General features: G+C 49.9%; 4 protein-coding genes across 8 annotated transcripts; 2 read left to right on the forward strand and 2 right to left on the reverse strand.

Moving 5' to 3' along the window:
- Positions 1-517: 517 nt before the first annotated feature.
- Positions 518-103102, reverse strand: MAP2K4 (mitogen-activated protein kinase kinase 4). 4 transcript variants are annotated; one of them, XM_082326499.1, is made up of 11 exons: positions 102938-103102; positions 63612-63714; positions 46366-46540; positions 36169-36288; positions 24936-25055; positions 21771-21822; positions 21212-21339; positions 7252-7329; positions 6041-6189; positions 2532-2577; positions 518-1367 (listed from the first exon to the last, which is right to left on the reverse strand). In XM_082326499.1, the coding sequence occupies exons 1-11, from the start codon at positions 103035-103037 to the stop codon at positions 1254-1256; spliced, it is 1185 nt and encodes a 394-aa protein (XP_082182625.1). In that variant the 5' UTR covers positions 103038-103102; the 3' UTR covers positions 518-1253. The 4 variants fall into 4 exon arrangements, 3 of the variants coding, with proteins under 3 accessions (XP_082182625.1, XP_082182624.1, XP_082182626.1); XR_014229711.1 differs by having other exon boundaries at positions 1266-1367; positions 2151-2577; XM_082326498.1 differs by having other exon boundaries at positions 518-2577.
- A 9984-nt stretch (positions 103103-113086) lies between these two features.
- On the forward strand, positions 113087-118622 carry TMEM220 (transmembrane protein 220; the record flags this gene model as incomplete). Its single annotated transcript, XM_082326559.1, has 6 exons — positions 113087-113170; positions 113291-113320; positions 114217-114277; positions 116257-116380; positions 117210-117269; positions 118101-118622. The coding sequence occupies 6 exons, from the start codon at positions 113087-113089 to the stop codon at positions 118231-118233; spliced, it is 492 nt and encodes a 163-aa protein (XP_082182685.1). The 3' UTR covers positions 118234-118622.
- Positions 118623-119583: 961 nt separating this feature from the next.
- On the reverse strand, positions 119584-121497 carry ADPRM (ADP-ribose/CDP-alcohol diphosphatase, manganese dependent). The gene is made up of 3 exons (XM_082326693.1): positions 120912-121497; positions 120228-120344; positions 119584-119968 (listed from the first exon to the last, which is right to left on the reverse strand). The coding sequence occupies exons 1-3, from the start codon at positions 121462-121464 to the stop codon at positions 119682-119684; spliced, it is 957 nt and encodes a 318-aa protein (XP_082182819.1). The 5' UTR covers positions 121465-121497; the 3' UTR covers positions 119584-119681.
- Positions 121498-121523: 26 nt separating this feature from the next.
- SCO1 (synthesis of cytochrome C oxidase 1) lies at positions 121524-129337 on the forward strand (the record flags this gene model as incomplete). 2 transcript variants are annotated; one of them, XM_082326702.1, is made up of 6 exons in its annotated part: positions 121524-121718; positions 121805-121895; positions 122713-122910; positions 123823-123915; positions 124025-124140; positions 128219-129337. In XM_082326702.1, the coding sequence occupies 6 exons, from the start codon at positions 121524-121526 to the stop codon at positions 128345-128347; spliced, it is 822 nt and encodes a 273-aa protein (XP_082182828.1). In that variant the 3' UTR covers positions 128348-129337. The 2 variants fall into 2 exon arrangements, with proteins under 2 accessions (XP_082182828.1, XP_082182829.1); XM_082326703.1 differs by having other exon boundaries at positions 121698-121718; positions 121802-121895; positions 128219-129336.
- Between the last annotated feature and the right edge of the window lie 12821 nt (positions 129338-142158).

The following is a 142158-nucleotide window of genomic DNA, read 5'->3' on the forward strand; positions in this document are numbered from 1 at the left end:
AGCTATGGAGGGTTGCAAAAGAGGTTAATATGCCCAGAAGGTGGTGAAGAAGGTCTCCAGCAAGCGAAGCAGAGCGTGACGCTTGCAGCAGCGGGGCGGGCAGAGCCCCGGCGCGGCGGGGGACGTCCCCGCCATCCTGCTTGCCGTGGCGAGAAGGAAGCGCTGAGGTTTGGTCTCATGAGGGAGACTGGCCTGGGCGGCGGCAGCACTGCGGGCTGGTCTCGGGGCCAGCGACAAGGAGCTAGCGTCAGGGCTAGGGCCAGTGAAGAACGAGAGAAACACTGGCTAGAAATCACAGACATTCGTTTGTGGCTCATTAAAACAGCTGCAGACTTTATGAACGGCACTTGTCGAAGTCAAAGCAAAGCCAGCTGGTGGTGAGCACTGTGCAGCTATAAATCAGGTCACAAGCAGGTTAAATTCAATCGAGTAGTTTAATAATTCTTCAGGTCAAAGGTCTTATCTTACCAGGTAACAATTTACAGGACACCTAGTTAAGAGTGAAGAGTGGCTGGCTTGGTAAAAGGAGAAAGAATACATTATGTCCCATCTCTGAATAGTTTAATGTTAGCCTCTTTCAACGCGACATATTTTTGGTAAAGACATATTCACTATATTTAACATGATCTCTCTTTAACAGGAAGTTCAGCTGAGCACACTGTCCCCAGAAAGTACACTGCGACTGTAAAGCAACAGAATTTCATAGCAGTAAATCTATTGCACTTTGTGAAGAATAAAATTCTCCTTTGCCTTTCTAGCTCCAGAAGGCAAAGCATCTCGTTGGTTAAGCAAGTTCTTCTCCCTCCAGGCAAAGTCTCTTAATGTTCAGACAGACAACGCCTAACTTTTGTTTGTTTGCTTTTTATTATTACTTGAAACAACAATTGGAAGAGTTTGAGAGAAAAATCTTTCCAGTAGCTGCTGAGAAGTCTCCAAGTTTTGAGTCTAGAAATGAATTTTAGGTGCTATCCAATCACGGTCAACAAATAAATGTACTTATTTCCACATTTCATGAATATGTCCACAAAAGAGCAAGATGAGGTCTCTCTTTGACCAACACTAACACTGTGTGATCAGGTATTACAAGGATGCACTTTATATGTGACAACAGTATACAGACAGGATGGAAATAACACCAATATTATTGCACATGGTGTCTGGGCGAGCATTAAAAACACTGCAATATGTGATGAAAATTCTTTACAGCTTGTTTTCTCTCAGCCCTTTTTCTAGAGTTTGATGTAGCAGCAATATCAATCGACGTACATTGGAGAGCTGGGAGTTGCTGGCATTTGATCCAGGATTTTACAAACATAGCATGCAACATCCACTGTGCGTTCCTCATACATCAGGATGAAAGGATGTTTCTGGAATCAGATAAAAAAACAAGGTTGGTTACATTCTCCCTTCTGACACATGCTGGCTACCCCAGATAAAAGCCTGGTGTATGGAGTTGCCTGACGCAAGAACACAGGGCTTGGTGGTGGCTGTAGGACAACAGGACACAGCCTGGTCCATGGCTTTCACATACAGGGAATCCGTATGGTAAATGTGCCGTATGGAGGTGGGGCAGGACTCCAGGAGTGTCAGGAACTGCTGGGCAAGAGGCAGTGAGGGTGCAGTATTAGCAGCACCTTGCTCCTTTGTAGGATGGACATGTACTGAAATACTGTCAAGAGAGGTTTCATCATCAGCCTTGTCAGCAATGGGGAGACAGGAGTGACAGGGAGACATGGCTGGCGGAGGTCAAACAGGAGATCCAGACCCAAACCCAGTTCTCCTGAACCCTGGTCCTCTGCTCTGCCCAGGAGGCCGTACTGGACCCAACTCAGAGCAGCTGGAAAGTAATGACACGGCGACTCCCTGGGCCAGGACACCAGGTGAACTCCTTCATATCACACCACCACCCTCAGGGACCCAGGGCATGGTTTCACACATCCCCTGAAGAGGTGGCCTCCAGATGCTCAGAGCTCCTTGAAGGCGCGTGGTTGCCAACCCAAAAGCATTGCTGCACTCCTCCTTTAGGACCCCTCACCACAGACAGGCTCTGCTGGTGTCCTACTCCAGAGCCGTGCTCTTACAGGTCTCACTTTTGCCTGAGCACTCCCAATCCCATTGCGTTGCGTGGCCTGTGCACTGGAGGCACTTACATGTGACAGCGCTGGCCAGCAATTCGACCGGGCTCCCGCAAGGCACCAGGACCTCAAGCAAAGGCAGCATTTCCGTAGCACACCCAGCATGCTTCTGCCCGAGCCTGCCTGCTGCAGGGACCATCGATCCACTGCAACGGGGCATTTCCCCCCATGCTGATCTCCTGTGTTTATGTACAGACACTAATGGTCTCAGCCATTGTCACGACCGCAGGCCAGAGACAGCGGCACGGAGGTGGTGCTCTTCCTCAGGCTGTGGAGCTGAACACCTGCCTTGATGGCCCGAGAAGACAAGGAGCAACCTCGGACGTGTGACCCAGCCCCGCTGCGTGACCGGCACAGCCGCAATGGCCAGCGTGGGCAGCCATGCTTTGCACTCACCAGAAGCTCTTTATACTTTGGCCTTTTGGACTCGTCCTTTGTAAGGCTAAAGAAAGCAGAAAGAGAATTAGGAGAAGGTGGGATTGGGGAAATTGTTACAGATATCAAATGCAAATGTTCACAGGACACGATGTTGAATCCACTGCTGGCGCGGTGGGATTCACCGCCTTTTGTTTTCTGGAAAAACCATCCTTGTGCTGTGAGTGACCACAGGGACTCCCCCCTGCTCCCCACATGGGTGAACCGCAGCGTGGCCACCAACAAATCCTGCTGGGGTCAGAGCCCAGGGGAGCTGCAGGTGGAACGCCATCCCGACTGCCGCTGCCTCCATACGGAAACGGGTTCGACTGCAGTATAACCACAAGTTCTGGGCAGCAGCAGCTGGCCTGTGCTCCATCCATCGGGCAGCGGGGCTCAGAGGCAGAGGAGAGCCAGCGCTGCCTGCCAGGGCACAGACAGGGGACAGAGGTACCACACCATCACCCTGGCATGGGTGGGCAGGGGCTGAGGCTGTAGCAAAGTGCAGACGGCAAAACCACTCTGTGGGGCCAGGTCCAGGCTGCCGGGCCCTCCCGGCTCATCCCTGGCACTAGTGGCACATGCAGCACTGAGCAGGCCACAGCTGCCAGGATGGGACAGGAGAGGTGACACGGCTGCCCACGGGCGGCTGGTTGGAAAGCGTCCCCTCCTGCAGGGCTCCTCTGGCACCTCGACCACCCCAGCACAGCACAGGGGGACCGCAGGTGGCAGCAACGGCCACCTAAGCCCCTGCAGCAGGGGGGACACGGTGGGGGACAGGAGAGGCGATGGGACCAGAGGCAGAGAGGCTGCGGGATGGGGCTTGGCAATGGGGCTCCCTGCCCTGGGAGCCAGCGCTGCACCACCGGGCAGGGAAAGGGCAGATGTAGCATCTTCCCCAAACGAGGGGAGTTAAGTCTAATTCCCAACAACTGCATTTCCATCCCCACAGGCTCTGGCTGGACCTTTCTCAAGCTCCAGCACTACTGCAGTGTGGCCTCAAATTCTTTGGAGCAGCAGAGGGTAATTAATGCTGCACACCTGGCGCTGCTCTGTCCTGTGACCTGCACAGGGGCAGAGAGGGCAAGAAATCCTGCGGCTGCTGCACCAGCATCCTTGCTTCAGGCTTTCACTGCCCAACAGCAACTCATTTTCTGACCTCGGCAAGTCTAGGGGTTCAAATATGCTCCTCGCAACGCCTTTAAGGCAACTAGTCAGAACTTCAGCTCACAGACCAAGTTTTGCTCTGAAATTTCCATGCACACTTTCATAAAGCAGTCCTAGAAATCTTTCATTTCTTTTCCAGCTCAACGTGAAGCTGCGTGTCTGGAGCGGCCGTTTGCAGCACCAGGTGCTGTACTGCTCCTTTGCAGGAACATCTGATCTCCTCCCCAGGCACGCCAGACCTCAGGAGCTCACGGCTCTGCTGCGAGCACAGCAAGCTCTGGAGCTGCCAGCACCAGGCTCCCAAACGCCGGACGCAGAGCCTGGATACTTTGCAAACTCTGGAGCAGAAAGCTGAAAGCAGAAAGCAGTTCCAGGAGGAGCGTGACTTCAGATAAGCATCTAACACAGGGAGGTGGGCTGAAGGGGAAAAAATGTTCCACCCAGGCATTCATAGCGCTGTTGGGATCCAAAGCAAATTGAAAAAAAAAATCCCAGAAACTTTTTAACATTATCAAAAATATCCTTTCCTCACTGATCTATCATGGCGAGCAGGCAGTAACGCTGCAGGACTCTCTTTCAACATTTTTCCTGACTCTTGAATGCACAAAAATAGAATATTATTAGATTCACATTTGTAGGGTAATGCCCAGGAGATTTACGCCATCACCTAAAAGCACAGCCTTTTGGAGACTCACCTGCCTGCTTAGTAACGCCAAAAGTTATTGTTTGCACTTAACTAAAGGTTATTAAGAGAAATATTTATTACAGTGTTGATATGAAGACATCATAAGTATTCCAGGCAGAAGGCAGATTATTTACAAAACGAGATTAAACAAAAAACAGAATTAGACTGAAAACTGCCCCACGCTCTATGCGTTGTGGCTGTTCCAGAGCAGCAGGCCCTGGGAGGGGTAAACGGGCTGGAAACACGACCTGACCCCATCAGCCCCATGGGCCAAAGATGCTGCTGTTTAGCAGAGATGCCATGCAGGCTCCTCCCTTGGGTGATCTGGAGCCAAACTCACCAGCGTGTACAGGGCAGGAGAACAAGGTCCTGGCTTTGCAAACTTTGTAATGATACGGCATCTCTACGGAGAACCATGTGGGAAACAAACTGTTGCTTGTACTGCACATGGGGAAAGCAACTCTGACTTTCTAACCAAATACTACAACATTTTTGACTGAAAAACGGAAACTTCTTTTGAGCAGCAAACGGTTTTGCTGCTCTATTTTCTGCAGCCCAGAGACAATAACCAGGCCTTCCTTACAGCCAGCTGGAAAGTGGAATCTGGCCTCCATAAAAATTCAGAATTCTGAAAGAGCGTAATATCCAAATACGAAAAACATCTCCAGCAGATAGAAAACCCTGAAACAAAACCTCTTGAAAGTTAAAATTGTCTAGAGCTGAGTCTTCCTGTGCCACAGAGCTTTGAGATGGACACCCCTGTGCTGGGGACGTCCATCACCTGCGTCTGCCCAGGGCAGAAGGTCCCAGAAGACAAATGCAGGTCACACTGATGGATCTCCTGTGTGCTTCAGTATTAGATTAGTGAAATTATGTTGACCACCTTTCACATTTTGATAGAAAAATACTTCATCAGAAAATTCACAATTAGCCCTTAACTTAAGCAGGACCAACACCCAGGCGGCAGGCAGACGGACTGCCCCAAGCCCCTCCTGCGCAAACACTGCACACTCTCCATCCAAGGCTGACCGCGCTGCAGAGCCCCTGCTCTACAGAAAACCATCTCTAGTTTTGATCTGGACCTCTGATTGACACAAGACATGAAGCCAACAACCAAGCAAGCCACCCGCTGCAGGTCCTGACAGTTGCTGTGCTGAGCAGAACTGGGCGGGAAGGCTCCGGGCCTTGCCAGGCAAAAGGCAGGACTGGTACAGATCCTCTGCCCAGCCACGAGACAACACTGCCAGGTGTCTCAGGCTTCTGCCTGCAGAAGAAAGGGCAAACAGCAGGTCTGTCCCAAGGCTGTGTCGTACCAAGAACAGGATGCACAGGACAGGCCTTTGCCTGGTCACACAAACCTCCTGCCATGGGTCTTACCATGCCTCTCCTGAGCACAGACTCTCTGAGGTTTTCTCCTCATCCCTTCCCTGAAGAGCAGTTTCCAGAGGTCTGCCCTTCAGCCCCCACCCAGACAAGTCTCCCATCACCTCCAAACCAGTGAAATGCGAAAGGTGCTCACCCTCGCGTTGGCGCAGGAATGTGAAACTAAGCTAGGACGTGCTTGGCATGCGACCCTTGCCAAGTACCTAGCAATGACAAAACAAGCCAATTCCAAGTGCTTTCAGTCGGAAACACTTACCACAAGTTGACGAAGTTGATGAAACTTGGGGAGAACTCCCTTTCCTCTGAGTTGCTCAGCTGCGGTGGGTCTCCTTTTACTACTTGTGTCAACTGGTCAAACACACTGTTCCACTTGGGGTAGGGGAATCGCCCTGTGGCCAGCTCATACTGCAGAGAGACAGCAACAGCACCCGGCAGGTCACACGAGGTAAGTTCAACCAGGGTAAGAAAATGTCTGCAAGGACCCTGAATCCCTCAAAAGGAAGACTAAGATGAGATTCTTCATCCCATTCCCTAGACGAAGTTCAGGTGAGAGAAGAGGAGGGAAAGTTTTACCCAATAGTAAGTTGTGTTGCCTATGTCAGGAGCATCTCCAGATTTAACCTGGCTATACCGTGCTTTCATGTTGACAATGTCTTCTCCTCCACTGACTATAAAGTGAACCAATGCTCTTACTAAGGCGTTCAAAAGTAGGGGAGTAAAATCCTCCAGTCCCTTCCCGAGCATCCTAACAACTAGAGAAAATGGATAATGAGAGCCACACAATCATAGAATATCTCAAGTTGGAAGGGACCCATAAGGATCATCCAGTCCAACTCCCTGCTCCTCGCAGGACACTGAAAATGAGCGTTTTAAAATGCCAGTGGGGAAGGCAGAAGCTACTGGCTCATACTTATTGCTTCTGCCTTCCCTTCTCCTTCACCACCTCGAGAAGGGAAGATCTTTTCAGTTTACCAATGTGTGCACCCAGCAGTGCTGTGGTTAAGCCAGAGAGGAATCAGCAACCAGGATCCATGATTAACTGAGGTCTTCTGCACAGCCAAAGTACACCAGATGCCAGGGCTCTGAGAGGCTTATTTACACAGGCTGGATGCTCTGTTCTACACCACCACACTCACCATCCCTTCTCATCTGAGATTTTGAAGACAAAATTCATTTATGATCCAACACCTTTTCCCTGCTCACATCTCTTTCTCTGCAAAACATAGCTGCAGCTAAATGTATTCTCAGGGGTCCAGGAGAGCCATCTGCCTTGAAGGGATTTATATTGTTTCTGAGCCAGGAGGTGCCCACTTCAATCACAACCTGCAAATGCTTCACAGCAGCGGAGCTGGGCTTTGCTTCAAGCACGTGTTTCACACCAACCACCTCCATCACCCTGCAAAGCGCACCAAGGCTACCCACCAGGAGAGTACCACGCAGCAGAGGGCTTAAACCCCCCTCACTTACCAATGTAATTCCCAAGCTCCAGACGTCTGAGCGGACATCGTAGCCTTGCCTGGATGCGCTGGGATCTATCCTTTCAGGCTGGAAGAGGAAGAAGGACCAGTCAAACACTGCGCCATGCAGGAAGGAATGAGAAGCATCTGCAGACTTAGAAAAAACTCTTAAGTTTGTCCTGCCGGGCAGAGCCTGGCACAGCTCTGGAGGCAAACTTGTTGCTAGGGCAAGCAGCTTGAATAACTGTTACTGTCCATTTATTTAGTTTTGTTTAACTTTGGGATCTCTTTAACACAAAGTCTTGCTTTCTCTGTTTTTCCAGCGAAGTTGTCCCTAGGGAATCAAGAACTGGAATAAACATCTTCTCATCCACCAGCCCAGGGAACTGAGGTTTAGAAGCGTCTATCAGAACTCTTCTTCCCAACTGTCTGCTCGTTGCTAAACCTCAGGAGGTATTAAAAGCAACACATTTTAAGAACAGCTCTTCTTTACAAGCTTTTGGGCATCCCTTGAAGGCAACTGTGATGTTACAAGGCCTTCAGACATCCAAAAAGTTTTCCATAGAAAACAATATTGAGCCGGACATGGGTGATTTGCACCTAAGAGCGAGTTATCCAGAGAGGTGAACCAGCACAAAACATCTTTATGCTTTGCATGTCATCTTTATGAGAAACCTCAATTCTGCCTTCTTTTGTTAAAAATGTAATAATTAAAATGTCAAAAGAAACAGGGTTTCGTTCAGTTTTGACTACAACAATAATAAAGAGACCTGAATTGCAATACAATACTAAATTACCAGGTACAGGAAATACTATGAAAGCCCCAGTTGCTTTGTAAGCTACATTTTAATACAATTTCATGGCAGGTGCCAGCTGAGCGCTGTGCAGTGAACAAAGTCCCTTAGTGCAACCTCAACGCTCCAGTGGACCACGGCATAAGAAGGCATTGCCACAACACCTCCCAGCCCCCAAACCCTCATGGCATTTCTGGTTGCTCTGCCATGCTGCCAGCTCTCCTCTTGGCAGCCCACCACTTACACGCGGCTGCCCCAGCTGCGACCACTTCCAGACCTCTCCCATTCCCTCAGTCACCAGGATCTTCTCCAACAAGGAAACTTGCCCAGGCCACCACCCATGCGTACCCACACAGAGAAGGGAGAAGAAGTTTCCATCAAGCTTCAGTGGTTCTACATGTGGCTTCTCCTACAACCTTCTTGTGTCCACTACACCTCAGTACATGGTACATTGCCTTCCCAGTGCCACTGATGTGTTTTATCATCCTTACTTCCAGTTACAGTACCTGCTTTGAAACAGGCTGGCTTCAAAGGCCATACCCTGAGCATGCTGCCTTTCCCACCCTCCTAGGTCTGCCCTTTGCTTTGCTTTCTTATCCTTCAGTTACAGTTCCCATTCATCTTAAGCTCATGTATTAGTTATTCCTCTCATGACTTGGATGGACTTTTCAATAATTCTGGTCAGATGCAAAATAATAAAATTACTAAAATTCAACTCTCTTAAACCTACCATCATCAGCCCTTCACATGCTCATCTTATAGCTCAGTCAAAACCAATATCACATCTACATTACAGGTAAACCCGTGCTTCTAACTGCTCACAACCCAGCATCCCACCTTTGCTGGATGAGTTCAGTCTTTCCATATTGGGTACACCATATCAACAGACTACCAAATCAATTAATAAGGAATTAATAGCTAATATAAGCATCCATTTCTTTAAACATGGGGAACAGAAATGTAACGACAATTTTTCCGCAATTTTGTAGCTGAGACAATGGGAAAAGTATGTGAAAAGAGCAAGAGGGGTGAGGATCTGAATGGAAAATGTGCACTCCCAGTCTCTGCTACTTGCTTATTTGAGGGGAGGATGGTTTGATAAGCAGCAAACATTCAGGATGTGGATGCTCTCTTGGATGTTTCAGGAGGTTACTGGACATATTTCAGTAAGAAGCAAAACATCTCAAGGAGGAGCCTGTGGGTGAGTATTGACTCAGGCTCAGGCTCAGGAAGGACAAGACCTGGAGCTCACACTCATAAATCGAAGCTGTCCTCTGCTCAAAAGTAACACATGGAATAACATCACCTAATGGGTACAAAAAAAGTCAAAATGCTCTCAGTGATATACTTCTGTGAACAGTACAAAATATTCATGAGAAAACAAACAGAAAATGCCAGCAGTAGGAAGGTGGATAGAAGACCATGGCATCAACAACAGACCAGCATTAGATGTGGCACAGCAGGCACCTCCTCTGTCCCCTTGTACAGAAGGTTACAGGCTGAAAAGAAGTTTCCAGGGCCTCTCGTCAATCATGCTCACGAGTGATGCTGCGTCTACCCTGCCCTGTCTCAATGCCACGGGCAGCGTGATGGACCTGCCCCCCCAACAGCCTTGTTTGCCTATGGCCCCCACACAGCCCCTGCAGCATTCCCGGGTCTCAGGCCCACCAGCCTGGACTCGGTCAGCCCAGCGGCACACCCAGCGCCATAGAATCACAGAATCGTTTAGGTTGGAAAAGACCTTTAAGATCATCAAGTCCAACCGTTAACCCAGCACTGCCAAGCCCACCGCTAAACCGTGCTGCTGTAACTGGAGCCCTGCGACACCAGTCCTGCCTTCCCTCTGTGCAAAGCTCTCATTCCATCTTCTTGCCTCCAAGCCCTGCTGCCAGACGCTGCTGGCTCCTCCTGTCTTCTTGGTTCCAGCAGCCAGCAGCAAGAATGGGTGTGAAGCACATCAAGCTATCCCTTCCCTGTCCCTCAGGCACAACAACGTCGTGGCCAGCAGGGCGAGGGAGGGGATTGTCCCCCTCTACTCCCCTCTCGTGAGACCCCACCTGGGGCACTGCATCCAGCTCTGGGGTCCCCAGCACAGGAGAGATGTGGACCTGTTAGAGCAGGTCCAGAGAAGGCCACAAAAATGATCCAAAGGCTGGAACAGCTCTCCTATGAAGAAAGGCTGAGAGAGTTTGGGGTTGTTCAGCCTGGAGACGAGAAGGCTCCAGGGAGACCTTGCAGCCTTTCAATATATAAAGGAGGCTTATAAGAAAGACAGAGAAAGATTTTTTATGAGGGCCTGTAGTGACAGGACAAGGGACAATGGTTTTAAACTGAAAGAGGGTAGGTTTAGATTGAACATAAGGAAGAAACTGTTTACCATGAGGGTGGACACTGGAGCAGGCTGCCCAGAGAAGCTGTGGATGCCCCATCATTGGAAGTGATCAAGGCCAGGGTGGACGGGGCTTTGAGCAACCTGATCTAGGGAGTAGCGGGGGGGCTGGATTAGATGATCTTTGAAGGCCCCTTCCCACCCAAACCACTCTGAGGTTCTATGGTTCTGTGATTCTATCAATGCTACCTGTGCTGCAGGCCACTACGGACCAACGCCCCACAGTGAGGCGGCTCGCCGGGGGCATGGCCGCTATCCATGCCAGGCCATAAGCATTTTGGCAACAGAAGATGGATTCCACAGCTGGCATGTACCTTCCCACCATGAAAATCAGAGTCACTTCACAGGAACAAGGGCCCCCCTGTGACAAGAGACTCTCTTTAGTCCCACACACACGTGGGGCACGTCACCCATGCAACAGGCGCTGGTGTGTGGGAACGGCAGTGGGCAGCCCGGCCCTGCACGCTGCTGGGGATGCATCACGACGCCTGGAGGCTGCCACCAGGGACCAGCCAGCACAGGGCCACGCAAAATTACGGGGATGCTGGCCTCGCCAGTGCCAGGACTCCCACACTGCAGATCCGCAGGGGTGTGCCGCAGCAGAGTAGAGCGGTTCACAGACTGCAGAAGAAGGACTGGCTTTCCATGCAGCACAGTGAATTACGAGACTGCATGGAGATCAGGTATTTCGGGCAGGGCATGAAGTACCAAAAGGCTGTGTGTTACAGGGACTGGTGAGGTAGGTGGCACTGGTGAGACACAGCTTCTCGTCCCAGGCACCCACGCAGGGGCAGCCTGCTACCGTGACCGAGCAGAGCGCAGACGGAGCAACAGGGACTTGGCCCTAGACCGTGGTGGCACAGTTAAAGGGAAAGCAGGATGGACCAAAATAAATCCCGTCTAAATACAGAGCAGAAAGAATCCTGGGAATTTTCCATGTAGATGACATGGGAGCAATTAACACCAACGAAGGAAGAGTCAGCATGTCACACGCCGGGGACCTGGAACGAGGGCTGCAGACAAAGCCTGGCTGGTGCCAGGTGTCCTCCTAACGCCAAGCGCAGGCGAGGAAAGGAAATGGCTGAGATGGAGACCCACCACTGCATGTGCTGGCGGTGCGAAGAAGCAGGGTACGAATGACTCAAAAAGGGTGCAGGCTGCCACGGGGCCTCTCTCCATTTCAGCGTCCACCTGAGCACCAGCATCTTGACTGCAAAACAAGCAGACGTGGGCAGCACTGAGCCTCCCTCTCCTCCAAACCCCCAACTAAGCAAACACATGCAAGTCGGTGTGCGACACAAGGACAGATGCACGCACAACTCCCTGCAGTCTTCGGCTGTTTCACGTTGCTAAAGAGCAAAGTAGCATTTCTGGGAAAACCCGGTTCTTGAAGCTCAGACATGGATTTTCACTGGTTATATAATCAGGGAATTGTATCCCACATGCACTGCAAAATCAAAACTGCCTATGTGGCATTAAAATGTACATAACAAACTCTTGTGTGCTACTTAGGCCAATGCATCCCTAAACTAAAAGAAAATAAAAGGTTACCAGGAGCAAAGAACGATCAGAAAGAGCTAAATTTTTGCAATACAAAAAGCAGAAAAAAATCTACACAGTACAAACTCTCCCTCTGTCCAACCACGGGAACAGAGGGATGCGAGATGGAAGCTGCCAGCCTCCGTTGGAGACTATCTTCTTGCACTAAAAAACGTGTGAAATGAAGTCCAGGGACCTCCCTGGCTTTGGCCGATGGAGGGAGCAAGGTAAAGCACCGCACATCTGGCAGCAGGGCTGTGTGGGGCGCAGCTGCAGTGTCATCTGCGCCAAATTCATCTGCAAACCACCCAGCGAGCTACGAAGCGGGGCAGCCAGTTAACAGACCTTCACTGCTCTGACACAAACTGGATAGGAGTCTTGCACGCAAGAGCCGCAGCTCCCCAGCACGCTATTCTGCTGCTGTGTTAACCAAAATACCACATGTGTATTTGTTTGACAAAAATGCTGTCTCCCCTGTGGTGGTGACCCCATTATCATGGCTTTCTCATTTGGACGGCGATGCGCTGCGAGGGGCTCAGCAAGTGCTCGCGGAGAGAAGCATCTGTCGCTGCCCGAGTGACTTGGCTCTCGGGGCCAACTCCAAACCGAAGCCGCAGCAAGGAGGGGAGCGACGCCTCTGAACAGCTGCCTGCAGGGTTGTGCAACAGCAATGGAAACCATCTTTAGGACCATAAATAACTAGTTTGGGAAATTCTTCTGCTCTTCAGTAAAGGAAGATGTTGTCACTCACTTTTCACATTGCTGTATTTCTCAAGAATATTCCTACGGTGAAAAGCAAGTTGTTCTTCCTTCAGGGCTCTCCCCTGCACAGGCCTCTCGCACACTCAACCGGGGCACGGAGCGATGGCCAGCATTAGTGTCACAGCATAGCCCAGGCTGGGATGCAAGCCATGGGCACAGAGCAGGGCAGGCGAGGAGGCACTGGACTCGCTGGGCCCTCGGACCTGCTTCTCCTGTCTCCTCCTCCCCCAGAGTGCGAGAATGCTGCATGCAGCTCCCTCTCATCTGCTCGCTGAGATCTCCACACGTTTTATTCCTGTGAGCCCCTTCCCTGACTTCTCTACAGGGCTGGGCTGGCAGTTTGGACCTGGTAAGGCTGAGGAAGAGCCCGACCGCTCACCTCCGCAGGAGATGCTCACCACCAGCCCTGTGGACACGACCACCATCTCCCAGAAAAGTGGCAGCCTTGCTCTGTGAGGTGACTGTCCTCGGGGGGACTCGCCATGCTGGTGCTCGAGCAGACCTCGGTGCCCAAGACGCAGCCCTATAGTAGGTGCTGGAGCTCCAAACAGATGTGAACACCCACCCACTCCTCCTGACTGGTGTTACTGCTCTGCCCTCTGGGAAGTTTGGGAGGCTCTCCCTTAGGTGACACTGATGTCCCTTAGATGACAGCGATCTCCCTTTGGTGACACCAAATTCTTCTACTGGCTGCTGAAGAGGCGAGGTGTCTAATTTCATGTGGATCTCGATTTTTATGTGCAGTGAAGCCTCATAAGCTTTCTGGATCTCCTCCTGGGCACGTAGGAGCCCACAGAAGGTGACCTCAGTGCTGCAAAACCTCGGTCTAAGAGCACAGATGTGAGTCATTCACACGAGCGAGTGAGATATCACAGTCACACTGTGCTGGGTAAAGTCTTTTCTAAGGTTATACCCCTCCTCTCCAGTACGAGGTGACCGATGAAAAAGCTATTAACACTTTGTCTTCTCTGGACCTGTATCGCAGCGCCAATCGCTACAGGGGTCGTGCAGCATCCTATGCCGCAGCCCACACCAGCTGCAGGAGGAGACGTGGCTTCTCGGCCAGGGTGTGACGCAGCAGAGCGAAGGACCCGCACACAGCGTGATGGCTGGAGAGCTGCCAGGGGAGTGGAGAACATGACTTCTTCTGTCTTTGCTGGCTAGGTGGACCTGTCACTCCCCCCTGCTCCTCAGTCAACCACCTCTAGGATAGCAGCAGTAACACTGCCTCTGTGTGCACCACTTCTACAGCCACACAGGAGATAAGAGTAGTATTGTCAAAAAATACTTCAGCCAAAATATTCACCCCTGCTTGGACTTTTGAATTCAGACATTCCTTCCAAAATCCCCTCTGTTCTTTGATTTCCTGTCCCTCCCCCTCACCCAGGTCAGCCACGAAGCCGGCGGCTGCGCAGAGATTATCAGCAGAGATCATGTTTCTAGAGAATGGCCTTTCCTCCCCTCCTATTTCCTTTACAAATTTACTCTGAGAGAATGTTTCATTTAAAAACTTCTCCAGCAGCATTTTCCAGGTGGAGACGCTGGTTTCTGTTCGCCTGGGGTTACCATCCCCTCCCAGCTGGCTTTCCCAACAGCATTTGAATTCCTCGCCCTCGCCAGCAGGAAGATCCCAGGAAAGCGATGGACTGGTGGACAGGGACAGTTGCTAGGCACAGAAAGACTGGCAGGAACATTAATGAAGGCAACGAGGTCCTGTTGGGCTTGGCACAGCATATTCTCGATGACCTTATTCGTCTTGTTAAAAAAGGTAAATGTGTGGCTGTAATAAACTTGGACAAGTACAGTGCATTGTCTGGACTGCAACTAAATCAAGCATCATTAATTTGCATTAGTAAATGGCTTCACTGATAGAGTTCAGAGTGTAACTGTTGTTAAAAGGACTCTATTGAGGGGGAGAGACAGGATTTATAATGGGACCTCAAAGGTGCCCCTCCTTGGCCTACTGCTAATAATATCCAAGAAAATATAAAGTCAGTGTTGCTAAATTCTGCATATTATAAAAATATTGCTAGTATGATAATTAAGGGTTCCTGAAGAACTCGTGTGATTTGAATGGTTGGTAAACTGGGCTCTGGCTGGATGCTGACTCACTCAACCAGATACAGAAAAAGCAGCACTCTGGGGGGACAGACGGGCTGCTAGAAAAGGAGAGGAGAGCATGAAACCCCAGAGGAGCATCACGATTAAAGGCGTGTAGCTGGGGCGACGCACTAGGAACTACATACTCCGCAGGAGAGACAAACACGGGAAGCTTGCTCAATTTCAGGGACTACGTTTGTAAAAGGATGCTAAAAAAGTGGGGGGTTTATAGCACAGCCATAAAATACAATCCAATCTGCCTTAAGGGCATAAGCCGCTCAGTCGTTAATCTCCTGAAAGAAAAGCTTAAGAGGTGACTACATCAGAGTCAGAAAGCACCTGCTGGGGAAAGAAGCTGCAGCAAGTAAAGGACTCCTTAATTTTACAAATGAAGTAGAAACAAGAGCCCACAGCCATCCATTAAAACAAGACTTACTCATATTAAAAAGATGGTATTACGAGCATAATTAATGACCAGGACAACTTCACAGGCACTATGGTAGATCCTCCAGAACTTGAAGAGGCATCTTCAATGCAGGACTTTGGAGGTCTTCTCCGTCTGGCATTGTCTTGGAAGGCCACCAGAGTTTCACACCTCCCCTCAATGCCATCCCCACTGCTGCTTCCAAGAACTGAATTAGATTAACAAACAGGGCCAAGCTCTGGAGAGCAGTTTTGGAAGGCTGTAAGGTATCGTTTCAGCCCTGCTAAGTAACTTTGTCATGGAACCTCACTGAGGGCCTGCAGTTTTGGTGGGGATGCTCTAGAAGTCCTTGAAGTAGTTAGCTACAAAAGACTGAATTGCAGGGAGCCCAGTTATTTTTCCACAGCCTTAATGCCTAACCAACAGGCAAGCTTTCAAACACATACTGAAAAGAAAAGGAGTCCAGTAGGAAGCAGTGCAAGGGGACGACTTCTGATCCTGGAGGACTCTCTGATGCAGCAGAGAAAGGGAACCAAGCGAGAGTGTCTACGGATGAAGTTACACGCATCCCAACCAGAAATGAAGCAAAACAAAATGCAGATGGTCAACAGCAAAGGTGAGGCATCATGTGGCAGCTCAGATAGCGCCAGGCTGGAGTCACTGGCAGTTCGAGCCTTAAAATCTGGTTTCTCTTTCTTCAAGATCTCTTCCATTCAACCAGAAGCTGCTTGGTCTGGGCACAGGATCAGGAGGCTTCCCCAGCTGCATTCCATCGGCTGTCCTTCTGGCCTCATCACCTGTGAAAGTTTGCACCTGCAAAGTACAGCCCTCACCCCCCAGGTCCAGTCCTGACCCCAGTCCTTCCCATGTTATGGGAAGTAGGAGCTTTTGCACTCCACGAACGCTTGAGTGCCGCGTCCTGAACAAGGTGGTGTGCCCTGCTCCTGCCATGGCCCTCGTGCCCTGCCTGCTCCACCACCGAGGGTCATGCTGCAGCAGCAGGGAACAGATGGAGGAGGTGGAGGCCAGATTCGGTTGCATCCAGACAGCGGTGCCAGGGCAGCAGCTCCAGCAGCCCCTGGCCTGCGCCGAGCGTGTGGCGGCGTGCAGGGCGCTCCCACGCTTGGTAGGAAAAGGCTCAGCCCAGGGGTGGAGAATCCCCCTGCAAATCCCCCCGGGTCCTCCTGAAGCGGAATCCCCCCAGCCTCACCCGCGTGAGCCCAGCCGGCTGGGGGAGGGCAGGAGGCTCACACCTGGGACCTGCACAACCCTTCGCTCCCTCTCCCCACACCTGACCCTGCCCTAAGGAGCCTTGCCCATTCCTCTGCATCTTCACTGCCCTGATGATCACGTTCTGCTATCTGTGGCTTCCAATTAGCCTTCTTGTAGCTAATCACGGCAGCAGGGGCTACCCTGGGCTGCCCCAGCACAGCCAGCCACATCCCACGCAGAGCAAGCCCGTGGCAAGCAGGAGCTGCCTGCTGTTTCCAGCTGAACCTCCAACACCTCCCGAGGGCAGCTATCTCCCAGACCTGACTTTTAGGCACTTCCCATGTAAATCCTAGTGGCCAAAACGACTTTTTTCTGCCTTTTAATATTCTCCTTCACAGAACTCACGTCCTGCCCGCAATACTTCTGGCCAAACGGTCCGCTTACGCAGGCGGCTGCTGACACATTTCCCCAGGTTTATGTAAACTGCCTGTGCAGACAACCATCTAAACGGGTGAGGAGGAAAATCCATTCCCGCCGCATGCCCAGCAGAACGGGGGTGGAAGCGCCGATGCACAGACAGGAGCTCAGCCCTGCAGCAGAGCTGCTCGGCACGGGCTCTGCGCCGCCTGATGTAAGGAGCTAAGTTTGGACAGGAGAAGTCCCACGCTGGGCGAACCCCACGGACAATTTTAGCCGGTGAATGAGTAAGTGGAGGTTATGTTCTCAGCCAAAACCCCTGAAGCACGCGGGTGACAGCAGCAGCACGCGAGCGGGGAGGGCTGCACTCAGAGCTCAGGCATCTCCCCCGGCATTTGCTACGCTGCGGGCGGCACAGCCTGGATCCAGTCTGCGCTGCTCGCAGAGGGACAGTGCCACATGTCTCCCAGTCTCCTACCAAATTTGTTTTCTCAGTCATAAAAATTATGGCTGGGTGCCAAGTTTCAGAGGGAAAAAAAAAGAAAAAAAAAAGTCCAACACACAGCAATATTCAGGAGCACCCAAGAGGATTTTAGCTGCATGAATTCAAACCAACAGCCTGCCCGTTCAGATAAACGAATGACTGAGCCTGATGAAAACTTGGGCATTGGGTCAGGAATGCGAAGCTGAAACAGAGGCTCTTGCTGCAGCTCTGCTTGGGTAAAGGATCGAGAGAGCTCCCACGTCCCTGCAGCCTCTCCCTCTGTGTATGCAGGGAGGCCGGGGGAGCAGGGCTCAGACTCGTCACTGTCACCTGCCTTGGGAATTTTTCCTTTTCCACACATGGCCTGAACTGGGCATGAGCCACCCGAGCACAGGGACGCAGCCTCCACCCGGCCCTGGACGCCGATGCCAGCAGCGGCTGCCCATCTTCGCCAGGGAGAAATGAGGGGCAGGAAACACATCCCGAGCGCTGGTCTGCAGCGGCACTGCAGCGCCGGGGCTCTGCGCTGGCCCTTGATTTGCGCACAGGCAGGGACAAGCAGAAGTGTGTTTGCTGGGACACAGGTCATACATTAGCACCAAGAAGGCTGCTCTGTACCGTGCATCCCCTTGCCCACCTTCTCATCTCAACAACTCCTCAGGGAGAGCCGAGCAGGCAGCCCAGGGGAGGGTGGGCGAAGCGGCGCAGGGCACTGGCACATGGGCACAGCCGCAGCTTGCAGCAGGCAGCTCCCAGGGTACCTGGGAAAAGGACCTGAGGGACCAAGGACACGTGTGACACCATCAAACTCTGCCCCTGGAGAGGTCCCAAAGGAGCAGGGCAGGGCAGGACATCCGTCCTCACGCTGGCTGGGTCCTCCCCTACCTAAACCAGGAGCTTCCAGTCTCATCCCTCCCCTCTGACACAGAAGCTGGGTTCACTTGAGCGTTAAGAAGCAGTAATGCCACAAAGACCACCAGCTTCAGCGCAGCGCACAGAGCCTCCCCTCCCATCCAAATCGGCAGCACCCGCCACAGCGGGAGGCAACGCAGGGATTGCTGGGGAGCAGCAGGCGGGGAGGACCAGGGGCTGGCTGGCAGCAATCTCACCCCCACTACTGGTTTAAGGCTGCCTTGAGCACGTTGTGAAACCCCACCTAGAGCAAACCCACGCTGCTGGCAGTGGCACAGGTCTTGGAGGGCTCTCCGGGGCAGGCTGCTGCCTGGGGCAGTGCGGGGGCTCCGTCCTTCCTTTCTTTCTTTCAGAGAACACAAGGCACCAACCAACATGTACGCCTTTACTTCAATATAACGATCTCAGGGGAATTCAAGGTCAAAAGCAAAACAACTTCTCCAGCGCCGGCAGCTCCAAGGCTGACACGCTGCTTTCTGTGACAGCTCTAACAATTTTGGTTAAACCACCCAGCGCTTGCTTAGCAGCTGGACGTGGCTCCTGCTGCCTGATCAGACGGCTCGCAAACGGGCCGACATCCAATGTTATTGTTATCCACGGCTATTTGGGGACCCAGCTCCAGTGCACACGGTGTTATCAGGTTCCTTCGGTGAGCGAGTGCTCATGCTACAAGAATTACTGCAAGTGCCACGGGCCAAGTGGGCCTTGCAGAACAACACGCTCTCATCGTCAGGGAGCGTCATCCAGCGGCCCTTATCAGACCCGTCCTGGCTGAACATAGTCACGTTATTTTGCACCAAAAATAGTCACCTATTCTGCACCAAAAAAAAAAAATTTTCCTTTCTAAAGGAACGTGACTGGCCTGACTCCCTCCCAGGTATATTGAGGTTTGATCAGAGCATCACTACAGCTATCTGCTGGCTTGGAGGAAGAGCTGGCAGATGTGCCTGCATGCTGGGGACATCTCCCCGTTTCCCAGGCCTCTCAGTACGTGGAATTGCTCATGTACTTGGAGAGGAGTCACTGAGTCCGGAGAGCAGAAGGGAAGAGGCCAGCCGCCTCCCACACCGCTTGCCAGCTGCTGGCTCGGCCCACAAACCACACACCATGCCAAGGCTCTTAAAATCACAAACTGAATCGAAACACTTTTGCTCGCTTAAAAATTCAGCAGAGTCTGGTGATGGAGATGCACAGAGAGCAGAGTGGATATGCACAGAGAGGGAGGAACGACAAGGGGCTATGGGAAGCACCCACCCACTCAAGCCCCAGGGGAAAGGAAGCGGCGCAGCTATTTACAGACATGCCGGTAACTGTCACGTCGTAACTAAACCAACAGCCTGCGCACAGCTAACCATCTACCCACGGCTGTAAGCAAAAGTGGGAACATTAATTCCTGTAATTACAGCCCACCAAACTTGGGAGGGGGAAAGGAGTGAGCAATTTTTCAAGAGCCCTATTTACAGACCCGATACGCACCTCAGAGGAGAGGGAAAAGGCAACAACAGTCATAACTCCACAGAGCGAGGCTATCAGAAGTGCCTGCGGTCTGAGACGCAGACACCCAGCCTGGCGTCAGGCTAGCTGGGTCTGCACCGGCTCCCGTGTCCTCCCGGGACACCTCTGCTGCCCGCAGCATCCCGTGCCCCACCGACACAGCAAACGGGGCAGCTCCCACTGACCCTCTTCCCTGCGGGGAGCTCCGCGCCCTTGCCAAGAGTGCTCGGAGCAGAGACGTGCCTCTGCCCTCTCCCCGGCCTCACGAGGTCTTTATGGAAGCGAACCGCCCCGTTTCACTACGTTACGCGGCTCGGGGGCTTGCGCACGCTTTGTTGTACCAGAGCACTGGGCTCCAGTCACAGACCTCATCTGTACTCTCCTTTCCAGCTCATTGAGTAACTAGCTCTGCTATGAGGACAGTGAACAGAAAAGGTCAAATGCTCCAAAACTCAGACTCTGTGCTTGAGACTAAGATCAGGTCGGGGCAGACAGGTTTTGCCTTGGACACCACAGTCAGATAAAAAGCCATATCATAGCCATTACCTGGACCAGATGGGCACCATACCTTAAAAGAGAGAGATTTTCCTTTTTTGTTTGCTTGGTGGTAGATAAAAGAGTTCAGAAAACACTATTTTTTAGCATATAGAGCCATAAGATAAGTAACAAGAGTTCAACACAGCCACTGAAATTAAAGTTACATTGACAGCAGCGGACACACAGCTCCTTGCGCAAGGCGCCCTCAGTTCATGTGAAACCAAGAGATGCATTTTCAAAGCAGCCCGGTGCACAGAAGTGTTTAAAACCCTCGGACAGCTTTGAAAATCACCACCACAGCTTTTCTCCCTGGGAGGGGGAGGGAAGCAAACAAGCAGGACAGACTCCCAGGAGCCACAGCTCAGCCCCAGCGATTTCCACGCAGCTGCTCTGCCACCACTGCTCTCCAGAATCACATTCTCCTGGAATTAAGTTATGGCACACTTCGGAATTAAAGTGGTTTGCAAAAATCACTATAATTCTGCTCCGCAATAACTCCTCTGACATAATCTTACTGTAGCAAATGGATTTCTTGCAGACCAAGAAAACCCTGCCCCCAGACGGCACCGCTTGCCCCGTGCACTGTTTATTTTGGAGCGTGAGCGGGCGCTGCTGAAAGGCACAGAGAAGCTCTCCGCTCCAGCGCCGCAGAGGAACCCAGCAAAAAAAAGAGAATTCGGTCACTTTGCGACAGCCTGGAAGCCTTTGCTGACGCTGCCAGCAGCAGTGCTCAATCCAAAGCTCAGTTTCATCCGGGAAGGGGGTGCTCATCCCATGGGAAACAGGCTGACACTGCAGTTGGACGCCAGGCACGGCCACGCTGAGCCAGGCCTGCAGAAGGAGGGTAAGGCCCTGCACAGCCCACGGGCACGCCAGCTCCCCGCTGCCCCGCTCATCCCCACTCACCGCCATGTACGGCCGGCACCCCGCATCCCGCGTTTTGGCAATGGAGTCCACAAGCTGTCCACTAATGCCGAAGTCACAGAGTTTAATATTTCCATTTCTGTCCAGAAGAATATTGGAAGGTTTGATGTCTGCAAGGGAAAGAAATTTAAACCAGTAAGTCACGGCTGGAGCTTTCAATTTCAAGAACAGCAGCTGCACGGAATCGACACCGGCAGTGCTGTGCCATCGCCATCGCCGCTTGGCGTGGGGTGGGCGGGCGGCGACTGGATGTGCTGGCCACCGCTGAGGATCCCGACTGGGAGCGAGAGGAGATGGAGCCAGCCCCGAAGACGCCACGTGCCTGGAGGCAGAGGCAGACACCCAGCCACCTTGAAATCACGCTTTTATGGAAAACCACGGACCGAAGGGGCAATGAAACAGCCACTGGGGACACACTTGTGCAAAACCTGTACTCACACTCACGGTAGTGCACATGCTAATTACACTTTGACTTGAAGCACAGGCCGCTTAAAATCCTTGCCGTTATTTTTGTAGGCAAGAAGAAAAGACATGAACTCACCTCTGTGAATGATTTTCAAGTTTTCTTTTAAGTGGTTTAGTGCTTTCACAGTCTAGGAAAGAAAAGCAGATGAAAAATAAGCAAATGTCGTAAGATTCTTGTGATTATTAAAATTTTGGAGCTCCAAGAAGGGGGAAAAAACATTTAATATGTTGAGATATCAATGCTTTAATATGCCATGTAATAAAAGCATTTTTCTCCCAATCTTTCCTGCAAACAGAGGTGATATAAGAGAGGGCACGTGCTTAAGCAAACACAGCACTTGTTGAAACCTGGAAAGATCACACTACGGGAGAGGGGAGCAAGAGGTGAAGTCAAGCAATTTCTGATGTTAATTATCTTGAGTAATAACTTCTTTCAAGCCCTATGCCGCACTTTTTCAGCAGGTAACAACTGTTCCCATTCCACTGGCTGAGCAGCAGCAGTGTGGGGAGCAGCGGAGGAGGCTGTTCTGATTTAACCATTCACCATTAAATGGAAGAGGCACTTAGGGAGCCTGATTTCACCAGACGATTTAAAAAAACCTTGAAAGTTCACCATTTTAATTCACTTCGCTTCTGCTGAAAAGACCATTGAAACCAATGGCCAAAAGACCTCCTTGAAGATGACGGTAAGAGGGTGTTGCAAAGCGCTCGGAAGCTGTGCGACTGTAAGGATGAAGTCTAGCACCAAGGAACAACTCCCCAAAGCCTGTTCCTTCTGCTCACACAACCCCATGTTCAAGTGCTTTGGTAATTAAAAGCCCTGGCAGGCTCTGGGGCAGCTGAAGTCCTGTCTCCTCCTCGCTGCCCACCTTGCTGCTCCAGTGCAGGTTTCTGCTCCGGCAGCAGAAGCTGCTACATCTCTCTGAACAACAAAGCATCAACTGATTTTTAGGCAGGCCCATGGTGGAATGAGACTGGATGGCCACCTTGGACCTGTGCTTCAGCAAGAGGAAGCCTGCTGGACTTAGTGACTGAATGTTGATTTAAATCTCAGCTGGCTCTGCCAGAAGCTCCTGCCCCTACCCTCAAGCGGGTGAAGCAGAAGCTCACAGCTCTTCAACCTGGGATAAAAGAGCTCTGACATGAAATGAAGGGTGGTTGGCGGAGCACGCCGAGCTGTGAGCTACAGCACGTACCCCACCTGCACATGATGGGGCTACCAGGGCAGCGCGCACGTAGACCTGGACCTGGAGGCCCTCAAGGTCTAAGATCTCATCGCCAGTATTCTCATACCAGAGATATTAAACACTGTTCCTCACTTTGTTTTCTAGAAAAAGGTGGACAGAAACAAACCTCAGATCACAAGATCTAGTCAGAACCTGTCTCAGTTCCTAAAGGCAGCCTGTGCAGAGGACCTCCCTCAGGAGCTGCTGGGGCCGGGCTGCCTTCAGGTGCAATGTGAAGGAAGGAGAGCGGTGTTCAACGAGCAGCCCACGACCTCCCGCACAGTGCAGCTGGGCTTCACATCCCCAGATCTGTTGTGGGCCATGGATCAGGTACGGAAAATTTCAGCTTACTCAGTCCGTCTCTCACCCCCAGGTCAGAAACATCCAAAGGTGGTCATTTCCCTGGCTAGGAGTTAAAGCTTTGGTGTGCTTTCACAGCGTGCTGTCTGCACAGGGTAAGTAGAGAAACTCCCTTTGAGAGCTTCAAAACTCATCTCAAGTCTCTGTCCAAACTATCTTCATCGGCAAACACCTTGCAAGGTCTGCCTGAGTCAAAATGTGGGCCAGTGTGTCTCTAATACCCTGCAAACCCCAGAAGAAAGGATCTCCTTTTCCTTCCCCCACAGAATTACATATAACTCCAAGCAGATGACCCTGGAAGGACAGACCTTACCCAGCCATCTCTTGTCTATGTCTCAAGCCTTGCTTTGGCCAGTAATACATCTAGTTGGTTGGTGGTAAGACCATGCACTCCATGGGCTGCACAACAGCCACTGGCTGCCTTTGATAGGATTTTCAGTCGTGGCTATAAACATCTAAATACCTGACAGTGCCTGAGCTGTCAAGGCAGCCTGTTAGCTCTAAGAAGTGGAAGCAGGTCCAGGTAGGCTCAACGTTTTATAAAGATGCCCCTAAGAAGAGTGAAGATGGTTTTCTCCCAAGATCAGGCCCTGAGCAGAATTTCCCCGTATCTTTTCAACAGGTCATGGTTTGCAACTTGCTGAGCAGCTCCCCACCACTCTGACAGCTTGGGACACCAGCTGACTTCCAGGTTAGGTCAAGAAAACATCAGCCAGGTTCTCCACCTGCTGAAGGCCCACTTGTACTTTTGGGAGCCTTTGCACAAGGCTACTAGAAGTTTCTCTGGACTGGAGTGGCCCAGCGTCCCCTGCAGAAATCCAATGGACCTGACAGATCTTTACGGGCAGCAGCACAACAGAGGTTTCAGGATACCTTTCAACAGCCCCTCCTCCACAGCCCAAAGCCAAAAGTTTGTTTTGCAGGGCCAAAACTTGCCCTTGTGTTTAGACAACGAAGGGTACATTTTGGCATAGCCAAGGATAATTTTATGGGGCTCCTTAAAGGGAGACAGTGGGCTCCGTGTAGCACAGCCACACTCAGGTGCCCTGGGTGGGATTCATCTCACTTCGCTTCACCACCTAAGGCACCACGAGATGGGAACTCAGCTCCCATACAGAGGCACCAACCTCTCCCCACTGACTCGAGCAAGAGGGTAGGCAACTCACTGAGACCAGACCCTTATTCTCAAACAGTTTGGTGGGGTTCACATCTCCTGGCTATAAACGCCCAATCCCTTGTTTCCTTTACAAACCAGGGAAGGGGAGACAGCTGATCTATTCTGGGCACCGTCCTTGGGATGAGATGACCTGCACCCAGCTTCCACTGATGCCACCACCAGTGCACATGAAGCGATCCCTGAGGAGGGGGCTGGTGCCGATGCTGCCAGCACCGATGTTCAAGCAGACAGAGCAGGAGGCTGGTCCTGGGGTCTCTTTATGAACTAATTACAGACCCCAGGACCTGCTTTCCTGTCGTGCAATATGCTATGAGAAAGTCAGAGTATACTCAAGGATCATTAAAACCGTGGTGCAATACAACAGCAGCAGTTCTGCTGCATGCAGATCGACCCGCTTTCTCACATGTGAGTGAAAGAGGTCTTAATTTTTCACATTAGCTTCAAAAACATACACAAAAAGGTTTAACATAATACTCACAGCTAAAGTGATTTTGCCTAGGATTTCTTCTGGAATAACATCATCTAATACACTATATACATATTTGTAAAACTTATCAAACGAGGTAGACATGAGCTCCATACAGATCCAACAGTCACCCTGGAAAGAGAAAAAAATCTGTGTTACTGTCAAGATAAAAACGAGAAACAAAAATCCAGAGAGCATAAAGAGATCCCTTGAATCCATTAAAATACATTAACAGCAACATGCATTTGACAGGAAGGATGGAATTTGTCTTGATTAGTTTTAGCAATGGCAGACTCGCCCCTGGACGCGCCTCTCCCCCACTCCGCTCACCAGCAAGGAATCGAGCTGGCCGGCTCTGACCTGGTATTACATTTAGATGCCTGAACCTAGATGAATCCAAGTCCCAAAAACTGTCTGGCTCGCCAGAAGGCTGCAGGCAGAGCGCAACACCAGCATGCACAGTAAGACTAAAAAAAAAATCCCTTCAGTTTATGACTACCCTGCAGAGGACAGACGACATTTCACACAACATTCGGAGACATCGTCTAAGCAAGAGAAAACGAAAATAATCCCAAGTATGGGGGGGGGGCTGTTGATTTGCATCTTACAGTTAAACAATTTAAATGCAGAAAACTGGAAAACATACTAGTGTCTGTGTTAAACCAAGCTAAGCTTACCTACCCTAGGAGAATAACATGTCTTTTTATCAAACTCTCTCCTGAGATCTGTAAATCAACCCACTCACAATGGATTCGCTGGGGGTGAGAAATGGATCCCTGCAACATAGAAGGACTTTATCTTTTGGTTTAGTATGTATCTACCATATGGGGATGGACAGCTTAGCCACGGAGTGATCTTAGTTATTTCCATTTTTTTTAGCATTTCACCTCCAGTTGAGGACGACAGAAGGCTTTGCATGAGCTATTTCTGTAGACTCTCATGCACTGCAGGCAACTCTTCCTTGCTAGAAATACTAAAACACTAGAACTAGACCTGTCCTCACCAGAAGCAACATACTCATACCTATCTTCTACAGGTTTGTATCACAATGAGTGTTAAAACTGCATTAGCTGTCAAAAGCGAAGTACGGAATGGATTTGATCAGTCTGGATGTCTCATCCTGGCTAAATACCACCTAAAACACTTGCGCAGGCAGCAGCACCGCGTGCAGGCAGCGCTGCCCTGGGCTGCCTGGGGAGCTCAGAGCACGGGATGCCCCTCGGGTTATGACCGAGCCGCACGCGCCTGTGGTACAGGAAGCAACAAATAGAGGAGAAACTTCCCAAAGCAAGCATCCCATAGAATGTGGATTTTTCCTAACCAGACAAAACACAAACCAACTAAACTCTATGTTAATACATGGAAATGAAATAAGGAAAAAAACCTAAGGTATGGACATGCTGGCCATGTGGCAAAGCCCTGCGCTCCCATCCTGCACTCCAAGTCACTTCTGTGTGAAGCAATCTCCCCGTGCTCATGAGAGTCAGGAGCAATTCTTGAGTTATACTTAGCTGATGGGAAAGCTTGCAGAGCCACAGGTTTTAAAGCCAAAAAGGGCTTTTCTGCCACTCAGAATGACCTCCTGTGAAACAGAAGCTGAGGAACTGCATCCACCAAGATGCCTCCACTCCAAACGCTTGGTTTAGCGGGAACAGAAGTGCCCAGCAAAGGTACTGTCAAAAACTGCATGCTGGTATCAGCAGAGGCAGCAGTGCCATCCAGCTGGGTCTTGGGCTGCTCACACACGTGCACGGCTGTTTTCAGCAATACAGACAGCAAACTGCCAGGAAGTGTCCCACGTGCCACCAGCGCTACAGACGCTGCTGCTTCAGTGGCAGCGAATCCATCACCGTCTCCTGCCAAAGAAGGGATGCTGCCTCTGAGGGGAACAGATCAGACCAGACCAGACCAGACTATTTCAGTTGGAAGGGACCTACAATGATCATCAGTCCAACTGCTTGACTGCTTCAGGGCTGACCAAAAGTTAAAGCATGTTGTTAAGGGCATTGTCCAAATGCCTCTTAAACACTGCCAGGCTTAGGGCATCGACCACCTCTCTAGGAAGCCTGTTCCAGGGTTTGACCACCCTCTTGGTAAAGAAATGCTCCCTAATGTTCAGTTTAAACCTCCCCTGGTGCAGCTTTGAACCATTCCCATGTGTCCCATCACTGGATCCCAGGGAGGAAGGTGCTCAGCACCTCCCTCTCCACGTCCCCTTCTCAGGAACCTGCAGAGAGCCATGAGGTCGCCCCTCAGCCTCCTTTTCTTCAAACTAGACAAGCCCGAAGTCCTCAGCTGCTCCTCGTAGGACATGCCTTCCAGCCCTTTCACTAGCTTTGTTGCCCTCCTCTGGATGCATTCAAGGACCTTAACAACCTTCTTAAATTGCGGGGCCCAGAACTGCACACAGTATTCAAGGTGAGGCCGCACCAACGCTGAATACAGCGGGATCATCACCTCTTTTGGCCAGCTGGTTATAACAGAGAGAGCCTCTCCCTTCTGAGGAGGGGGGGATCTGCTTTCCTAGGAAGGGCTGAGCCACCAGTGGGAAAGAAGACTGTGGGTTCAGAGCCATTTTACATCAGCACAAGGCAGAGCGGGAGCTGATGTCGCTCACCCAAGGGAAATGGCTGGTACAAGTCTGAGCCCAGAAAACACGCATTTCACCCAAAACAAAGCAGAAGGGACTGATCAAAAAGGTGCTGTGCCAGACACAGAAGCAGAGACACCATGGTGAAAGAGGCCAGTGCAGTGCAGATGGAAGGGGACACGACCGGCGTTTCAGAAGGCATGGAGAAAGGTGAGCTTAGGCTGCTAGGGAATGAAAGATTGGCTACAGATGAATTTGGCTCAGGACCTGTTTAGCTTTAAACTGCAGAAATGAAATTAGGCAACACATGCAGAAGGGGTCCAGGGGGTTGGACTGGATGACCTTAGAGGTCCCTTCCATCCCAAAGCATTCCATGATTCTAAAATTTCCCTTTTCAGCACTGGCGACAAAGGCAAAGTGCAGCTGAGGCACTTCCATCTTAGCAAGAGCTGGCGTTTGTACAGCAAAAGCAAACTGCAGTGAAACAGCAGGCAACCTTATTAGAGCCATCATCATAACAAACGCTTCACAATATACTTGGTGCATCTGCAGGGTTGGGATATGTGTTACCAAAAACTCAAGTACAAGAACTTGTTATCCACTGTTAATTTAACCACAAAAAAACCTGTACGTGATCAAAAGCACCAAAGGAAAGACCTGGTTTATTTGGTCTCCTGAAGTATATGCCATACAGAAATCCTGGATGTGGGCATTTATTGATCTGGTAATATAAAAATCTACCTGATGAACATGAATTCATGTCAACAAGATCAATGACAAAAAATGACCGACCTTTTCACAATTACGCAGCTTCATTAAGGCTGGTGGCAAGATTCAAAACTCTACAGGTTCTTATCTCTTCCTGGGACTTGAAAGGACTTACCTATTGGCAAAGCCGATGAATGTTACTGAGAACAAGAAGGAAGACTGGCAGGGACGACTGGGTGCTCCTCACCCAGCCCCCTTTCTGATCAAATACAAAAAAGCGCTGATGTGCATGGGAAAGTTCTGCTTCACTGTGAACTGTGAGGACAAAACCATTGTAATAAAAATTTCTCTTTAATTTATGCTCCTAGGTCAGGCTGATTTCCGATTATAAAATGACGAAAGAAGCATTTTAATTTTCTCTTCCAGTTACAGCTATTCTTCCAAAGAATATATTTCAGTCTTTATTGGGTATTAAACTACCAGATGCTAATGCACATCTTGTAGGCATTCCAAAAAATGTCAAGGAACACCCTGCACATTTCCTTCAAAATATCGCTGCCCGTCTCCAGGACATACACAAAAACTGCTTAACCAGCGACTGGGATGCTTCAGCTTCCGAATGCAGTGTCCCGAGTTCCCAGTTGACAACTGAGCATATTGCCAAGATGGCACCCAGCTGGGGCCACCCAGCTGGAACACAACCTGGCAGAAAAGGACCTAGGAGTCCTGGTGGACACCAAGCTGAACACAAGCCAGCAACGTGCCCTTGCGGTGAAGAAGGTGAACAGTACCCTGGGCAGCATTAGGCAAACCATTGCCAGCAGGTCGAGGCAGGCGATCCTTCCCCTCGACTCAGCACTGGTGAGGCCACACCTGGAGTGCGCTGTGTCCAGCACTGGGCTCCCCAGTACGAGAGAGACATGGACCTACTGGAGAGAGTCCAGCAAAGGGCCACTAAGATAACTGAGGGACTGGAGCATCTCTCCTATGAGGAAAGGCTGAGAGAGCTGGGACTGTTCAGCCTGGAGAAGAGAAGGTTCAGGGGAAAACTTATCAATGTATATAAATACCTGAGGGGAGGGTTCGTAGAGGATGGAGCCAGGCTTTTTTCAGTGGTGCCAGTGACAAGACAAGAGGCAATGGGCACAAACTGACACACAGGAGGTTCCCTCTGAACACCAGGAAACACTTTTTCACTGTGAGGGTGATGGAGCACTGGCACAGGTTGCCCGGGGAGGCTGTGGTCTCTCCATCCCTGGAGATATTCAAAAGCTATTTGGACTTGGCCATGGGCAAGTGGCCCCAGGCGGCCCTGCTTGAGCATGGGAGTTGGACAAGGTGACTTCCAGAGGTTCCTTCCAACATCCACCATTCTGTGATTCTGCCATAGTGATACTGAAGGCTTATCGCGTTAGCACACTGCAGGGAGTGGCCAACTTCTTATGCAAGTTGCATCTACACTACTGACAGAGAATGGAGAATGTCATCACCCTCACATAGCCTTATATGACACAGAGGACACCTTTCCTACGGACTGGGGACTGATCACGGGGACAGATGTCTTGAGCAATGCCAACACAGCCAAAGATGTCCATAGTAATAGGGTGTTGTGCATCAATAGCAAAGAGAGCAAACACCTTGTATCAACTGACCAAGGATACGTCCACAATCCACACCAACGTCAGCACTGTGCTACTGACACATCCGCACTAGCTCTTCTCTCGCACCAGCAGAAGCTCCCCAGGGGCTAATTTACCTGGCTTCCCAGGCATGTTTAGCAACTTGCAATGAATTTTTTATTGAATAATTTTATCAAGTATTGAGCTTGTTGGTTTAAACTTGGCTCGGCTACACTCGCACTGTGTAGGAGTCGCTGCTGAGATCCCAAGTCAGACAAGGCTTTTTTTTTCTTCTCTTGAGAAGAACAGTAACAGGAACAGTTACTTTGAAAGAGCAACTAGTGTGGTCATGATAACTAACCAAACATTCCCAGCCTTACAGGTACTGTCTCAAACCAGATTACCTGTAAAGTTTCCAGCAGCCATGCAAGAAGAGAAGAGTGGTTTTTTCTCAGACCTAAAAACCCTCGAAACAGCAACACTCGGGGCGAAAGGCTCAGGGTTGCCCAGTGCAGTCCTATGGCTCAGCCCAACACTCCTCACTAGAAGAAAGTGACTCAAGTGAAATCTCTGCAGAAAACCTAGCAATCATCTGTTTTTCTCCCCCATCTAGCAAGTACTGCTTTCAGAGGTGACAAGTGGACATGAGTAACCAGACCCTCTTCAATACAGCATCTCTGGTGACTGAGGTGGAAAGCTCTGCGTATGTTTGCAGGAGTCAGGGCTCTCACTGGCGCAGTACGGCTTCATGGGGCCAGGGTGAACCTCACAAAGTTCAGAACTTTCCCATGCACATCAGCACCTCACAAAGTTCAACAAGGCCAAGATCCTGCACCTGGATCAGGGCACTCACCAGTATAAATAAGGACTGGGGGATGAAGGGATTGAGAGCAGCCCTGCAGAGAAGGACTTGGGGATTCTGGTGGATGAAAAATTGGACATGAGCCAGTAATGTGCACTTGCAGCCCAGAAAGCCAACCGTATCCTGGGCTGCATAAAAAGGAGCATGGCCAGCAGGTTGAAGCGGGTAAATCTCCCCCTCCACTCTGGGGAGACCCCCCTGGAGCCCTGCATCCAGCTCTGGGGTCCCCAGCACGGGAAGGACATGGACCTGTTGGAGTGGGTCCAGAGGAGGCCACAAAAATGATCCAAGGGCTGGAGCACCTCTGCTATGAAGAAAGGCTGAGAGAGGCGGGGTTGTTCAGCCTGGAGAAGAGAAGGATCTGGGAACACCTTATTGCAGCCTTTCAATATATAAAGGGGGCTTATAAGAAACACAGAGAGAGACTTTTTATGAGGGCCTGTAGTGATAGGACACGGGGCAATGGCTTTAAACTGAGAGAGGGTAGGTTTAGCTTGGACATCAGGAAGAAATCTTTTACAAAGAGAGTAGTGAGGCACCGGAGCAGGTTGGCCAGAGAAGCTGTGGATGTTCCATTCCTGGAAGTGTTCAAGGCCAGGTTGGACGCAGCTTCGGGCAACCTGATCTAGTGGGAGATGTCCCTGCCCATGGCAGGGGGGTTGGACTCGATGATCTTTGAAGGTCCCTTCCAACCCAAACCATTCTATGATTCGATGATTTTATGATTCTTCAGCCACTGAATCCCTTCTATAGCCAGTGTAACCAGGAATATAAGCAGGGGCATAACTACTCCTTCCGGACTTTCCTCCAGGCCTTCCTCTTTCTGATTCTCTTCATTCTCCAGCCTTTACTAGATGCAACTTTCTCCTCTCTTCTGTTAAGAAGTCAGGCTATGGACATGAAAACCATTTCAACTGCCAGACATTATAATGTCAGTGCTCGGGGATTCTTTCTGTTACTGAAAAAAAGGTTGATTTTTTTCTACCTAGGATCATTAGAGAAGCAAGTAATAGAGCAGTCCACTCAACCGCTGCACTAGCAGAATGAAGGATGCTGCAACACCACGGGGAGGTGCAACACAGTGACATGAAGGTCACAGCTTCATCAGCGAGAGCAGGACTGAGCAGAGCGCTGTCCCACGGAGGACCTGGCTCCAGCACTTGCACTACCTGGCATCAGTGCAATGCAGCCCCTTACTCCATACAAAGGCTGAAATGCTGACTTCTGCTTTTTCAGCTTTGTTCCTGTTTCATTCAACAGGCCATTTAATCTCATTTAATGGGTGCCGATAAACTCAAAGTCCTGCACCTGGCAATCAATTTGTAGTTTTTGCATTGTTACACATTACATGATATACACAGACATACATAATAACAGAAGGACGTCCCATATGATTAAAGAACAAGAAACAAATAATATGTGTTAAGATGCTGCCTGCTGAGGGCCAAAGGACACCAGTTCCCAGAGAAGACTTTCGCTATCAGAAAACGCTTGTTGAACAAGTGAGACAGAATACAACTAGGGGAAAGTATGTGTAGTGTTTTTTGCCTTTCCACCTTCGGCTGGGGCTGCATGGCTATAAGGCGCGTCCCCTGGGTGGTGGATAGGGGATCCCTCTCTGGAGGGTGCACCGGATAAAACTGAAGAAGGTGCTGCGAACCAACGCAGCCTAAGGGAAGGCCACCCTGACAGAAAAACCACTGGCCCTCCAAGTCATGGGGGTTGGGCAGGAGGCCAACTACCTCCTCCCGGAAAAAAAAAAAAATAAATAAAAAGTTGCAGAAACGACGAGCATCAACTCGGAGATGGAGAAAATCAGTAATGAAGTGAGGAGGAGGAGATGGAACTGGATCGGTCATGTCTTGAGGAAAAAAACCAACAGAAGACTGCGCTGTGGCCCTTGGGACTCCAGAGCACGCAGCCGCAGACCGATCGAAGTGGAAGAACGATGTTCGTGCCTTGTGTGCCTCCTGGCACTGAGAGAATTCAGATCAGATTTTGCCTTTCCAAACCAAACTTTTCATACTCATGGAGGCTGCCACAGTAACTTGCCTGTCTTCAAAGTAAGTCCTTGAACAGTTTTGCCCAATTTGGTTTAGTACTCCTGCTCCCCAAACTGTCAGGACCCAAGAGCTTAGCTCTGGTTCTCCGTATCAACAGCTCACTCTTCCAGAAAGGCTACCTGCCTTTCCAAACAGCCCAGCTGCACTGCTGCTGTTCCTGAAGCTGCTATAACCTTCTTGTCAGTCATCTGATTGTGAGAGCAGCCTACTCAACGTTTAAGCTCCTCTAAAGAGGCTCAAATTGAAGTCTTTCACCTTTTAGGAGCAGGCAGAAGACTTCCCATCTGTAGCTCCATCCATCCCTGCAGAATCTGAATCCCGACTCAGAGCAGGCAGTCCCAAGAGGCCTTTTGGAACTTATTTCCTTACTTTTCACCTTGAAACACTGGAACAAAGAGCTTTGTTTATACATGCTTTGCTGTAGGACTTCCTGAGAGAGGATTGGTCTTTAGTAATGTCCTATGCGCTCTTACACTCCAGGGGATGGTGCAGCAGTGGCCTGGATCGTTCACAGTTATCTGGGAACAGATCTGCTAAGCAGAGTGGGGGGGGTGAGGCAGGTTCAAACATACTGGTGAAATTCTTTTTTTGCCTTTCTGTGCTTCTCTGCTGTCATAGTTTCCTAGCTTTAGAAGATGTAATTAATACTAGAACATGTCATTAATATGACAAGACAGAAAACCTTATGCAAGCATACCAGCTTACCCTGTGTACCTTTGAGGTACGTGACTTGGAACATCACCTTGGCAGTGAGGGACCAAGGAGAGGAGAAGGCAGCTTTCATCTCAGAAGCAAGTACCACTGATGCTGAGGGTGGGGGAAGAGGGGACCCCAGGAACCAACACGATATAACCCAGAGTGACCTTACTGAAACCTTTCCCAGACGGAGCACCCAAGGAGCCTTGTTTGGCTGTGGAGGGACAGGATATTTTGACAAGAGAAAGGGTGCAGCAGAAGCCAGGCTGACATCTGGGTGCTGATCAAGGTAGGTTTTTATACTATTTACATATTTACACTCACATCCTGGGATGTGCCTAGAGCTGCAGAGAGGTGACAGGCTCGCACAGCTCTGAACACGTTGCTCATCAGCATCTGGCAAGATACTGTCTTACCCAGAGACTTTTCTTTACAGCAGCTGACAGCCTTATCACTTGTATTTCAGCAAAGCTGGAAATATTCAGCCAAGGTTGAGGCTCCACACTGGGTAGAAGCTTGTACTGCATGAACATGGACAACGCCTCCTGGCCCAAAATGGCTTCATGTTTCAACAGATAAAAAGCAGAGCATGGGAAAAGGAGGGATTATTATCCTTATTTTAGAGACTGAGATTTAAAGCCAGAGGAGTGACCTGGCAAAATTACAGAGGCAGACTCTCCAAAAGCAGGAATTGAATATTCAGTCCCAGTTTTGGGCTCTAACTACGACACTGACCTTTCTCTAACTGTTTCCCAGTAAAGCCCCAAAAGACTCTGCACCGGCTGCTACGCTTGATAATACGCAAAGATGACTAGCGGCCAGCAGGTCTCCATTTTCCTTCTTCCCTCGAGTAGGTGTACTGGATTTGTGCTGAAGTAGTGGAAAGCAGGCAAGGCTACAAGTCTGTCCCCCAACGTCGTGCCAGCTTCAACACCAGAGCAACTACAGGAGGGGGAATAATCCACACCTGCAGGAGAGCTGCAGAAGCTGCTGCTCTCCGGAGGAAGGGGATGCAGTAGTCAAGTTCTGACATTCACCTTCTCCAAAACTCTCATTCTTGCAAATGGACCAAATGCCCGTGCCGCTCACCAGTGCTATATTCCTCTTCTTGTGCCTGTACTGAACAGACTCAGCTCAGACTGATGACTGGCCTCCGACCATGACACAAGACTGTCTGGGCTGCATGGAGAAGGCCAGCTTCCCAACTGTTTTTACTGGTCATTCGAAGCTAGACAGCAACAGGAGTGCCTGGGCAAAGCACAAGGAGATAGAAGGATACCTTCTGTGGCCCTGCAGCATACTATCTACCTTAAATTACAAGTAGATGCTAAACCAGTCACAAATGTGCAATGATTAATATCATGTTCCTGGCCATGAACAGCTAAAGAATGTCGGGATTAACCGTCGCCAGCTGATATAGCTTCAATGCTCTAATTCTGTTCTTCACTTGGAAGCACTCATGGAAGCATCACGTTGAATAACTCACTCCACAGCACACGCTATCTACGCGCATAAAAGGGCCAAGCAAAATTGCAGCCCCTAGGCTAGCTATTGCAGATATTGTTCCTTTCAAGAACAGTCATGCAATTTTGGTCTCTGTCCCAAAAGGACAGAGTAGTACTGGAAAAGATGCAATGAACAGCAAGAAAGATGATCAAAGGTCTGGAAGGGGTTCCATGTATGACACAAGCTGGCACTTATCAGGCTTGGTAAGCCATGACAGAGGGGGAATATGCAACTGTCCATAAAATCCTCAGCGGCCTGGAGAGGATGAATAAAGATCAACTGTTTACTGCCTCTTCAAATACAAAAACTAGGGGAAGCACTAGGGGCATCACTCAAAACAGCAGGATGAAAATTCAGAATAAATCAAGGTGATGGGCCTTCAAATGAGGGGTAGACAACCCAGGGAAGTGCCTCTCAGGAGGCACCATGGATGCAAAAAATGTATTCAAAGGGAAAGCGAACACTTTCATGGAAAAGAAATCCACTAAGAATCACTCAGCACAAAGACAGCACATCTAGCTCAGAAGACACTTGGCTGCGTATGACTGAAGGCTATGGTGAAGTATCACACACATTTCTGCAGGCAGATCCTGTGGGCCACTGCCAGAGGCAGAACACCCCACCAGGAGTTTTGGTCTGACCCAGCATGGTTGCCCTTGTGTTCCTGCAGGTACAAAACGCTTCAAGGCAGACGCATGTCAATCTGGGCTCCGACACAGCCTGGATACGTGCATACAGACACACAGACATCAGATAGCCTTATGGCGAGCTGTGACTACTACCACAGCAGCCACCTTCCTGTCAGGGATACAGGTCCTCCACATGGTCGCATCTCACAACCACTGACATAAACCACATTTGCGTCCAGGCACTGTGCCGCAGAGCTGCGCCCAGCCCAGCAGCATACCCTCTGCGCGGGGGAGCCACAGACCCGGAGCTCATCAAGAGGGAAGAAAAGCAGGAAAGAAGGAGAGACTGAAACACGCAGAGAGACGTAACAACGAATGGGAACAGCATGGTCGCGCTCAGCAGCACACAGACGTCTGGGTGTCCTGGTTAAATACCCTTGATTAGAAGTGGAGAGCTAAGAAACCTAACATAAATTAACTTTCTCCTCCTTATTGCAAGTTGGAAACTGCAAAGAAAAAAAAAAGGTAAAACCCAAACTCTGCTCTGAATGAAGCAAGTTTGGAGTGCCCACCTCTCTGAAGAGCGCGCCATAAAACTGAACAATATACGGGCAGTCACTGCTTCGCATTACTACATCAAGGTCCATCAGAAGCTGCTTCTGTTCTTTTTCATCCACTGTCGACCGAATTCTCTGAAAGAGGAAGAGTGGCAGAGACTTTATCACTTACATGCCATTACTGTATCCTCAGACTCGCTTCTGGAGAAACATGCCAGGGACCCCAAACCCAAGGCTGAGCAGGCAATCCCCAAGTCATGCTCAAACACACTCTAGAGAATTAAGCTGTGCTCTCAAATAAGAAATACAACTGAAAACCCCTAAAGCCATTTAATTCAGACTATAAAATCCCCAGTCCTCTCATGAGCATCAACATTTTCAGATGAAATGTCAGAATGAAATTAAAGAGCAGAGATTTCATTGAAAACTACAGCAAAACAACATATTCAGGCTTTCATTTCAAAACAAATTCCCACACAGTTCTTAGCCACATTGGATGGGGCTCCAACGCTGTTTTGAAATTTAACCAAGGAACATTATGTTTAAAATTTCTAAGACAAGCACAGAAGACAAAAAGGCTCCTTCCACCATGCCTCCACCATGGCGGGCACGGTGAAAAGGTACCATCACATAACCGAGGGAACACATTGCTCTGGTAAGGGTAACGATGGGCAGCAGTCCCGTGAGCTCTTCTCATAAAACTAACAATTCTTTACCTAGTACTGGCCTAGAGAACATTAACACCATATAAAAGATATTTATATATATATATACACACACACATATATATAAGTATATATATATATATACTATGTGTATATAAAGATATATATGTATACACACACTATATTTTATATATACACTATATATAAAGAAAAGTCTGATCTGGGCTTGAAAGAACAACACAAGTTTGAAAATAGAAAACTGTACATGTTTGAACATGAAGCTTGTTAAACAACGGGTGGAGAAGACCATCCACAGTTTTTCATGTGATTTTACAGACATATTTAACATCTTGCATTAGTTAATGCATTTCCCGAATCACAGGTGAGGAAAATTGTGATCCTGAAGGTGTGACTCATGTTGAAAAATCCTTTAAAAAAAAAAAAAAAACAAGAAAAAACACATTTGGCAAGAAGTCCAAAGCAACAGAGGTAGCCTGGACCCTCCTTGAGGAGAAAAACTACTTGGCTATCCAAGAAAGAAAAATTAATTTAAGATTGTGGGAAAAATCTGCAAGATACCAGCACCCACTCCCACCGACACTACTGCCCTGTGAGCAACTGCTGGTGGCATCAAGACCACAGGCATCAGCAAGCACAAGGCTAAGCACATGAAGGTACTTTCAAGGTTGGCCGTTCATACTGCACCATTTGAGAAACAGGGCATGATTATGTACCTTAAGACTATTTTGTGATGACCCACACAAAATGAGGACAGCATCGACACTATAATTTTCCTTACCTTTGGTGTATCCTGATATTTTGGTATTTCACCACTCGCTCTTAAGGTTCTAGTAGCTCTAGTTTGGCCTAGACCAGTAATTGTCATGTTCATATTGCCCTCTTCCCTCCCAGTGAATTCTACAGTACTTGGGAAAACTGGCAAGAGACTTGCCCAGCACACCCATAATCTGTAACATCCACGCCCTGCGATGCCACTGAGCAGGTAGGATTTTGTAGTCGCAAACAGAGCAAGAAGATGGCTCAACGGACCAGTAATGGAATTAAAAATCTTCACCTCTAGGTCACTGGTTCAAGTCTGTTCCACAGAAGTTCAGCCACATCACTGAAGAAAGCCTGACAAGTTTTATTATTTCTTTGTCTTATGTCTACACCATATAAAGCTCTACAACCCCCTGCTGAGATATCAAAGGCTGAGCAGATTGAATGTCTCTTTCTAGGTGGCACACCATCAGCACCATGCGAAATGATAATGCCATTGCTTTGACCTCGGTAGAAGATGATGGATGCCAAAGCCACCATGGTGGGACCTATGAGGAGCCTATGAGGAACAGTTTAGTCTCTCACTGAGATGCTACGCACTCCTCTGAAGAGTGCACCTCTTTGGTGAGGAGCGATATCAAAAGGAGCTTTTCTCCATGCTGTAACTCACATCCCCCTTCTGTGCCAACTCCATCTCCTTCTGTCTCCAAAAAGCCTCTGTCCTGGTCCTCCGGGAGCCTCCCCAGCCCCGCTCTACATTCTCCTTGCATCTGCACGATACTGTCACAGCCATTCCCGCAGCGTGCTCCTCAAGCTCCACCACTTCCCCTGAAAGCACCTCCTCCCACCTCTGACATTTCCTTCTCCGCTGTTACTTCTCCAACTCTGGAAAGCATGTGAAACGTTGTATGGAGGAGGCGATTTTAACAGCATCTCAGAACAACACTGAACCCAAAGATTCCTCCTTTTCCCAAGCACAGTCTCCCTAGGGAGAAAGAGAAAGGCCAGGCAGAGGACCCAGAGGACGGACAGTGGGTCGGCTATGATGCAGAGCATCCAGGCAGACACAAGAGCCAAAGGACACCTTGAGAAGCCAGCATGGACTGACTCCCCAACAACCACTGCTTCAGGGAGTGAAGGTAAGGACATGATGCAAGACTGGGAGGTCTCATGCAAGAGTGCTGGAGACTGGAGACTGCCAAATTCAAGAGGAGGGGAAAGCTGCCAGGGGCAGCATGCAGCACAGCGCTGAGCTGGGGTCGGCCCAGGCTGGCGAAGATGGCTTTGTTTAGCTGGAGCACACCAGGGAGTCTGCTGCATGCCAGCGGTCCCAATTCACCAGCTAAGGAACGAGCGTTCACCAGCGAAACAAGGAAGAAACAGCAAAAGGAGACTGAAGTCAACAGCAGCCACTACCCAAAGAGCACAGGAGCTGTAATGACGACCTGCTACCTAACTCCAAGGCCGAGTGCAAGACACTGCAGCAGCTCCCACAGACAGACTCCCCCAAGAACACGGGAGATGGCAGGGAAGGAAGACACAAGGTGAGGCAACAGCCTGAAGACACCATTTAAGACAGGGATGGACAGGTCTGACTTAGCTTCAGGTCTTACATCTCTCAGCCTGCTCACTCTACTGCAGGTAGTCGCTGAAATGGCCAAACAAGTCAGGTAAGGAAAAAGTGGGTTTTGTAGTAGAGGCTTATGGAAAATCTCATTTTTAATGGTTCCTTTTTGGCCTCAAACTTAAAATGCATCAAATCCTCCAGGAGAAAATCCTCCAGCCCTTTTAATATAAACCCAGGTTAGGACAAAGCTTTCTGATATCAGGAACAAGAGCTCTGAAAGCTATATCCTGGGCAGCATCAACAGCAAAAAGATAAACTGTGCTGTGGATTGGACCACTCTCAAACCTAAAACCAGACAGATCCCAGAAACCAGACCCAAAACAGAGGAGACATCACCCAGCCCTAATACACACACAAGAAGATTCAGATGCAGTGGGTAGCGAGCAGTTAAAAAAAAGAAAAGGAAAGAAAAGAAAAAAAAAAACCCTATAAACACCAAACTGAAAACCAACTCCGTGAGTTGAAAAAGAACACAGTGCTGTCCTGCATACAGGGCTCACACGTGTCCTCAGCAGAAAGCACAGCACGGCAGCGCTTGGCGGTGTCACCGGAGGGCTGGTGCTCCCTGGGGATGGCAGGGACCGAGGACACCAAACCAGCAGGAAAAAGAGGGTTTGCCCACTTGCTGCCACGGACGAGACTATTTACCTACCCATCCGAAGCACATTTACTGCTGATAGAAGTAGGTCAGGTCTTCCACTGATCCCAACTAGCTTCCCACCCCCCGCTAAGGTTCTTGCGCTCTCTCATGATTTCCTTTTAGCCCGGACCCATTCACTTCTCTCCCAGTGCACTTCCAGCAGGGCTTGGAGTGCTGGCTTCCCCAGCTCTCAGCCAGCTACCCAAACGGAGGAGTGAAACAGAAAATTCTGCTCAATAAAACATAAGGAGTCAACTTGGGAGAGGGTACCTAATTGTGTGAAGAAGGGAAATGATGATTTGCGATAAAGCCAGCCTGCAAAAAGCCCCAAGACTTCTCTTCAGAAGTCATACGGGAAATCAGGACCAAGAAATTTGCCCCTTGACTGAGCTTAATACACTAATGTGTCATTTTGGTGGGCTTTTATGGGCTATCAGGCATCCAGGTAAGGATGGAGAGATTACGGAGGTATAAATAAATGTTAAATTTCTGCTCTCAGGGATGTCTGATGCTTAGTAACCTATTTCAGCTGTGAGGCTGGCATCAGATAAAACCTGTGAAAGTCAAAGACGCTAACATCTGTTCTAAAGCTACGGATGAGAGAGTAAGCACTGACTACAAGGCAAAACGATGTGGAAGAGGCACTGTGCTCTGAACAAGAAATTGCTCCACAGCTCACTGGCTTCTCCAGGGAGAAGAGGGATCTTTGGTGGACACCTCACAGGCTTGGCACCCTGCCGAATTTCATGTATCTCTAAACGGTGCCTTGGCCAGCTTCTCCAAGTACCCAATTGATCTTGAAACTGCTTCTGATTTTCTTAGAACAAGTTTAGAGTAGAAGTGGAAGACCACTTAGTCTGGTAAAAAACACTGCTAGACTGAAGAGAAAACAAGAAACCAGCAGCAATATCTGAGGACATTGGTTGGAACTGGAGACTAAACTATGCAATATTGCAGAGCGGGACTAAATCAGAAATACAGAAAATTCTGGTACATGGCTGAAAATCACTACACCTTTTGGGATGAGAGGGAAAACCGAACACGAGGACTGTAGACAAAAATGCCCTCTCCCCAGCTGGCTTACTCTCCTCGGTGTAACTATCTCTGACAGAAAAACAATTCAAAAGAGGTGCAAGATGTTTCCATGGGGCCACAAAGGTCAGCCGAAGCACAGACCACTCTACTCGTCTCTCGATGGTGTATTTTTCAGCCAGTTGAACTGGTTGAAAAGAAATTGGCTGAAGCTGCTAATACCGAACGCCCCAGGTGGGAGGTGCTGCCTGCTGCGGGGCAGAAGGGGCCTCCCGGGCCCGCGGAGGGAGGGCTGCTGCCCCCGCCTGCGGGCTCAGGACACCACTGCCGTGCTCGGGCTCCTGACCCCCACAGGCGCTGCCAAACAGGTTAAAGGTTGGCTGATTTAAAGATTCGCTTATTTATCTTGTGAATTCTTCAAACACGAAACTTTCCTAGCCTTCGAGAGCCCTTCTTAAGTACCCTGGCTAATAAAACCCACACCAGGTATTGCATACACTGTTCAAGTATAAAGCAGAGCATCCTGCTCCAACAGGGAGAACACACCCCAGCTTTTGTTCCGGTTTGGGCTTTTTTTCATTTATATATTTTTATACCAGTTTGGAAAAAACAAGTATGACAAACATCTTTTAAAGCCCCTTTTTGTGTGAACTATCACCAGTGCCAGAGGGAAACCTCAGGACAGAAAGAAACCCCCCAGCTGCTGGGTGAGCTTCCCAAGAAAACCATTTCACCCAAATAAAACGGGGCTTCTCTACAGTTCCTCCGATGTGCCAAAGACAACCCTGTTCCTTGAATTTGTGGTACCCTGATGAAACAAGATGCACGGCCCCCCAGACCAGCTGGGACAACACCACATGGTGATGCTGGAGGGCAAAGACAAAAGGGGGCTGGAGAACAGCACATACTGTGAAGCCTCTGGCGTAAAACCAGCAGCGACGGCAGTGGAGCAGAGCCTGAGAAGGGACCGCGGCTCTCTGCAGAGCGAAGGCGGCCAGGAGATTATTCACGAATCACTTATGAACAGCCACAGACCGGGCAAAAACAGACTAAAGAGAAAATAAGAAACCAGAAGCGAAGTCAAAGCACACTGGGTAGAACTGGAAGCCGGACCAGGCAATGACACAGAGAGCTGGTGCTGGTGCTGCAGGCAAATGCCAGCCAGGGCAGGTCTTCTTCAAGGACAACCAGGGGCCCAGAAGAGAAACCCGCCAAGGAGGTGAGGAGTTAACATGCAAACTGGCCTTGCAATTGTGAATTTGCAGAGACAGAGCTGGTGCTGGACAAAATTGGGCTGTTCTCTTTCCCACCTGCCAATAAATCCTCAAGAACATGAATAGGGTTTTTTTCAGCGCAAGGAAGACTGCAATGCCAGCTGACCCAGAGCAAAAAGGGACTTTGCATCTCTAGGAAGATCTGAGAGAGGAAGGGACCTAATGAATAAGAGGATTGTCTTTTATTAAGATTTAGGAAACATAATACAACATTTTCCAGGGGCAAAAGTGAGAAAGGTTTTAATACAAATCCTCTGAGTTGGATTCCTCTTTCCTTTATCCTCTCCCCCTCCTCCTGATGGCTCTAGGAAAAGGCTCTCTATGGCAGAACGGGTAAGGGATGCCGTAGCATCACACCAAAGACCGTGACTGTCTGCCTCTGAAAGCTGCAGTCAGCAGCCTCACGGGCATGAGGTCCCTGCTCCTCCAGCCTATTCCTGAAGAGGCACATAATATAATGTCTTTTTGTTATTTAAATAGATATTCATAGAGGCACAGAATGACAGAGGCTGAAGGAGAGGGAGGAGCAGGAGTGGGGACAGGAGCTCATCATCCGAGCCTCCCCCAGCAATGCTCCGCCAGCCGAAGCCAGTGACACGAGAAGGCTCATTTTCCTCCCTCACCGCTGAGCTGAGGCTCGAGCACAGATGAAAGCTTTCTGACTCATCCAGGGGCCTGGCAGCCCTGCCCGTGCGAGCAGCTAGACACCCTCATTAAAGGTGCCAGGATTACATCTGCCAGGATCCATACGCTGGGTGATGAGGCCAAAATGCATAAAAGGGAAAAATGAAAGAAAACGGTGCCTCCACCTGCAGATCTGAAGTTATTTCGGTGATATTTCAGCACTCAGGAATTATTTTCCTGCAGTGCTAAGAAATATAGACAGGAGGTGTAGCAAACAGGCTGTGCTCAGGGAGCTCGGGCTGCTCTGTGGCACCGGGGCCACACGCACCAAGCGGGGAGAAAGCGGAAGGCTAAGCTAAACCATACTTCAAGGAACCAAAGACTGTTCCTTGTGCAAAGGCACGACAGGCTAGAAGAAGCCAGAGGAAGGAGCTGGAAGCAGGATTTGAGTGTACGCTCCAACAGCCGCATCTGCGCAGGCTGAGAGGCGAGCAGGATGAGTGCCCAGAGGCACCAGGCTGCCTCGGTGCAGCAGGAGCTGGGCTCGGCCAGAGATCACTCCATCGCGGGCGAAAGAGCAAGGTTTCACCCACGCTTTACAATATAACTGCAGCACGCCTGTAGAGCAAAGAGGATTTGAAATCTGTCCATGGCAGAAAGGGCTGACAAGCCACAAGGGCTGCAGCCTGCCGCTGCAAACAGGACTTGGCCCTTCCAGAAGTGGGGTAGGAAGATACCTGACTGTGCTGGAGACTTGCAGCAGGGGTAGTGGAAATCTGGGCGGTGGTGGAGAAGGATGGAGGAGCAGCTTGGGGAGGCCCCTGTACCAATTTTCTCTGCATCTAATTAGCAGCTTCTGGAGCCATCACTGTGTTCAGTACAGAACAGCCAACAACTTTTGGCTTGCAGCCTCCATAAAGCTATTTCCTACTGCTGAATGTCCTTCCAAGGATGATTTGCCTGCTGCACCGATGTTGCTCTTGGGGAAGCAAAGGAGAGGGACAGCAGCACCGCCAAATAACCAGAGACGCTGGCTTCGCAATCCAGCTGGTTGCAGGGCAGTGTTCCCAACGCCCCGCACACAGCGTGGTGCCACATCACGGAGCTGCAAGCAGGTGTCATTGAGATCGTAGCCAAGACCTCAAATCACTAGGCTGACACATCTTCTTCTCAAACCACCATCCCCCTTCTCAACCTTCTCAACCTTCTCTTACAGAAGGGCATTATGCTGAAGGAGAAGGAAAAAAGTTAAGTTCCTGCCTGTAGAGCAAGGAGAGGCTGTGGGGAGCAGCTGGCTTCCCTGAACGCTGGTGGGGAGCTGGGGCATCAGAAGGCAACAGCTCTGCAAGCTGTCGGGACACCACAGGCTTGAGGGAGACAGAGAGAGCAGGAGGTGGACATGGATGGCCCATAGGGCTGATTCAGATAGAGCAGGAGCACGGAGATTAATGCACAACCTCAGCTGCCCCAAAAGCAACAGCAATCCAAGAAAGAAAAGGCTGAGTAGTTTGGGATTAACTTGTCGCTAGTCCATGCTCAGTCCTGTCCTGAAACCTCATCTCAAATAACTGCACCAGCCAAGCTGTGGAATAGCTGCTGCTACCTTGCAGACGTTGCTTGCTGTTCCACCCGCGGGCCTTCCTTTGCTCCATTTCGTGTTTTATCCCCACCGGGACAAGCAGAACAGCCCCTTGCCGCTAACATTTTAGGAATGATGCAGTTGCCCAGACCCTCCAACCTTCCTTCTCCTGCAGGCCTAGCCATGCCCGCCCAAGGGGAGTGGGTTCAGAGAAAAGAAGGTGGCACCATCCCAGCCCACAACTTTGACATTTCAAGTTTAGACACCGTAAAGCTATCAGGTTTTATTTGTTTAAAAGTGAGCCCCCAAGCCCAGCACCCCCCTGGGGCTCAGACCACGTCTCTTCCCGTTGGAAAGCCAGCTCAACAGGCTGTGCAATGTCATCTCCAACCTGCACCACAGACCCTCAACGCTGACAAGATTATTCTACGATGCTGAACATCCCCTGTGCAAACACAGTCTGGGACAACAGAATTTCTGTGCCTGCAGAGGCGTCTCCTTCTCGGTGACGTTAGCTAACCCAACAAAGCGCTCTTCTCAGCACGGCTGTACCCGCTGCAGAGCTTCAGATAACAAAGCCACTCAGCTATAGGTATGCCTTTTTTTTTTACTCATGGCTATCACAATTATAGCAGCAAAACTATAGTTACTCAGGTCACACACCTTAGGTTTGAGAAGCTGGGAGTGCACAGACGTCATTTCACTACATCAGTGGTTTTCAACCTGTCATCTGCGAACTCCATCTACAAGTTCCACCAAAGGCAACTAAGAGAAACAAGCCTTTAGCTCCAGGCAGCCTCTAGGTCCACTGGAGAGTTTTAGGGATTCAAAAACAGATTGAAACACCACTGCATGGTGATCCAAAACACTGAGACCTGCCCAGTGATCCCACCGCTGTGAGAGAAGTCAATATTTACTGGAGAAAATCAAAGGATGCTGGTTACTCCAGTAACCTGACACTAGAGACAAGCATGAACTATATTCACAGCAGCTAGAGCTGGCGCTGAGACATGTCTACCTGGCACGTGAGACCAGCAGGAGTGAACATTTCCAGATCAGATCAGATCTTCCAAAGAAGACAGAGAGAGTTGGAAAAGAAAGCAACACAGACTCCTACATAGCTCACTTCAACTCTTTCACGGGAGCCATGGGAGCACTTACAGCTGATCTCATCAACAGAGTTAAAAGATGGATGTCATTAGCTAGCAGCCAGCAGCAAGCAAAGAAAAGGATGAGAGAGAGAGAGAGAGAGAATGGCTGCTGCCCACCTCACACAGCTCGATGGACAAGCAGCTCCTCAAAGATGCCCAGCGAGCACCACTGCTGCGGCAAGAAAAAGATTAGTCCGTATCGCCCAGCTGGGGAATGAGGCTGCATATTGTTTCTGGTTTTAAGCTGAATTTTTGGGTAGCATAAGACAGAAAATGGACAGTCCAGAAAACTTCTATGCTTTCCATCTCCAGAGCAGGTCCAGCACGGTAAGCACAAAGCAAAGACATTCCATCATACATCAGCAAGAGCAAAACCCTCCCTAAAAGATGTCCACTCCATTCCCGCTCCTCCTGGTGAGGCTACACCATGGCACATGCTTACACAAAAAGCAAATTTTAAGTCACTACCTTATTTCACAAAGGACACCAAGAAGCTATTAGATGTCAACTTGTGCCTACCACCAACCTAGGCTGTATCTGAACCAGTGACCCAGAGGTGAAAGGCCCATGCCCCATTATCAGTCTCCAGAGACATGTGGTCCCCTCAAAACAGCAAGTTCCTGATAGGCATTTTCAAAAGGGCACAAGCAATTATGAGAGCGTCACAAATCACTTGACAATATGCCCATTATACAACGCATTTTCAGCAAATAGCAGCCTTTACACTGGAAATAAATAGAAAAGAGCAGTAGATGGGTGCTAGATGGAAGAACGTTAATTCTCCATCACATTTCATCCCTAATGGACTGAAGTACAAATGTAAGTATGGGCATCACCTACTTTAACTGCCATAATTTGCCCACTTGGTTTGTGGACCATTTTGTTGACAGAACCATAAGCGCCTCGTCCAATTTCTCCAAGGTCTTTCAAGTCCTCTGCTGTAAAATCCCAATGTTGTTCAGGGGAAATCTTCAATTTTCCTGATGATTCAATGCTGTGTGTTCTCAGTCTCTCTCTGTCAAAAATATTGGGAAGCAATTTTTCCACATTTTAAATAGTCTGTAAATGTCTCTTTTCAGCACTTGATTAAACATTAGAAGAGAGGGGTTCACAAAGGCTACAGCAACAATCTGACTCCATGAAGGATTTTGGTTGGGGTGGGGGGTGCAGGGGTGAGGGAAAATGTTAAATCAAAAATGACATACACTTGCCCACAGCTTCAATTAAGGATAAGTTTCTCCAGCTGCGGCATAAAATTCAATGTGTCTCATATAGTAGAGTCATTCTAATCACTCATTTATACAGTTCTTTCTATTTTGCACAAAATACATCAGGCTTCAAGCAGGATCTGGTAACATGCAGAACCGAGAGTCTGAAGAGCACTCCCCAGCCCCATCTCCCCAGTGCTTCTGCTGCCCTACACCACCTCGCCCCCAGCGACTCGCTCCCTTCTAGCTGGGTTTCTGTGCAACGCGGGCAAGGTCTTCTCTGTGAATCAAGGGGACTTTAGAAAGAGTTTGCTCTTAACGGAAAACTGCAATTAGTTTAAAAAAACAAAAACATTTTAGGTAATCATTTAATTTATTCAAAAACAAATAAAGAGCCAATAATTCGTATTTATAAAAAACAAGACAAGTTGTCTGTGACACATGAAAACAAAAACTGACTGTTCAAGTGTCTTTACTGAACACCTAAACGAACGTTCTCGGGCAAACGTTGCTCCTGCTGAAGCCACCAGGATTTGTCCAGGTAAGAAGCAGAACAACGCCCAAAATTTGTAGGACAGAAGAGTTCAACGGTTGTTTTACGGTGCCCCCAATTACTCGTTCAAATGCAGCAATGCTCTCACTGAATTAGTAGGAAATGCACAAGTATTTTCAACACTTTTCATTTTAAAATGCCATGCAAATTTTCAGGTTTTCATTAATTAATTTGCTGAGTCGCACTTCTTGGGTTGTAAAGTAAGTAAAGTAAGTTTCCCACTTTCAAGTAGCATTAACAGCATTAAAGACAGTTCCCACTGCAGGGCACACCGATCTCGCGCAGATATTAAAGCAAACAACGGGTACTTCTGACCACCTCGCGTACGAGGGAGATTCCGTCCAACTCATCCCTCAGGCTGTGATCACTTCTCCTGGGCATTTGATCAAGCCACCGCTCATTTGTCCAGGGTCCGGCCAAACGAGCAGAGAGTACATGAAGTTTTCGATCAAATGCATAAAGCTTATCGAGTTTATCAGCCAGCAGAATAAACACATTACGGCCAATTCCACGCTGATAAACGCAACCGTTTGTCAACCAGCAGCTGCAAATGCTACCCGGCTGGACGTGATGGTGGACCCACCCATGACCTCCACCGGGTTTTATTTGGAACCCAGGCTTTGCGAGGGCAATGAGGTCAGGTCCAAAGGTCAATTGCCTGGAGCAGCTATGGTTCAAATGGCTTCATCTGCTGCACTTCAGCTTCTCCGCGATGCTTTGGTTTAGCACTTTGTGGGCTTTGAGCAGCTGCACGTCCTGAACCCTTGACCCACTCGATGAAGAGCCTTGCTGAACACCTCCCCTCCCCGCTTCGGTGCTGCGCCTGCCCTCCTCTCTCCTGCTCTCTAGCCGGCCTAGCTTGAGATTTTCAACCTGCCGCTCCCTATGGTGGCCCTCCGCTGCCCTTAGGAGTAATTCGGGGACCCTACCGATAGTGCTACAATATGGCACAGATGGGACGGAGGCAGCAGCCCACGGAGGCAGAGGTGGCACCCCTTCATTAGCACCACTGACGTATCGTGGAGTTTCTGTGCATAACAAAACGCTGCACTGAGTGGGGCTCTCCATGGAATTTGCTTACTAAAAAGCAAGGAATGAAAATAAGGCAGTAAAATGACAAAAAAAAAAAAAAAAGAACAGGAGAAAAAAAGAAAAGAAAAATATGTAAAGAAAGGAAACACGACCTCTAGACTTGCCAGCTGTCTTGCAGGCAGCTTACATTGGAAGCTGCATGAATCCATTACTATCTAACTGCTTGACCACCCTATTTTGTCAGCACCATAAAAATAGTTGTTCTTTTGATGGAAGCAGGTAGGTGACAGGCACGATAGCCAGGAGGCACCGGCGAACGGGCATCTCCTGCCTGGCAGGAGGGAGCACGACCCCCGAGAGCTGAATTGTGTTCAAAAAGGCATGGAAAAAAAGGCAGAGGTTTGACCAGGAGGGTGAAACGTGAGATTTGATTTTCTGAGCAAACCCTTCCCCCATCTCATTTCGAAACGATATTTCATATTGAAGTTCTCAGAGTTAAAAAAATGTAAATGTTGATGTGGTTTATTCAAATAAAGCAATTAAACCCATCTCCACTCTTCTCTCTGTCTGTTTTTCTGCCCAGGAAACTTTGCTTTTTTTACCCTACATCAGAAGAGAAAGCAAATTTGAATGCATTATTTCGTTGTTACACAAGAAGCCTGTTTCTCCCCAGCTGTGGCGTGAAAGCAGATCTGTGCCATTGTTCCCGCAGCTGCAGGATGGGCGGCCGGAGCAGCCGGGACGATGCGAGCTGGGAAACTCCCCCTCCGCGGGTCTGCACCGAGCGCCTTGCAGCAGCGTTCTGGTGCGGAGCCGCGGAGCTCCAGGGGCTTGGATCGAGATGTACCGTCACCGTCCACCCACAAAACCTCGCGTGTCGGAGCTGGGCTTAGTTTCCATGATGTATTTATGATGCCATCTGCCTGTCCTGCAGTCACAGGTCCCCCTTAGCTTTTTTCAAATACCCAGGGAAATGGTCAAATAAGCAAATGACAAGTTTGACGGAGTGACAGACACTTTCATATAGATTTTGCTCATTTAGCTGATTTGTCACATGTAAGCAATGCAGTTTTCCTTTAAGCAGCATGGCCTATCTTAAGAGTCAGTAACTGCAACACAATGATTACTTTCAGCATCAAAAAACTACGCTTTGTATTAGGAATTTTTCAGCGTAAATCAAAATCCCAAGGGATTTCCATGCCAAGAAAGCAGCTCAAAAAATGCAAATCTACAACACAGACTCTCTGCATTGATATCACATGGGAATTTTCTGATGTAAAACTGAGTGAGGCAATAAAAACAAAAAAATACTCAATGCAGCACCTCTATTACTAGATTTGCACTGCTGCAGATATATGAGGACGTAAATCCACAGGGCGGCCATGTCCCCAAAACATAAAAAAGCCTGCCTAAACTACCTGCACTGCATCCTAGTGCGCTGGATACTACAACAGCTTGCTTCAGAAAACAGAAGGGTAAGCACACGGAGCAGTGTCCAGCGAAGGTGAAAAGTCATTAATGCCCACTCCCTGCTTCTGCACCCCATCAGCTTTCAGTCCGTGTTTGGTGCTCGTTAGAGTCTGCACAGATGGGGTCCGACGTAAGCCTCTGCCTACCATTTCGGTTTTAAGCTGTGCAATCCGAATCTCTCTAAGGCTGGGAATTTTGGGCAAAACTGGGCATACATTCTCCAAATGATCAGGATGTCTAAAATGGACTTGTGGGGCTTAATGTATGACTTTAAAAAAAAAAAAAAATAGCTAAAGAGGGTGAGATACTCCTCAAACAGTTAAAAGTAGGATTTTCGAATGCGCCTTAGGGACTATAGCTCCTGTTGACTTGTCCAGCACTTGAGCTTCCAACTCCCTGTCTTGCTTTCAAAAAGTTTTAGAAGCAAAAAAAAAAAAAAAAAAAAGACGACTATAGGCTCAGGAGGTCGTTGCGATTACTGCATTTGAAAGGCACCAATGTATCGGTCTTACTGCAGATGGTTACTATGCTTGTCACAGCAGTTATTCCAGGGATTAGGAGCACCAAGCAAGACAACAACTCCTCCAAACAGTTGCCCTTTGTCAGAAATGAAAACGTTTCTGGGTCCAGCTTGGCAGGAGGCAGGCGGACGGCTGGCGCCAGGCACCGCAGCCGGGCCAAGGACGGGGTCACACGCAGTCGGGACGGGAGGTTGCTCATTGCAAGCTTGGCGAGCTGGACCTGCGCGGGAAGGTCTGCCACGGCTAGAGGCCCACAAAACCTCCTGAGAAGAGCCACGGAGACATCGGGAAGCTCTTGGCCAGGCTGTGTTAGTTCCCCGAGCCCTGCTGTTAGCACCGAACTGCAGGGATGCCAAAGCTTTTTAAAACAAGCATTTCCTTGGCATGAAAAAGAAGGACCGTGGGGAGAAGCAGAGAAAAGTTGATGGATTTTCTTAAGCAGAACTGGAAGTTATCAGACATGAAGCAAGGCCAGAAAGATGCTGTAGGTAGCTACCTAGCTCCTCTTTGTTTTACTTCGTTAAGAGTTCTGCAGGACTCAAAGAAATCCAAAAGTTGAGGTATTCGACATTACAGTTGACATGAATAAAACAAATCTGCAGAGATCTCTTAAGTACAGCTGGTTTGCCTGGATCTACACAAGCCTGCCTAGTGTGGGAGTCTTCTAGGAAGTCTCTCATTAAAGCTCCTATTTACACTATGGTCAATGAGAATATATTCTACTTCTCCACAAGTTTGGTAAAAGCTGCTCGACACAAGGGGACTTTAGAAACTGATTTGTGGTCAATCAGCCAAAGGAATGCTAAAACATAAATCCTAACAAAAAAGCTTCCATGCAAACTGCAAGGTTTTAATAACACTGTGCACTGTTTGTAACTTTGGAGTAAAAACACAGCTTGGGACTTTGGCTAACACGTTTCCACCAGGGCTTTCAAACAGCCTAGAGAGGTTGTAATGCTTCTATTTCAATCTCTGTGTTACTTATAAAACAGTTTTCAGACCCTGCAGGCTAACACTAATGAAATAGCAACCCTGGTTTAAATTTCATTGGAGAAAGTCTCCGAAAGAAATGTTCCTTTTTATTCTAGAGGGCTGACAATGTTCGCCCTCTCACAAATCTTTCAGATTCTCGCGAGAGGAAATTTCTGCTTCCCATAAGGTGATGGGCAATGGCGTCCTTGCAAGAGGTGCAGAACTAAATTGGTTTTGCTCTGATCCATGTAAGCTGTCCTGGAGCTTAGTTACGTTTAATAACAGATTCCTAGATGTGAAGAAGAGATACAGAAAACGTGTCAAAGGAAGGAAATTATTTAGTTTTGCCTCTCCTACCTATTCAGACTAAAAGCAAAAGCACACTTGCTCCCTTTTGTCATGACCAAGTGGCGGAAATTCTCCCTAGCATTGCTCTGGCTTTCTATGCTCCTCCAAAACTTTAAAATAAAGATATTAACAACGTGTGGAAGATTGCACAGCCCCTTCTACAGCCCTCAAGACTCGGTCCAGCACACTCTCAAGGCTGCAAGAGTCTTCCTGACTTCAATGGGGTTTGGCTGAGGCTTTTAAAATGTCAATATTTTGTATTAAGCTCCCCTGGTAAACTACTGAGTTACAATGGATTTTGATTAACCCTGCCCTTGACACGGAGGAAACCTCTCAATTCATCGTGGTGAAGCCTGTACCGAATTTAACTGAGCGCATTAATCTCGAACTCATTTTCATTTGGAGGTGAGCCAGACTGCAGCACCTTCGCTGAACCCACCACGGCTGGGTATTCAAAGCTTACACTGGATCCAAGCATTTCCGAGTAATACCGGAAAGCCCTGAGCTAATTAATTTAAATAACCTTTCTGAGAATGCTGACTCTTTTTCTGAAACATTTACGTCTCCTGAGCCACGGTCAGCTACTCGAGAAAGAACAGAAAACAGAGACACGAGCACATCCATAAGAATCAACAAAAGAACCCGCATACATACTTTAAATAGTTTGCAAAATGATACTGAGGTGCAATATCATTACACAAAAATCACTCAATGGAATGACACTATTTCTGAGACAAATTCCATTACTTTAATAGATGCCATTTTTGCGGGTATGGAAAATATTTGACAATGGCTAACAGACAGTTAAGCTTACTGTAGCCTGCTGGAAAGTTTCTGGATGAGGTCCGCTTCTCTCCTTTTGAAAGTGAACGGGGCAATGTGATTACTACCCAGGGTTCCTTGTGTATCACTTCAGCCAGGAAAAGGTGTGAAAATGACAGGAAAACACGGTGCTGTTAGCACATGACACAATAACGTATAACACAGTACTCAGCTAGTCACACTACCCACAAAGTGCTTAGCATAAGAAATTAGTGAGCTATAGATTTTTCTTCCAAATTTCGCCTAAGCAACCTCCCCTCATTGGGAGCAATGCAGCATCTGATGATTTGAACTGTATTTTAACATATTAAATCATAAGCAATTTGTTTTCTTACAGCATTGGCAATTATTATTTCCAACTGTATTATTACTATAATTAGAAACATGAATAATTGCATTCAACTTCAAACCAAATACTAAAACCAAATGTTAGTGACATGCTGTTTCCTCGAGGCACATTGACCGTCACTGCTCTGTTTTTCTTGTGGTCTCTAAAGCAGAATTTACTAAAAATTTTTTTTTTTTTTAAATCTAGCTTCCATCCTGAATCCACCAATCTAGGACTGGTGGTCTCTCCCAGGTGGTCTTGTCGTTCATCTCATCCCCTCTCTTAATGAATAAGTTTGGACAACTTGAACAACTACATCCTTTCTTATTACCTCCAGAGCCACACAACTGACAGCTAAACGAAGGTTAATTACCGCTCTATTATGAGACTTCTCTAAGAACGAAAATCAGGTTCTGGATCTCCGAGTCCCTCAGGCTGCCCAGCTTTGGCAATCCCCTTCCCCGATACAAGGGCCTGTTATCTCAGAAGGGTTCGAGTAGCTCAGGCAAGATGCGCTCCTGCTAAGCACTTTGTGGAGGGCACACGGAAAACAAGCACTCAAGTACTTGTACAAATGACCAACTTAGCTATCTACAAATGGCCAGCAATGCAAACTCATGGTTTTGCTCAGCACCTTGTTGGAAACACTCGACAGAGGTAGATAATGAGCACTGTTATTGCAACTGCAGGAAACTGTTCCAACTACTCTAACAAGCAATTTTTCTAATTCAAACTCCTGTATGTCATAAAATTCCAGCCCTAGTCTGGGAAAGCTAAAAGCTCTCCAACTTCTCCTTCGGGATTTATTTTCTATTTGAGATTAAAAAAAAATTTTGGGCTGCATCACAGTCTGAAATAACCTGAAATTCAGTGCCAAGAATGGACCTGGCAGTATTTTTCTTTCTGTGGCAGACAAGGACAGATGGGAGACAAAGAAATCACCTAACTGCAAGACAGTGATTGCTTCTTCGGAGAGATGCAGCTACCATAAATGTGGTAACGAAAAGAGAGCTCATAACAAGACTAAGTAGACCAAATGTGAATTGCATTTTAAAAGTGCCCCTCTTCTAAGCCATAAGACTCCTACAGACCCGTGAAAGCAGTTGCCTGCTGAAGGTCCCCATGCTCCACAGTCCAGTAGGATGGCGAGACTTTAAATGTTGGCCTCCTCCGAGATGGCTGCATGAGGCACAGTTTTCTTCACTGACTCTCAGGAGCCAAGAGGTAATTTTCTGTAAGCTCTGTAAGGATGCTTACAGAAAATTAAGTATGCTGTAAGGAGTCAGGCCCATGGTCCCAGAGAATCACCTTTCCCATCTTTCACTGGTATTAAATACCCACCTAGAACATCAGAGAGACAAAACAAACCCAGCTGGATTGCAGAGAAGCCCCCACACTCCGCAGAGAAAACAACTGCCTTCACGCGGCGGTAGCAAGAGGTATTTGAAACAATCACTTTCAGCTGATCCGCACTTGTCTCTGCAAAGGCATCAGTTATGCTGGGCATGAAGGACCAATTGCTCATCCAGGTTTACTCCAAGCATATTTTACAAAGGAGTGAATTAAAAGAGGCTCAAGGAGAAGACCATTTACGGTCACCATAATCCACTGCAGACTGGCTTGGCCATTTGCTTTCTCTTTTCTGAGGTTTCCCAAAATGGAGGGACCTTCATGATGGGAGGCAAGAACATCCACCTGAGTCTCAAAGATGATGTCTGTAGTTTTCACCGATATAATATACCATGAATCCAGTACATCTGAGTCCTTTTCCTAAGTCAGTTCCTCAAACAAGCAGAATGTCAAAACCAGTTCAGCCCTGCAGGCCGGCCCCCACCTCCATCACGTCCATCCAATCCAGCACAACGTCCTTTCCATGAGCTCTTTGTACAGCAGCTGTTTTTCCTGGGTACATCCTGTTCATTCAATCCAGATGTCCTCCACGGTACATGCTGAAAGTCACTCATTTATGCAAAGAACAAAAACAGAAGCTGTTGACGATGACATGTGGAGTCGAAACAGTCTCCGAATCTGCAGACTTTCCTCTTTACTCTCCATTTCTGCATGTGTACAGAAGACAAAAGGGATGATTGATTCCTTCAGTTTGAACCCACAAAGCGGAAGAGTCATCTCACTTCTCCGTAGCCAGGGTAAAATGCAAGATATTTTACGACAAGATGGTGATTAATCTCTGAAGAGATAAAGGGTGTACTCTTGCTCTGATGAAATGCGGTGTGATCCCGAGTACGCAGAATAGCCATGAGCAAAGTTTCTTCCTACAGCTAGCAATGGCAGTTGTTTATTGGGGTTTCCTGCAGGAATGTGGTTTGCAAGGTCCACATCTGGAAATGTAGGGTTCGAGTCCAACTTAAATATCAGATACGAATAGCGGTAGTCCATATATAAAATCCTTTCTAACATTTCTGTATGTCACACAACCAGGAAAAAAAAAAATGTCTGCGCCTGACCATCTCAGATTAATTGGAGTCCAACAGTGACAGCCACTTAGGGTCAGAAACCAGATACCCCATCTGTACAATACAGCGGAGACCACTCCTATACACAGCCACCAAGCTCAGATCAATGTGTAAGCGATATCCTACTTTGTTACTTGTAAATAATTATTGAACAATATATTTATAAAAAAAAAAAATGGGCAGAGACCAAACCTGTGTGTGCACACGTATATACATATATATTCAGAGACGTTACATATAATAATCTGCTTCATCTCATTTTCCTCTCCGAACACCAGCAGGTTTTGCATATTACGCTGGCGATTACTGTATTTGCCCAAGAAGGAGGGGATGTAGGCTCTCTTCAGCCTCAGGACTTCATCCATGTTCCAGCACCGGTCCCTAAGACGTACAGGATGGGACACCTATTGCCCCTGTTGACCTTGGACTGATCCTCAGCTCAGAAAGCCAGATTCCTGGGTCTGGAAGAAAAGAAGCTAAAGGAGAAAGACCAAGAGGGCAGTTCATGCTCTCAGATGTTATATAAAGATGAGCAACAGCATCTCCTGCTTCCTGAATAAATTTTAACTGAAATCAGTGCTGTCTGGTATCTTTTCAGAGCATGCCTTACAAACTGGTGAGTTCAGATATGGGGATGCTTAATTTCCCCTCTTGGGCAGGACAGCAGCGATGTGCACAGCTCAACAGATCCCTGGGGCACCCTGGGACCCAGATAACACACAGGTATCACGCGGTATTTTTTGATCAAAAAGCTCAAGTCCCAAAGACTGCTCATCGCCAGGGGGAGGGAAGGGAGAGATTGTGGTAACTCCCAGTTCCCAAATGGAATTCTGGATCTCACCTGCACTCCTTAATCACAAAACGTTACTGTTGAATGTAGATAATCAGACCATCTGAAGACTCAGAGATGGCAATGCATCACACCCTCTCTATAAAGTATGAAATATGAGTTTTAGAATGGCTTACAGAATTTACCAGATAAAATGGTAAAGCACAGACACATAGGTCTTAAAGTACTCTGAAAAATACACTGACAGATTCAAATGTTATTGAAAAGCCCAACATGAATGGAGCTGTGGTCTCCCATTTTCTCCCTAACCCTCCAGAAAAGATGAGGGTATTTTGCTGTCCTGAATGCTTTTAAAATCTCCACGCACCAAGATTTACAACCAGTTTGCATATAAGCATGTACGCTGCTGTCCTTGCTAGGGGATGCAGCACCTAGAAATAAAAGAAAGGCAAAAAGGAGAGAAAAATCGTGCTTCTGTTATCACAGCAGTATGAAGGGAACGGAAGAGCTGATACCAACTCTGAAGCTACTTGACCTACTTTCACTTCTCTTAAATAAGCACTGCAGTAGTTACATCTTCGTGTGAATTACGCAGCTCTGCCAGGACCAGATGTGTCCCTGCTGATGTGTGAAGAGGGCTGTAACTCAGGAGTCCCCGGGGCCTACGGAGCACTAAGGCGACAGCTCTGCTCCTGCCAGGCCCCGCGCCGCCTCTGAACCACTGGGACACAAGCAGCAGAATGAAACAGAACCAGAATTCTGCAACCCCACCAAACCCTCCATAGGCTGAAACCTTGAGCTGCTTTCAAACAAAAGCAGCACCGTCCCCCATCTCAAACACAGCATGGAGACTGGGAGAAACTTCCAACTCGCCAGGACGACAGACATTTCTCACACAGCCTTCCTCATTAGACCACACAAATTATTGCTGAAGTGTTGACCATGTTGACCCAAGTTTATAAACCTGATCTTCTTAAATCAAGTTGACTAAGCAAGAAACACAGTCACCCCCCGTCTCTTCTCCAGGCTCTGGAGCACGACAGGCACCTCCAAAGCAGGAGCTGGGTCCTGAGCAGACTGCAGGCACCTGGCTTTTGCCATGAGCATTCTCGCTTTTAGAAGGCGGGGGGGAGACCTTAATGCAGCATGTTCAGTCAAAACCTCACACTAGCTTTGGTAGCACCTTTTCTGAAAAGGCGATCTACTTTAGGTCTGAGATACTGAGCATGCGTGTTTTACAAAACGTATCGCCTCTTTGTCATCTAGGCCACAGAGATCACTGGCCAAACAAACTTGTAAACTTCTGGAAGAAACAGGAAGGTTAAATACAAGACAAAACTCATCAATTTACCAAGAAAGCTCCTAAAAAAATGTTTAAGAAACACTGCTCTAGCATTTAAGCTATGGTGATGTTTGTATCAAAAGTGAACGCCTGTTTTCCACAGACTCACTCAAACATTTCAATGTATTTGCTGAGTCCTTGGAGATACCCATTTTACTTGTGCTTATTTGAAAATACAAGCAAGTTTCGTAGTGATTAAATTCAGATACCGCAACTGTCAGGAAATGTTGCAGAACAGTCACAGAAAAAAATTCCCGTTCTTAGCTGGTACCTTTTACACTGCAACCTATCTCTAAGGCTTCCAGGCATCACAGCCTGCGATGGGAAGGTATCATGCGGCAGAAAGGTATCAGAAATCAGCAACAATGAAGATGTGAAATGGCTGTGACAGAAACGGGGAACGGACAGAGAAATATTTACAGGAAAACTCAAATAAGTAACATGCCAATTTAAGATATTCCACTTTGGTCTTTAATATGTTTTAGACAAATGGTAGTAACTCTCACGAGTTATTTCCCAGTGAACTCAGCCAGCTGTAGGCTGTGCAGCTAGAGAGCCTGAAACCACATGCCAGAAAGGTTTGGAAAAGCGTAAGAGGAGACTAAAAGAGAAGCAGACACTTGAGAGAGACTTTGGGACAGCCAGAAAAATCCTTTCCAGGAATAATAACAGTCCCTGAACCATACAGAAAAAAAGGAAGCAGCGGAGTCTGATGCGCAACTGTACCTCCATTTGCTTTTAAGGGATCCAACCCCGAAGGTCTATCAAACAAACATCTGCCAACACACTCTTGGGACATCTACCTGGAAAGCGTGTGACTCTCCCAAGTGTCACAAGGAGAAGGTGGTCCACACGGAGCACCTCAGGAAGCTTAAGCCATAACGAATCTGTGATGACACCCACATGCTACAGGGAGGCTACAGAGTCCAAAAGGCCACCAGACAGTTCAGAAGCTGGGTTTGTGAGCATTCAAAGGGTACATTTCATTTTGTCACCTTTCCAGATAAGACTGCAATGCTCTGGTGTTCAAGTTCAGAGGCAGCACCTCTGACAGTGAAGAGACTTCCCAGCTAGCAGCCAGGATACTCCAGCAGCAACATGCTGTGAACCAGATGCCAAACAAAATTCTTTGTGCATGCTCATTTCTTAGCAAGCGGATCTAAATTCTGTAGTCTGAAGTCAAGATCAAGGCATCGCTGCACCAGAAGAGTACAACGCCTTCCAGAGAGCCGAAACACTCATCCTCAGCCAACCGAACACCTCGGTTCAATGGATGCCAGCGATGGCCAGCACAACAGACAGCTGCCAGGCAAACCTGCCATGCACAGCTACACAGTCACATCTCAAAACACCATTCCTGTGTTAGCGTTATCTGAACCTCCTTTCAGCAAAGACCACCAGCTGCAAGTTGCTCTGTAGAGCTTACACATAGGTAATTGAGTAATCTAATTTTGTTTGTGACCTAACTCCTACTTGGACACAAAATAGATGAGGTAAAAGGTGGGATGCTTTTCAATCAGTTGGAAATAGCAATTGAAAAACAGCGGGTCAGAAGTTTAAGAGCTCACCCTGACCATGGCTTGTGTCCTCCAGCCTCTGCAACGTCTGCTGCAGGGAAAACAAAGTTAGCATTTGTTGATCTGGTCTAAGTCAGAAATAGTCTGAACTCATGAGAACGGTGGGCTGAGCTGACAGCTCTCCATAGCCTCCAGTGTTAGCCAGCCTGCAGAGCGCGGCCATACCCCACAGCCTTGTGGACTCTGACCAGGCGCAAGCAGGAGCACACGCTTCCCTGGACTGGGGCATCAGCTGTCAGCGAAACACCTACATCTTCTCTAGACTGCATCCTTTCCAGTAAGAATTTTACTCCCCAAATACTCTCTGTAATTCAGGCTCTACTCTGCCTTTACCCTGTATAGGTCACATGTAAAATTATACATATCACTGTGCTAGATACCCTACGGACAGGCTGGGTAGTATGCCATAACTAGACAAAATCTCTCTCTGCACTTATAAAGTAGAGTTGGTGGTAGCAGTCACGGCTGAACTGAACAAGATGTGCATCCTCCGTAGCTCCATCACTCACACACAGCCACAGAGCCAGGACGGACCTTCCTTCCAACGCCCTGCCTTGCTGCTCAAAACATCACCCTGGGGCTCTGCCCACCTGCCCCACGGGATCTGTGCAGGAAAGCTATTCACGGCGCCTTTTAGGTGCAATAAGGGATGTCTCAGCCCTCAGCATCAGCAGGAGGGCAGATTTCACAGAGTCATAGTCCAAATTCTAGCAACTAGAAAAGTACCTCCAGTTTCCAATCTCATTCAGAGCCACCCTGAGTCAGTCTCCTATTTAAAGGTCACTTCAAAGCCCCCTGATTTTAACACGTTCCAATTCAGAAAATATTTAGGGCAAAACCCTAGCAGCACTGGAGACGTAAAGGGTTTTGCCACTGGATCCAGTCTGAGCAGTTGCATCCTCTGCTCTGCTGTCTTCTCCTCGCTTGGTTTCCTGGTCATCTGTGACAAAGGTGACCTCCTTCAAGACATCCCAACACAGCTGGTAGCGGATGTACTGGGAAGGGTGAAGAAGGGAGGTGTCCTGGGCAGGGCCTCGGGGTGCTGTGAGCTGGGCAGGGACGGGGCAGGAGCAGCAGGGCCATGCCACCCGCTGCCACTCGGCCACCGCAGCCCTCACCACCTCTCAGCTCCAAGGCCATCACGGAGATGGCACAGCAAAGCTCAGAGGTCCCAACCACTCACCGGCTCCTCCTGCTCCCACACGTGGCCTCGCGTTCCTACGCCCTGGCACCCACCTCCCGCGCTCCCTGCGCACCCCCGGCAGCGCACTCGTACATCCTGGAGGGATGCAGCCCCAACCTGAGACCCAAACCATAAGACATGACTCAACCACCGCAGATGGGAAAGAAAACACAAGAGGGGACAGGAAAAAGATTTGGGAACCCATGACCCAACTTTCTATATTCAGTAGTGTTTAATCTATGCTCTCTCTCCCTAGAAACAGTATTCCAGGGCACAGCCTACCTATTAACAAAAAGCTTCTACCCCTGAAAGCAGTGAAGCTCTGGGAACAGCCTCCGGGCAGGAGTGCAGCGGGCGTGATGTTCGCCGGGCTACAGGGTATTCCATGCCACGGGATGTAACGCAACTGGGAAGCACTGGTCAGAGTCTTAATAATGTCGTATTTTGCAATTGGGATTCCACGGCCTTTGAAATCATTCCTTGAGATAACATGCCGTGAAAACCAAGGAAATAGCATGACTGAATGGAGTAAGAAATCATGCATGGATCACCTGGGAAACCTCCCTCTGGAATCCACACTGAGTCCCCTCCAGCCCACGTGTGCACCACCCCTGCTCACAGGAGCTAAACTCCACCCCTGGCTCACAGAGATTCCCAAAATGGTTTCCTCCACACTCCCCAACTTCTTTTCCAACACTCCCAAGACCTCTCAGACTGAGAAACAAACTGTAAAACGAAAGCCGAATCACACCTTGACGGGGTACGTGGGGTCTGTACCCATTTTACCAGGGTACAGAGCTTCGGCGCTGAGGCACAGCTACACCCAATATCCTGAAATTTCCAAGGCCACCTCTGGCACGACATGCCTTCCCTCCTCAGCAGCAGTGCCTTTGCTCCAGTGATGCAGTTTATGCAGAGGTTTCCTCCCTCCTAACACATGCATGGGCACAAGGAGCTCCATTTGCTCCTTTGCTTTCTGTCTACGTAGCAAGAAACCACATTCTTACCTGAACATCCACCAATCCAGCCTGATCAGTTCCCCGACCAAAACCTGTTAATCAAGCAAAATACAGCTAATAGGCAATTTACATCTCATAGCAGCTGCAGGACACGGCTGGCTGCCTCCTCTCGCGCCCCAGCCAGAGCTCGGCACAGGCAACGGGCATTTGATGACAGGACCCTCTGCCCTCCTGGAGGCAGGAGCAACGGGACACCTCCGGATCGGTGGATCCAAGTCACAGAAACCCAAATTTCATGTGAGAAATTGACCTCTCTGTATCTTCAGATCCACCCATCTGGACCAACAGGGTCTGCACAGGGAAATCCCCAGCAGCATCGAGCCAGCGCTCATCTCGGGAGGGCACCGAGGCCACTCTGCTCCATCAGGCTGGGGAGGAGAAGTGATTCAGTGAACAGAAACAGACCTTGCATCGGGAACGCATCCGGGCCAGGAGGTCTGGAATATCCAATTCAAATGTGAAGTCTAGAAAGGTTTCTAGACAACAGAGGAAAAAACATTCCAGCCTCTCCGGGAAGCAGGCGGGAAATGCAGAGACATCACTGTGATGCACCAGCTGCAAGACAAACACTTGAGAGAAGCGTGCAACCATGAAATGTGAACGTTGCTTTTGAGGAACAGCATCCACTATGGACAACACAAAGGATGGGAGGATGAATTAGCTGTACCCAAGCTTAGTCAGCCTCAACACAGAAAAAGCAATCCAACCAACGGCATCCACCTCTTTCAAATAGAAATGGCTATTACAGCTTGTAGCCTCCCAAGAAAGCTTTAGCACAGACACATCACCATCATTTTTGACACCTGAACAGCTATCATATGTAACCCAAAACACTTCAGAACCAGTTACATCATTAACCAGCCCAGGATCCAACCCCTGCCAACAACCGCAACTCCCACGAAGACAGAGCAGCACCTTCTTAATGGACAACGTTGACAGTTACTTGCACAAACACGAAACTTAAGATGTCACCAACTAACAACGAAAGCTCTACTGTGCTAGACAGGAGCCACCGTGACTTCCAGTGAATCCAAGACAGAAATCCGTGTAGATAAACACAGAAAGGTCAAATCCCTACAGATGGCTGATGGTGGGAACTCACTAGCTGAGGCTAAGTCATTTATTTAATGGACATGGGGAGGTTTGAGAGAGGAAAGAGTCCCAGATGGGGTTCTACAGAAAATCGTTACAAGGGTTTGATGATGTTGAGGGAGACACACAAAAAGCGAATATATAAATGCTAGCTCTACAACCAGTGAGAATACTCTATTTCGGAGAGAAAAACAGAGAAGGAGAGAAGAAGACTTGCTGGAAAGGTCACTTGGGATGAGAAGAAGAATCATCTAAAGTGGTCTATAAAATTTCTAGATGTTGTAATTACCGTTGATAACTCTTCAGAAACATGTTTCTAACTCGTTAAAGGCTTCCTTGAAAATCCCCAGCATAAAGAAGCTACCAGAGATAGGAACAGACCCCAGAGGGTGTATCCTGGGGAAGCAGAAGGCACTGAGCTCAGAGAGAGAGGCAGCGACATGCAGAGCCAAGCAGAAGCAGCCTATAACCAGGGACACCCTGGAGAGCCCAGGCAGCGGGGGAAGCTGCAGGGGCAGTTTCTGAGACTTGCCACTGACAAAACGCTTGAGACCTGCCAGGGAACTCAGAGAGGAAAAACTGGGGACATCGTTGCACGCTAGCTGCATTCTGCCACACGTATAGGCTGTGGGTGCGTCACCCATCCGTCTAGATTGGTGGATCTGAGGATACAAAGCTAATATTTTCTGTGATGATGTACTGCTGTTATTTACTAGCGTCAGGAACAGCTCTGTGCCACACTTGCATTCAAACTTTGGACAGGGATCTCCTGTAGCTAGCTATCTGGAAAACTCAGTCCGAGCTAATCACTGCGTAACTCCCTGACATCTCCGTCTTGGTACAATGACAATAACCTCAGATCTTTGTTTATTTTAGTGCTGAAAAAAAAAAATCTTTCGCGGTTATGTCTTTTACAAGTAACACAGAAACAAGAACTTCTCTCTAACAAAAAGTAATAAGCACTGAATAAAGAGACAGGAAAATGACAGTGAATAGGTCTGGACCTTCATTCCATATCTTGTATAACTTCATTGTATATCTCATCTCTCATTATATATATCTAATGCATATCTTGCATTAGCAGCTACAATTTATCTCAATTTAATCAATTCTGGAAGGCAGTAGCTCCAGTGTAAAACAGGAAAATACCAAATTTAACCTTTTTTTAATTCAGGGAGGGAGGGGATGGGGGGGGATGGGGAGGGACAGGGACACCAAAAAAAGTCTTCTACAACTGACAGATTGGAGCAACCTACAAATAACTGAAGTAATCAAACTGCATTAAAATAACACTGCCTGTTGGCAAAATACTTTCAAAGTTGTTCCACTAGTTGTGCCTTTGGCTTTATACTCACATGTGTGGATTTTGGAAAGGAACTCCAGAAGTGTTTAGAGTAAATCTTGCTGTGGACTTGAAAGGTGGATTTGCAAAATTTAACTTCAGCGCTTTGCGTTTACCTGGGAGACAACGAACATAAAGTAAACTTTTTGTCAGCAACAAAATATTAAGAGCACCAGGAAATAAACAGGAAAAAAGATAAACATATTGTAAGAAAAGGAAAACGCATTTCACAACAACATTAGCAAATCATAGCTTGTGTTAGGGACACAGGGATGGAGCAATGGGAGTCAGCTCTCACCCCAAGGTCTTTCCCCGTCTCATTTGAAGTCAGTCACCAAAGTGAGGTGTCCAAAGCACCTCCTGTGACAGCATCAGCTGCCAGGGCTACGGGGCACCCCCACACCAGGGCCCCGAGCATCCTCCGTGTACAACCACTCTGTTAGATGGATCCATGCCGGCAGGCTCAATTTCAGCCATGGTGGCAAAGGGGCCCAACCTGCTCGGCACAGCCTGGGCATGCCACCAGACCACCCGGGGTGGACGGCGCTGGGGAGGTGAAAGGGGACCTTGGGATGGCTTTTCTGTAACGCCCCAACCGTACGAGGGCTGATGGGATTCCTGACCCTCCTCAGCCTAACAGCAAATGGAGACAACCAGGCTTGAGTGAGGACGGAGGAGATCTGCTGTGCGCTCCTTCTGCCAAGCGGGTCGCCAAGCAGAGAGCAAAATTCAGCCCATCGGAGGGGTGACCAGGTGAGAGAAGGCTTTGCTCTGCAGCCAAGTGAGAAAGCATGGGGAAGAAGAAAATATAGTAGGGTAGAAGTGGTCCTGGTCACTGCTCCAGCCACTGGCTGTGTATTTTTCATTGAAGCTGAGATGACCTGGTTGAGCAACAGCAGGATCAGGGACTACAAAGGGAGATGTCCCTTCTCAGCCCTCCCACTGGGATGTAGAAGACCCTGTCTTGTTCCCATTCGGCCGCAGGAAACCTGCGCTCCTCTCCACCAAAACACACCGAGACGGCGGCCTCTTCCACCCCACCTTGCCAGGAGCCCACAGCTGAACCCCCCTGGGCTTCCTGCTGCCTGGGCGATGTCTTAACAACTCACTGCTGTTCATCCCTGGAGGCACCGGCCACCTGAAAGTTGACACAATACCTGGATTCCTCCAACAACCTTCCTTTGCCTGCACCCTAGAGCGGGTGTCGTATTCCCAACCATCTCACAGCCCTCCTGGGAAAAGCCAGAAGGCACCATCCTGCTCTGCAGCATTCTTCTACCTTGCACAAAGAGGTGTTTTGGGTAACTCCAAGACCAAAAAAAAGAGAAAAGACTACTTACAGGTCAAAGCACTTTCCAGTAATTTCAGGGCATGAAATATTACAAGGATCATAGAATCATTTAAGTTGGAAAGGACCTTTAAGATCATCAAGTCCAACCATTAACCCAGCACTGCCAGTTCACCACTAAAACCATGGTCCTAAGCACCATATCTACCCGTCTTTTAAACACCTCCAGGGATGGGGACTCAACCACCTCCCTCGGCAGCCTGTGCCAGGGCCTGACAACTCTTTCGGTGAGGACATTTTTCCTAGTATCCAATCTAAACCTCCCCGGGTGCAACTTGAGGCCATTTCCCCTCATCCTATTACTTGTTACTTGGGAGCAGAGACCGACCCCCCCGCTCCAGCCTCCTTTCAGGCCCTTGCAGAGAGCGATGAGGGCTCCCCTCAGCCTCCTCTTCTCCAGGCTGAGCCCCCCCAGCTCCCTCAGCCGCTCCTCATCAGACTTGTGCTCTAGACCTTTCATCAGCATTGTTGCTCTTCTTTGGATGCGCTCCAGCACCTCAATATCTTTCTTGTAGTGAGTTTCTAAGCTCAAGCTCTTGCAGCACATGTGCCCAATGAACTGCAGAAGAATCACTTAAAAGAAGCCAAAGAGCTCAATTTCCCCTTATACGTGACCCAGAAATAAAGGAGTTGAACAAAACCAAAAAGGTGGCAAAAACAAGATGAGAGTCTACCATTTTCCACAGAACTTATCACCTCTCCACATCTTTGATGTCAATCATCCACAATGTTCTGAAAGATCAGACCATGCATGACCAACAGGAATATTCATAGAATGGTTTGGGTTGGAAGGGAGCTCCAAAGACCACCTAGTCCAACACCCCTGCCATGGACAGGGACATCTTTCACTAGGTCAGGTTGCTCAAAGCCCCATCCAACCTGACTTTGAACACTGCCAATGATGGGGCATCCATTCTCTGGGCAACCTGTTCTAGTGCCTCACCACCGCCATCATAAGAATCTATTCAAAGCTAACACTACCAATACTGCTAGCCAACAGAGAGGCAGAGCAATCTGTACCTTATGTCTGCCTCTTGAGAAGTCCTGCAAGGCTGCTCCGAAGCGTACGGCTGCGGGCAGGCCTGACACCACAGAGTAACCGCAGGTTTCCTGGCAGGACCCTCTGCCAGCGCACGACCCGTCACACACCCGCAACACTGTGCCGCCGCCTGACCAACCTCCGCAAACTCTTCTGACTACATCCCCGATGGCACCTCCCTTCCTACACAGAGCAAAACCAGACTGAGTTCACGACTGCCGAGGACCTGGGCGATGCCAACACTTACCAGCCGGTCCATGTGCCAGAAACCTCCCCCTGCTCGCCCGCCCTCCTCAGGTCCTCCCCTGCCGCTGTGCGGACGGGCGCGGGTGGCGGAGCTGGGCAGGCACCTGCAGATAGCGGTCATACAGCCCCTCGCTCGCTTGTCCTGTTACCGCAGTATAAACTCTGCTCTTGGACTGGGTCCAGGGATTTACAGCGGTCATCTTTCTTCTAGCTTTGTTTTATTCACATGCCTGAAACACTAGCCCTCTTTCAAGGGCAATAACACAGTGTCATGAGATTTTCCCTTTCTAACAGCAATGTTTATACAACTTAGAAGAGCGTGGGTCTTTGAAGTGGCCCAACACTGAAAATGACACAATTAACTATAAACTCCCATCAGAAAACTTGCAAACTTTCTACACCAAGTTTCCTCCTGTTTTCACACTGTGACAGAACATTTTTTTATTACTGTTAAACGTCAGTCTATTGGTTTCTATCCCAGTAGGTTTGTAAGAATACTTTCAACGATGTCGATCCACCATCTACAGCTGGATTTTCTACAAATCCAACACACACAGAAGCATAACCTGCCCCTGGAAAGCAAATAGGATGGTTTGCTTTTGCTCAGGCGATGAACAAGGAACGTGATGGGGGAGAAAGGGACGTCCTGAGAAATGCTGGGAATTTCCATTCAGCGCAAGTCACATGGAAACGCGTGCTGCAAATGAAGCAACACACTCAAATGAACGAGAAGTCTGACCAGAGTCAAAGCAAGCTGTCTTCTCCAGCAGCCTTTCAAAAATCGAGTACTTCAGCTACATACTCTCCAAGTCTTGTGTTTCATCCCAAAAAAACTTTTGGCAGCTCCAAGCCCCTATTCCTCGCAGAAACATCACTCAAAACTCACTGGAGGCAAAAGAGCCTCTTTAGATGCAAGAGTTTAGCTGGTGATTTTCCTGTGCACAGATTTAATTCGGACAACCCTGTTCCGCTATAATAAAGAGGCCTGGGGTTAATGTTGCTTCTGAAATTTGCTAATGCCCCTATCACCATCAAGGTTGTGTGTTCAAAATTGTCCTAAAATGTGCTGCAGAAATATCCACCTTACGTAAATTAAAAGTCCTTTAAAGGTTTTGCTGCCTTAATACGTAATTCTAATATTGACCACTACAACATCTACTTCTCTGAGAACTATAAAAGTAAAGATAACAGGAGAAGCAATGATTTGGAAGAAACCAAAACCAAAGTTTGGAACATACCGCTTTTTCATAAATTAGGTTAATCCTCAAAATCAGACCTGAGACTATGAAGTTTCTTGACTTCGGTCTTCCCAATTTTGACTAGTGGATTTGTTCAGCTGTACGTTAATGGCTATACTAAGTCCAGACTATGTTTGAATGCAGGATGGTCTTGGCTTTGGCTGAGCTGAAGTCGTAAGGGAAGTATTTGCTTATGTTTTGAAGGAATCTAAACAGGATTGTATCCTAAGTTATGCTGCTCTCAGAGAAGAAAAAGACAGCCGAAATAGCTTTCCGATTGCAAATAATTTAATCTTCTATCCTTAAGGCTAGCAATCCTTATTTCAAATCACTGCAGCCATAAAATGATGGTATTCTTTTCCTCAAATCCATTTTTAAAAGGATGTTGTTGTTTTAGCAACAGGCCGCCACGTGGAACTGAGGTAAGGGAGGACGTGATCCTTTGTGTCCTGCTACTCCACGAACACCCATCCCTTGGCATTTCATAGACTGTCACCAAAACGGACACAGTGAAGGCGCCCGGGAAGCCTTGCCAAGCTCGCACTGGAGACCCACCTACACAACGGCCACAGCAGAATAATTCAGGCTCATAGCAGGCATTTGTTTCTTGCTGCGCTGGTAACTGGATGCTAGGTTAAGTGTATAATTATTTATGTGCTGCTATCCATCACTAGGATTAATCCAAGCACTTGGCTCTGCAATTAGGCTCTCATCACTCTTTTTGAGGCCCCTTTACCACAGTCACAGCCAACGAGTCTCCACACAAGAAGAAACAGCTATTCTGCAGATAACGTGCAGTCCAAAAGTATTCCTCCTTTATATATTCTGTATTACTATTTTTACTTCACCTAGGACATCTATGATTTCCTCAAGCCTCTGAGTCACCTCCTGTTGGAGAAAGCAATCCTTTTTTCTTCCTAGAATTTCCTCAGCCCCATCCCTGCACACCTCAACAACACTGCTAACTATGTTCAGGTTATGCCTGTGAAAATGCTCACTTTCCAAGCAGTAACATTTTCAAAACAGCAGTAGTTTAATGAATTTTTTTCAAGGTTTCTGTCTTGCAGGGATACAAATTGATCCCTGCCAAAATGCTTTCCACTTGGTTCAAATCTGCAATATCAGCATCTTGTTATCATAGAATCATAGAATCGTTAAGGTTGGAAAAGATCTGTAAGATCATTGAGTCCAACCGTTAACCCAGCACTGCCAAGCCCACCACTAAACCATGACCCTAAGCACCACATCTACACATCTTTTAAATACCTCCAGGGATGGAGACTCAACCCCTGCCCTGGGCAGCCTGTGCCAGGGCCTGACAGCCCTTTCGGTGAAGAAGTTTTTCCTAATATCCAACCTAAACCTCCCCCGGCACAACTTGAGGCCGTTCCCTCTCGTTCTATCACTCGTTACTAGGGAGACGAGACCGACCCCCCCGGCTCCAGCCTCCTTTCAGGCCGTTGCAGAGAGCGATGAGGGCTCCCCTCAGCCTCCTCTTCTCCAGGCTGAGCCCCCCCAGCTCCCCCAGCCGCTCCTCCCCAGCCTTGTGCTCCAGCCCCTGCCCCAGCCTCGCTGCCCTGCTCTGGCCACGCTCCAGCCCCTCCATGGCCGCCTTGGGGTGCGGGGCCCAGCGCTGAGCACAGCACTCGAGGGGCGGCCTCACCAGTGCCCAGCGCAGGGGCACTATCACCTCCCTGCTCCTGCTGGCCACACCATTCCTGATACAAGCCAGGATGTTATTGGCCCTCTTGGCCACCTGGGCACACTGCTGGCTCACGTTCAGGCAGCTGTCAGCCAACACCCCCAGGTCCTTTTCCACCAGGCAGCTCCCAGCCGCTCCTCCCCCAGCCTGTAGCACTGCCTGGGGTTGTTGTCACCCAAGTGCAGGACCCGGCCCTGAGCCTTGTTGAATCTCATACAGCTGGCCTGGGCCCATCGCCCCAGCCTGGCCAGGTCCCTCTGCAGAGCCTCCTACCCCCCAGCAGATCGACACTCCCACCCAACTTGGTGTCATCTGCAAACTGGCTGAGGGTGCCCTCCATCCCCTCATCCAGATCATCAATGAAGTTACTGAACAGGACCGGCCCCAGCACTGAGCCCCGGGGCTCCACCACTCTCTGGGCTCGGCCGTCCAGCCAGTTTTTAACCCAGCGCAGAGTGCACCCATCCAAGCCGTGAGCAGCCAGCTTCTCCAGGAGAATGCTGTGGGAGACAGTGTCAAAGGCCTTACTAAAGTCCAAGTAGACACCATCCACAGCCTTCCCCTCATCCACTAAGCAGGTCACCTTGTCATAGAAGGAGACCAGGTTAGTGAAGCAGGACCTCCCTTTCATAAACCCATGCTGGCCGAGCCGGATCCCCCGGTTGTCCAGCACATGCCGCGTAATGGCACTCAAGATGATCTTGTTGTCACAGTGTGAGTGTGACTGTCATAGTGCAAAGGTGGCTGTTCTCCCTGGTCAGACGCTGAAGTCTCTCTGCTGTTTGTGGAGTAGCAATACGCCAGGAACCAAGTCTACGCTCTATTTCCTTGCTCTAGTATAACCAGAAAAAAAGAAATACAACCACAGGAAAATGAGTTATGGCAGCAAACAGCAGGAAGATGACCAAAGGATTTGCAATGAACCGTGCAACCTTTTTACCTCTCCCTGGTAAAATGAAAACATGTCAACAAAAAGATGGAGAAAACACGGAGGAAGGGATGTCAGGAGGCCAGATGGGTTGGGTCTGTTTGGGAAGGGAGTTGAATGTTTCAGGTTATCTTCTTAGAAGAAAACTGCAAAATATCAGGCCCGATCTTTTCCAGGGCATCTCAAAGTAAAGCTTGTGCCAACCCTCACCTAAGATGGAAAAAAATAAAAAACACAACACCACAGATCTCTCTGCTCTTCCACCAGCTCTTACTACCCAAGTTGTTAGATCTTGTCTGTTAACAAAACGCTTGCTTTGACGTAGAGACAGCAGAGGAACGTTTACCGTGTTCGGAGCTGCAGCCCCGCAGCTGCTGACGTCCTGAAGGCACCCAGGATTCACGGCTCGTTATCCCTGTCGCTGCCAGCACAGCGCTGCCTTCCCACAGACCCTTCCAACCTACAATTTTTCAGCTGCATTTCCTTCCTTTCCAGTCTTGCTCATGGATGCACTCCCACATCAGCACAACTAATTTGGGAGTAAAATAGGTTTCCAGCCTTGCCCTCAAGACAGACCATTTTTCAAGAAAAAACTACTCAAATTTTGAAACGAAACATGGAGAACTTCAGCAAATAGCACAGTTTATTTGGGGATCTCAATGAAAGGAGAGGCCTGGGGGTTGAGTTATTAGTTTTAAGAACTGTAATTATAGAAACTCACTTTCAGGGGTACAGGTATTTTCAGTATGTCTGTCTGTTACTGACATTCGCTGCCCTTCAATGAAACCTTCAATTTAGTATAATCCAAGAGTCAGCATTCAAATCTGAGATGACGATTTTGCACTACGGGAATGTGCTAAGTATGCTCATTTTTAGAAGTCACCTCATTAGAACAAGTATTTATCCATAATTCACCTACAGCCTCAAGCGTGCTTCCACTTCGGGAGCACAAAACCACCCAAGCCCAGATCAGCCGGGACTCTGGCAGGGTTACCGGCCGTTACCCTCATGAACCCCCCACAGTAAAACACTTGTACTGAACAAAAAGCTAGCAGGACATCTTGGTGATTTAAGGCTGGGAGGCAGCTCACAGTTGCACAGACGCTTCCCGCACCAGCAGACACGCACCTCCGCAACTTGCAATACGTGATTTATGCTACATCCAGCAGCACTTGCAACAGCTGCTATAAATACCTCCTCTGTGAAGCCTGGCTAAAGTAGGTTAGGCTTCAAGTGCAAGAACTTGCAATCAGATTAAGATTAGTTCCCTCAGACTGGAAACTCCCAGCAGTAAAGACCTGAGAATGAAGTCTCTGAAATCTCCAAAATCCACCGTTAACCTTTAGCACTTATTAGCCCTGATACTACCCTGCATGGAAATACCATTCGTATGAATAGCCATAAACAGAGTTAAAACTACCCGTGTCTCGGGAGCAGATCAGCTGTGGTAAAAGAGCTTAAATCTGCGCCTGGGCAAGCGTTGCGTGCTGAATATAACAGCGCGTGGCCGCACATGCGCAAGGTGCGCAACCACGCTCGTGCCAGGCTGCGACGGGCAGCTCTCCGCCGGCAGAGGAGAGCGTAGCGCTGGCCTTAGACAGCAGCTTTCCTCCTAAACTGGAGCTCAGGCAACTTTTCGCTGGAGACCATTATTTAACACACCGCTCATAGTTGCAGACACGAGCCAAGCCTGGTGAAACACCGACGGAAAGAACCCAGGGTCCAGTTGTCCCAGGCACCTTCAACCGGCCAGCACGCGGGAGGTGCCGCCGGACCAGACGTCTCTGGAAAGGGGGCTGCTCTCAAAGCAGCGCTTCGTTTCAGCAACCAATATTGCAAAATGTTCACGCTCCCCGTCTCTGAGGCAGCCACGGTATAATCCTGCGGAGACTGTACTGGAGCGGTTGTCAGAAGGAAATGGTGACGCTGCCCTGCGAAATTTATTGCAAGGCACCTGGAGCCCTTCCTGATGTAAAACAATAATAAATTATGCAAAGGGCTGTGCCAGGTACTTTTTCATTATGAAACAGCACAGCAAGAATTATAAAATATACTGTAGGAAGGAGGACTGCGAACAGGTTTGGTTCATTTTTTTTTTCTTCTTAATTTTAGGAGCCTGTACTTAGACTAAAAGCAAGGAAAAAATGTGCCCTTGAGGCCTTTGCTTAAGGTCAATGGAAAGGATTTAGTTTCTTTGGATAAAGCAACAAGCATGTTTCCATCATCCCTCTAGCTATCTTATGCCAGAAAAGTGGCAATGTCAATCACAGCCTGCATCCCACCGGCTCCGATGAACACCTCGGACCCAGCCGCCGAGAGCCCTACAGCCACGAGTCGGGAAGAGCAGGAACCAGAGGACTGGGGGGGCTTCTTCCATTTTAAGGCACAATTATTTTGGGGGGAACGACCAATTCTGCCCACCTTAGCGTTAGTATAGAAGGTTTTTTAATTCTGCAGACAAAAGAGACCATAAGCAGATCAGGCTGAAAGCCAGAAACAGCGCTGGGAGTTAGGAATCGCTGCCCTGATGTCCGTAGGGAAGGACGAGGAAAGCCCTCGGCCACCAAGCCAGGAGGCATCTCCTGACACAGCAGTTCTGGATCTCCTACCTGTAAGTGCTGATAACTCTCTAACAGAAAAGAGGTCCGTGGGGTGGTGACTCGCTGATGTCTCAGGTGGGATTAGCAGAGCAAATCTGGACTCATTTAAGCAAAATGTTCCCCAAGATGCCAACAGAAACAAGGGAAACATCTCACTCCTCCTCTTACACTTCTCTCCCTCTCTTGCCTCTTACTTTTCTCCCAAGGGCCATCGCACGGGAGGTTTCCAGCCCTTTGTTCATCAGGTGTCGTCTGCTACCTTTCAGGAAGAAGCAAGCTGTGAAAGGGACTTCAGCGTCCCTGCCCCTGCCTTCTCCCTCCCTGTCCCGGTCCTGCTCTCCCCCGCCGCAGAACATTTTGCTCCACATCCCTGTGGCACAGGAGGCTTCATTTTTGCCTCTCTCAGTTAAGTCTGTTAAACCAAGCAGGTATTTTTTGAGCTTCATATCATATGTGGAGGACAACACCTGACAAAGCGCTGCTTTTCTACAAGTGGTTTTGGCACAGGGTCAGTCAGGCAACGCCGACCCCAAGAGATCCTGCTCCCAGTGCAACTCTCACGTTCACGTCTCCCCTTAAAACGAACCCTTGGCAGCCGTGTGCGACGTGCGTAGGTACCAAAGCGCTACCAGGGGACACAGACAGGCCGTCGGCTCGGGTGGGAGCTTGGACGGCACTGCAGGCAGCCGGGCAGGCGGCAGGACAGGACACAACCTTCTCCCTGAGAAGGCAACCCAAGATGCAGCTCAGCAGCACAGGAGGAGCCAACGAGGCAGGGAGCAAAGCGCGAAACGTCAGCACCACGCGCCCAGCCAGACCTCAGCCTAAGGACGACCTAAGGATGCCACCACTGCAGCGCTGTCTCCTTGCTTCACCCGTAAGCCATGCGAGCGGTGCGCACCGCACACACACATGGATGCCACCACTGCAATGCTGTCACCTCATTTTACCACTAAGCCATGAGAGGTACATGGAGCACACACACACAGAGCATATTTAAGAAAATGGATTAAGTTGTTTTGAAACAACGACCAGTCAAAAAACAGCAAGGGAAGGCCGAGAGGAACATCTTGGGAACCCTTCGGAGTCAAGGGAAAAAAAGAGTACTTAGCAGCAGTGTTACCTGTCACCAACTGGTTGAATAACTAAAAAGGTAAAGCCAAGAGAGCGTGCGTGCATGAAAATGTTAAAGCTGCGCTAACAGGCACAAATAAAACGTTGGAAACAACTTGTGATAGGGTGAAGAGACTCGTACTGGAGCAAGCTTTTAACACGCTCCAGACTCCACTGGGCAGGGGTGATGCTTTGGTCCCAGCACCGGGCAGCTCCTCCACTTGACCACTATTCCCACAAGAAATAATCCTCTGCAATGCAAGGGCAGCAGATCTCCATTGGTTGGATCTAAAACTTTGCAATATGTGCTTATTTTTCCAAATACTATCACCTGATATCTATGCATAGCTAAAAATATACCTAGCCAAATTTTCAAGTTAGGATCTGCTTCATGTGAGCTGGTTTCCTTGTTTGTGAGCTGCCAGGTGCCCTAGGAACATTTAATCACTGCTTTTACAGACTTAAAGAAGAGCTGAGCCTTTCTGAAAGCCTGGTCTCAGATGCAAGGTTCTTCAAAAAATATTTATCTATCTGCATTGTTGCACTGGGAAAGATTTTGGTCTGGATCTTAAAAACGCCTAGGAACATACGGTCCCAAAAAGCATTTTTGCTTAGTTCTGCTGAGTTATAATTGAGGTATGTGCCAACTGCTAAGCAAGAAATCAAAACACAAGTCTACAGAACATACAAAAGCTTTTAGTTGTCTTTGAAAGTACTTTTTTATTTTTAACTCCTTCTTCAGAGAACTTTTACACACTAAATCCAAGGCAATTTTATGCTAAGCTCCAAAAACAGTACCTGTAAATAGGCAATGGTCTATCTTTTTATTTTTCCAATTTGGAATTTCAGAAAAAGATGTCTTAATTCAAGAGGTAAGGGCTAAACTCAAAGACATAAAGCGTAAGAACAGCTGCAGTGGTCCATCTAGCACAGCGTCCTGCGCCCCACCATGGCCCTGAGAAGATGCCAGTGAAGAGAGCAATAACCAACCCCATGCCATCCTTCTTTCAGATATTCTCTCAGCCTCCAACCACTTTCAGCTCAAGGACCTCCTCAGCCAACCATGGTATCCCTCTATTCCACCGCTGGGTTTCACTTCCCTGATCATATCCCAGCCCCCTGTCTCCTTGTGAGCTTTCAGACCCCGTCATGCCAGGTCGGCCGCTGTTCACACAACCTGACCCAACACTTGGCTCTCCAGCCCTCAGACACGAAGACACTTTGTGCACCACGAGCCAAACCCAGCAGCTCAGCTACGTGCAGGCTGTCAGAAGAGACAGGAGCTGCCACCCATGCCCAACACCCTGTCACCATCCGCCCTCTCCCCCTGTTGCGCGGGTCCTTCCCTGGCACTTGCATTTGAGACACAACCTCAATTTGTTGAATTTCCGCAGCCCCGTCCAGCGCAGCAGCAGCATGGACCTCACCACGGCCATGCAACAGGTCTGGTTGCCTCCACTGGGTCCACGCGCGCTCCCTCCTTGTCTTGCAGGACAGCAGATCCTCGACGCTGCAACGGACAAATGCAACCCACCGCCGTGTCTGCCCAGCATGAGTTCACCATGGCCACAAGTCCCCCGCTACCACGTTGTAGCTCTTCTCTGAGCACCACAATTACTTTGCTTTTCAAGGAATTGGAGAGGGAAAAAATGAAGGAAAATTCACACTGCAAGGAACAGCAAACAAAAGGGGGGGGGGGGGGGGGGGCAAAAAACCTGAAAACTTAAGCAAACTTTGGTTTACTTTCCACTACTTTGTTCAAACCCTTCTTCATGCTGAAATCCAGCAGAAACAGCCCAGCGCACCAAAATAATGCACTTTTAATGAGCACTCAGAGGCCCTACTAAACATAACACCACTGCACTGTGACCACCAGCTTTTGGGTTCAGGTTTTTCTTACGGGAAAAAAAAAATTAACATCTTGTGCGCTCAGAAAAATTCAAGCTTTATGCCGTCTTCTGAAGCCTTCAATATGAACGAGTGATATGCTGTGGCAAGAAGAAGAGCATAGGAAGGAGCCCCCATTTCACACTGCCGAGGCATGCCGGTCAACATCCACTGATCGGTGTTTCCAAAAGAATTTGCAGCTTTCATAGCCTGGCAGCATCGAAACCTCTTCAGAAAGACGCACCGTGATGGCACTCTTGCTCAACGTTTTCATTCAACTGCTGAAACACCTGAAATGCCAGGAGTGAACCTCACTGCTGCGCTGGAGGGACAGAAGGCAGCAGGTACCAAACCTCTTCCACACCCCAGCTGAAGGCTGGGTGCAGCAAGGGACGTGGTCACAGTTCTGCCGCCTTCAAGAGCTCGGCAGATTGCTGAAACTGCCTCCAACAGGCCAACAGCTGGCTGCTCTCATAATTTTTGTGCATCTTTACCTATGTGGCAGAAATCTTCATTTCTGTTAGCGAAGATAATACAGATGGAAGTGTTAGAGCATTTAAATATCTTCCCAAAGGAAGAACTGGATAGCTGCACACAGCCAACTCTGACTCTGACCCAACAGCCAAGGCATCTGCAGCAACGAACTACAGAGACTACGGCTTTGGTATATGGGTTGATGCAACTTTAAAAAAAGAACTTGCATCTGGTCAGTGTAGAGAGGATGGATCTAAGAGGATATAAAAAAAAAAAAAAAAAAAAAAAACTACTGATCTTAATATAGCCATTCCTAATGAGAGCAAACACTGTGCAGAAAGTGCGAGTATAAAGAAATGAAGATCTGCATCACGTTAACCTGCAGAGCAGGAAGCTGATGGTTTTGTGGTTTTCCTTTTCTGTGTGGTTCCAGATGAGTAAAATCCCAGTGTTTCTAGCTAGGATGAAAACAAGCCTCTGAAGAGCTCGGCTCCAGCACACGAATCACAGGCAGGAGGGGTAACTTCTGTCGAGAGCTCTGGTCTCCTTCTACCACCCAGCTCAAAGCGCTCTGCTCCTTGACACGCACTCACCTGGAGAAGGACATGCAAACCTTTTCCTTCCCCAGTGCAGGAACACCAATGACAACAAGTTGCCTTTTTATTACTACACCTTTTTATTACTGTAAGAAAGTGCTTTTTAATACTATGCATTTATTCTGCAGCATTATTTGCAGACCCTGACCCTAGGACATGGGTCTCACTGTGCTCGGCACTGTAACATCACACCGAAGGAAGACCTGCCATCGCAGAGAATCAGCACAGCAGGATCCCCAGTTACTTCACACGCGGGTTACCCCCAGAAGCAGCAGCCCTGCCTTTCCCACAGGTGCTCTACCCTGACTTTCCCCCCCCCCGGGTTAATTATAACCCGGACGGCCGCCCCGACCACCCTCGCCGCCAGCTGCTCGCACCACGAGCTAGCGCAGGAAAGGGTGAGAAAAGCAGCGCTGCCTCCTTCAACGACACCACTACTTTCCAGTTACCCTGGAACCAGAGCATTAAATCAGACGCACAAAACAGCTGGCTGTAACCCACCAAATCAGCTACCTCTGCAAGAAATTTCATTTTGCCATCCCTCTAAGACCGCTGTTTCTTACTTTTCTTTTGTTTGCATCTCCCCAGTGCTGGACTGCTCTGGGCACAGGAGCATGTGGGGATCACACAGTCCATGCCCTTGAAAGCTCATCGCTACGTGAACTGCTCAGCATGAACATGGAAACGCGCTCTGTAGCTCATCAAAACCTAGCTGACATAGCCACCGCTTCCCAGACTGTCTTGAAATGGTCAAGACGCCACTTTGACCCTCAAGACCCTTGAGGGCACGCAGGGCAGCAGGTATTGCAACAGGCACACTGGTATTGCTGCTCAGCACCCGTAACTCCCAATTGCTTAGGAGATGCAAGGGTTCAGCATCCCTGGAGAAACAAAACGGCTCCGGAACGCTTGGCCCGCGAGCTACAGCTCCCTCCGGCTGGTAACTTACGAGAATCCCCGTGGCTTCCCTCTCCCGTAGGGAAACACTTTCCAGGCATTTTATAAATCCTTCCCAGGGGGTACAAGCCATGGTCACACACTGTTTTGAATCTGTATTTACCTAAAAGTCTCACACCTGTGAACGATGCCAGGCAGGATCAAACGGCCATTCTTCTCTTCCTAGCATAATCAGGTTTGTGTACTCCTGGGAGGGCCAGGGACCGTCTGGAGATGCAGACCCACTCTGATTTTCATTACTTTCTTTTGAACACTCTCATGAGAAGCGACCAGTGCCTGTGAGAGCTAACGTTTACTTGTGCAAGTCCATGGCCACTTCTGGCCAGCCCTCTCTCTAATCAAACTTTCTTCTTCCAGGGCTTGAGGATGAGGAAACAGACTGAACAAGCAGAGCTATAAAGTACAGCAAACAATTCAAATTCCAGATTTATGGACAAAAGCTGGTAAGAATCACATCAGCTTTATTCTGCTGATACTTGAGAAACCCCAAGACACTTCTACAACGAACTGTTTCTAACTTTCAAGTGGTCCTCTTGCCATGAGACATCCAGCGGATGCTCTTCATGCTTCGCCTCCAGCTAACTGCCAGCTTTAGTCCCTGTTGCATCTATAAATTAGCTGTGTTATATTGTGAAATGTTGCTTTCCCTCCAAAACAGGTATTCCGAGTTACTGTTGACACTTCTGAACATTAAGTGAAAGAAGCTATTTAACTAAAAGAACCCAATACAGCCTCAGATATGAATTACAATAAATAGTAAATTTAACCTCACTGAGAAATGTAACAATTGCACCAGAGTTCCCTATCGAACTAAAATCATAGACTCCACCATTTTGTGTTTAGGTTAAAAATATTAAAATCTAGTAAGAACTGAAAGGAAAGTTTATGTTCACTAACGGAAAGCAGAATTTAGTATGCCATCCAGCACTTAAGCTTTTCAGTGTCATCCTTTTACTCATACAGCCATTAGGAACTGCCTAAAAAAAAAAAATCTAGTAATCATTGAAGGACTCACTTCCATCCATCAACAGCACCCCAGCTAACAGTCTTCAACCCAGACACACGCTAATCAACATCAGGATTTTATCCCACCCCACCCCATCACATCAGAAGGTGGAACCCACTTGCGGTGTGCCTTTCTCCATGGCGCGATGCCGAGGGGCAGGCGGCTTATACCCGATTTTGCTTGTATGTCTGTCCCTGCCTTTCCTGAAATGATGTGGGGTGGGGAGTGCTTTCTTCGCTCATTACCGGAGCAACCACACGTTGCCAGAGCAAACGTCCCACCTCGCTGCTGAGTGCCCCCGTGGCCTGCGTGAGGGTTTAAGGCACCGTACGCCATCAGGCAAAGCGTATGCCCTGCTGCTCAGCACCCTCCCGGCCGCGCACCCACCGACCTCCTCGCCCAGAGCTGCTCCCCGTACGCGGCAGTACCGGACCCTTCCCTCCAGTAACTTGTCCACACTCTTCCTCATCACCTCCACATTTGTAACACCCACAATACTGCACACCACAGTTTCCACAGCGTAACTACCCAGGGCACAAAGCACCACTTCCCTCCGCGTTGGGTTTTTTTTTTCCCTAACCTACCTCCTTGCTACTTTAACCTGATGAGTATCAATTCTTCTATCAGCAGACACAGTGAACTGTCAAATACCATCAAACTGTTCCACATATTCAAATATTCACATATTCTCATATTCAAATGTCCAAAGCAGTTTGAAATGTCACCAGGTCTCACTTTATCCATTTTTGTTCTTTTTCCTGGGCTATAGCAGACAGCACTGTAATCCAAAGTGCTTCTTTTAAAAAAGAAAAAAAAAACAAAACACCACACTTTTTTTTTTTTAATAAATTCAGTTTCAAAAATGTGTTATTCTGTTTTTAAACACAGTCCCAAAATTTAATAAGGTCAATTTAGCAAATTTAGCAAAAACAGTCTTGTTAAAGCAGGCAACTTTCCCCTGAAGTATAAAATACATGTCTAAAACTGAAAGGATATTGGATTTGAATAAGCCAGTTTTAACACTGTTTTGAAGCTCATCAGATAAGACTCTCCTTTGAGTTCTTGATATTTCTTTTTTTTTTTTTTTTTACTTCCTCATATCTCATAGTTGAACTGCTGCCATTTCTTATTTTGCCCAAATTTATTCAATCAGAAAGATACAATACAGTAATTTCACCAGTAATCATAAAGCAGACTTTTTTTGGAACATCACAGCTTGAGCTTTACATATGGGTTACAAAAGAAGAAAAATCATATGCACATTAATTTCTGGTGTCCTATACATTGAGATTCACAGTATAAGACAGAATCATTGATATGAAAAAATCAAGGTCAGTATCCTGAGAAGTCTGTTCTGATATATACTAGTAAAGAAAATACACATCAGGAATATCTGCTGACAAAAGTCTCTGGTAAAGTTATATCTGTCTTCATTTATAGGTCGTGTGAAAATTGCCACTGAGACGATTCAATCCGAGTTCCGATTTCTCGTCAGCAAAGGGGCCGGCGATGCAAACCTAACCCTGCCCTGGACCGGGAGCCGGCCGGGAGCTCAGCGCCCGGACCCCGCCTGCAGTCCCGGCGCCGGCGCACACCGCGCCGGCCAGAGGAAGAACCGGCCCTTCGGACAACGCGGCGTCCTCTCCTTTATCCTCCTCCGCTTCCTTGGGAGCACGCTACCCTCCGCTTTTATTCAGAATACTCTTGAATACCACATACACCACCCATTAAACCCTCTAAATGCGACCTGTCAAGTACAGGATAGGCAGTAAACTGTGTAATGCGCACGCTTTTGTTGCTTTTACACATGACATTTTATTCCACGTTCAAGTCTCACGTGTCCCTTGAAGGGCACTTTGTACCCAACACATGATGTGGTAAAAACCAGTTCAGAAAGATTAGCAAGCTGGTGCTCAAGAGCACAAAAAGCTACGAAACGTTGATTCATTATCAAAACAAAACCAGAGAAAGTAGCTGGAGTGAAGGCTAATAAAAGCACAACCCTTGCTGCCATGGAAATACAACGGCTGTCACTCCAAAAAGTGTCATTGCACACACGCACAGTATTTTTAAAAAAACCCAAAACCTGGCACAGTAGCCAAAGCACTGAAACAGCTAACCTATGAAAATATACTTGTTCGTGGCATTCCTTTAATGCTACACAGCCTCTTAGGAGGAGAAATAAAATTACACTGGGAAGCGATCTTAATATCAAACTCTGGGAAATGCCCTTCAGTTTTGATGTTTGCAAGCCCAGAAGAAACAGCAAAAAAAATACAAAAGAAGAAAGGATCAGGGCCTGTTCTCTTTTTGCTATACGGACTCGTTAGCAAAAAATAAACGGGAAAGAAGCGCCCCTGGGAGCCACGGTCCCCGGGAGAGGGCAGACGACGGGCGCAGGAGCCCAGCTACCGACACCGAGAACTGCTTGGGCTGTGGCCTGGGCGAGAACCGCCACGGGACCGGGAGGGGGCCTGCAGCCACGGGAGGCTCGGAGCTGCACCCCAGCACGCGCGGCAGGAGCCGCAGCAAAAAGCCGCTCTCTTTTTAGGTCAGTGGGAAGTTGGTGGCATTGCAACCTTTCCCCCTCGTTTCATAGTTTATTAATGAACGGACTGCTTACTGCCGTGGCCTCTCAAATACAGCTCCACAGAAAATCAACAGGCCTCATGCCTCACCTGACAGCACGCCGTTTTATCAAATTATTCAATGCCGCCGTCCTGAATGGAGATACTTGCTGCTGTTTTTCCATGAAAGAGCTGTAGAGAGGTGGGGATCAAATCCTGCCACTTCTCGACGGCTTACAAGAGAAATTCAGACATCTGTGTTACATTCCTTTCATTTACAACAAACAGGATCTGCAAAGCATCCCCCTCCGCTGCACACCTTTGATCCTCCTGCGTGCAGAACAGCAACAGCCTTTTCCCTTCTCGGCACAAAAAAACACCTTCAGATTAAAAGCTAGATGGTGTTCTTCTGGCAAAAAAGTGGATCCACAGCAGAAACCATCACTTACTGGGAGAGGGCACCAGGTACGTGCCACCCAGGGCCAGAGCCAGCGAGACCCCTCCTGCCCTCTGCAAGCGCCGCCAGTTTTGCTCCCAACAGTTACTGAGCACAGACTGTGGACTTGAAAAAATAAATTAAATAACGAACAATAGCTCCTGTCATTCTCACTAATAGCTGGCAAACACGACCTACAAAATTTGCCTGTGAAACAGAAAGCCTTTAAGTGGGTAAGAGACTTCACAAACGTGGTAATGCTTCCATCACCCTTTCCTTCAAAATAAACAGGACATTTGCACGTAACACGCGCAAAGTCAGCTTGTACACTCCTAACACTTCAAAACGTGGTTTAAAGAGAAGACTACAATTAAAATATACTCTAGGGGGTAATTCAAGCAAAGACACTGTCACTAGGTAACAGTCAACAGTATTTTTAATGGAAAATACTCCACATCAAAATCTGTCTTTGCTGTAAACATTTACAATACCTGAAGAAATCAGGTATTTTCTCTGTTCAAAAGAATCTTCTTGAGTACTTTCCTAATAGTTCACTTCTTAATTCAACCGGTTACAATCTACAGGGAAAAACACCGCCGTCCCCTCTCTCACCAGCTCCCCGGGCTGACACCCGCGGCGCGGGCGGCCGCTCCGCACGCAGCTGTGCCGGCAGGAGGGTGCCGGGATCCAGCCCCCGCTGCTTGTCACAAGCTCCCGGGGTCCCGGCCGGGCGGGCTGGACAAGACCCCGCTCCCGCAGGCGCGCTCGCTCTCCCCGGAGCTTACTGCATTAGGTTAAACCTCCCGCCAATAAAATTTAGATCCTTCATCTATACTTTCAATGTTTTTAAACTGAAAGAGGGTAGGTTTAGACTGGACATAAGGAAGAAATGTGGTACAATGGGGGTGGTGAGACACTGGAACGGGTTGCCCAGAGAAGCTGTGGATGCCCCATCATTGGAAGCGTTCAAGGTCAGGTTCGATGGGGCTTTGAGCAACCTGATCTAGTGAAAGATGTCCCTGTCCGTGGCAGGGGTGTTGGACTTGATGGTCTTTGAAGGTCCCTTCCAACCCAAACCATTGCGTGATTCAATGATTGACTCTGGGGAACAGCCAATTGACCATGTTTTACGCAGGTTTCCAAAGCAGCGAGGAAACCAGGCCAACAGCCCCGCAGCGTGCAAGGAGGCACTCACTCTTCTCCCTTAGCAGCACCTGAACCCTTCCCTGGAATAAAACTCAGGCCACGTACAACTTCGGGTTTTCAAACCAAGACAACCTACCCTTGGGTACTCTACAGCAGCTGCTCCTATAGAAAAACATGTCATGTCCATCAAAACACCTCTTCGGGATGAAGATCTCCACTCCACAGGAGTTCCCCAGCAGCGAAAGCAACCCATGCACAATGCCATTTTTTCAACCGCTCTTATGTATTTTCCCCATTTTTAAGGTAAACTGCAGCGCTTTGGCAGGCAGGTGCTGAAGTATTGGTTTAGGGGGTTTTTAACGCCTTTCAGCCTCCTGTGTCCGACTCACCTGCATTCCTACCTCCAGGCACAGGAGTCAGCCAAGCGATTTTAATGGAAGTATTTTACAGCCTTACCCGCCGCGAGCCCCTGCGCAGGGTCCGTGACCGAGCACGCCGCCGCGGAGAGCTTCCAGCACGTACCTCCACACTGCCGCTGCAAAACTGCCCACCTCATCCCCTCGGGCTGAGGCACGCCGCTGCTCACAGGACAAACGGCACTACAGGTTCAGCAGCTGGAAACGCTAACGGATTTTCACTTCAAAAATACGAACGTCAGAAATCCATGGTGACGCTGCAGGGCTTTTCGTTGCCTGCTCTCTTGAAGTCCTTACGGCAGCAGCCCCGGCACCATGCTGCTAGCAGGCATGCTGCGCAGTCTTCTCCTGCCACCAGGAAAGTAGTTCACACGCTTTTCCTACGCTTTCAGATAACCAACAGAGTCAACCGAGCTGTTCAGAAAGGATGTGCTGGTTATTTGGTGCTCAGCTTACGGTACCCTCAGAGCCCATCCACTCCTGCAATGGAAAAACAACAAATTCTCTTCCCTAAGACCCCATTCATTACCAGTTTGCTTCAGTGGCTACCAACCATCAGGCCCAGCTGCTGAGCTCTGGAAAACCTCATTATTTTGCAAAATCCTCTGATGACAAAGCCTTTTTTTTTTTCTCTCCTTTTTTTTTTTCCTGCAATATCATTTATTGAGGATTTTTTGTTTTGTAGCAGATTTCATCCCCTCCAACACACGCGGGCTATCTATGCCTGACAGAAGATCCCAGCTTCAGATGAAAAGCACTGCTGGGGAAGTCACTAAAACCCTGCAGAAGCATTTACAGTCTTCTTAACGTACCAGACAACTGGGAACTGGCAAAAAGACTGACACAAAAGCAAGCCATTGTCCTCAATAAATATTAATCCACCTTCTTAAGCTGCCAAGGTTCGTATGAAACATCGTGTGCCAGCTGTTCCCAGCAGCAAGTCCCATTTCTAACTCTGTGTCACCTGCAGAGCCGTTCCTACAGCTCTGCCGTCGGGCAGACCACCCCTCCGCCCGGGTAGATGCTCTTCTTCCACCTCTTTTCACATTTCGGTCGCTGTTGTCTCAGGGATTTACCAGAAAGGTCTACAACTTTAACTCCAATCCTGCCACGCAGCTCTAGCTTGCAAAACAGATTTGAAATTCCTGCTTCAAACGTCAAGTTTCCTAAAGATTTGTATATCCTGTGCTAATAGAAAATTATTAAAGAATAAATGTGTTTTCCAGCCCTGTCCTAGGGGAGCAATTCTGTCACGCAGGCTCGCTCTGCGCTGTAACGCTGGAGCATACGTCCTTCTCAGCTCTTCCAAGACAGAAAGCCATCAGTCTCTGAAAAGCTATGGACAATAAAGGATTTTCTATATACAACATCTCAGAAGAAATGTGTCTGAACAGTGGTCACAAAGTATACCGAGATAAAACCCAAAGAAATCAACTGTTTAAAAAACATTAACAATTATCTCTCTAGATATTAGAATTGCTGTCATGAATATGGCTATTGAGTGTAAAAAAAAAAATCTAAATGCAAATTGAAAGAAATGCAGAGTCAAAAGATTTCTACAATTCAGATAAAAAAGAAGAGAAAAACAAAACAAAAAAAAACCAACAGAGACTTGGTTTCTAGTAAAGCTCCCACCTTACTGCAGAGGGTACCTTGAACGATGCCTGAGCGACGCACGGCCCAAGCCAATGACAGAAAACAGAAAGATGAATCCTGCAGAGCTCCCCGAGTCCCAGAGGACAACGTCTCGGACCTCTCTGCCTGCTCTCACAAAGCAGCAGGACCAGAAGAGACCCACAGGAGGATCCGGTGCCCATGCTGCCTGCTCTCCAGATAGAAATTTGAGGTATTCACCTGTAAGCTGATGATCCCCTTCACTGCCACGTAAAAGGACGTAAGAAGTCAGGTCTTCGTTCAGCAGAAGTTTTAACAAGCGCAAATCAAACTGCCAAATCCCACCCAGCTGGTATTTCACAGCGATTTAGCAGGCATCAAATCCCCAGTGCTCCATACGCCCATCTATGATCAGTGTAACTGTATGTTGATAGAGTGCTGCTCTGCCGTTACAGGTAAAGCTGAAGGCATAAAGCCAGCACAACAATTAATGACCTTTTACAAATCTTAATTGAGCTCTTACTTCACTAGCACTGTGAGAAATGGAAGCTCTCTTAGGAGCAGGACTGCTGCAGCTGGTTCGTTGGAAGAGCCCTGTTCCCCACGGCTGAGTATTGGGGCCGGTTCTGTTCAATACCTTTATCGATGATCTGGAGGAGGGGATGGAGGGCACCCTCAGCCAGTTTGCAGATGACACCAAGTTGGGCGGGAGTGTCGATCTGCTGGGGGGTAGGAGGCCCTGCAGAGGGACCTGGCCAGGCCGGGGCGATGGGCCCAGGCCCCGGGGTGAGGGTCAGCAAGGCTCAGGGCCGGGTCCTGCCCTGGGGGCACAGCAACCCCAGGCACCGCTGCAGGCGTGGGGAGGAGCGGCTGGGAGCTGCCCGGCGGGAAAGGGCCTGGGGGTGCTGGTCGACAGCCGCTGGACATGAGCCAGCAGGGTGCCCAGGTGGCCAAGAGGGCCAGTGGCACCCTGGCTTGTGTCAGGACCGGTGTGGCCAGCAGGAGCAGGGCAGGGATGGTCCCCCTGTGCTGGGCACTGGTGAGGCCGCCCCTCGAATGCTGTGCTCAGCGCTGGGCCCCGCACCCCAAGGCGGCCATGGAGGGGCTGGAGCGTGGCCAGAGCAGGGCAGCGAGGCTGGGGCAGGGGCTGGAGCACAAGGCTGGGGAGGAGCGGCTGGGGGAGCTGGGGGGGCTCAGCCTGGAGAAGAGGAGGCTGAGGGGAGCCCTCATCGCTCTCTGCAACGGCCTGAAAGGAGGCTGGAGCCGGGGGGGTCGGTCTCTGCTCCCCAGGAACAAGCGATGGGACGAGAGGGAACGGCCTCAAGCTGTGCCAGGGGAGGTTTAGGTTGGATATTAGGAAAAATTTCTTCACGGAGAGAGTGGTCAGGCACTGGCACAGGCTGCCCAGGGAAGTGGTGCAATCCCAGTCCCTGGAAGTATTCATAAAGTGTGTAGATGTGGTGCTTAGGGACATGGTTTAGAGGTGGACCTGGCAGTGACAGGTTAACAGTTGGACTCTGTGATCTCAGAGGTCCTTTCCAACCTTAACGATTCTGTGATTCTAAGAAAAAGCAGACAAATTCCCAGGACCAAGATTGCTAAAAAAAGAAGGATAATAGCAAAAAAAAGTGCAGCTTACTTTGTGCCAGAAGTTCATCTGAAAGCCTAAAGCAAGAGACCAGTTCTCATTCATTTGCTGAAAGTCAAAGCAGCACATCACTGTTAAGAATTACTTTTTATGTTTCAATATTAACTCTAAAATCATAAATAAAATGAATATTTTAGATTAAACTGTAGACTGCGTTGCTCTGAATGTAGAGCAATCCCATCACGTCAGGATCCATCACTTTATAAACCAATCTCGAGAGACAGCATGGCTCAACAGACCAGCAAGGGAACCAGCGCTGGTACCCAGCAGGCAACGAGGAGCTCAGGGTACCAGACGGAGCATTAGTTTCCTCCAGCTGTTAATAAAACTACAACAGTAACTATTTGGGCATTCCTCACCAATTGGTGTAAAAAGCCTACTTGAACAGAACAGCTCTGTCAGCAGAGTTTGGTGGCAACAAGTAACGCTGTTTAAGACTGAAGAGGTTGTTTTGTCCCCAGAAAGTTGAAGGTTTGCATTAAATCTGCTCATATTAAGTAGTGTTTTAAAATATACAGTCCAGCTGCATGTGCCCAGGCGATTTCCCACAAGGGACTAGCTCTCCAGCACTGCCACTGCAGCAAAAGATCAGACCTAGCAAAGCAAGTGGCATTGCACATCTGCAGCAAACGAGCCTGCCCGGAGCAGGGGAGGACGGCACAATGACTTACTGTAACACCCCAACGCGGCTGCTGCTATCGACAGTTCACGCTCTGCAACAGCAGCCCGAGCGAGCAGCGTTGCCCGCGGCCCCTCGCCTCTCCGCACAGAGCTGCCGCCCCCTCCTCGCCCCTGCCCGCAGCGAGCCCAGCGTCACACCAGAAGTAACCACACTTCAGACCTAAGTACAGATCCGTTGCTTGATATAAGGGGCAGATCACGGCAAAGCTCCAGCTCCTCAAGCGATGAAGATGACCCACCAACGCTCGTAAGAGCCACGTGTGATCTAGCGGGCTATGGTGGTGCAGGCACTAAAGTGTGTTCACAGGAATTTAGCACCGTTGCACTCTCGGGAAGCTGCAGGCTGCCGTTTCCAACCATTTTATCTTTAAATTTGACAAATTAAGGGCAGGGGAAACCAAGCATTGCTCAAGGGGGATCTGACACCCCACCAGCCACACATAGCACAGGGCTCCCTGCAACGACGCACTGAGCGCCTGGAGCAGAGCCTGCAAACAGCGTCTCCTCGGGCACAGCGGCCACCCAAGGACGGGCAGCAGGTGCCCAGCCAGCAGCAGAGCCAAGACCACCCCCAGCCCTCTCCACCACTGCTGACCAAGCCAACGGAGATGGGTATTCCCTCTGACTTCTTCTAGGACGTTTACATCTGAACCAGTACTGTCACCCCAGAACCAGTATGAGCCACGTTAACAACACACTACGGCCAGGTGGGATGGTGGCTATACTCCGTACCAGAGCAAACACCATCTTCTCTGCTGTCTCCACAGCCTCGCCTTATCGTACGGCAAGGAAAGCTATAAAGGCACCCAGAGAGAGGGGACCTGGCTGGAGCTCGCTTGCTTCCCCACAGCCGCTCCGAATTGCACAGACAGATTTCTGGGAAGCACCTGGCATGCCGAAGGTGAGCGCATTGATGGCACGGCACAGGCACGCGTGCCAGGCACGCACCGGGAAGAGCACAAGCGCGTCACCGCTAGCCAGCCACCAGAATAAGAAACATCATCCACCAGAGAGGAAGGTCTGCGCTCATCGTCCGGCCTAAGGGCTTGAGCCAGGCGACTATTTTAGCTCTCAAAAACCATCTGATGTGCTACAGGCACGTTTCAATTTACGCTGCACTAAACATGACCTCAGATATAAAAATATGGGACGTTTTTGACTTTGTTTGAGTGAGGAGTGAGAAGCGCACAAAAACTATATAACCCAAATGTAACCCAACACTGTGGAGAGGGGAAAGAAGAAGGGGAAAGAAGAAGGGGAAAGAAGAAGGGGAAAAACAAAAAAATCCTGCCTTGCCCTCTCCCACCATGCCGGCAGCACCGTACGTTCCCCACGGGCATGCTGCTGCCAGCTCTGGACTTCACCACGAGTCTCCAAGACCTGGTGTCCCCTCACACCAGCAGCTACAACTTACACAACCTCCTGAATGAGACGGGGTTTTTTAATTGGTTTTCTCTCTACAATAGCACACAAAAACTGAAAAATAACCAAAAAGCCACCACGGCAGGCTGGCAACATGTTCAAAGGACAAGAATCAAGCAAGAACTGTAACTGAAATTACCTGCAGAAGTCTACTAATGTTGATTTTAAGGCTCCGAAATCTTATTAATAATACTGATTGGTGAAAATAAGAAATGCATCAGCAAACCACCTGACTAGTTAGGAAAACATGAATGTTTAAAAGAAAGAGGAAAAGAAACCCTTATGCCATTCTGCACAGAAAGTTCCTTTTACCCCTACAAAACCAACTCAACTTTCTTGATGCGTTTGGAAGTTCACTGTTTTGCTTTAAAATTTCTTCCCGCTCCGTTGGCCCAGCTCTGCATCTGTCACCTCTGCTCTCCCCTTGAAACGTTTCTTTCTCAGCTCCGGGCTGTGGGACACGCGTGCACGCTGCCGCGCCGCTCAGCTGCACCGTGGCTCTTCAAACAGGTTTTGAAGTCCAAACAGATCCTCTGAATACATTTAGATTTTCAGAGATGGTGAATGACATTTTCATCTACTCTTTGTTTTCTTTCCGATCATCTCCTTACTTTCCTTTTCAGTCGTGTTATTATAAGCCACTACGCCAGACATGATTCTTTCAGGGGTTATACAACTTTTTTCATTCTTTCAAAGTCCCACAACTAGGGCCAAACACAAAGTTTTTCTGCTGAAGAAATAAGCACCATAGAGTCTCTCAACAAAAATTCCCCAAGTCTGCTGGATTTTGAAAGTCTTTCGAAAAAAGCTCTACCGCTGTGCAGAGGGCAGGCGGGTCTTCAGCACGGAAGGAGCCTGGGAGTCTGCCCGGCTAATCCCCACGGTCTCACGCTGGGTAACAGAAGACTGCTGCAAAAATATCAGCCAGTAGCCCCAACGCAGATCCAGCTATCTTCTTCCCTTGCCCTCATCCCCATTAACTCCTTCGCCCTCGGAACTCCCAGAAAAAGGAACTCATGCACCAGTTCTGCATACAAAATCAGACTGTCCCACACAAAACCACCAAAGGGTCCTCTTGGCTCTCGCAAGGTGTCAGAGCAACACAAGTAAAAGTCGTCCACCTTCACAGCCATCTGCGCACAGCCTACGGCCAGAGCCAATGCTGCTCGCTGTCTGCCTTAAGTCTCCCATCAGAGAAAATCGACATGCAATGCTTTGGTTTAAGATGCCACAATTTCTCCACTACAGCAGGACTCATAATTTTTTGCCGAGAAGGTGGGAGCTGTTTAATGCTACCCGCCTATCAGCGATGCTATGCTCGTCTCTGTCCGTGGCGGATCAAATGCTGCAGCAGCACAGCCGGGGTCTGCTCCTGCTGCTGCCGCCCTGGGGGGCACCCAGGGGAAGGGGGAAGCTGGAGGCATCAGCCTGGTCCTGCTGCCCACATTTCTGCCCCATGCAAGGCCATCAGCAAACCCAAGAGACAAAGTGAACACCCAAGTCACCGCAAATAACCTCCCATCAGCGGGAACAGAGCATCCGTTTCCTGGAAAGGGTGGCAGAGGCTGGTTCCTCGCCCAGCCCAAGGCACGCCAGGCAGGAATACCACCGCGCTCTGAAACACCTCCAAGAAGCAGGCATTACGGAGGGAGTAGCAGCATGCATGTTGAAGATGACAGATCAACAGCTACACAGTTGTCATGAAATCACCGCAGTCTGACAACCAAAAGAACATCTCCAGCTAACGACAGAAACGGTCCTCTGCAAAGCAAAGAGTCCAAACTGTTTTTAAAAAGGAGCTTGATGTGCTTATGTACGAGGTAGAAAGGGGTAACTACTGGAGACAAAACATTAAACTTGTGGCAGGAGTTCTTGGGCACCCACATTGCTGGTGTCTCTAAGGGGAGAGTGAAGGGCTGATCGTACCAGCTGGGCTGCGGCTGATCCTGGCAGAGCGCGCGTGCACGCACAGGGGGGAGGCCAAACAGGATCCTCTCATTGCGTTTCCATTCTGTGATTATTTTTCTTTTATTTTTAAAGAGATTTCCAAGGGTCTTTGTCTTTCTTTGAGTCCTAACATGGACCAGAGCATATCAAACTCACAGTCGTCTAAAACAACTGCCATACTTGGGACTGAGGGAACTTTTCTTCTAGCATATACTGGTTACCTTGTTCCTCCGAAGCACTGGGCAAAATAACTTCACAGGATCACATGTAAGTTCTGTTCACAATTACCATTTCTGCAGTATCCAAAGTACCGGGAATAGCCTCTTCCTCCAGCACGTCACAGTGGCAGCTTATGGACTTCAACTACGGGTAGAAATTTGGAAGAAACTATTGCTGTGAAACTGCTGTGAATGCGGAGAATGCCGTAACCCACGGCGAACGGGGACACTCGGCTTCGTCATCCCCTGGAGCTCTCTGGATGTAACACTGACAGAACAGTCGCTTGTTCTCCTGGCACATCAGTCAATGAGTCAAGCAGCAGCAGCTCCTGCCAGCTTGGACAAAGACAACCCAACCTTCACCTTCACCAGCCCGGCTGCCACGGAGCAACCAATATTCGTTGCTAAACCCACATCTCTTGAACATGATGCCCAAATGGATAGCAAGATTTTGACCCCAGTATTATTACATCTGCAGTTTGGTGCATCGCTCCACAGTGTGGACAATCAACCAGTTGAAGAACGTTGCCACAGAGCATTCATTGTGTTTGGTTTGGGTCTCAAAGATGCACCAGCACAGGATTACTGTGAGGGAGGACATGAATGCTGGGCAGTCAGAGCTTCACTGCCAAAGAAGTCAGAGTATTAATCAGATTTGAGAGGAAAACCCAACACAAACCTTCCCAGAAAGCTTCTATTTACTAAATGGAAATAGCACCGTGGACAAGCGGCTCCTGGACTCCGTCCCAGGTGCTGTGAGAGCAGCACAGTGCCCTGGCACGAGGCAGGGTGCAGCTCAGACCTTTGGCAGCTCAGCAATGAAGCAGGTTCCCTGCTGCCAGTTCAGTTACGGGCTCCTGTTCAAGTCAGTCGTGACTAAGACCCATCTATATTAAAGCAAATGACCAGCCCCAGAAACATTTCATGTCTTCGCTGAAATAAACCCTGCATTCACACATTCTTCATTTACAGTTTAGTTTTGTAGGGCAGGAAAAAAAGCAGCCGTACTGACAAATCAGACTTGGAATTTCCAGTTCAAGTCACAGAAGATCCCAAATCATGTCCCTGATGGGGAAACCAGGCGAGCCCTCCCACACGAGCGTACAGACACGCGCGGGCCAAAGACACCAGCTCCCACCACTCCTGTCTCAATCTTCGCCACTGCCACGCTTGCTGAGGTCCTTCTCCCATTTGCTCAGCTGCAGTCCTCGTTGGCAGGATCGGCAGGGGTGAGGCCACAGGAACAGGCCAGAGAGTAAATTCTTGTTCTCAGCCCCGAGGATGTCCAGCACTTATGCACGGTAGCAAAGCTTACCCTGTAGGAAGCATATTTGGCCACGACTCTGGCATAACCAGCTGGGCAGACAAGCTCCAGGATATTACTCCAACTCTTCTCAAAAAGAAATAAATTAATTAGAAACATATTTTAAAATAGATTTTGCATTTCCAGGAGAACATTGGCAAGTTTATTCAGATATTCAACAGCATCTGCCCCCAGTGCAGCAAAAACTCAACTGCCAAGCTGCTGCCTAAAGCAGCACGTCTCCAAACCTTTACATCCAACCCCTTCTTCTTCCAATAGAAGTCCGAGCTCATTCACAACTCCTTTGCATAAACTTGCTTACGTACTTATTCCATACAGTCACCCTTTCTAGTTTCAACAGCTGGGCTACATCAGATCAGAAAGGAGAAAGTTGACCTCTACTTCTCCCCAAATCAGCAAGGAAACCAGTTTCAAAAGCAGACATCCAAACACCCCAGTTTCCACATGCTGACTGTTCCTGCTACCCCAAGGCAAAAAATACCTGCAAGAAAGGACAAAACTCCCGTGTCCATCCGCGACTCTGGGCCGCCAGTCTTGACCAGCCCTACAAAGCAGTTCTGATCCTCCTCCTCCTTCCTACCCTCTGCCGATCCACGTTTGAGGGGGACAGGAGGAAAGAAGAGGACATCAAAGGTAGGGCGAGGTTTCCAGTGTTTGGCATGAGACCAGGTCCTGAACTGACACTGTTCAGGAGGGGAACTGGTCTTTACAGGAAAACTCAGACACGGTCCCATCACTCCCCAGAAGGGATTTCCAAATGCAATGCTTTTGTTTTAGTCCACAACCCCTCCCAGGTCAAAGCAACACGGCCGTGTGTTTGTAAAGGAAACTGTTTTATCTCTGTCCACAAACCTCTTCAAAGTACAAACACTTTGCTCTCTGGTCCAAAAGCAAAGCGATGGCTAATTCAGTTCAGAGAACTGCTTCCAGTGAGTTAGGTCCAAAGCAAACCATAAAACCCTTTTGGTCCAAAGAAAAAAATAAGCCTAGACAAAAACTGATAAAGGAATCAACTCCCTTTCGACTCAGCTCTGTCTGCTCCCAGCAGCTGTCCTCCTTACACCACAGGGCATCTCCTGAAGCACCTCAGAAAGATCAGATAAATTATTCAAAACACAGACTAATTCCTGGCGCTTGGACTCTTTGTTCCCTCCAGGATCAGTGCGAGCCGTCTGCTTCCTGGAGGGCTCGCTCTGCCTCCAGTAAAGGGCAAACACAAAGGCTTCGATTTGCAGAAGCGGAAATCAATTTAGCAGCTAATAAATACGCAATTTGTGCAATATCCATACTCTCCATCTCCCTCGATGCTCATACAAAAGTTAATGGGCCGTACCCTGCTAAGCACAAAGTTATTGCACACGTTCACGTGAACGGCAGCTTAGCTCATTTGAGAGCAGAACTGGGAGGGAGACGGGGAGCAGATGCTTGGCAACACCATGTTGTATTTCCTCACAAACAGCAATAGCAGAGATCCCGCCATGGAGGGCTACAGCCTGAGGAGTCAAGGTCACACGTTTTGGAAGATGCTCTGCAGCATCACATGACGGTCCTGACGCAAATCCAGGCCAACGATACCTCACACGCCCCGCGCGGGGTCCGTGCGGGCGCGGAGCAGGCACCCCACCGGCGGTGCAGAGCGCTCCGCAAGGACCTTTGCTTACCGGTAGCCTGGTCTCCTCAAAAATTCACAGACTCTGCGCATGGGGACCTAAATAAACCTATGAAATCTGATAAAAGTCATGCTTGCACCTTTCCACCTAACGATGGGGAGGCACAAACACGCTACAGATGCACAAACTACAGAACTTACTTTGAAGCAATGACCAGCTAAGTAGACCGAGAAATGCACATCACGGGTATTGCCGTGGCCGAAGCATGCTCAAACACTGAGGCAGAGCACGTTTTCAATTCTCTCTTCCCCCCTTACTGTCATTTCCAAATGTATTTGGCTGCCAAAGTTCATCAGTCTTCTTTTAAATCCTTTGGTTTAAAATGAACCCCTCCCATCCTCTGGGTGCTCTGCGTTTACCATGCTAAATCACATGAATTAGTTCAAGGTGCCCCACTGCAAGTCTCCCTGCAGTCTATCCTTTCCTTCAACTTCAAGAAGTGTCTCGGAAAAAAAGACCGCTCCAGTCCGGCACAGTTACTAAGAGGTAAAAACACTGGAATTAAAGGCAGGCAGGAAGCTAATTAGTTCCAATATGGTGCTCTTCTAACTCATAAGTTATTGTACACCAGAGCGCTGATTTCTTACACTTGCGGCTTGCCAGTGCAACGCAACCGTGGAAATTTGCTTGATCCCTGACAAGCAAAAACACACACACAAAAAAGAAAAAAAAAAAAACAAAACCCACAAACAGAAAAATAGGAGCCAGATTAACTAATCGAGCCCACCGCCCACACCAACGAGGCACCCAGGAAAGACAGCAGCTGGGGAGGCCACACGAATTATTTTGGCGGCGGGGCAGCCTGGCGGCAGAGAGGCTCCGCGGTGAGTCAGAAGCATCAGGCTGTCCCGCGGCCGCACACCTCTGCCCTGCCAGCCACGCCAGCTATGAGGGCTGTCTGCCTCAGACGCTGACACAGTGTCAGCGCCCGACTTCGGCTTGCGAGGGGACTCGCTTCCAGATGCAAGCAACTGACTTAGGCTTAGATTAGTGGGCAGGGGATTTAGGGTGAACATATGCCCAGCGTGCCATACAGGCACGGTTTGATAAGCGACGGAGCCAAGCCACCGTGCTCCCGCCTGCCCCTGGGAAGGGGGGTTTCCACCCTCCCGCCACCCCAGCAGCATCGTCCTACTCCCTCGGTGGCACCGCGGCTCGGGGAGCTCTGCCCCCTCGGAGGGGGGCTCCTGCCACAGGGCCAGGGCACCCACACGGCCTCCGCAAGGGAGGTGCCTACAAGGTGAACAGATAGAGGGGCTGTATAGGTTAAAGGTATATCCATACCAGCACTCACAGTCAACACAAAACTCGTGAACACCCCTTCGAGAGGCTGCCACACATCGTGCCACCTGCAGCGGCGGTTCTCCAAGCATCTCACATACAGTTTATACAAGTCCACTTAGCAAACCTCAGCAAGAGATTTGTAAGAGATAAATTGTCCCACAACTCAGCAATGGTATAAGGAGGTGGGGCGGGGATATAAAACAGGGTGCAGTCACAGCAAAAATTACTTTGTCGTGTTCAGACAACCAGAGGAACCCTGAGTTAAAACCAAAGAGGGCTTCATGGCTGCGCAGATCCTTCCTGCGGCCTCGCCCCAGCAGAACGAGATGAAACGCACCCTCCTTGCAATTCCACGCTTTACGGACAATGACTTAACCCCTAGGCACCTTCAGAATAACTTAGAGCGCTTTCTTTCTCGTTGATTTTGATAATTAAATATTTTTATATTTTAACAGCCACCCTGAACATCTAAGCCAGTCGCCTATGGAGAGGGGTGAGCCTCACTGCTTTTGTTTCAGATACCCTCCGAACAGAAGTGCCATCATCACCAAAGTGTGGCACGTGTATACGGAGGGACATCTAACACCCATTAGCTATTCCACTGCCAGAGCCTAGCAGAGACAGCGCATTCAAGTTACCTACGAGCTGAACTGAAGAAACACAGGTGAAGCGTCTCTCACTAGGGATTTACCATGCGTTAACTACTGCACGTTAATTAATCCAGCTATAGCAACACACCTTTTTAAAAGGAAGAAATTTTTCAGTGCTCCACAGGCATTGCACTATCATTTACCCACCGCTCACACGTTTCTTCTGAAATCAAACAAGTCTGCAACATAAAAAGAAATCGGAGGATCTAGAAGACAAACAAAAGCCCTTCGCGGGGAACGCCAGCAGACTGGAATAATGCTGTGCAGGATTCGCGTTACTGAAGACATCGGCCAAGTGAGCAACACAGTGACTGCACAGGGAGACTGCTGGAGGGCTCCTCTGCCAGCAACCAATACCCAGGAACAGACCAAACTGATATAAGAAAAAACAGAACAGCTTGAAAATGCAATAACTACTGGGCCAGTTGACTTAAAGACACAGATTCTCCTGAACTGGTGTCTTTACAGGGACTGGGTTTCTCATTGTAGAAGAGATGGTAGAGCCCAACCATAAATGACCAGGACCAACACAGGAATTCCCAAAAGGTTTGTTCATCCCTCCAAAGGAGGGGGCCAGACCGTACAATAATAATAATAATAATAATAATAATAATAATAATAATAATAATAATAATCATAATCATCCACCCTGACCCGAATATCCACAGCAGAGTCCGCACCCCAACGCGACAATCCCTGAACCATGATGAAACGGTTCAACTGCCAAAATCAGCCAGGTTTCCCTCACCCTTCCCACCCCCCGAGCGGGACGCTGTTCTCAGGACGCAGCAGAAGGGCAACAAGAACATACACATCTAAGGAGGCATTTATAGCTTTAGTGAATACAGTGCAGTCCATTTTAAATAAGGTACGTGAGACCTGGGAACATAACCAGCTCCTTTTGGAAGCGGGTCCAGATCAGTGCACTCCAGCCTTTGAGAGGATGCCAGAAGCATCGCATCCATTCAGAGATTTTTGTACCTTCTTTATAAGCGTCACTTCAGTGAAATTTGGGCGGACATCTGCTGCCGGTTCCGGCCCCGCAGGGCAGAGCACTACACCAACGCCCCGTGCCACTTCTTTCTCTCCTGCAGTTTTTCCTTCCAGCCTCCCCAGGCTACAGCAGCTATTCCTCCCCTTGGGAAGCAGACCTCCATTTTTCTTTCAACTCACATAACATTTTGTCAAACCTAAATCCAACAGAAGACATCTGACTTCAAAGGCAGCAATCACGTCCCAGCTGTACAATGCTAACAAGGTGTTCGCGTGTGTTTGATACACGCAGAGCATGACGTGGTTACACGAGACTCCTGTAAGTAATGTTTCATTGCGTACACATCGGGACTATGAATAAATTTAATTTGGGGCACTCCTCAACAAAATCAAGTCTGGAAAGTACACATTTTCTTCTTTTTTTTTTTTTTTTGCTTCCTCACAAAACTCATCTTCCTCTCGCTAGATGGCCCTCGTTTTGACAGGCAACAGCATGATTTCCACCCCTGTCAGCTCCATCAAATCAGTCTAAAATAACTGAAAAAGCCTCCCAGCATCTGATGAGACTAACTAGTATTTCTGGGCTGCACCTTTACAAGGAAAACAGACATATTAAGAATGTCAGTTGATTACAAGTAAGCCAAAATGGAAACCTGAAACGAAAAAAACATATGTTTACACATAAAAACAGTCCTACACACGCAGGTGTATGCTAAGACTCAAACACAAAGCAGATATGGTCAGCCATATCCTGGCAGAGATACCGTACAGGAATAAACTGGTAGGCACAAACGAACTAAAATACATTGGTTTGCTCACCGCGCAACTATCTTTACCTTCCATCATAAACGCAAATGTGTCCAAGTGGACGTACACCCATCAATCTGACAAAGCTGCCAGTGTCAGCTTGCACCAGCGGCGTACGTTAACACACACCGGTTGTGTAATTCCACTGTGGGCAAGAGTAAGTGCAGTCACCTTCTGATTTTATTCAATCAGTTCCCACCTGCTAAAGACCCAACTCACTTTGTCTACATTAGAATAAGAACAGGTAATTAACACACAGGGACAGATAACGCTTATTTTACCACCTACTGAGGACAAGGATTAATTCTCCCCTCCAGTCCCCTCTCTTCTTATCTTGCTCTTTTCTGTCTTCCTTGTTTCGTTATCCACATCATATGTTTCATTTTACCTGGCCATTCACATGCTGCTTCATACCTAATCTGCTGCTCGCGTGCTGCTCCCTTTGCTTCACAACCCCTCCACCTCTCCACTGTTGTCTTCTTCCCCTCTTTGAGGTTCCCTAAGCAAACTGCCGTGTTCACTGGCGCTTCTCTTACTTTCCCCATGCTTTATGCCCCTCAGCTCAGAGAGGTTCAGTCCACCATCCAGCCCTCTGACAGCGCCCACATTGCGCCCCAGCAGATCCAACATCTCAACATCAAGGCATCAACATCTCACTCCTCTCCTGCCGGGCCTGGGTCCAGGCGCGCCTTCAGCAGCAGGGAGAAGAGCTGCTCCAGTCACTGCTTACACTCACAAAGGCAGCAACACAAAGAGGTGGGGGACACAGGAGTCATGGCCTCTCTTACCAAATTCCCATACTGAGGATTGTACCAGTCACAGCGATGCCCACAAATGGTTTCAAGTAATATTCCACTTTTGACAGCACTGTCTGAAGTAACTACGATTACCCCAAAGACACAGCACAGATTACACATTGGCACCAAATGCAGCTGACCACAGTGACTGACAAAGTCCATCACAGTGCTCACCAATTCTGTCATCTGCCAAACATGAACGATTCTTGACCTCTCAAAAAGCCTCCCAGAACCTCTTTTCCACCAGGCAGAGAAAGGTACGGGGCAGAGCTTCCTCCTACGTAGGCAGAAACCCACCTCCCAACTCCGATACATCACTGATGTCCTGAACGGCATCCCAGGGCGAGAGCGGGACTCTAGTTAGTCTCTTGATGCACTCAGACAGACACCCCTCAGCCACCTCCCTGCCCAGGTTCCTCACCTCATACGCACAGGGGACTCTCTAACCAGACACAGACCTTCTCTAACGTTTGCCAAAAGCAGGCAGGTTATGGCTGGAGGGGGGTAGAGAGAGCAAAGGCCTCAATGGGGGAGCAGACAGGACCACACATGTGAAGGGAACAGAGAATCCCAAATTCCAGCTGAACGGGTCAGGAATTCCCACCCAACACATCTGAACCATCATGTACGCTCTGAAAAGACATATACAGCACGTATGCTTTGCTTTTGAAAGACACCAGAGCACACCAAGCAGCAAGTACTTTGAGAAGTCCCAGTTGCCTCCAGTCTTCCTGCACACCGACCGCAGGAGCTGAATCCGTAACAGCCAGTTATAAGCGGTTCCAGCTCCTGCTTGGCACTGGAGGTAGGACGAGTGACTCCACAGGTTGCAATTAGAATCAAAATTGTTCCTGTGCCTTGGAATTAATTACATTTCTAGACTTCACACCACCATTCTCCAAATGATAATTTTCTACATAATGTCAGCAGTAAAGACTATTACTAATTTTGGCAATGAGAGAAAGGCAAAATTGCTCCAGTTACAGTTTGGGTGTTGTTTTTCCTTAAATCACTGTCAAAGTTGGATATCCTACTTCCCACAGAATCTCTGTTTTCTCCAAAAAACATCCAGGACACTAAATACGCAGGACTGCTCCTGGACTTTTAACATTACACGTAACTAAGGACAACGATTATTCACACCAGCGGTCACCAGCATCCAGACAGACTTCAGTTTGCACGCAACAAACAAAAATCACCATTTCAAAAATTACGAAATAGGATCTATTTTCAAGACTGAGAATTCCAGCTCTCCTTTGTCTCTGAGCTGTCAACGACGCCTTGAACACGGCACCATCAACCGTGCTGGCCACAGGGACCCTTTGGGAAGACACGAAGCTCCCAGGTTCAGGGGTATGAACAGCTGACGCAACTAGCCAGGAGACCACACGAGCATGAAGCTGCAACATGCAAAACACTAAGGGTAAGAAGACCTCAAGCAACCCCTTGCTTGATCGCAAGGCTTGAGGGCCATGGCTGCACAGTAAGCCCAGCGTGAGGACAGCTACGTGTCCCTTCATCTCAGTATTGTCACCTGGAGAAGCTTTAGCCTGTGCGCATCCAACACTGTAGGATATCAGATTAGAAACAAAACAGGGTGGCCTGTAGAGACCTTCTGAATCTGCTGCCCTTGCTCCAGACATTAACATGGTGGGCCTCAATTTCCATGAAGACTTCTCCCCTGCACCACAACCTGCCTTGTCCTTACCCCCAGCCCCTGCCAAACTCCCCAACAGTAGATACCCCTTGCAAAACCACCAGCCCTCGTCCCGACACAGAAACCCCCCGCGAGAGGCTCTAACCTCCGGCCAGCTTGCCCAAGCACGCGTCCTCTGGGCACAGTCTCCAAAAGCGACGGACCGCTGTCCGGAGGAGCACTGCCACAGCCCCTGGCACGGGCTGAAGCCACGGGAGCCGTCCCACCCTCTCCTGCTCCCACCACCTCCCTCGCAGCAGCAGTCGCACAAGCTGGGTCAGAGAGTGTTTCTGGCTGAAAATTAACTGAGCAAAACTTTTTTTTTTTTAAACTATAATTACTTGTTTCCAGCTTAATGACTTCCCTGCTCCACCTCACCATACCATTTAAACCAATTAAATCAACACTGATGCAGTCCTACCTACTTTTCTCCCCGCCCATCAACGCATTCCCGCACCTCCCTCGCGCCAGCGCTCGCCTGACCCCGCCACAAGCAAACGCTGGGCATCAGAACTGCGGAAAACTCGTCCCTTTTGGGTGGGTTTGCTTTGCGACAGCTCGGCTTGCCTCGGCGTCAGCGGGGAGCCCGCGCCAGGAGACGTGTGCCTGGGGCAAGGCCCTGGTGCACCTCCAGGAGCAGCCGGGCCTGCCCCACCAGACCGGAGGCCACCTGCGGACACGTCCAGCCCTTTCCCACCCCACCCACGGACTCCCGCGGCTTTGCGCAGCGGTCGCGCGGAACCAGAGGGTTGCTGTCCTCCTGGCACGGAGCTTCTTGCTGGTTCCAGCAACCTGCCCTCACCTCCAGGGCCGCAGCACCCTGCTCCTCCATGGCCCACCCAGGATCCTACACTCAGCTCCTCCCAGAGCACCTGAGCGCTCAGCTGGTACCTTTAAAAAAAAAAAAAAGGAAAAACCTAACACCAGCTTTCACCACAAGCACTTGCACATCATCAAACTGGCCTTGTCACCCCAAATTCATATTTAAATAGCCACTTCCAACCAAATACAAAAGAAACAACTGCCCTTCCTCCACCTGGAGAAAGGAGGCCGATGCTACATCATCACAAACCTACAGGGCATCCCAGGCTCTCCAGTCAGGGTGCAAAACCAACTCTCAGCCCTGAAAATACACAGGATTCAGAGGAACGATTCATAAATGTGAAAAACAGGGGTCGGGTGGAAAAACAAGGGGCAACACGGAGAGTTGTAACCGCACCGCAACGAGGCTACTTGTTGTTTTATCACAACCGCTTTGGCATATCACCGTCAAGTTTTTAATCCACGCACTTAATTGACAAGGTTTGGGATTCTGGTGTCCGAAAGATGTTGTAAGCATGGATAATACCACCCTCCCAGGGCCCCACAGGTGCCCGCTCCTTCATCTAGCAAGCACAAGAGCTTCACACAGGGGAAGCTGCAAACAGCAAAAATTCACCTTTTTATTCTAAGTATATCAAACTCTTTAATTTATAGCATCAGTTCTCTGCCCGAATAGGTCCCCGTCAGTCTCAGTGCACTCTGTCCTAGCAGAACAGAACACAGACTACAGCAAACAACTGCGACAAACATTATTTGCTGAGCGCCTGCACCTCTCTCACAGGGAGTGCGACCTTTCCTGCTTCTATGAAAAAATAAAGAAAAAGTTCCCAAAACGGGGCAAACAGCTTCTTTAGCATTACCATCCCTGTATTAAATAACAAAAAGTAAACAAACCAGCACTGCATCACCTCAGTCTAAAATGTTGTTCAAGCAGAAAGTATTTTTCAGTCGTCTAACTTTAAAGGCAAAACTCAAAAGATGTTTGCTGCGGCTTTTCTGAAAAATAAACATCCACCGTTTTTGCAAGAGCACTCAACCATCAACAAGTGCAGGCGGGAACCCTGGCAACATGACCCTACTGTAACACCGCAGATTTCCAGCAGAATAAAGCAAAACTGAACCAGAAGTTCACGGAGGAACTGGGTTGATGCGTATTTACCAAGGCAGATGTTTAAGCCCCCGGGCACGGAGGGGCAAGGCGCAGGGAGGCCGGCCCAGCTGGGGTGCAGCGGGCCGGGCCGGGCCAGGGCAGAGCCGCCCCGCCGCCGGCCGAGGCGCTCCGATGCAGCTCAGACCCAGCCTCCCGGGCAGCACGGCGCGGCTCCGGGCGTCACTCGGGCCGGGACCCCGGGACGCCGCTGCCCGCGGCCTGCGCGGGTCACCCCGCAGAGGCCGCCAAATCGTCCCCGGCTGGAAGAAGCCGGAGCCGCGTCCAGCCCGGCCTTTGTCCCGCCCCGCGGCTCCCCGCTGCCGCCCGGGGCAGCGCGGCCCCCGCCGAGGGCAGGGCCCCGGCGCAGGCTCCGCGCCGCCCGGCAGCCCCGGGCGCGGGGCCGCCCTTCCTCCCGGGGAGCCGGGCGGGCGCGGCCGGGCCGCCGAGCGGGGCCGGGCGCGGCGGGCGGCGGCAGCCGCAGGGAGCGAAGGGCAGGGCCCGGAGCGGGGCCCGCCGGGGCCCGGCCGAGCCCCCCCGCCGGCGCCCCAGCGCCCCGGGGCCGCGCCGAGGGGCCGCGCCGCGGGCTTCCCGCGGGCAGCGCCGCTGCGGACGGCGGGCACGGCCGCGCCCCGGCCCCGGCGGGGTCCCGAGAGCCGCGGCCCGCCCGGGCCGGGGCCCAGCGCGGGGGGCACGGGGCGGCCGGCGCCGCCAGCCCCCCCCCGCCCGCCCCGCTCGGGGGTTCGCCCTCGGGAGCGGCCGCCCGGCGGCGCCGCGCTCGGCCCGGGCAGGACGAGCCCCGCGGCGGGCACCGCGCTCCGGGGGCCCGGCCCGGCCCGCCGCGGCCTAGAGCGGGGCGCGCCGCCCGGCCCGGAAGCGGCGGCGGCGGCCGGGCCGCGGCCTAGCGCGGGGCTGCTTACCCTGCATGCTGCTGGCGGCGGCGTGCGCCTGCGGGCCGCCCGGGCCCGGCCCGCTCCCGCCGCCGGCGCCGGAGCCGCTGCTGGGGCTGGGAGTCGCCATTGTGTGCGCGGAGAGGGAGCAGCGCGGCGGCTGCAATGCAGCAGGGACCCTCCCAGGCAGGACACCTAGAGCCCCGCCGCCGTATAGCAGCCGCCGCCGCCGCAGCCGCCCCGTCCGCCCCCGGGCTGGGGCCGCCGCTTAACCCCTCCCAGGCGGGGCGCCCGCAGCCCCGGCGCCCTGCGGCAGCCGCTGCGGCGGGGCGGGAGCGGGCGCTGCCTCCCGCGGGGAGGGGGAAGCCCCCGCCGCCCCCCGGGGCCGGGCTCCCCGCCGGGCCCCTGCCCGCGCCGCCGCGCTCCCTGCCCCGCGCCGCGTCCCCGGTGCCTCCGCCCGGCCCCAGCCCGGTGCCCGCAGCCCCGCTCGGCTCCCGCCTCCGCAGGCCGGAGGGGCTTCGCCCCCTCCCGTCGCCCCGGGCCCCCCGGGCCCCGCCGCGGCGCCGTGCCCCGCGCGGGTGGCCCGGCAGCCCCTGCCCGGGGGTGCCCAACAGCCTCCTCAACTCTGTCTCCCACCTTCGCGCCCGGGGCGGCCCCTCGAGGCCCGGCCGCTGCTCCCAGCGCTTTCCTCGGATTTCTCATCTTCACCCGTGACTTTTCGCCCCACACAAGCAGCTACTTGCAAACTTCTCGTGTCTCCCTGAGACCTCTTCCCTGGCCCCCACGGGGCGTAACTTCCCCTGTGTTCCCCGTGATACCCAGGGCATCATCCCCTTTCTGCCACCCCCCGTCTCCTCCACATTTTCTTTCCACCCTGAGCTACTGCTGTTCATTCCAGCACATCGTTTCCGATCCTACCCCTAACTCCACCAAACTTACACCCTTAGTCGTAGGGACTGCACGTGCCAGGAATCAGAGCAGTGAAATGGGTGCCCCAGAGACGTGGGCTCTCTCTGCAGCCCGCTGCACGACTTGGGCAAGTCCCTTCACCCACAAGAGCCCTCGTTTCCTCATCTACGTAACAGCAGCAGTACTGACCTCCTTTACGCATTGAGATCTGCTGCTGAAAGAGCTGGGCACCTGGCTGCTAGACAGCGGCATGCGGACTCTTTCCCTGCTCCTTCGTTCCCCAGGCATCTCCGTGCTTCTCATGAAGGTGGTGATAGAGCAAACACCTCAAGTGCTGACCATGTTCTGGATGTGCCTCCAGAAGCTCTCAACCATTGTCCTGTGTGCAAATGCAATGGGGGAAAGAGGTTGGGGCAGGAGCTGCGTCCCCTTCTGGCCTTCATTTTTTCTTCTTTCTTCCCCAGCTCAGCTCATCTTTATTTATCTCACCTCGTGTTAAGGCCAAGATTTTTCTTTCCTCTTGTGCTTTGAGCTTGGGAAAGCATCTTCTCCCATCCTAAAGTCTTCTGGTTTCCCTGCTCAGCTGCAGGTGGGGTCAGGGAGATAGGCTGAGACCCAAGACGTAGTCCCTGGGGCACAGGAGCCCAGCCTCCTGCCCGAACGCTGCTCTCCAGTGAACATCTCGCGCTCTGCAGAGCTCGCCTCTGTCAGGAGGTGGGAGAAGGGGGCAGAGCTGGTCCTCACCATCTCCCTCTTTCTGCTCGATCCTCCCAACTCCTGCTAGTCCAACAAAGTCATCTTCCTCCCTGTCAGGGATGCAGCTTTCCTTTGCCTTGGGGAACACCATCACCTCCTCACGCACTCAGGCCAAAATCCCAGTACCCTATTTGCTGGTTTTGAACTTGGGCTGCTACCCTGCGCTGTCCCACCTGCCCTCTGCTCTCTCTGGCTGACCCAAGGCTGCGTGCACTCTGTCCCCTCCACCGCTTCGGTTGGAGAGGAGCGGGAAGCAGCCGCGCCCAGAGCTTCCCACAAGAACAGCCCTTCCTGGCTGTGGTTTGTGTGGGCACCAGGGGTGGTAGCCACCAGTGCCAGTGCCGGGCAGAGCCTGTGACAACGACCACAGAGCATGCAGCAGCACGAGCACACGTGTCCAGGTGCAGGTGTGCCCTTACCCTCTCCTCCCATATTCCCATGTGGGACACCTCACCACCTAGCAGAAAGCGGGATCCCAACGCTGTATCTTCACCTGCCTAATGCCAAGGAGCACCCAGGATGGCTGCTCTGCAAGGAAGGATTCACAGGAGCGGAGCATAACACGGTGGACGGGCAGTGGCCTCAGCAGCAAGAGCCCAGACCCGAGCAAGGCGAGCAGGGCAGGTCCCATGGCAGTAACCGGGTTCAGCCTGGACTCCAGACAAGTCTACTGCAACGAGGCCGGTCTGAGGTTAAGTCAAGTCCCCAGGTCAGGGTCTGGCTCATGGCCCCAGGGCATGGCCAGGCACAGCAGCAACACAGCTGTATCGTAGCTGAGGTAGCAACCAAAGTAAAAGCTTTGGCTAAAAACAGCTCCCAAGGGAAAGAGTGAAGAGTGGTTTCTCCAACCCCCGGCTCTTCCAGCTTTTTTCCAAAGTGCTCCAAAGCCACCTGATGCTTACTAAAGCGCTTGCTCCTACCAGCAAACTGGCCTGAAATGCTGAGAGTTAGACTCCTGGGGAGGGGGGTGCAGTCCAGGTCCCAAGACGAAAGACATTCCCCCCCTAGTTCCACAACTTTCCTTTCTCTTCCCTCCCTTGCTTAAGCCTCCTCTTCTGCCTTCACCAAGAGTGCAGGTCCAAAGTCGGCATCTTGCAGGCTGTGACACAGAAACACAGCGCCTGCTGGCAAACACTGGCAGAAGCCGACAGCTGGCTTCCACCTCTACTTTGTGCCACCTGCATGTGGTTTGCTTACAGGTCGGTAAAATCATCCTGTTTAGCCTTCCCCCCCTGCAAAACTGGGAGGATCAACAATACCTGTCCTGACAGATGTTTGTGAAACCTGTTCCTGAAGACCTCCAGTGATGGAGATTGCGCCATCCCCCAGCAATCTGTTCTGGCACGCTTCTATCCTGACATTATCTGGAAGCCTAACTTAAGCTTTTTTGTCTGAGCTGAAATCCTTTGTATCCTGTCCTGTTTGCCACAGCCATGGCCGCCTTTGCAATGACCTCTTAGGCACCTGCTGACTGTAATGTTTCCCTTCCCCTCCTCGCCCCGGCTTTTTGTTCTACAGACTACATCCACTGGTTTCTTCCAGCCTTTCTTCATGTTTTCTGTGCCTCCCATCATCATCCATGACCTCCTTTGACTTTTTTGTTTTCTGTTGACCTGCGTGTTTTGAAGTACAGTGTCCCTAGCTAGGCACATTACTCCAGCTTCTCTTGGAGCCTGCACTCCTGGCTCATACACTCCAGGGTGGCGATCGCCTTTTCTGTTGCTGGTGTTCAGTTTGCTCTCCATTACACCTTGGACTCTTTTTTGAATAACTGCATCCACCCAGTTGTTCCCTCACTTGTATTTGCGTTGCTCACTGTTGGTAAAGGTAATGCTCGAAGTTGTACCTGTTGAATTTTGCCCTATGGATTTCACCCCATTTTGCCCATTTGTCAGTCTGGTGCTGAATTCTGTTGGCTTTGCTGTCCTTCACAGCCTAGAGCAATCTGCAGGTTTAATAAGGCACTCATGGGTGTTACTCATCCAGGCTGTTAACTGAAGTAATTAAAAAGATCTGGCATCAGAATGGACCCCTGCAAAAATCCCTTCAATATGTCCTTCCATGTTGACAACCACTGGCAATTAGCACTTGAGGTACAATTATCTCACCAGTTTTGCACTCACCACGTGGTCGTATCTTCTTAAAAGAAGGTCGGGACAGCCAGTGTTAAAAACCTTCCTAAAGTCAACATATATGACATCTGCTACTTTTCACTTTACGCCTAAAAAACTGTGCCAATCCAGGCCATCAGACTGGTTTGTCGGCATTTGTTCCCGACGAGTGCACGGTGGCTGTTGTCCATCCCCTCGCTGTACGCTGGGTGCATACAAGTGCCTTGTTTAACGAGTTGTTCCAGAACTTTTCGGGAATTGAGAAGGACTTTAAATTAGAATTAAAGAAGGCAGCTGACAAAGCATAAACAAGATCAATTTGGGTGAGCTCTATAAAGTTAATGAGGTAGGAAGAAGGTTATTAATATAGGATTATAGTAAGGACAAGAAGGAGGTCAACCTGTGGAACACTTCAGACATGTACCCCCTGGAGTGAGTAAATCGGTGAACGTGGGGCTCCTCCCCATCTCAGTAAGGTGGGCTCCATCCTTCCCTGCTCATGGCACCTGACCCAACAGCTAAGGCAACTAAAGCCAAAGCCCTTTGGGCAATATCAGCTGCGTAACCATGCATTCATCTCCAGATGTCCCTGTCTGAATCGCAGTCAGGGTCCTGAGGCCCCCGAGCTCTTCACCTGTCCACCCGGAGCCTCTTAACCGGCTTTGGTCTGATCCAAACTAATCATCTGTGGTCATTCATGGCAGCGTCACCGGTGTCCGCAGGGATGGGCGCTGCTGGGAGTGGGTCACTGGGATGGGTGACTCTGGCAGTGTTTCAGTAACATCTCTGATACAGGCTCTCGGGAAACAGCCCGGCTCTCCCGATGTCACGGCTTGGCTGCGGGGTCCATCCCTGCAGCACTCCCGTTTGAAAGCCTCTGTCCTTTACAGGCCGAGTTGCTGAACTGAAGATAAGCTTGGGCTTCTATGGGCTACGTAGCAGGCTCCAGAGAGGCATAAGGAGGGAAAATGTTTTATCTAATATTGAGGAACTAATTTTCAAGCAGCTCAAATTATACTCAAGGGTACTAAATGTTCTTGGCCTCCCTCTTATGGGAGAAAGCAGTATTGCTGGAGGCTCTTCAAACGGAGAAAGCCGCCTCTGTCCGCAGAGCAGGGGTGGCCATAGAAGTGCTCCTGGTAGTTGGTAAGGCTTTAAAGTGAACAGCCTCGACCTTTTCTTTGCAATAAGCACACCAAACACTAAAAATCCTTTATATTTCTAAAACACACTACAGCCCAATTGCTTTTGAATGAGAGCAGCAGCAAAGAACGAGACAGGTTCAGATGCCACGGTTGGTAAAGCAATCCCCTCCTTCCCACTCTGCCCTCACAGGAGACGGACGGGCCTTTTGCCCTCCCTTGCTCTCGTGTCACTGCACTTTGCTCGCTTACGGGGTTGCCAAACTCTCCACGCCGTCCCTCCCAAGTGCCCAGGAGAAGGTGCTTTCTGCCAGCCCGGCAGCCCCTTCCCCTCGGCCGGCGTCCCGTCCCACCCCAGGCAGGGCCCTGGATGTGCCTCTCCGGCTGTTTCTCTGCCTCTCTCCCAGTCTCCACCAGTTTCTCCCAGCTGCTCCCCAGAAGCCGCGGTCTGCCCTCCGGCCCTGCAGCCCAGCACCCGCGATGTGGCAAACAGCGCAGAAACCCGGTGGGCTGGGTAGGATTGCGCAACAGCTCGTGACCGGACAAATGAAAGTCACAGAGTTCATCACCGCTGAATTTTCCTTTTGCAAGACCAGCTAATACGGTTGGAAAAATAGGACAGTAATTCATAATTTTGTTTCCCACATGAAGAAGAGCTGGTGTGCCTGAAAAGCTTCTCTGCTTTTATTTTCCTATCATATAAATTACCCTAATGAAAGACACGCTGTCTCTTACATTCTTCTCTCTTTTTAACACCACTGTTACTTTTTAATCCTTGGCATTTCCATTTTCTAGCCCAAGATCCCTCCCCTCCCTTGGGAAATACCTTCAAAAGCCTTCCTGGACCTGGAAACAAAGCATGGAAGCGTTTCATTACCAGAGCACTGCTCCTTCTGAGGTGAGGGGAAGGGACTGAAGCTCTGGGGCTACGCCACCAAGGCAAACGTCGCTGAGTTCTCTCCAGTGAGGTCCTGCCTCCTTAAAAACCCGAACCAGGAGGCTGGTGTCGTTCCTGGTGCCTCAGCGAGGGCGTGCAGCTCCGTGGGGACCTCCTGAGAAACTGCAGGGCTGTTTGGACTGTTGCTCTTGCTAATCCATGCATCAAGCTGGGTTTGGTAAGAGGAGAACAAAGTGTGAAGTGTCGTTCTCCAGCTTTCCTTTAAGCATTTGCAGTCCCTTCCCGGAGTGCTTGTGAATAGGAGAGTCGAACTCTTAAGGGCACCTGTAGAGAGTGGTTTAATTTTCCCTGGGCTTCAGGATGGGAATGTGAGTCAATTTAAATGTCAAGAGGGATTTAGTTATGGTGAACGTGGCCTGCTGTTCTGCCTGCAGCTGCCAGCAGTTGTTTAATGTACAGAGTAACACAATTATTATGAACCATAAAGCCTACTCAGTGGAGTTGTAACAACGGCAGCCATTTACAAAGACGGCTCTTACTTCTCTGCGACTTTCTCTGCAGTAATTCCATCTCTCATAACCTGCTCAAGGAAAGACTCAGTTAAAAATAAGAGGAGAAGATGAGCATTAATCCTCTCCACAAATGTGGACACATTCACATGTCCTCCGCGTAAGGGTTCAGCAAGACCTAATTCTCTTGGGGGTTGCAGAGGCTGTATTACGCTGTTACTGAAATCAGCGGGAGAAATGACCTGACAGAGACTCAGGTTTGGAAGATGGAGATGGTAGATATAACATTTCTACTGGGCCCACTTTCAATTCATCGCTAATTATCACCTTTGGTGATAAATGATCAGTGAACGATGAGGCAGTACTACTCTTCTGAGCAATATCCTTTTTGTTCTCCGGACAACACAAGAAGACTGAATCTCTTCTTAAATGCAAAACTAATATAGACCTCTGTGCTGGTTTTTTGGGGGTAGAGTTAATTTTCTTCACAGTAGCTAGTATGGGGCTGTGTTTTGGATTTGTGCTGGAAACGGTGCTGATAACACGCTGATGGTTTCGTTCCTGCTGAGCAGTGCTGACACAGAGTCAAGGCCTTTTCTGCCCCTCCCCCCACCCCAGCAGCGAGCGGGCTGGGGGGCACAAGGAGCTGGGAGGGGACACGGCCGGGACAGCTGCCCCCAGCTGCCCAAAGGGACATCCCACACCATAGGGCGTCATGCTCAGCATATAGAGCTGGGGAAGAAGAAGGAAGAGGGGGGACGTTCAGCGTGATGGCGTTTGTCTTCCCAAGTAACCGCTGTGCGTGATGGTTTCCTGGCGATGGCTGAGCACCTGCCTGCCGATGGAGGAGCGGCTGGGGGAGCTGGGGGGGCTCAGCCTGGAGAAGAGGAGGCTGAGGGGAGCCCTCATCGCTCTCTGCAATGGCCTGAAAGGAGGCTGGAGCCGGGGGGGTCGGTCTCTGCTCCCCAGGAACAGGCGATGGGACGAGAGGAAACGGCCTCAAGTTGTGCCAGGGGAGGTTTAGGTTGGATATTGGGAAATATTTTTTTTCCAAGAGGGTTATCAAGCACTGGCCCAGGCTGCCCAGGGCAGGGGTTGAGTCTCCATCCCTGGAGGTATTCAAAAGCCAGGGAGATGTGGTGCTTAGGGACATGGTTTAGTGGTGGGCTTGGCAGTGCCGGGTTAACGGTTGGACCTGATGATCTTAAAGGTCTTTTCCAACCTAAACGATTCTGTGATTCTAAGATTCTGTGATTCTATGAATTCCTTGTTTTGCTTTGCTTGCATGCACGGCTTTTGCTTTCCCTACTAAACTGTCTTTATCTCAACCCACGAGTTTTCTCACTTTTACCCTTATGATTCTCTCCCCCATCCCACCAGTGGGGGAGTGGGCGAGTGGCTGGGTGGTGCTTAGCTGCCAGCTGGGGTTAAACCACAAGAACCATGGAGTCATTACAAAAATTTCCATTGAAATCCCAATCTCTTGGCAAGGAAAAGACAGACGTCTCCTCCTATCCCTGACTCACTGTTCCTCCCCTACACCCGTAGTTCTTCAACATCACCAAATCTCCAAGCCCTGACATAGCTGTGGCACCCAGTGCCACATCTGTTCATGGCCCCTGGGACACAGAAGGCTCTTGTGACAAGCTCACTGGGGGTCCTCGGAGCTGATGCTCGCTCTTGCTATGTAACAGGAGGCCTTTCTGGAGACAGTTGCTTCTCTTCTGCCATGCCAGCTCCCAGTCAGCTTAGTTATTTCTACAGTAAAGAAAAAAACCCTTTCAGATACCTACCACCAAAGTTTATAACAAACACGAATCTCTCTCACACATAGCCTGGATGTAGAGGTGGGCTCACAATGTCCTTTGCAACTAAACAAAATGGTTCTTGGCTATGAGGACAGACTGGACAGAAACTCAGTGGAAGCCTCACTGTTCATAGTTAGTTTTGACTGCAGGATTTGCAGTAGTTCCTTATTCTGCCTTGCCTACACTGAAAAATGAATATCTAGTCTTGCATAGTCCTGCCTGACCTCGGAGGTATCCCTCAAAATAGTTGGTCTTTGCGTCACCACTGGTTGATCTGCAGCTGTACGGCCGCCCACGGCTCTTCCCAACCCCTCCCCGGGAGCCCTCCCAGCTCAGACAAGCCCCAGCACCCGTCAGCCCACTGTGGTGACTGGCGGTGCAGCTCCGCAGCCGTCTCAACCTCTGCCAGTCTGTGCCATGGCTCTGCACTCCAGCCCTCCCCTGCTACCCCGACAGCGCCTTCCTGCCCGCCCCGGCCACCGGCACACGCGTGCCAAACCGGGTCAAGGAGCTCGTCAGGGAGTGGTGAGGGCTGGCTGCTCCCTAAGGGACAGGCGCCGGGAGGGACACCATGGCCAACGGGGCATGGGCAATGCCTGTCCCACCGTCCTGGCGTGGGGCGAGCAGGGCAGAGCCAGGGACTGGAGCCAGATCCAACCGAGAGCCCAGATCAGCAGCCAAATTCATGGCGGCAAGGCAAGCCTGAGGTCAAGCTGGGAAGTCACCCTATGGGTCAGGGTCAGGGTCAGGCCCGGTGGGGGTAACCAGCATCAGACATAGCCCGGTGATGGCCGGTGAGATCCAGGGTGATGAGGCCGCTCTGAGGTCAAGCTGGGAAGCCAGCCCGTGGGTCAGGGGCTGGATCAACGGGCTCCATGGGCAAACGCAGGCAAGGCCGTGGCTGAGCTGGAGATGGGCGCTCCTGCAGCAGCTCAGGCAGGGACTGCGGGGCCCCTCGCGAGGGGTTTATACTTTTGCATAACTACGTGCCAGCTTTACTGTACAAGTTTGTTTATGTGTATTCACTGAGACAAAGATCTAATTCTCTTTCAGGTACACGAGTTATCCCAGAAACATGGAATGTCGCTATGAAGGCATCGCTGGGGGTCTCGAGTCCAACAGCCCAATTGAGGCAAGATTGTCACAACATCAGATCAGGTGAGCCATGGCTTTGCCTAGGTAAGCCTTGGAAATCCCCAAGGATGGAGATCACGCAGCCTGTCTGGGTCGCCTATTGCAGGCTGCACGACCCTCCTGATGAGGACATTGCTCTAATGTCCAGTCAAAACCTTCCAAGCCACCGTTTGTGGCCACCGCCCCTTGGTGAATCACCCGACGCCAGCGAGGAAAACACGGCTCTGCCACCCCTGTGCCCACCCCACAGGCAGTGACACGTTACTGCTGGATTTTCCTTCCTCTTTGCCCACTTCTGCTCAGAGGCCACGTTCTCTGGGCTCCTGACCATCCCGGCCGCTGGCTGCAGGACCCCAGCCCAGATCTGCACGTCCTTCCTCACTGGGGACCCTGGGCAGGACCGAAAGTTGCAGGTAGACAAAGAGGGAACCATAACTCCCTGCAACGTGCCGGTCACGCGCGGAGCCCAGGACGGACTTGGGCTCACTCGGCACCGGCGCTCGCTGATGGCTGGCCTGCTCCCCTGCAGGCGGGCTGGCGTCGGGTGACGCAGCCGCTGACGGGCAGGAGAACCCTCGCCCTCTGTAATTACCGGGGTGCGCCTGCTGCGACCGGCGCCGCGCGGCGCCGGCGTTTGGCTCCGTTTTGAAAGCAAGCGGATTTCAGTCCCCGCTCAGAGACCAGCGACGGGGGGGAACCCGCGCCCGCCGCCCCGCCCCGCCGCCCCCGCCCCGCGGCCCCGCCCCGCGGCCCCGCCCCGCGGCCCCGCCCCGCGGCCCCGCCCCGCGGCCCCGCCCCGCGGCCCCGCCCGCCCCGCCCCGCCGGCCCCGCCCCGCCCCGCCGGCCCCGCCCCGCCCCGCCGGCCCCGCCCCGCGGCCGTGTCCGTCCCGCCCGGCGGAGGCGGAGGCGGCCATGGCCGTGGCCGTGGCGGGGCGGCTGTGGCGGCTCTGCAACCTGCTGATGGCCGCCTTCTTCGGGCTGGCGGCCGCCGTGCAGGTGAGGGCGGGGCCGGGCTGGGGGCGGCCCCGCTCCGCTCCGCTCCGCTCCCCTCCCGCGGAGCGCGGCCCCGGCCGGGGCGGCGGCCGCGGGGTCTCAGTGCCCGCCTCCTCGCTGCAGGTGAACGACCCCGACGCCGGGCTGTGGACAGTGAGTACGGGCCGCGCTCCCCGCCGGGCGGCTGGGAAGGCCCTTCCCCCGGGGAAGGGCCGCCCCTTCCTTCTCCCGCGGCTCCGCCGGCCGGCGCCTGCCCCGGGTGTCCCGGCGGCCGCGGCCCCGCTCCGCTGCGCCCATCCCCGCTGCAGCCGGAGAGCAAGCAGGCTCCGGGAAACTCCTGCAGCGACGGCCGAAATCCGACCGTGCTTCCAGGATCCTCCTCATTTCGGCCCCGATTCGCAGCGGCCCCCTGCAGAGCGCTGGTTCCCTGCGCGGAGCACACGGAGCTGCTCCGGTTCCCCCGGCCCCGCCCGGGCGAGCTCCCGTCCCAGCGCCACCCGGGCTGGGCTCGGCGGGGCTGCCGCGGCCTCCAGGGGAGATGTGGAGGGAAGCCCCCTTCCCTGCCCGCTTTGCCAGCCCTCTCTGGGGCACAGGAGCAGCCCGGCGGCCCTGGCTGCAGGGCTTGAGCTGAGGGGCAAGGGCGGACGTCTCTGCATGCCAGAGGAGCTGCTGGGTGGGCGGGGGCTGTCCCCTGTGCGGGGGGACCTCCCTGGCGCGGGTGAGCCCAGCCGAGAGCAGCAAAGGGTGCTCCGGCTCCCAGGGGAGCCGCGGGGTTCCCTGGGGATGGGGATGCGGCGCACGGGGCTGTGCCGCGGGCCGGGCGGGCAGCGGGGCGCCGGTGACCCAGCCGCTGAGGACCAAGGGCTGGCAGCCAGCTGATGGCCGGGAGGCTGGGGGCGGCGGTGGAGATGAGCGCTGGCAGCGCCAGGGCGTGCAGAGGGAGAGGGGCTGGCGGCTGTCCTGCGGCTGGCAAACTGCCGGGAGGATGGGCTTCTGCTTCCTCATCTTGCACAGGTTTGCTGCAGAGCAGGCTTCTGTCCCGTTAACAGGTTGTCTACTTAGTGCCAGCTGCCCTGACGCTCCTTGTCAGCATTAACCCTTCAATAACAGGTACGATATTGGTGTGCAAAACAGAGTCTTTGCTCAAATTTTGCCCCCGAAAGGATTTTTTTTTTTTTTATTGAATCACAGGTTAAGATCAAACTGCGTGGAAACACGTCCTACTACCTTTTGAGGGCAAAAAGCCGTGGGACCTGCTTCTACAAACAGTGGTCAGTGGTTTAGTGCTGGTGGCTGGACGCGCTGCAGGGGAACGGAGGAGCCCTGCACAAAGGCCTGCTGCTGGCCTGGCCTTACCTTTGCACCCCGATCCCAGCGCTCAAAGCCTGAGCGGAGCACAAGCCTGGGAGCGTGCTCTGAACCTGGCTCCGGTGTTGACATTAGCACGTTAATTCACTTTGTTTCCTTGTTGTACATCTGCAGTTTTGCTTATCTGCCTCATAGCGGAGCACCCGAGCTCTGCGCAGTCCTTGCGAAGAGCTGAAGGTCCCGTTCAGGACCGAGTGCTGCAGCTACCCCCCAGCGCGCGCGGCAGCGCTGGGGACGTTTGGAGGCTTCAGCGCAGTGGCTGAGTGTCCAAGGGCGTACGCGAAGGCGGCTAATGCCGCATCCCAGGCTGAGAGAATCAGTGGGATCAGGTTTGGTCCGGGACTCCAGAAAATAGTTCATTTTTTGTATTTCCATCCAGTAGAAATAATTTTAAAATAATGACATTTTATATACACAAAGTGACTGGATCTTTTCTGGATGAATACTTACCTGAATAAACTAAAACCACAGTTGGGCCAAAAAAGAAAATCTTCAAGGGTGCAGGCAGTGGTCACAAATCACACCATTGCAGGCTCTCGGCATTCTGCCTACCTTAAGCATATAAAGTGGCAGCATTTGTAAAGCCAAAACCCATGACGGTTGGTTGCCTGTGGTTTTGAACATTTCAGGGGAGGTTTATTTGTGTGATAGGTGTAGCTTCAACATACTGGCATTTGGCTGGTCAAGAGAATCTGCACGTTAAACTTCCAAGTAGGTTTTTGTTACTTGTGCCAAGATCTGTGGAAAACAGAGATGAAAATAGCACAACTGTTGTATAACCGGACATTTCTGTAAATTCACCAAGGGATATTTGCCGTTCAAGTCTGTGGAAGACCCAGATGCTGCCTCCGCTGAGCTGCAGTAAGTTCAGCCACACGGGGCATCGATTACAACGTTGGGTCACGCTGAGCTCTTGAATTTTGGCAGCTCATCATCTTTAATGCATGCCTGGAGGGGTCAGGACCCAGAAAAGCCTGCTTTTAACTTCACAGTTTTCGCTGCTGCCATTGCTGAGATCAGCGAGAACTGCCTGTGGCGTTTGCTCACCTCTCCCCCGCGAGCCCTGGGAACGGCCATGGAAAACCACAGGCATCTGTGGGCCCATTCGGATATTTCACATCATCTGTGTTTCTCTGTTTGAAAACATCGATCCCCAGGCAGAGATGTCATCAGCATTGCTTGTCGTCACGGGCAAAAGCTGCGGCGGAGGCTCATCAGGGAGCGTGAGGGAAGACGCTCCCGGCAGCGTGGGGGTCGCTGGGTTCCCCTGACGGCTGGCTGGGAGCTGGGGCTCGCTCCCCTGGGCTCCGGTGGCCCTGTGGGGGCACGCCGAGCGCCCGGTTATGGCTGTCGGCTCTGGAAAGGCCGTTCCTCCTGCTTAAGAGAATTTCCATTTGCAATCCGCCTTGTGATTTTTTTTTTTTTTCCATGCGTGTTGAATGCTGGAGCCTGTTTTGTTTGCTGGAGAGAATAGGAAACTGTTTTCTTTGAGGTGCTGCTGCCAAGATGTTGCATTCCTAGGAAAGCAAGCCCCAAGCCGCTGGTGTTTATTTTCACCAGCCCTTTCTAGCAGATTTCCCTGGTCATAAAGATGCTGGTATGAATTCCATCTTCCTGCCTGTTTGCTGGAGGCATCTTTTTTAGCGATTCAGTTGCATTTTGATTTATAGGGTTTACTTCATGCTACGTTGCAGTTGCTGGCAGCCTATTTTTTTCCTCAGATAATGGCGTTTGGAGGAGCCTCTGTGACCTTCATTCTGCTGGTTGTATTGTTGGGATCATTGCCTTGGCTTGCACTTTGTTTGCTTACGCTCAAGGAAACATTTTGCACGAAGAGGAAGGCAGGTAAGCAGTGATTTTTATTTTCCCCTGCACGACTTCAGCACGCCAGGCCATCTCCTGCCCAGGTGGTCACCCTGCTGAACCCTGTTTGCTGGGCTGCTGCAGCGAGTGCCGTTGGTCCAGGGGAGCCAAACGGAGGAGGAAGGACCATAGTGCTCCAAACCAGCCATCTCTTGGACGAAAGAGCTGAAGGGAGAGTGAACAGTCGTGACTGCTTGCCTGATTGTGGCAGTGAGATTTACCTGCGGGCAGTTCTGGCTTTCGAAGACGAGGGCACTAGCACAGTGAAACAGTTCTGTGTTCTCTTGCTGCAGCTGTAGGAATGGGAATTAATGTTTTAAAAACACTGGAGGTGATACCATACGCATGTTTATCATCTGGCACGGGCTGCTGAGTCCTCTGAGCTGCCAGGAATAGAGGGGAGGGAGGATTTCTCACCTGGACACTGGGTTGTTGCCTAAAGTAGGTGCTTGCACAGTACTGAGGTGAAGCACTGGCAGCTCTTGCGGCTGTCTACGGGCTGGAATACTGGGGTGCTGCTTTGCTCTGTGTTAACGAGGGAAATGCGCTGTGGAATATAAGTTTGGCAGCAGAACAAAAAGCGGAAGCAGGAATTTCTGCAGCTGTATGGCTGGGTCACGTGCGTGTGTAGATTTGTGGTGGGAAGCAAAGTTATTCCGTGTAAACACCTTTATAATTATAATCCTAGTAAAAATATATTGAACTTCTCCAAAGGAGCAGACACTACTGTTTTGGAGGCAAAATTTGTGTTTTTTAAAAGTAAACGTCTGCTTGTATTATTTTCCGATCTGTTTTTTGTTTGACTTTTTAGAGAGTTGTTTGGTCTGGTGATTATTACAATATGGATGAGTCTTTGTCGCAGTTCAGCAAAGTAAGTTTTGTTTCCTTTTTTTTTTTAATCCATTCATATGTTCACATTTGGTGACTACCTTCTTGAAAACACATAGTTGATTTTGGCTGCTTGCTTCATGCCACCGTCTGAACCTTCTCAGATACCTAAGCAGTAGTACTGGTGCTACAGCCTGTAGGATCTTGCACAGATAAGTCTGTCGGGGAAAGTAAAGGTACACGAAACGTTTTTTCTGCTCTCCCTGCCATAATGGGCAGGGGACGTTCTTCCTTTGCGTAAGGACAGTGCGCCCCTTCCGTGGAACAGGCTAGTGAGTGTTGGCTACAACTGCTAACGAACTGCAAAGCCATTTCTGCCATTGCTCCCCATTTACAGAACTTTGCCGTGAGGGTCTCTGTACTGGTGTCTGCTGCGTCCACTGGAGCAGGCAAGTGATGCAGGCAGAGCTGCCAGAAGGCTCTGGGTGGCGGCTTGGCTGCAGCGGCTCCACACTTTTCTCCTCCAGCCTCTTCAGAGGACTGTGCTACAGCAGTTTTTGCTAAATTCCTGTTAGCTGGGAGCATGAAAAATCCCAATCTGCCAAACAGTGCCTTTGTGCTGGGAAAACACGTCACAGATGCTCTGGGCAAGCGGGGTGCTTTTATTGTCTCACCTGGTTTATGTAGCCTGAGGTGGCAGAAGAACTTTTTCTGCCGGCATGTGGTGCCTCTCCAGTAAAGGACTCTGCTGATGCATCCATAGGAGCTACATAAAAGTGGCCAAAGGCTCTCGGCTGTCTTTCCACCTGCAGCCAGGTGTGAATGTTTCGTAGCAGTCTGATTTGACAGCTCTGTTGCATTTGCTTCTTTATAGGAGTCCACTGGGTGGAGTTCGCTTGATTGCTGCAATCCTGGTCGCCCTCTTCCCCTTTGTTTCGTGGCTGTACATTTATGTGAACAAAGAGATGCGAGCATCTTGGCCAACACACTGTAAAACGGTGATTTAATTGGGTGGGAGAAAGTATAGAATAAATATTCTGACCTTACTTGCCTTTGCTTTTGGTTCTCAATGAAAGGTTAGTATCGGTTTGATAGGACCCAAGAATGCCTGGCTGCTTCCAGCAGCGCGGTTTGGGATTTGTTAAAAACATTGAGGAACGCTGTCAAATCTGAGTGGAGAATTTTTCTATGGCAACTGTTGTTCAGCTGGCTTCTCTGTACATTTTCAAAGCACTGTTGATCTAATGTGTGTTCTAAGGGTATATTCAAGATATCTTGGCATCCCTGCATCACTCTCCAACCACCTCGTACTTTGGGAAATCTACTGTTCTGTAACATAAGGGAAAAGTAAAGCAAATGCTTTGTTTCAATAAATGACTATTTACAGCCATAAAACTTCCAGATATCTACTTGGATAGTCCGTTGAGACAATTGCAAAATTGAGCAGTCTGTATTTCTGTTCCTACGCCAAAATCATTTGTAGAATATATCTGAAGAAATATTTTTGCTATTAACTGTAAATTACTGGTTTTATGGAGTAATAAATACTATTTTTCTAAAGAAAATTCAATGAAAGCTTCCGTATCTTTTATTTTCTGTGAGATGCATACTCAAGACTGCCACCAGCAGAGGTGGTCACTATCACAACTCTGCCTCTCAGAATTTCTGTTCCTGGAAAGCAGAACCCACACAGTAGCCCGGTGACAGTAAGCTGTTCCACCGCTACAAATCCTGGAGAAGGAGGCGCAGGTGAATACACTGGACAGGCAAGCTGGCTGGGAGAGCACAGCAACATGCTTTAGATCCTTCCACATCAAGGCGACTTCGCTCAGTACTGCTGCAGGCTCATACAGCTGCGCACACGTAGATGCCAGCGGGCCTGTCTGCAGCGTTACACGATGTAGCATAGATGGTCTCCATTTTCCTTGGGCTTAGCTTTTTTTGAAGATTACTTTAGTCTTTTAAAGCAATGTTAAGAAGACTGCATTAAGCTACAGGGCGGGCTAATTCTGCCAGCCATAAGACATTACTGACTACGATGTTAAAAAAAAAAAAAAAAAATTGAAATGCAACTGGGCAGGTACAATTCCGCATGCTTTAATTCTGACTGATATAAAAGAAGTGGCTTTTTTGACAATATTAATAATACAGTTTGCATTTTTTCACAGTAAGTAACAATCCGGTCAGGATTGGGTGTTTCAAGTCAATGTTCTGCATTCAAGTATATTTATTTCAAACATGGTTACTGGCCTTCTCCGTTCTCCACGAAGAAACTAGGTCTGTTTTCTTACAGACACATAATTTCTAAAATTCTGTATCCAAGAGAAAAATGTTTGAGTTAAAGCTATAAGGATCAGCTACGCACATCTTTCCACAAGCAAATAATAAGCTGAATCCCCTGCTTTTTTGTCCGAGTACTTACTGAAGAAGAGCAATTTGTATGTGCTTACCATTTTCAGAAATGCATAACTCTGTCTGAAATTCTGCCCCTTCCCTTTAGTATCATTTTATTTTCATAGACATAAACAGTTCCAAAGGCATTGCTTTCTGGTGGAGTTTCAATAACCCCCTCCAAAGTCAGATGATGAACTCCATGAGAGTCTAAACAATAGCCACCATCGTGCAGGTGCCCTGCAAGAAAGCAGACTACGCACTGATGGGAGCGTATGACCGAAAGAGCATCTTCGTAATTCCACGCTAGGCAAACTCTGTCTGAAGCATCTGGATGAATGGGCAGATGACCTGCAGTTGAGAGGGAAAGAAGCAGAGGAGTTAGTTTAAGTGTAACCAAGCTCTGCCTTCATTGCTGGGAAGTTCAGACATCTAACTGGATACAGAAAGCTCACCTGAGTGTGAGACACGGTTGCTATTCTCCTACTTCACAGGTTATACGCGTACCTCAGTTGAGCTACAAAGCTGCTACGTGTTTTCCTCAGCTAACATACGTTGGCTACATAACTTTTTTTGCATCTATCCCCATATATCCCCCATATCCACCTACCCATAACTATAACTTTTTCTTGGTTTTCGTCAGAGAACTTGAGGACTTCATCAAACCAGTCCAGCTGGGCTTGGCTAAATCCTCCGTTAAACTCTACAAACCGAGGTTCTTCGAGTCCTGCAATGAAGAAGAAGGTTAGGCAGAGGTGTATACACCTCTCATGGCTCCCCTATTTGCCTGCCTTATGTAAGTCTGCTTACGATAGACGATTTACTCTTATAACCTTTTTTTATTGCATCTCTTGGATCAAAACTCCAGCCTCCTTGGACAAACGAGAAAATTATTTGTTAGCGTTTTCAGGGGTTTTGGTCACGCAGCTTGCACAGGATTTCCACTCTTGGGTGCCCCCCCGGCATGGGATAGGGTGGGCATCACTCGACGCTCTGCAATAGCAGCTGCACCAACAGCTGACTTTTGTTCTGATACTGCAGGGCGCACAGCACAACATAAACCCATCCCAAAATCACCAGAGCAGCGTCACGGGTATGGGGGAGCATCTTCTGTGCCCGCCCAGAGACCCGCTTGACTGGCTCGCAGCTGGGAGGCGGAGGAGGGGGGCAGAAATGGGGCACATGCCTCAGCCCCCCGGCAACCAGATGTCAGCCCCGGGAGCCGCCTCATCGCTCTGGGAAGCGGGCGTTCAGCCGCCCGTGCTCCCTGCCGACGGGTTGAGCTGGGGGGTACCTGCGGGGCTGTTGAGGTTGTCATTGGGGTTCTTCTCCCGCAGCAGCCGCAGGGACTCCCGGTAGCGGGGGCTGTCCGGCTCCCTGCCCAGGATGCTCAGGTCGTAGGCATCGAGCACGACGACGCGGAACCGCGCGGCCGGGCTGAAGTGATAGGCCTGGCAGTCCCCGGCGGGCAGGCCGGCCACGGCCCCGGCGGGACGGCTGTTGAGGCCGGTGCGCGCCAGGCGGGCTCGGCTGAAGTTATAAAACTCGTGGTTGCCCCACGCGTGATGCACCGGCACCGGCAGCCGCCCCAGCGCTGCCAGCACCTGCCCCAAGGCACCCTCGGCCTCGCCCCTCTGGGCGTTGAGGCCATCGATGCTGTCGCCCAGCTGCAGCACGAAGGCGAGCGGCGGCCTCTCGGCGGCCCACGCTTCCACAGCGTCCCGCAGCCGCTCAAGGCTCTGCCGGTAATACCGCCGCCGGTACCCGCCGAAGTTGTAACCGTCCTCCGCGTCCGCGTACTGGATGTCCGCGATGACACCGAAGGAGAAGAGCGGCACCGCCTCCATGGCGGCCGCTGCCGGGTGAGGGGGGCGGAAGAGGCGGGCACGGAAGAGCGGGGGACAAGATGGCGGCGGCGGCGCTGCGCTGCGGGCGGGTAGCGCTGCACTGGCGGCTGCCGGGCGCGGGCAGCGTCGCCCAGCCCCTCACCGGCCGCCCAGGGCGGCCGGTGAGGGGCTGGGCGACGCTGCCCGCGCCCGGCAGCCGCCCGCTGTCCCGCCTGCCTGCGGGCAGCGGCCCGCGGCCAGGCGCGCAGAGGAGGGTGAGTGAGGGAGCCCGGGGCGGCGGGGCCGGGCCGCGCCGTCTCCCCCCCCCATTTTCAGTCACTAAACAGCTTCTCCTCAGCAGCTGGTGTCGTGGCGGTCGCTGGCGGCCACCTTCGTGCTGTGCGGGGGGCTGCTAGCCGGCATGAAGAAGGTGAAGCGGTGGAAGGAAGAGGGTGAGTGCGGGGGGGGAAGGACCGGAGCCTTCCCGCCTGAGGCTGCCAGCGTGCGGCCGGGCGGGAGAAGCAGCAGGAGCGTCGTGTTTTGTATTTGATATATTTTATTGTATTCAGATGTATTTTACCCGCTTCGGCATTCCGCTGAATCACGTCATGCTTGGCACAGTGCCGCTTCGTGCCTGTGTGTCTATAACTGCCACGGAAAATTTCCAGAAATTCTAAAAAAGCTTCAAGGCTAAGCGTTTTAAAATTCTTAAATACGCTTTTGCTCTCAGAATGGTTGCATTTGATCACGCACGACGCAGCACAGACACGGAGGTGGGGTTTTCTCTGCACGTTGGTTTCCCTCTGTGTAGCGTACGCGTGCGTTCCCCTCTCCTGCAGTGACTGCTCACGCGTTTCATTTTCATGTCTTTTGTGCTGAAAATCAGAGATGTTACAGCTTTTAGCATATGTTCAGTTTGCAAAGGATGCTAATTTTTCTGTTTCACACCAAGCCAAGTACCCGTCTTTCTCTTTTTTATTTCTTTCTTTTTTTTTTTTTAGATAAAAATACAATCAGATGACAATGAAAGACATTGTTATGTTTTAAAGGAGTTTAGTGATATGTTTGATTTTGCCCAAAATGGAATGCTTTTTGGAAGTCTTGTCCACGTCGGGTTTCTGCACGGTGGGCGTTGGTAGATCTCGACATTTCCACGCCCTGGGCCGTGACTCTACGAGGCTGCCTGACTCTCGGCTGCTCCCGAGGCTCGCCTGGGAAGCAGCGTGGATTGTGGCATGGACGTGTTTGATCCCCTCTTGTTTTTTGTAGAGCTGGAGAAGGAACGAAACCGAGGCATTGGGAAACCGCTGCTAGGAGGGCCCTTCTCACTCGTCAACCACGAGGGACAGCCCAAGACCAGCAAGGACTACATCGGCCAGTGGGTGCTGATCTACTTCGGCTTCACACACTGCCCTGACATCTGTCCTGATGAACTGGAGAAAATGATTGAAGTGGTAGATGAAATTGGTATGGGAATTCGGTTGGCGTAGGGGTCCTGTTTATGGGAGGTCTAGGTTTATTGCGGTAAAATATCGCAAATGCTAATAACTGATGATCTTCTTTAAAAAATGCTGTTGACTACTGTTCAGTAGTTGAATTAATTGCTAAGTGATACATCAGTCTGCCGGTCACTAGGATCTGATACTTAGAGCATGACAGCACTGATCTTTCTGCAACAGGGGACTTCTTGGTAATAAAACGTGATGGTGGCAGGTTACAGGGAATGGTGCCCTTGCATTGTGTTTTTGCCAAGAAGTGCTTGTGGAGTGTATTAGGATTTTTTTCCCCTCTGTTTTATTCATTCTGAGAACGAATCTCTGTGACAGTCTCTTCTGAGAGTGACTGTAACTGAGGTTAGGGGAAGGCTGTGTGGGAGAGGTGGTTTTCATAGCCTGCAGGTCCTGAAGAGTTACAGAGCAGGGGTAATAGTAACTGAGCAAGCGGGAGGGTGGACTAAAGTGAAGAAAATCTAGTGAAGGCTATGGCTGGAACATGAGGAAAAGAGCCTGAATTGTGTCTTCACCTATCCTCCCGCTCCACCATCACAGGCGTGCTTTCATTGTATTGACCATTGTGCTTTGATACGTACATCATGCATTTTCTGCATCAGAGCCAATTTGCCATCTCTCCTAAGCAGGGCAGGGTCTCCAGCTGAGAGGCTGGAAGCGTAGCTGCACCCAGCACAGGCACAGAGCGTTGTATTTCATGGCATTTGCTTCATTCAAAAATTACATAAATTAAGCTGCACAAAACAGTCTTTTTTGTCACTTAGGGTGGGCTTGAATTGATGTTACGGTATCTTGGCTGTGAGTTCATTTGAAGGGAGGCGAGAAATGATTTTTATTTTTCTAAGAAAAATAATAATTGTTAATGTCATAGATAGAATTCCATCTTTGCCAAATCTGACCCCACTCTTCATCACCATTGATCCCGAGAGGGACGACGAAGAAGCCATTGCCAGATACGTTAAAGGTATTACTGTTTTCTTGGTATCTTACAGCATGTAGTACAGAGCACTGAAAAGGAGGCTCTTGATGGCATTCTTTTCACTAAAATGTCTAAATGTCGTCTTCCTATCTAGAATTTTCTCCAAAGCTGATCGGATTGACTGGTACCAAGGCACAGATTGACCAAGTGGCCAAAGCTTACCGTGTGTATTACAGCGAAGGTCCCAAAGATGAGGACAATGATTACATAGTAAGTAAATGTTGGGCCTTTGCCTGGTGACAGACTTTGGATAAGAGCAGCATATAGATTTTAAAATCGGAAGGCAGCTGTTGCAATCTACAATGAAGTCCTACGTGATGGGACCCTGTGGCACCGATGTGTTAAGCTGTGTTTTAGAGGTCTCCGTCAGAATCACGGTGCCCTCTTACAAGCTCAGAACCTCCCTGAGACACGTTCTGAAAACGTACGATCCCAGGCCTGCATACGGAATGGCAGATGAGCCAGCAAGCCTGGCAGTTTGAATTTTTTTCTGTCATGTGATGTTTTTGTCTGGCTGTTTTCCTGTGTGCTCCAAAGTGAAAATGGAACTGGGAAATTAAGGCAATAGGAACAGGGAGAAATAAGAGGTAAAAGTCAGTAGCAGCTCGCTCCCTGCCGAACTGACACCAAGGAGCAGGGGCTTCCTGGCAGGAGACGTGGATGATGCAAAGTCTGCCTGCAGATACTGCGAGGATCTTCCTCCTTGGTCAAATGATCTGGAAGAGAGAGCATGCTAATGCTAGATTAAGTGGGAATAAAATACGTAGAGTAATAGTGGGAAGGGGGAAGCTGAGGTTTAAGTGAGGCTGAACTGGGTAGTCAAACTCATACCTGCTGGAAGTGAGTAGGACTGGTTACAGGGCTCGGAGCTGCTGCCGAGGCCTTCCTGACTTGCCACATCCTGAGAAAACTGGAAGAGTAAGGTAGGTACGAGTGAGAATACACGTTATATGGTCTTCATTTTTTTTCTTCATTACAAGAACTAAGGGCATCACAGAAAGCTAAAAACAGGTTCAAAAGGAAAGGTGATGGTTCTTGTTGCAGTGGGCACGGGAGAAGTGGAATCCCTCGCCACAGATGCAAATGGTAGAAGTTTGTGGGAGTCCACAGGAGGCTTGGTGTTAGTCTTTGGGAAAAACAATCTGTTGAAGATTATGAAATGCACAGAAATCTTGCCTAGTTCAGGAAGCCTGTGAGCTAAAAATGTTTGGAAGCTGGGAGATAATAGAGGAAGACAGTGTGGTTTTGGTGCTGGTTTTACACTCTTCTTTAAAGCAACCATTGTTGGCCACTAGTTGAGGTAGGATGCTGAGGCGGATTGGTTTTGATTTAATCCAGTATTCTCTATTTTTAATCTGCTTTTTAAAACCACCTGACTGCAACAAATAAATTATCCACGTGGACAAAAAGATTGGTGGAACAAAAAAGTGATGCATAGAAACAAACAGCAAGAGCAGCACGTGATCTCAGTAAAGAGAAGATGGAGTAAAAGGGGTGTGAAATGGGAGATCAAGAATTTGTTTTCACTTAAAGTGGCAACTCAATAGCTACAGAAGTCTGTGTCTAAGATACTGTATTTGAATGGAGGAGAGAGGCTTGCTGGAGAAATTCAGTACCAATTTAAATCAATCTAGCATCAGTCTGAAGTCAATCTAAAGATACTGCTTAAAATAAGATTTATAAAAGGGGGCTGGTGGAAATGCAAGAATAGGTTACAGGACCAGGATTGGCAAAGGATGCCTGCTCAGGAGAGGGAAAAAACCAGTAGAATCTGACACTAAATGAGTGAACTGAAGTTGAGATGATGGAAAGGGGCCAGAAAAGCCGAAGGAGGGCTGCTCCTTATGGAGGAAACCACACGTGGATTCTAGCAAACCACACCTGGGTTCTGGCATGGCCATGAAGGGAAAGTACAGGGGTTCGGCCAAGGGAAATAACTCTGTAGATGATGGCAGCTTCAGGGGAGGCTGGAGGGTGAAACCGAACTGGAGAATGGGGCTACAGATGTAATGAAGTAGGAGAAGGGATTCAGGATCCAGGGAGAATACGGCTGGTCTGTGCTAGGGTTGCGAGTCTGAGAGAAGGGAAGGGCAGCAAGGGAGAAAGGCCAGTGAGCAGGAGAGCAGCCTGGGAGCCCCAGACGTGGTGCCAAGGAGGAAGAGTATACCTGAATCTCTTCAGGATTTGCCTTAGGCTCTTGGCTTTGAGAGGCAGTGAGCTCTGTGTGCTCAGGGCAGGAAGGCCAGAGGACACAGATCTCTGAAACAAAATGGAGGGCGGATAGCAGCAACAGCAGACCTGGGAGGGAGAGCTTGAGGCTGGTTTTGTGCCTACCTGAGACTTATCCAGGTAATTACTGCTCTGTCGTTTCCTCCAGTAAGGTTTTTTTTTTTTCCTCATTATGTCTTGCATGGACCTGTCGTGCCAGCTGGTGATTAAGACTGACACTGGTGCAGGAGCGGGTGCTGTTTCCTCTGCAGGCTGCTGGGAGGTGGGGAAGAGGAGGAGGACCCCTACAGCCAATTAAACTTTGCTGCTTGTTTTGACTTGAAAAGAGCATTGAGAAATTATAATTTCTAAACATCTGTTTGAATTTTTCAAGTATTACTTGACTATTACTGGTTCCTATTTTATAATCTCATTTTTTATAATTCTCAATACCAGAACATCCAATTTACTTGTTTTATTCTGTGCTTTACAAGATTGCATTGAAACTCAAATGATGATCTTATGTGCATACAGTGGGAACAGTGCAGGCTTCAGGCACAGCTTGAAAAACAGTGGTCTTTTGCATGCAAACGGCGCTCCATCGTGACTGTATTTGATCTTCCATAGGCCGGGGAGTTAAGATACTCTGAGCAGGCTAGCTGATTTTTTTTTTTTTTTTTTTTTTTTTTTTGCTGCTTTCCAGTTGAAGGATCTAAATTGTGATTCAGATTCCTTAAAAAAATTGTCTCCTACAACTTGATTTTGTGATCTTATCTTGAAAATTTGAAATTAGAGTAAAATATTTGAATTAGACCTGCTTCAATAAGATTGTGAGAAACATTCTTTCAATGACAGAAATGCCATTAAGTTTAATGCATCCCTTTAGCTTGTGGTACTGGAAATGTTTATGTGATTTTTTTTTAATTTCAAACACAGTTTTATTCTCGGTGCATAAGTACATTTCAGTTCTTTTTCTCCAGTGGCAGTGAGATGATGATGTCACTTGAGCAGTCACAGATTCAAGGCCTCCCTTTTCAGTATTTTGTGTCTTTTCTCACAAAGATGTTGTCACAGATGCAGACAGTACTTGCAGTGGCATTTTAAATACATTTACAATGGAGTTAATTTTTATATAAATCAAATCAGAATACCTCGAACGTTCAAGTGTTACTTTGAACATTTTTTAAGGTTATTTCAATTCGGACAGTAGAGGGAGCCCCCTCCCAGCGCGTGTGTGTCACTCTGCGCCAGCTCCTCTGCAGCTCCTGTATCCCGGCGATGCTCTTGGTCCCGTTGTTTGCACTGACAGTGAACCTGGTTTAATGAAATACCTCTGTTTATATTGGGTTTGCATCATATCAGCAGCAGGAGCTTGAATACCTTCTGGGGGTCATGGAGCATCATGAGAAGTAGAGGGAAACTGGCAAAAGTGAGGGGGCGAGACCATTAGCCCACAGGTTTGCTCCAGCCTTGTCTGTGCTGTAGGAAGGGTGCCAGCAGCTTAGGGAAGACTTGTCTGCTTAAAGTATTCCTTCACACATTCTGAGTATGCAACTAGTTTTCTCTATTTATTTTCTTGGGTAAAACAAGAAGAGGCCGCCGAGGTGATGCTGAGGTTTTCCTTATCTTGCTTTAGCTTCTTGGTGAGAAGTCTTGTCAGGCAGCTGAACCAAGGGCTGAACGGGACGCTGTTGCTGCTGGCCTTGGGGGATGTGCAGGATGTTCCAGTATTTAAAGAGTGGCTACAAAGAAGATGAAGACTCCCTTTTTACAAAGAGTCACGTGGAAAGGACGCGGGGTAATGGGTACAAGTTACTCCTGGGGAGGTTCCGATTGGACACAAGAGAAAAATTTTTCACGATGGGAACAATCAGCCACTGGAGCAATCTGTCCAGGGAAGCGGTGGGTTCCCTAACATTGGACACTTTTACGATTCGGCTGGACAGGGTGCTGGGCCATCTTGTCTAGACCATGCTTTTGCCAAGAAAGGTTGGACCAGATGATCCTTGAGGTCCCTTCCAATCTGGTATTCTGTGATTCTATCATCTTTTTTACCAAGTCACGATGTGCTCTCTTACAGGTGGATCACACAATAATAATGTACCTCCTCGGGCCAGATGGTGACTTCGTGGACTATTATGGCCAGAATAAGAGGAGCTCAGAGATTTCTGCTTCTATTGCTGCACACATGAGAAAATACAGATCCTGAAACATAAGGTCTTCAAAGATTGATGTGAATATCACCTGTAGGTTTGGCTGTAACTGGGCATTGGAGTTGAAGCTGAAGTGTACAAGTGTAACATCCTGTCATCACATGCCTCCTTTCTTCCCAATAAGAAAGGCAACCATACTTCCGCAAAATACCATTATCAAAAATCTCTGTAGAGCCTTCCCCATGGATATTATTTGCAACAAGATCTAGGCTACAGAATGAAATCTGGGACTTCTCTGAAACATTGTTGGGAGCAAAAAATGGAAAACACTTTTCATTTGGGAAGAACGTGTGTATCACTGGTAAAATGAATTGGTATCTCTTGGCGAGACATCAGCAAAGGACGGTCACTGCAGGAGGATGATTACTTGACGAAAAGCCATGTGGGCCATGGCATTCTCAGAGGACCTCTCCCCTCTTTGTTTCTGCACTGTTTTGCCTTCTGGGAGAGGCAGTTACAATATTATCAGCAGGAGAGCCTTAAGAGTACTTCTTTATCAAGGTTAAGAAGGTGAGGAGCACTGAAAGCATCAGCAGCTTCCGCGCATGGGACCAGCCCTGTAGTGTGGCTGATCTCTTCTTCATTTGAATGCAGAAATGAAATGCTTTTTCTTGGTGATTTTTCCAGGTGAACGGCGTTAACTTACAAGGAAATGAGTAATGGATTGCAAATAGATTTTTCTTCTGGTCTAAACAATTTTATGCATAGTCGGCCTGATACGAATATTGCTGAATAGTGAAGTGGGGAGGATGAAGGGGGTCTGTGTCCATGCGTACAGCTGTCAATCAGAGAAATTTTATGCAGTGCAGCATTTGAAAATAAAGATTGCTTTGTATAAGCAATACTTTTTTCTCCCTTAGTTAGGTTTGACTAGAATATCATCAGAACTTTGTATACTGGTCAAGCTTCATATTCTTGCTCTGTTTTATCTCTTTTTGGAAAGTAGTGTTTATCTGTAGCAGTGCAAACCATAAGCTGAATGTGTTTTTTTTAAGGCAGCTGAACCCCAGAAAACGGCCCACAGGAGACAAAACAGAAGAGTTCTTGGTGCGAGTCCCAAAGTGTTTCAAACTGGATACAGGTGTTCCTACTGGTAGTGCTGGCATTCTTCTGAGTGTTGGGGTTGGAAGAGAACGCTTCTGTCTGAGGGAAGGTGGAATGTCTATGGTAAATGTCCATCTTTCCAAAATCCTGAAAAACAGTACACTTAACCTGTTCCAGAGCAGTTATAAAACATGATAAAGTAGCGTAGGTCCACATCAGCTGCCCTGTACTATGGTGACCTCCTGAGGGTATCGGGAACGTCACTGTGATAGAGTGTGTCTAGAACTGCACTCTTCTGATAAAGCTCTGTCAAGGAAGGAAGATTCCTGAAGTTCCAAGATACTTTTTTTTTTTTTTTTTTTTCCCTTTTCTCAAATACTAAGTAGTTTACAGAAGATTTTTTTTTTCTGTTTTAAAGGATCAGCAAGAATTTTCCTGCATCAGTTTACAGTGGGAGTTTTAAAAAGCGGGGTTGTCCTGCTTGTCTCGCTGCTTCTTTTGTATTAAAGAGTCCATTTCTCTCTGTTCTGTGTTTTTTGAAAATATCAGTGCAGAAGACCTGGTGGGAATGTGACTACGAAATGGAGCAGCTGATCCAAGGGGATATTCTGTTTGCCTCTTTAAAGTCTGTTTGTGCTTCTCTTGATTACTCCCAAGTGCTTAAGATACCGTGTGGACAAAAAGAAGAATTTTAATGCTGTAATTTGAATCTTTAGGGACTGAAAAGACTCATAATACATGTTTTCAGCCATATCTGTCTTGCAAAAGGAATGGGAAAGATACAATATTTCAAAGCTAAAAATGCAGCAGGTTGATCGTGGGGCTGAGGGAGAGAGAGGGTGTACTTAAAACCCATTTTGCTTAACTGACCGCTAAGTAGAGGAGTGGTTTGAATTTGATGCATGCGCTAGCCTCTGCCAGGAACAGGGCTTGGCCTGGGGACTCGTCTCTTCTGGCGGCGTGGGGGATCTCCGTCAGCAGCAGTCGCTGAAGTGCCGGGGTTGCGTATTGTGCCGTGCGGGGTTTCTCCCTGCCATGCCGGTGTGCAGCCTCCTGGGACTGAGACCTCCCTTTGTGTTTGGGCTCTCTTATTGCCCCCCATTTTTCAGAGGGGAGCATGTGTGAAAAGTGTGGCAGTTTCCTTGAGTCTTCCCCTAAATCACTGTGCTGGTGGTGTTTTGCATATAATGGAAGCAGAGAAGGGGCATGTGCATGCTCTGCAGCCGGAGGTGGTTTAAAGGGAGTGGTTTTAACTGATGTGAAGGAGATGCTCGTGCAAAAATGCCATGAGAGGGGCTGGGCAGGTGGGTTGCTTGGCACAGTGATCTTCAGTAGGTTCTGGTCAGTTGTTATTGGCAGCAGGAAAGAAATAGTGAAAAATGGACTCCTGTTCCTGAATGATTGCCATGAAACCCCTGCCGCTCACCTCTCATATCTGTCTCACAAAAACTGGCTCTGTGATGACGTCAGTCATACCACAGGATGCTCTCTTTTTTCCATTGTGTGACTCCACGTTACATTGCTCTTGCATTTTTACATAGGTTGGGTGCTTGGTCTCTGGACAAAACTGGCTTTCATGGGTGACACCTTCAGGTCTGTATTTCTTTATTTGACCACTCGTGAGTCGTTTGTGGCTGTGGAATCTCCAGGGCCAAGTCTCTGCCCCATCTCTTTATCATCCTGTGGCTGTAGTTCTCTACACAGCATCCTTTGTCTGCACTTCTCAAGGTCTCTGTTGTCACATCAGGCTTGTATTTCCTTATATTGCATCAATACATTAGTGTCAAATACCTTGTTCTGCACAGAATGCAATCTGTGTAAAACTAGGGTTGTATGAAGCAATGATAAGTAAAAATAAAACAAATTAGCCAGAAGAAAAAGTTAGGTATTACAGCTAAGCCAAGTTAAAAAAGTAGAAGTCAGTAGAAATTCGGACGAGGCAAGGCTGCCGAGCCCCTGTCCTGGGGCTTTGCAGACTCGGTACAAAGCCTGTGGCTGCAGCGTGTCAGGGATCACCCTATCTACATTTATTTCCCTAAAGCTAATTTGCAGCTGACTCCCGCTACAGAGACAAATGTAAGATTTCTGTCTTCTCCCAAATGTTTTGGCCTAATTGTTGTGTCCTTTAACTAGTTTTATGTGCCCTGAAAGGCAGAGCCAGCTGACGCGGGAAGCTTGTGGCAGACTGGGGGGCCTTGGGAAGGGCACAGAAAGGTTTCGGATGGGGGGCTGGCCCGTGGGCCACACCAGGGCACTTGAGCGTGTGCCTACCCTCCTGGCAGTGGGAGCTGCTGATGTCCTGCTGCTTTCTGCCTCTCAAATTGACCCTGCCCATCTCTTTTCCCTCAGTCTTTCCCAGGAGGGAAACTTTCTTTGGAAGTGAGGGGGTTTTTTTCTTTTTTTTGTTTAAAAAAAAAAAAAAAAACAACCAAAATCCCTGTTGTTTAGGCAACTGTTAGGCGTTCACTGCCCTGCCTTGGTGACAGCAGGGAGCGCAGCTCTGTTCCCTGCACGTTTAGGAGGATCAAGGGCTGTGCTGAACGCTCACCAGGAGGAGGCAGAGCTGTTCACGGGGTGGATATGTAGTGGGGGAGAGGGAATATGCTGGGGGGGCTTGGAGCCCCTTGTCAGTGGATGTCCGGTATTTCTTCAGTATTAGAAATAGAGCAAACTGCCCCCGCACGCATCGTACCCAAATGCCCCGTAGCCCAGAGCGCGGGGCTTGGCCCAGAAAGCGGGAGCTCAGCTCTGGCCCGGGAAGGTTTACGACAGGAGTCCTTGCTTGTGGCTGTGCTGAGCGCCGGGCGGGGGCCGAGGGGTGCCTGGATCCCGAAGTGGGTCTCCCCTGTGGAAACTTTACCAGACTACAGGTTTCACTTAGGAACCAAATTTGTTGGAGTCTGGTGCTGTGAAGGTGAACATCTGTTACCTCGGGCAAACGGGGACCCCTGGGTACCCTGCGGACGGACGGACGATGGAGTGCAAGCCTGGCAGAGGTCAATCCACAGAGCGTTGCTGTGTGCGCCCATGCCACACCCAGCCCCAGTCTGTGTCCCGTAAAATACCAGCGGAAAATAGCATCTCCTCAGAGCAGCTGGCATCCCAGGCGACTACCGATTGCAGAGCCGGTGCCATCCCAGGCTGGGGACTGGTGACAAGATGTCTGAGGAACGAGGGATGGCTCCGTTTGTCTACCCAAGGAAGGCAAGGCATTCCTCGTGTGCTGCACACGTAGCCCATGGAGGAGCTGAACTAACAAGCGATACTTCAGCCACGGAGGCGAGGCTGGCTGTTCTAGGAATGTTCTCGCCACCAGCATGGGCAGAGCCAGGGACTGAAGAGGTACAGAGACCATGGCTTTAAATGTCTGCAAAGCCCGATGTTGTGTTTGCAGTCCAGATCATGGAATAACTCAGATGGGAGGGAACCTCAGGAACCAGGTTGCTCGAGGTTTTAAACAGCTAGAGCTTGAAAACCTCCAAGGGTGGAGGCTGCACAACCTCTCTAGATGGGTAAAATATTTCCCACTAGAGCAAATCTTTTCATCTATATCCAGTCTGAACTTCTCATTTCAACCAGCATTTTAACTCTTATTCTTTCACCGTGCACCAGGGTGAAGAGCCTGACTCCATCTTCTTGATAACCTCCTCATAGGTATTGGAAGGCTGGTGTTAATTGCTCCTGAAGCCGCCTTCTTCCCAGGCTGAACAAGCCCTGTTCCCTCAGCCTCTCCTCATGTTGTATGCCATGGCGGGCTCCAGGCCCCTGACCATCTAGACCTCAGGTTCTTCTCCCCAGACTGCCCCCGACCAGTCAGTTCCCAGCATGTGTTTTTGCAAGGATGTTTTCCTTACTGGGTGCAGGACTTTGCATTAGTCTGTGTTGAACTTCATAAGGTTCCTGCCAGCCCATCCCTCCAGCCCGTCTGGGTCCCTCTGGGTGGCAGCTCTGACCTAGAGGGTACCAGCTGCTCCCCGCACTATGTTGTCATCTGCAAACTTCATAAGCAAGTGGGTTGTTGCCTCTGCAGGTCATTGGTAAAGGTGTTAAACAGGAAAACTCCCAGGACTGACCTATTAACAACTGTCTTCTGAGTCGTCTTGCCCAGCCAGGTTCGTTGCCCACCCATCCAGACCATAAACTCCTAGCTTGGACACAAGAATATTGTGACAGATAGTTTTGGGAGCCGAGGTTGGGCAGCACCCGCTGCTTTCCCCACATCCACGGATCTGGTCATGTCACAAAAGGCCGTCAGGGTGGTCAGATGTGATTTACTTCTTAGTAAATCCACACTGTGCTCCAAACACATTTCTGTGTTTTTTTCACTCTTCATTGACATTTTTTCTTCTGCACTTAAAAACGAAACCTCTCAGGAAAGCCAGCCCTTACCTTGGCTGGTGTCTCTTGAGGGGGTGTTGGAGCCAGGCTGGGCATCAGGGCAAAATCCAAATCGGGTTTTATTTTTCCATGCTCTATCACACGTGTACTGCCAGTGTGAAAGTACTCCCTGTGCCTGCCATGATAGCCGAAAGGGCTCAGCCCAAATCCAGTTTTGATCTTGAGGAGAATTGACCTGGATCAAATGGCCTGTGCCACTGGAATTCATCTGCTGCCCGGCTCTGAAACCGTCTGTGCTGCAGCTGGCGAGCTCGCTTGTGCCCGGAGCAGGCGAGTGCAGCAGAGAGGACGCGGCTCCCTGGCCTGATCCAGTCAGTGCCTGGTCCTCAGCGTTCATCTCGAAGAAGCTTGTTCTGAGCAACTGCTGAGCAGCTCCGCTCTCTGCTTGTGTTGAGCTTGAGCCGTGTCCCAGCACGAGGCCGGGTGCTTTTGGAGCAGAGCTCCTGCTTCAGCCCATGCCTTGTGCTTGGGCGGTGAGGGCTGCCTGGGTCGGACACATTCACACAGTGCTTTGGCTGCAGTCCTGTGGTGTATCTGCATGATGGTAGTGCCTTTAATCACTCGCGCCTGTCCCCGGCCAGAGCAGCCTGCTGTTCTGGGTATTTCCCACAGTGCTGGATTTACCTGCTGCCTCCAAACAAACTCCCCATCTGCTGGAATAACTCACACGAGGGAGGAAAAATAGACATTTCTGCTGTCTGGAAACAAGGTACAGTGCTCCAGATCCACAGACATCAGTCATCTCCCTTGATATTCAGCAAACACTTCCCCATGGTGCCAGCTGGGCCCCTGTGCTTCCAGGGGCTGACGAGTCTCTTGGCTAGGAGCTTGCTGGCCTGGGGCCTGCGGGCTGCTCCTGGGAAGCAGGCATGCTTCCCTCAGCACAGATTGGTACCAGCGCCTTCTTTGAGACAAAGACAAGCTCAGGAGCACTCCAAAGCACGAAACGGCCAGCTTGACTCAGGGGCAGGCTGCCAGGGCAGGGAGAGAGGGCAGGGAAGAGGGATGCAGAGCTCAGGACGGCTCCTGCATGCTTGTTGCAGTGGCTCCTTGGTTGGAAGCTGCCTTTGTGTATTGGGTCCCTCTTCCTGGGTGTTGGAGGTAGAGGGAGGGAGCGGGGAGGTTGCTGCAGGCACAGCAGGCTTAAGTACAGGCTGGAGCAGATTGTGCAGAGGGCACCAAAAATGCTAGCTGGAGGCCAAGGGATGGGACAGACTTGGGAGCAACAGAAGCATGGAAGACCAAGGTGTGCACCTGAGCTGACCCCTGGCCATGTGGCTGTCACCCTGCTCGCATCGCGCCGCTGTGGCTGCCACACGCCCTACATCCCTCCAGGCTCTTCCCAGCCCTACTGCTTTTCCCTGCCCCCCTCCCCTGCGGTGAGCAGTGTCGTGCTGCTCACACGGGGGTTCAGCTGATGGAGACTCGGGCTCCTGAAGCAGTCAGGGTTCAGGCTCCTTAGTGCCGATAGAAATGTCACAGCCAGCCCTGCTTGGCAGCATTTTGGCAATGACGGACTGAACGGCATTGCTGGCCAGCACCGCAGAGCACTGCAAGCTGTGGTACGATGAGGCTGTTGGCATGGCAGTCCTTCAGAAACTGCAGCCGGTGGCACTGAGCTTCAGTGGCAAAGACGCCTGGCCATTGAAGGAAGCTGGCTGAAACTTAGCATCCTCCTGCAGCCACCCAGAACCATTTAATCCTTGCTGCTTGTTAGCTATTAGCAGCCTGAGGAAGAAAGCAAGTCTTCCTCATCCCTGTCTTGGGTCAAGGCTATGTGTTGTTTGAGATACGGTAGCTCTTCCTCCCTTTCTCCAGTAACTTTGCAGATATCTACATTTTCTGAGCCTTTTCTCACTTCATCCGACTTGCGTGGTCCAAGCACTGACCCCACGTTAGGGAGATGCGCTCCCATCGGCCCATAGCCAGGACTGCGGGATGAATGAGGGGTCTCACGTGCTCTTCAGTGAGCTACGGGATGGAGCTGGAGGCTGAGCATTGAGTTGGGCTCTTTACCACCTGGCTGCAAATCAGTATGTATCTTCAGTCAGGTAAGACAAGCGATGTGCGGACTGCTGAGTCAAACAGAGCTATGCACGGCCTGCCGTGATGCACTGAGGTTGCTGGTTGCAGCCAAGGCTTTCCAGTCCCTGCTGCTGGCACAGGGTGCTCACCTGGATGGGCCCAGGAGCTGTGGCTCCAGGACAGCGTGTGCTGGGGCTGCTCCGGAGCTCCCCAGCCTCGGGGCAGCGAGTGGATACTTAGTGAAGCAGATATTCTGGGCTGTGCTACGGGGGGAACGGCCACAGTCCTTGCTATTAGATGTGAACTGATAAGCAGGTCAGTTTGACTGGATTGCTCTTAGGTTTGGTAGCTTAAAAAGAAAAGCAAAAAGCTGACTATTTCCCCTCAGAAGAGAATTTAAAAGGTTTGGTTTGGTTCAAACGGAAACTGATTTTTTTAAAGCAAGCTATGCTGCTTGTGGAGTATCTAGCCCCTGACTTCCCGCAGCTCTGCATCAGTTGTACGTGTTCCTGGGGGTGCGAGGATCTGTGCTGGGGAGACCTGGGCGGGAATGATTGCATCTGTCTCTGTGCAAGAGCCAGCTCATTCCGTGTTTTAAGCTGTGTATTACTAGTTTAATAAAGTAGGTTCCTTCAGCATGCCAGGGAACTTACTCAGCTACAGCTTACAAAACCTTGTTCTCCCGAAGTTCTTTGTGCAAAAATAGATAGACGCCAAGCAGTAAATCCACCTTTAATTTGTGGAGCTATACTGAGCCAGGAGTGTCCTTATCTGAATGAAGGGCAGTGATAAAAGCTCCCTGGTGACACCAGGACTCGAGAGCCTTGCAAGGCAATGCAGCGTGCCGTGACGGCACCTTGTGACCTTCACCTCGGCACAGCTCTGTGTCTGCAAATGATGTTGGCAGCATGGAGCAACAGATACAACTGCAGCTGCTGTTCCCTGGGGCTGTTTGCAAGTAGATGTGCACCTACGTGTGTGCCTTGGGGCCTTTCTTCCGTGCCCTGGGAAGGTTTTGGTGGTAAAGGAAGGTGTTTCACTGTCCTCTGCCTGTGAGAAGCTGAAGCAGGGTATCATTGGCTCGGGACTCATCCTAAATCTCATCTTCTCCTGGGACATCATTTCATGCCTGCCCAAACACCAAGCAGCAGAGCTTGCGGCAGTCCTGGCTGTGGTGGGATGGTGTCAGTGCTTCTTCACAAGGGGCAATCTTGTACCCTGTTGTGAGGCAGCAACCCCCTTGTCCCAGCCCCGTGTGCCGGTGGCCCGTTGGCAGGAGCAATCTGCTGGCACTGCACTGGGGGGGGGAGGCAGGGCGGCCCTGGGCACAAGTAACACTGAGACCAGGGGAGCAAGGAGTCCAGAGCTCTGAGCTAAGAAAGGAGATCCAGACACTCCACAAGTAAAACAAAAAGGCTGCTTTTCCCTATCCAGCTCTTGTGAGGCCAAAAAATAAGGATCCTTTGCTTTTATAAGAAAACATTGGGAATGAATGTTGCCCAGTCTGTGTAGCACTTTTGGCTCCCACATCCTCTGAAATGGCCTGCTTGCGCTTAGACATTTCTTCATCATGGTTAGGGTTACATGGGAGCCCCCACGTTCTGACTGTGGAGCTTGAGGTGTAATTTGCTGGGATTTGGCCCTCTCATTTTCTGTATCTACTGGGGGCACGTTGCAGTAACCAGCACCCTGGATGGGCACTGTTGTAGGTCCTCCAGCAAGCTGTCATCCCCACGGCTCTTTCTGGGTCTTCCCACCAGTTGCTGGGACAGATGCAGCAGATGCCCCACCGCCAGCCATGACGGGGGTTCAGCCTCAGCCAGCTGATGAGCCTCTTGCCTGGCCAGGTCCTGCTGGCTGCAGGGCAGAGGAGACCTGGTACCGTTCCCCTGCTCACCCCATGCATGGGGAGCTGTTCTGGGGTGTCCCCCTGCCTCAGGGGTGTGAGACCTACCCCCCGCACCGCAGCCTGGTCCATGAAGTGAGGCACAGAGGCACTCATCAGCCTGGGAGGTGTCTCTGGAAAAAGAGAGGCAACGCCAGAGCATGGTGGAGACACTGTGAGGTCTCTGGAGGAGGGCTGGATGATTAGCAGTTGATTCGTTCCCCGTGCTGGGTCCCAGGTTGGTGCTCTGGGTTGAGTTATCTTAGGGACCAAATCAGAGAGAAGGGCTTTGCAAGGAGATCAGCGTGGCACAGTCTGGTATTGGCACTGACTCTACGGTCTTCATTTTGGTTTTGGGTCTGTTTTCCCCTGTTGAAAAGATCCTGGCCTGCTCTCGGCTGTGCACGTGCGCAATGCGCCCACTGCGGCTCCCTGCAGTACACATGCTCCGAGCCTCCGTCCCAGAAATCGTGGATGTATTCTGCTGAACTCTTCATGAAAACTTTCACCGTAGAGATCTGGCAGGGAAAAGGTCAGACCAGTCCTTTTGTATTCAAGAAAGCTGAAAGTAATTGAAACCAGAAACTGGTGAGCATTAGGAGGACTGCAGCAGTGAGCACCATTCCTTGTGTCAGAAAACACTTAGCTGCAGTGATAATTTAGTTTAGTTGCAATTTGATGCACATATAATCTGTGTACTTTATTCCAGTTGGTTTTAGTACCTGGGACTTTTGAAATGGCAGTTGTAATGCAGAGCTGCATGCAGAAGAGAGTGTGACGCTCGCCTCTGGCTTTCTTAGAGTGCTTATTTCTAGATAATTTATATTTCTGAGAAAAAAAACCCAGCAGATTTACTTATAAGCTCTTTAATTAGACCTTCACCTTCACTGGAGTAATTTCCAGTGCCCCATAAGACCAGATTGTTTTTGGAAAGGCCCAGTCGCCCCATCCCTGCTGGTGCTGCGCACGCTGACCTGCTCACATTGGGCTGCGCCCCGCAGCAGCGGAGGGACCGCGCCGGCCCGAAGCCTGGCCGACAGCCGCCCTCTGGGCTGCTGGCAGCACCATCACTCTCTGCCGCGCCAGCTCGCAGCAGCAACGATGGCTCCTGAGAGTCCGTGTGTTAGATACAGTCTTGTGAGAAGGTAAGACATCCCTCCTCGCCCGCTGATCTCTCCCTTTGCACCACACCAGTTGTTAACTCAGTTTATATTTTTAGTGCATTTTGTTCACATTTGAAAAGATGTCCATTAAAGGGGCCATTGCTCTGAAAATGAGCGTGCAGCTAAACCCTCGGTCCCGGGCCACAGGCACCTGGATGGAGATGTGGTCGGCCACGATGACCTGGGTTCACAGCAGCAAGCCCAAGGCCTGTGCTCATCTTGCTCGGCCCGCTCAGCCCCAGCACATGCAGCTTGGGGTTTCCTGGGGGCTAGCAGGATCCTCCGCAAGTGCAGAGGGGGCACTTGTGTGTGGCCTGTCGTAGGCAATGGCTTTGTGGGTAAGAGAGTAATCCTGCACAATCCCGGGGTTTAGGCAAAACGATTGAGTTGTCCTCCAGCCTTGGGGGTGCAATAAGGAGTATTTCTCTACGGGAATAAGACCAAAAGCCTGACATTATACTGGGAGCAAGGTGTCCACCAGCTGAGCCCTGGAGCTTCCAGGCTGCAGCCAGGTTTCCTACTGCTGCCCCTGCTTCTGACACTGACTCTTAACATCGGTCTCCGCTTCTTCGGGGAAGGTGAAAGACATCAGCTGAAAATCCCCAGGCTAAGAAAAGGTTTGATTTCGGGTCTCCTGTTTCCAGGCTGCTGGTCCCGCTGGGAGCGACCAGAGCCGGCCCGGTCAGAGGGGCTGAGCTCCGCGCAAGCCCTCCGAAGGCGGTGACAGGCTCTGGGACCGACACTGAAGGGCTGGGTGCTCAGCATCGCCACTCAGCTCAGGCTAAGCAGATCCTCCTTTTTTTAGCAGAGTTTGTGAATTGTCCTTCTGAGGTGCTTAACGATCCCCTGCACAGCGCAAGGAGCTTCATGTCAAGCCCCTGGGGTCTGGATTTCACCGTGACATCCAGAAGCTGGCACCCAGATGTCCGCAGCCTGCTTTGAGTCTGGCCCAGCCTCTTCCGTTAGCGGAGGCAAATCCTTCGTGTGTGATCTCTTCTGCAGAGAACAGCCACCTTGCCAGAGTGAAATATGGAGTATTTCTAAAGCAGTTGCTCTCCGGAAGACTCCAGACACGTGCAATAAAAGCAGTAATCTTTCTTCAGCTTGCTTGGTTGGGTTGAAAGACCTGCAGCGTCCCACTCATTCAACTCCCATTGTCATTTATAAAAAGAGATTGAAGTTTTTGATCTATCATGGCACTTTGTGATTTTCATTTGCATGAAGCTGTCATCCCTATTCATACAGCTTGTCAAACATTCAAAGACTCCAAAGCACAGACAAGTCTAAACATAGAAAGGTTTATATACTTATTTCTTGAGTCAGAAAAACCTAATGCATGCCCTTAAGACCAAAGAAAAAAAACCCCAAAAATCTAGATGTGCAGATTCATCTGCACTCCCCGAGTCTCTCGGCGTTCCTGCTTTGCAGTGTAACAGGCACATTTTTACATCTCAGCCCAAGTATCCAAGCTACCTTCTGATAAGATTTTACAACAACTGTTATCTTGAGAAATGTTTTCATATAATAATGGAGAAATGCTAGAAATAAGAGTGACTGTTATAATGAAAAGTGGGACCTTTTCAAATAGCGGGCATGTAATAGCAATGGCTGTTTTAGCTGATTGCATAGTTCACGGATCAGAATTACTTGGACATCTGAAAGTAATTAATGTGTATTTTTTTAGCTACTAACCCTTGCTGGGCTGAGGAGAACATGAAATGATACAGCAGCTTGTGGATATACTGGATGGCCCTGATTTAGAGCATTTGAAACAATGGCTGCATGCAAATGGTTTTAAACACTCCAGTCTGTTCTGGGTGCAGCGCTCAGCAGAAGCCCATGACTAGTTGGCAGCAGGGGCTACCTGCGGGTCATTGCTTGTTGCTCATTTTTTTCCTGCACTCTGCTCACTGCTGGGCACCTGAACCAGCAAGAGAAAACGGGGAGAGTGGCTCTTGCTGTCTGCGTGTGCTCTTTGCTCTGATCCTACAGCTGTGTGTGGGGAGTAGGGTCCGGCCCCCTTGCTTTTGGGCATGCCTGGGAGCAGGAAAGGCCCTGTCCGAGGCACACTGCCAATTCAATATCAGGGCAAAGCCCCAAACTGATAGCTGGTCTGGTGCGTCTCGGCTTTTTGCAGACACTCGGTACATCCACTGTGCTGAGTTCAAAGGGCCGATCACATGGGATGCTTGCTAAAAAAAGCTTTCCCTCATCCTCCAGGCTTAGGGGGATTCTAGGAATTCATGGTTCATAAGATATGTGGCTATGGTGTCCATTTTTAGTGACCTTAAATGAAATTAAGGGCAACATGGAACATATTTGTCAAAACACTAGTGACAGTGACGCTCCTGCAAGACCGCAGGGTCAGCTTTCCTCGGGCAAACACAAGCAGGGCCAGCCTGTGTCTGAAAGATGAGGTGACGTCCCCCATGCTGCAGGAGCAGCTGCAGGTGCCCCAGGGTGCTCCAGCTGGGACTGGTGCTGTGCGTGGTGGCAGGAGCTATTTGGGGTTGGCTTCGGGCTTCGCACAAGTCCTGTAGGCTTCGTTCTGGTGAGGGAAAGCCGGTGCTGCAGCCTTAGATGAGTCCATGCAGTGCAGAGGGGAAACGGGTGATACTAAACAGGGACAGAAGATGACCAAAACAGGCAGGACAACTCGGGGCGGAGGAAACCCTTCTGCTCATGCACCAGGAGCTACCTCTATCCATGCAGGCATGAAGGCTCCCATCGCTTCTGCCAACGGCTGTCCTCACCTGCCCTGCCGGGTGAGCTCAATTTGCAGCCATTGCCTGTCTGCTCTGTACCAACCAAAGAGAGCATTTGGAACTGGAAGACCTCCACTGAAAGCCCACCCTGGCCTGAAGAGGGTTCATAACCCCTTTGCAAGAGTTTATGAGTCACCTTTGCAAGAGTTTTGCAAGTCAGTGAGGGTTTTATCTCGTTGAAAATGTGCAACTGAGAGCACAGGTTGTTGGGCCAGAAAGAGTAACCCAGCAAAAGCCTGGCTGTGCTGCCCGCTGGTCTTGTGCTTTGCTCTGAGATGGGAGAGCCCGGCTCTGGGTCCTGCCCGACCCCCAACCTCTCCTGCAGAGCTGGAGAATTTCACTACATTTTTCTTTTTCTCCATGCTAATTCCCACTGGTTTGTTATGTTTTTCAGGGCACACACACACAGGCTAAAGTGGATTTGGTGATGGTTTGGCAGTGTGGTCCTGGAAGCCTGTGGCACAACCCTGCTCTGGAGAAGGGAGAGGGGTGTCTGAGCCTATGCGGCCATGCCTTGCTGCCAGTCC

The sequence above is a fragment of the Platalea leucorodia genome, assembly GCF_965183815.1.
Source record: "Platalea leucorodia genome assembly, chromosome: 14".
Classification (NCBI taxonomy): Eukaryota; Metazoa; Chordata; class Aves; order Pelecaniformes; family Threskiornithidae; genus Platalea; species Platalea leucorodia.

Excerpts from the sequence above, each read along its gene's own strand:
- MAP2K4 (XM_082326498.1), bottom strand. The coding sequence starts at position 103,037 with ATGGCGACTCCCAGCCCCAGCAGCGGCTCCGGCGCCGGCGGCGGGAGC. Across the intron at positions 63,715-102,937 it reads CGCCGCCAGCAGCATGCAGG|GTAAACGCAAAGCGCTGAAG; the intron begins GTAAGCAGCCCC and ends GTTGTCTCCCAG. Across the intron at positions 6,190-7,251 it reads GGAGCTTGGGAATTACATTG|TATGAGCTGGCCACAGGGCG; the intron begins GTAAGTGAGGGG and ends GTCTCTCTGCAG.
- ADPRM (XM_082326693.1), bottom strand. The coding sequence starts at position 121,464 with ATGGAGGCGGTGCCGCTCTTCTCCTTCGGTGTCATCGCGGACATCCAG. Across the intron at positions 120,345-120,911 it reads CAACCTCAACAGCCCCGCAG|GACTCGAAGAACCTCGGTTT; the intron begins GTACCCCCCAGC and ends TCTTCATTGCAG. Across the intron at positions 119,969-120,227 it reads AGAAAAAGTTATAGTTATGG|GTCATCTGCCCATTCATCCA; the intron begins GTAGGTGGATAT and ends TCTCAACTGCAG.